Source organism: Neoarius graeffei, chromosome 5 (genome assembly GCF_027579695.1).
Source record: "Neoarius graeffei isolate fNeoGra1 chromosome 5, fNeoGra1.pri, whole genome shotgun sequence".
Lineage (NCBI taxonomy): Eukaryota > Metazoa > Chordata > Actinopteri > Siluriformes > Ariidae > Neoarius > Neoarius graeffei.
In genome coordinates, this window is record NC_083573.1 from 6,805,598 (window position 1) to 6,949,776 (window position 144,179).

Sequence of the window (144,179 nt, forward strand, 5' to 3'; positions counted from 1 at the left end):
CTTGTATGCTGCGTTAAAAAAAAAAAAAAATATATATATATATATATATATATAATCTCATTATCTCTAGCCGCTTTATCCTTCTACAGGGTCGCAGGCAAGCTGGAGCCTATTCACACCTACGGTCAATTTAGAGTCACCAGTTAACCTAACCTGCATGTCTTTGGACTGTGGGGGAAACCGGAGCACCCGGAGGAAACCCACGCGGACACGGGGAGAACATGCAAACTCCACACAGAAAGGCCCTCGCCGGCCGCTGGGCTCGAACCCAGGACCTTCTTGCTGTGAGGCGACAGCGCTAACCACTACACCACCGTGCTGCCCCAGTGGTGGTGTTCTAAAAGGGAAAAAATGGGTGAAATGTTTCCTTCCTGAATGGACATGCAAGCTGGAGCCTATCCCAGCTGACTATGGGCGAAAGGCAGGGTACACCCTGGACAAGTCGGCAGGTCATCACAGGGCTGACACATAGACACAGACAACCATTCACACTCACATTCACACCTACGGTCAATTTAGAGTCACCAGTTAACCTAACCTGCATGTCTTTGGACTGTGGGGGAAACCGGAGCACCCGGAGGAAACCCACGCGGACACGTGGAGAACATGCAAACTCCACACAGAAAGGCCCTCGCCGGCCGCTGGGCTCGAACCCAGGACCTTCTTGCTGTGAGGCGACAGTGCTAACCACTACACCACCGTGCCGCCCTTGATAGACCAAAGTCATATAAATAAAAATTTATGATGAAAGTAAGAAATACCGTTACCAACTTGCTCAACTGATTTGACTTTATCGATTGTGGGTTAGCGGCACGGTGGTGTAGTGGTTAGCGCTGTCGCCTCACAGCAAGAAGGTCCTGGGTTCGAGCCCAGCAGCCGACGAGGGCCTTTCTGTGTAGAGTTTGCATGGTGTCCACGTGGGTTTCCTCCAAGTCCAAAGGCATGCAGGTTAGGCTAATTGAGCGTAGGTGTGAGCGTGAATGGTTGTCCGTGTCTATGTGTCAGCCCTGTGATGACCTGGCGACTTGTCCAGGGTGGACCCCGCCTTTCGCCCGTAGTCAGCTGGGATAGGCTCCAGCTTGCCTGAGACCCTGTAGAACGCAGCTACAGATAATGGATGGATGACTGTGGGTTGACTCTCATTAAAACAGGACAGGTGTTATAACTTATCCAACATGCATGCACTTTCACTGATAAAATGTAATTCAATAATCAGATGAACTGAAACGATCACATTCTGAAGCAAATTTAATCATCTTATACCGCTAACTTAAACACACAATACAAGTTACATGTATTCATCTAAATGCAGGAAAACAGCATGTTGTTTTTGTTGTTTTGTATCCAAATCAGAGTCACATCTTCCCCGTCTGTGTTCTCGCTTCTTGAACATCTTGTGGCCAATTGTTTTGAAACAATCTGACTTTCAGTTGTTCTTTCAGTTCTCCGTTCATTCGCTTCTTCTATGAAAGGACAAGATGGCAGCGATATCCAGTGAAGAAATCAGACGACTGGTCCACTCATTCTGTATTTTCTCTGTACTGAGTACTCCGCCATTACTGCTCGGCTCAGGCAATTACTAAAACCCGGGACGGGACGTCTCCGGTTTTAGTAACAACCATGGGGAGGTCACTGCCCGAGCGATATGTCACGTCCCGTTCCATCCCAGGTTTTACCAACAACCCTCGGCTCACACTCCGGGAGAACTGGTGCAACTGAACCTATTTCCTTTTAAAAAATAAATAAAATAAATACTTTCCTTTTCTTGTAGTTTTCTTTTTCTTTAATTGTTGCTACTGCACCCTCTTTCAATACGGGCTTATAGCCAACGCTCCTCAACAGATCAGAGGTCTCGTACGAGTCTTCAGTAAAATGTGCAGAGCAGAGGAGAGACCACTTCGTAGGCGCCCAATGTGCCCGTGAACTTCTCGCAAAACGCGTACAAATCTTTGCAGTTTGAACATTCTTGGGCCATGAATGCAACATAAATCCACCTTCTGTTGTGTTGCTGTACCGGCCAGCAACACATCTACGTGTCGTGGCGATAAATTAGCTCAAAATGGAGGATCGGAGTTGCAGTCAGCTCTGTGTTTTAGTATAGCGGAAATGGCAATGAGACCGATAGCCTTCCTGCTGTGACGTTACGGACGTCAACGTCATTCACTCAGACCGCTACCTATATGAATCACTTTAATTGTAAAAATTATGATATTAGATTTATTGTTAACACTTAAAACTATTCCTGTGCCATTCTTGAGGTCTCAAGGCATTTATAAACGAAAGTGAGGCCATGGCTCTGCGTATATGCTTTAACTAACTAACGAATAAATAAAGTATGACGAATGAGGAATAAATTAATACAATGCTCAAAACTGTCTGTTTTGAAGCACAAACAGTTTAAAAGAAGCACAGAACAAGTGCTGCCAGGCAAAACAAATCTCGTCCAGCAGCACTTATTTTATACCTATATAGAATAGAATAGAATAGAATAGAATAGAATATCTTTATTGTCATTGTAAATAAATACAACGAAATTAAATGCAATCCTTGGTGCAAAAAAAAAGTGCATCTAAAAAAAACCTATGAAAATCGTACGACAAGATAAACTCATAAATATATAAATAATGAATTTAAAAAGTGATTTAAAACAGCAGTCATCACTCGCAAACATTCACATCCGATGGCGTGGAGGGCATTGCACGATCCCATATTGTATTATTGAATGTACAGGTTTGCTTTATTGAATGCCCTTATGGCACTGGCATAGAAACTGTTCCTAATCCTGTTTGTCCTGGTTGTTAATGACTTGTAACGTCTGCCCGAAGGCAGCAGTTCAAACACAGTGTGTCCGGGGTGAGATGGGTCCCTGAGAATGTTTTGTGCTTTTTTTATCCTGTGAGAACTGTACAAATCCTCCAGAGAGGAGAGAGGGCAGCTGATGATCTTCTGGGCTGTAGTGACGGCCCTCTGGAGCGCTTTCCTGTCTTCTACTGTGCAACTAGAAAACCACACACAGAAACAGTAAGTCAATATGCTCTCAATGGAGCAACAGTAGAAGGACACCAGTAGTTTTTGTGAAAGATGATAGTTCCTGAGCGCTCTCAGGAAATACAGTCTTGCTGTGCCTTCTTGATAACAGTTGTAGTGTTGACGCTCCAGGTCAGGTCGTCCTGAACGTGGACCCCCAGAAACCAAAATTCTGAGACGATCTCCACACAGTTCCCACTAATAAACGGGGCAGAATGTCCTTTTTTTCCTTCTAAAATCTATGATCAGCTTCTTAGTCTTGGTGGTGTTTAAGACCAAGTTGTTATTTGTACACCAGTCTGACAGCTGCTCCACCTCATCTCGGTATGCGGACTCATCTCCCCTGGAGATGAGCCTCACCACAGTGGTATCATCAGCAAACTTGATAATGCTGTTACTGGAGTGGGCAGGGATGCAGTCATGGGTGTAGAGTAGGGCGCTCAGCACACGGCCCTGAGGGGAGCCAGTGCTGATGCTAAGGGCAGAGGAAATATGATAATGGGGTGGCACGGTGGTGTAGTGGTTAGCACTGTTGCCTCACAGCAAGAAGGTTCTGGGTTCGAGCCCAGCAGCCGGCGAGGGCCTTTCTGTGTGGAGTTTGCGTGTTCTCCCCGTGTCCGCGTGGGTTTCCTCCGGGTGCTCCGGTTTCCCCCAAGTCCAAAGACATGCAGGTTAGGTTAACTGGTGACTCTAAATTGACCGTAGGTGTGAATGTGAGTGTGAATGGTTGTCTGTGTCTATGTGTCAGCCCTGTGATGACCTGGCGACTTGTCCAGGGTGAACCCCGCCTTTCGCCCGTAGTCAGCTGGGATAGGCTCCAGCTTGCCTGCGACCCTGTAGAACAGGATAAAGCGGCTACAGATAATGGATGGATGGATGAATACATTCCAGGACTGACACACAAGTCTAAATAGATAGATAGATTTAAATTCAAATGTTGCACATTATCAAAAAAAAATGAATGGATTTTGTTTCCTGTAAACTATTCATTACATTTTAAAATGACTTTAGATTTCAGTGTTTTCACAATATCGAATGTATATTACAACCCCGATTCCAAAAAAGTTGGGACAAAGTACAAATTGTAAATAAAAATGGAATGCAATAATTTACAAATCTCAAAAACTGATATTGTATTCACAATAGAACATAGACAACATATCAAATGTCGAAAGTGAGACATTTTGAAATTTCATGCCAAATATTGGCTCATTTGAAATTTCATGACAGCAACACATCTCAAAAAAGTTGGGACAGGGGCAATAAGAGGCTGGAAAAGTTAAAGGTACAAAAAAGGAACAGCTGGAGGACCAAATTGCAACTCATTAGGTCAATTGGCAATAGGTCATTAACACGACTGGGTATAAAAAGAGCATCTTGGAGTGGCAGCGGCTCTCAGAAGTAAAGATGGGAAGAGGATCACCAATCCCCCTAATTCTGCACCGACAAATAGTGGAGCAATATCAGAAAGGAGTTCGACAGTGTAAAATTGCAAAGAGTTTAAACATATCATCATCTACAGTGCATAATATCATCAAAAGATTCAGAGAATCTGGAAAAATCTCTGTGCGTAAGGGTCAAGGCTGGAAAACCATACTGGGTGCCCGTGATCTTTGGGCCCTTAGACGGCACTGCATCACATACAGGCATGCTTCTGTATTGGAAATCACAAAATGGGCTCAGGAATATTTCCAGAGAACATTATCTGTGAACACAATTCACCGTGCCATCCGCCGTTGCCAGCTAAAACTCTATAGTTCAAAGAAGAAGCCGTATCTAAACATGATCCAGAAGCGCAGACGTCTTCTCTGGGCCAAGGCTCATTTAAAATGGACTGTGGCAAAGTGGAAAACTGTTCTGTGGTCAGACAAATCAAAATTTGAAGTTCTATATGGAAATCAGGGACGTCGTGTCATTCGGACTAAAGAGGAGAAGGACGACCCAAGTTGTTATCAGCGCTCAGTTCAGAAGCCTGCATCTCTGATGGTATGGGGTTGCATTAGTGCGTGTGGCATGGGCAGCTTACACATCTGGAAAGACACCATCAATGCTGAAAGGTATGTCCGGGGTCTAGAGCAACATATGCTCCCATCCAGACGACGTCTCTTTCAGGGAAGACCTTGCATTTTCCAACATGACAATGCCAAACCACATACTGCATCAGTTACAGCATCATGGCTGCGTAGAAGAAGGGTCCGGGTACTGAACTGGCCAGCCTGCAGTCCAGATCTTTCACCCATAGAAAACATTTGGCGCATCATAAAACGGAAGATACGACAAAAAAGACCTAAGACAGTTGAGCAACTAGAATCCTACATTAGACAAGAATGGGTTAACATTCCTATCCCTAAACTTGAGCAACTTGTCTCCTCAGTCCCCAGACGTTTACAGACTGTTGTAAAGAGAAAAGGGGATGTCTCACAGTGGGAAACATGGCCTTGTCCCAACTTTTTTGAGATGTGTTGTTGTCATGAAATTTAAAATCACCTAATTTTTCTCTTTAAATGATACATTTTCTCAGTTTAAACATTTGATATGTCATCTATGTTCTATTCTGAATAAAATATGGAATTTTGAAACTTCCACATCATTGCATTCCGTTTTTATTGACAATTTGTACTTTGTCCCAACTTTTTTGGAATCGGGGTTGTACACAGTATATGTGTATAATACAGGATATAATAATGTATTATTATACAGTGTATGATCAGGATAAAAGAAAAAGATCACACAATGCACAAAACAGAATGACAACAAATAAATTAAGAAAGAAAGCAAACGTGTTTTCTTGCACACAATTGAATAATGAATGAGTAAAATAATTCTAGCCATCAGAATGTTTTTTTAAATATATATGCATTATACTGATTATTGATTAATTTTTCTATTTTGCTTCTAAATGTGGTAAATGTACTTTCGTTTTTATGCCTCCGCCACCGTAAGGTGCAGGAGGCATTTTGTTTTCGGATTGTCCGTCCATGCGTGCGTGCGTCCGTCCCAAAACCTTGTGAACGCGATATCTCAAAGGCTAATGAAAGGAATTTCACCAAACTTTCACCATTTGTGCATTTGGGGACAAACATGAACTGATTAGATTTTGAGATCAAAAGGTCTCAGGTCAAGGTCACTGTGAGGTCAAATGTCTGTCTGAAAACCTTGTGAACACAATATCTCCAAGGCAGATGAAAGGCATTTCGCCAAACTTTCACCATTTGTACATTTGGGGACAAAGATAAACTGATTAGATTTTGAGATCAAAAGGTCTAAGGTCAAGGTCACTGTGAGGTCAAATGTCTGTCCGAAAACCTTGTGAACACAATATCTCCAAGGCTAATACAAGTAATTTCACCAGGTCAAGATTACTGTGAGGTCAAACGTCCATCTCCAAATCACAACTTAATAAGGCGTGTAGTCTACCAGGTGGAGGCATAATACCTCCTGCACCTTACGGCCACCACCGTAAGGTGCAGGAGGCATTACGTTTTCGGGTTGTCCGTGCGTGCATCCGTCCCGAAACCTTGTGAACGCGATATCTCAAAGGCTAATGAAAGGAATTTCACCAAACTTTCACCATTTGTGCATTTGGGGACAAACATGAACTGATTAGATTTTGAGATCAAAAGGTCTAAGGTCAAGGTCACTGTGAGGTCAAATGTCTGTCTGTAAACCTTGAACACAATATCTCTAAGGCTGATACAAGTAATTTCACCAGATCAAGATTACTGTGAGGTCAAATGTCCATCCCCAAATCACAACTTAATAAGGCGTGTAGTCTACCGAGTTCTATCTAGTTCTATAATAATTCATGTTCAGGTCATAAGAACATCTTAAAATAAGATCGTGAATAGATGTGCTTCATTTCATGTCTTTATGTGAGTGACAGCAACAGTGTATATTTTTATTTTTAATTTAATTTTGAATGTCATTTAATTAATTATTATTAAAAATTTTTTTTTACATTTTCAGACACCGTTATCAAGAGCGATACAGCTTGGTATTCACATTTATTTTTTAATCTATCTATCTATTTCAATAAATAAATGATCACCATGTCAATTCGCTATAATTAATTCAGTAAATCATAAAAAGTGAACAATTTTATATTATTATTTCCGTAAATATCACCTTCGACCTAAAATCAATGAGAGCCAATGAGAGGAAAGCACTTGTGGCCTTTTCATATGAGTGACGTTGAATTCTAACCAATCATAAAGAGGAGGACCAAACGGAGGCGGACGTTTACTGAACCAACGGCTGGACGTTTCATCCAACCACAAGGCAAGAAAAATGATTTTGGGCGGAACCTCAGACAATAGAGGCGGGGCTTTTACGTCCATCTTTACTGTACTGAGGGAGAGTGACGAGAAGAAGAAGAAAAAAAAACCCCCAGCAATATTTAATTATAATAATTTGTTCGAATAATTTTTGTCGGGGCTGAAAGAAAAAATATATAAGCAAATATTATCCATATTTGAGGAAAAGGTACAAGACAAACGAGTGTGGTGTTGATGTGTTGTGTGCGCTGTCCTGCAGGCTTGCTAATTTAGCTTTAGCTTTAGCTTGAGCTAAAACTAGACAGCCGGAATGACGTTAGCTTAGCATCATTGGCTGAGAGTTAACATGAACAAAATGGCGTCTGGGAGATAAACTCCATGGTTTAATCATGACTTTAGGATCATTTCGAGGTGTTTATTACATTGCAATAGCGCCCAAAAGTTAAGGCTATCTGCCTGCGCAAAGCTAAACATGCTAATAACATGCTAACGACGTTGTGCTCGGCTAGCGCTACACCTGACACTGGAGGATAAAACGCGTCAGGTTGATGTGGATTTATTCAGGATAGTGTTCAGCTTTCTCAATGCTGCCTGTTGTGATGTAAAAAAAATATGACAGCTTGCACATTTCCTTCTTCCTCCCCTTCTTATTCTTATTCAGTGTTTATTTAGCCAGCTAGCTGTAAACAGATGTGTTTATCTGCAACGAGGAAGTAAATATAAATACAAGTGCACGAGACCTGAGTTTTTAATAAGCAGGGACTGAATTTCTGTCGCTTTTTATGATAATAAAGCTGATTATAAGTGCATAATTGCATTTGATGGTGTTCTTTTTGGCAGGGACAGAAGGTATGAAGACAGTATCATAGCCAAGCCATGGCTGATAAGAGAAAACTCCAAGGTAAAGCACGTTACAGGTCACCAAGGTAGTGTTTATCTAACTATTTATTTATTTTACCTACATGCTGTGACAAATCTGCTTTCTGTCCCCGAACACACACAGGTGAAATAGACCGGTGTTTGAAAAAAGTCGCAGAGGGAGTGGAACAGTTTGAGGACATTTGGCAAAAGGTGAGAGCTGATACGTTTGTCTTGTCGTGTTTATTATTAGAGCTGTCAATCGAGTAAAATATTTAATCACGATTAGAATTGCACTTTTTCAAAGAAAAAAAATCTGTCCTATATTTACCTTAAAAGGATATTTTTCAACTTCTTAGGGAGTGTGAGTGCTTGCTTTCGGGTCAGGAAGGATAAGGCTGGACGCAGCAAAAAAGATTTTCGTGGATATTTTATTCCCGCACTGCATTTAAGGCCCACTTTACACGGGGGCGGTCTGAAACAAAAACGCAAAAGTCCGTTTTCGTTCTCACTTTTTTCCGCGTCTACACGACCGTTTTCAAGGAGGAAATCTGCGTCTATAGACCCCTTTCACATGACGTCACCGCGCCGCGAGATTTTGTTCGGCGCCATATTGGAAGACCAAGTACATGCACTCACAATATAAAACAAAGTACGAGCGAGAGTAAAGTGACACGATGGATGATAATTCTGGTTATGTGAGTACATTACCAGCTGCAGAAAGGGCACGGTATGTGGAGAAACTGGCTGTGATTGATGGGTTTGACCCATATGATAAGACTCGGGGCAAGGGAGAATGGAAACATAAGGAGGACTGGACACCAATTCTGCCATCTGTTTGCTACCCAGACATTGTAAACTATTTGTTGTTTACACCCAGTGTTCGAACTATGCCGATATTTTCGGGGGGGTCCCTTTTTTTCCCTTGGGGGTGTGTGTGTGTGCTTGCGCTTGTCTCGGAGCGCGGATCTCCAAACACATGAGAAGCCTATCTTACACACATATCACACGGACTCCACACACGCATCACGTCTGAAGTCATAACTCATCAGGGGAAATCGTGTCCACATTGGCATGTTCAAAAAACAACCTCGCGTCAACAATGATACCACACGCAAGAAAAAAAAAAACAGTCAGGCTACTCAACAACCAACCTGGCAGCAGCGAGCAAGCCCCAAACCATCCTAAATTATTATTATTATTAAATTGTAGAAGTCTGGGAGGCTTGCTCCTCATACAGTTATCAACTTGGGGCCAATTTAGCATGTTTTAAATCTGAATTTCTTGCGTTTGCTTACCTCAGAGTGTCCGCAGATCATGCACAGACTTATCCATTATATCCACAGTTTTTTGCCAAGTCTCACACAGGTTTCTTTCAAGTCTACTGTTGGGCCAATAAATCATAAATAAAACAGCTCAGATTTGTTTGTTTAAGTCGTTTGCCACTCCACTTTATTCTCGTGGGTTCACATACCGCTGCTGTTATTTCCCCCTAATCACGAGTTTGTTGGTCTTCCAAAATGGCGCAGGGTCTGTTTACTTCCGGTTTCGGGTGACGTCAGTGAAAGGGGTCTATACGGTGACGCATAAACGTGTGGAATTCAATTGGATGTGCATGCCAGGCGGCTAGGTGATGCTGTGAAAGACCTCCGCTATGCGCAACGTCTTCCGTCTTGTCTGATCTGCACATCTGCGCCGCATAAACTTTGACTACTCTGGCTATGGTAAGTAAGAAAGTAAGTAAAAAAGTAAGAGCATACTATACCCGCCTCTGTTCATTAACGGTATATGTGCAGATTCGGTATAGATGTTCGAAGGACTCCTGGACGTTTATTAAAGCTGCCAGAGCAGCTTGAAGGTCCGTTGGATCGATGTAATCAGACATGCTCTTACTTTTTTACTTACTTTCTTACTTCCCGGGCTGGCATGTACAGTATATGACATATGTATGACGTAAACGCGTACCCGACGTGAGCAGATCCGAGCAGAGTTTCGCGTATTGGGTAGTTTAGACGGATATGCAACGGGGGCTGTTTTTAACTTATCCACTCTGGAAGGCGTTTTCAAATTTTTCCGTTTTTCAGCCTCGGAAACGCCGTCCCCGTGTAGACGAAAGGCACTTCCGATAAAATATTTAGTCGTTTTTACCCGACAGCGTCCTCGTGTAAACGGGCCCTAAAAAATAAAGCAGCGTTAACTTTGTAATTGTGAGATTTTCGCACAATTCAGTGTGAAGGAAAAAAAAACAAAAAAAAAATAGTATTTTCCTTGAGTTCGGTACTTCACTTCCAGCCTAAAGCTATGCAATAAACTAAATTAAACTAACTCAGTGACGTGGACTCGGGATAACAGTCGTGGCTAGCTATAAATAAAGAAAATAACCAAAATAAATACATTTGTTTAGGCGCACAGCTCATACAGATGTTTTCCAGTAAAATGCAGTAACTTGCTGGTAAATATACAGAACGTTCATGAGACAAAACTCTATTTATAAACACTTTTACATCGCTCACAGCTTTCTCAGAATAAAACAAACACGCTCATTATCACTCCAGTGTGCAGCCTTTGTGTTTCCACACCCGGACCTTAACACGTTGTCTTTTCTCCCCTCTGGACCATCAAAAGCGTATAAAAAAACACCACCACACGTCATCTCATCTCATTATCTCTAGCCGCTTTATCCTGTTCTACAGGGTCGCCGGCAAGCTGGAGCCTATCCCAGCTGACTACGGGCGAAAGGCGGGGTACACCCTGGACAAGTCGCCAGGTCATCACAGGGCTGACACATAGACACAGACAACCATTCACACTCACATTCACACCTACGCTCAATTTAGAGCAGGGGTGCCAGGGTGAAATTGGTAAGGGGGCCAGATTTTTTTCAAGTGGGACCTTGGGGGCCGAATTACACTTTTGGCCTGAAAAGACCAGACACTAACTCAACAAAAAGACATTATTTTATATGATTTTTGAAGGCCTATACGCCCAAAAGTAATTGTAAAGCTATAGCCTCAAAATGAGGCGCACAATAACATGGCAGACAAAAGCAATTTACCCTCTGAAAATGTAACAGTCTAAGCATGCAAGTAGCCTACATTTATAAAAAAAAATGCTACAGAAATGGACTAAGACACAAATAACACAAGTGTAAACTGTAAATGACTTAGATCAGATTTATTGATCTTGCACATCAAAAACATGTCAATGCATAGGCCTAATTAGGCCAATTAAAACGATTGGCAAGTAGGCCTAAACGAGTCAAAAGAAAGAAGTGCCAGGGTAAATAATTCCACCAATAGGTCAAGTGACTAAATATCCAGTAGCATTAGTTTAAAAGAGCCAAATATGACTGAACATACCAATAAAAACAAACTACAGATGGCACATTAACTTTGCTGGTCAAGTCCCACATATATTTCCACACACCCATCCTGTTTATTCCCCCTCAAGCACACAGCAACATGGGGGAGAAATACCAGCTACGTTTTACATGTGGAAGCCAGAAGTCTTTTACTTTTTACCAGCTTGTCGACATTGGGGGACAGACTCTGGGCAGTTGCTATTTTCATGACATCGTTGAGATGTCCATGGGTCAGACGACTACGCAGTTTCGATTTATTAATATTCATTACTGAAAATGCCTGTTCACATAAATATGTTGTCCCGAACATACAGAGTATTTTACCGGCAAAGGCCGTGATAATTGGGTACTCTGGTGGCAATGACTGATAGAAAGATTGGATTCCAACAGATGCGTATTTATCCTTGACGAATGCACCCTCCGAAAATGGCTTGGACACTTTTGCGATCCCCCACGCGATGATGTAGCTCGCCTTCACTGCCCCTAACATGAAATAAAATGTACAACAAAGATATTGAGACACCCCTCTTTGAAAACAGCCGCATTTAACATTAAAGGAGAACTGAAGATGATGTATGATATTAAAACGAACCTTCATGTGTCTCTCGAGACTTTGAGAAAGCTGCTTGCTGTTTTTGAAGGTTTGAGGCAAGCTCATTTAGCTTTTCAGTCCTGCGTTGCCCGGTGAATTGGCTGTATTTGTCGGCGTGGGTCTCGTAATGTCTTTTGACATTGTATTCCTTCGGTACAGCCACTTGTTGCGAACAAATCAGACAAACAGGTTTTCCCCCTACTTCCCAGAAAAAGTATTTCTCTCTCCATTTTTCCTGAAAGATGCGACCCTCAGAATCAACTTTTCTCTTTTTAGACTGTTGTTGCTTGTGAACGAGCAACAACTAGCCTACTCTACATTAAATCCGGGTCATTGCACCTGCGCGTGCTGCAGCAAGCAGAGAGCAGCTAAAAACGAACCAATGGATTACACGAAAATGGAATCAAATTGAAACATCTCATCTCATCTCATTATCTCTAGCCGCTTTATCCTTCTACAGGGTCGCAGGCAAGCTGGAGCCTATCCCAGCTGACTACGGGTGAAAGGCGGGGTACACCCTGGACAAGTCGCCAGGTCATCACAGGGCTGACACATAGACACAGACAACCATTCACACTCACATTCACACCTACGGTCAATTTAGAGTCACCAGTTAACCTAACCTGCATGTCTTTGGACTGTGGGGGAAACCGGAGCACCCGGAGGAAACCCACGCGGACACGGGGAGAACATGCAAACTCCACACAGAAAGGCCCTCGCCGGCCCCGGGGCTCGAACCCAGGACCTTCTTGCTGTGAGGCGACAGCGCTAACCACTACACCACCGTGCCGCCCCAAATTGAAACATTAGATTTAAAATCATTACGAAAAAAAAATCACAACATTCGATTTTTATTAATTTATTATTTAAAAAAAAAAAAAGTCTCATGAACCACCGGGCCGGATGTGATGACCAATCGGGCCGTATCCGGCCCGCGGGCCGTTACCATGGCACCCCAGATTTAGAGTCACCAGTTAACCTAACCTGCATGTCTTTGGACTGTGGGGGAAACCGGAGCACCCGGAGGAAACCCACGCGGACAACATGCAAACTCTGCACAGAAAGGCCCTCGCCGGCCACGGGGCTCGAACCCGGACCTTCTTGCTGTGAGGCGACTGCGTTAATCACTACACCACCACACATTTTATGTAAAGTCAGAATGCAACAATATAAGTTGATTCTTTACCGAAGTGCACTTCATCATGACTTACGCCGCTTACATCGCTTGATCGAGCGACATCACTTCCTGATTTCCCAAACTACGGTGGAGGGGCACAGAGCGTGCATGCGTCAGTTGCGCTTTGAAAGGAATTGTAACTGCTGTAAGAAACAGTGATGATGATGATGATGATGAAGTTCAAGTTAACTTTATTGTCAATAATGCCATATGTGCAGGACATACAGAGAATTGAAACTGCGTTTCCCTCTTATCCGCAGTGCAAACAGTAATAAACATGAAATATAAAATATAGGTACAAGATATAAACTTTAAAAAGGAAAAAACAACAAACAAAAAAAAAACGGGGGGGTTATTTCCACACACACATGCTAAAGCTATCTAAGAAAAGAGTGGCAATCCAGAAAGTGCAAATGCGGCAGTGTGAACAGAATTAACGGTATAAATTTAAATGTGACGAATGACAATATCAACAGAATGAACAATGTAAACGGGAACAGCAGTCTGACAGTATAGTAATTATCAATATAAATAAATAAATATGGCAGTATGAGCAGAATTTTCAGTGTAAGTATAAATATAGCAGATATGACCGTATAAACAGTTGATGATGATGATGGTGTTGGTGAATAAAGAGTGTGTTCTTTGTTCAACAGCTTCACAATGCAGCCAACGCCAACCAGAAGGAGAAATACGAAGCGGACCTCAAGAAGGAGATTAAAAAGCTCCAGGTGAGAATTTGTCCCTCTCCCTATCAGCACCTCTTCTTCATTCCTTCCTTCCTTCCCTTGCAGCCTCTGATCTCTCCGTCTATTCTTCTGTGAAGTGTGTGGTGTTTCTCACACTCCCTTGGCAGTTTTAGAACGCTGGCCTGAACCACTGTGTGTGTGTGTTCGGGGCTCATTCTGTCCCTCAACGTCTCGTTCACAGAGACTCCGAGACCAGATTAAGTCATGGGTGGCGTCAAACGAGATCAAAGACAAACGGCAGCTCGTGGAGAACCGGAAACTCATCGAAACGGTCAGAAACAATGAATTATTTCATGAAATTACTGCCAAGAGTTTGAGGTAAATCACCAGAAAGTAAATAATCAACCCGTCGTTGTGTTTCTGTAGCAAATGGAACGCTTTAAAGTGGTAGAACGGGAGACAAAGACGAAGGCGTACTCTAAAGAAGGACTGGGTTTGGCTCAGAAGGTGGATCCAGCGCAGAAGGAGAAGGAGGAAACAGAACAGTGGCTCACGGTAAAGCGTCTCCTGCTGAAAAGACCTGCATGAACAGTGAGTACTGATGAGGAGTGTGCCGCCCACTGTCGAGGTCATTCATGCGTTTTCTTGTGTCTCTGTAGAACACCATCGATACTCTGAACATGCAGGTGGATCAGTTTGAGAGCGAGGTGGAGTCTCTGTCTGTTCAGACGAGGAAGAAAAAAGGAGATAAGGAGGTCAGTGTGTCTCACCGTGTCAGTCTTTGTCTGTCTCTCAGTTCTGAGATCCGTATAGCTGGACATCCACGGGAAGGCGCTTCAGAGCCGAAACGTGTCGCGATTTCATGCACAGCAACACTAAACGCACTCACAAGATCTGCCTCTGTTTAAAACATTCCACTTTTATCATGGGCTCTTGTGCAAACTGTTGCTGCTTGAGGGTAGAAGAGCAAATTGTCCGAGTCACATCCTCTCACCAGGGGCAGCACTCATCTCTACGACTTCCTTCCCAGCTTGCGTTTCTTTATAATGTCTGTATAAATGTTTAATAAGAGGTCATATATGACAAGGTTTTTTTTTTTTGCCTTGAATCGGAGTTCACACTTTGGCCCAATCCCAATTCTAATTTCTACCCCTCCCCCTCCCCCTTCCCCTTGGCCCTTCCCCTTGAAACTGAGCTACAAGGGATAGGGCTTGAAATTCAACCCCTACGTATTGGGATAGCCCTTCAACGATCGCATACGTCATCGCGTACCTCCGTCAGCGTTTACGTTAGCAAAACGCGACCAAATGCGTCACTGGCTGCGACCAGCCGCTACAGTCAGAGCCAGAGGCAGAAATCTCTGCTGGCAGGGTGTGATTTGTTAACTAACACCACTGAATGGGATATCTTTGGCGCTTCGTGCACCACATCCGACAGAATGAGGTGTCAGAACACTCATGTAAACAATAAAAGCGAGAATAACAGAACAAAACGTACGTAGTCAAGCAACCGAAAACAATACTCACTCCCAAAGCTTTTTAGCAGCAGCTTGGATTTCAGAAATCGCTGCTCATTCTCAGCTCGAAAGCGAATCAAGCGGCGTGTTTCCTCTGGATAACAACTTAAAACACGTAAATAATGGAGAAAACACATTTATGACAATCTTTCGCCGCGGGAACCGCCATCTTTCTGAAATCCGCATGAAATCTCGCTGAAATCCGCATGGCATTGTGGGAAATCACTCAAACCCCTTCGTTTGGAGTCAGCTCCAGGAAAATCTCCGTTTGGAGGGGTACAGAAGCCCTACCCCTTCCCCTCCGCGTTAACTGGGATTGGGATACCCCTACCCCTTCACGTGAACGCGCAAAATGGAGGGGAAGGGCCAAGGGGTTGGTCCAAGGGGTGAAATGGGATTCGGCCATTGCTTCTGGTGCTATCGCTGAGATTGCGGCTCCATGTTGAAACCGCACGATGACTTATCACGGTGCTGCTTGGTCCTGTAAATATTCTGTAGGTCATAAAAGTGTGTGTGTGTTTAGAAGCAGGATCGTATTGACGAGCTGAAGAAGCTGATCGAGAGACACCGGTATCACATCCGTATGCTGGAGACCATCTTAAGGATGTTAGACAACGACTCGGTGCAGGTGAGAATTTTTCAATCACAAATATTCATGATTGGACGAGAAATCCGGACTATTTCTCAATAATCACCTCAAGCGACTCAGCAAAATGGCGGCCGAATCACTTCGTCACTGTAAGTGAGGAAGAATGACACAGTCTGGAAGAAAACGCTGTTCCTCAAAGCACTAAAGGTGCTACGAAGTTTGGTTGAAAGCTATTCAAAGCAGGGATCCCAGACATCCGCTATTTAGCGGAATTACGCTATTTTTCTAGCCAAAGTGGTGGTGTTTTTTTTTTTTTTTTAAATCTCTTGTATATCCGTTAAAAATGTTTAAGTAAAATGACCAGCAGAATACGTTCTGATTTGGTTTGCTTGTTTAGCGATGTTTTTGTCAGCTTCGTTTGTTCTCGTTGACATTCGGGAACACTCGGAAGTTAAATTGATGTAAATACGGCGAGACTGTACGCGATAGAACGAGAAAACAATATGGCTGCGCCCATTTGCTAGAAAATGTGTTTTAACTCCGTTCGTGCTTTTGTTTCTAATGCGTTGAACTTAATTCAATATGCAGGGCTGTGAAATTTCCGCGGATTCTGTCGCGAAAAATATCATCTTCACAAAACGTCTATTTTTGCATTAAAAATCATTGGGGGGGGGTCTAGTCGGTTTTAATCGCCTTGCACGAGACCGGCGGCTCAATACAGCCGGACTCGCGGAGTTTTATGCCAGCTGAGCGTGGAACACGTCTTGACTGCGAATAACAGAGCTAAAAATAGCTATTGCGTGACCTGGCACCGCATACGTGAATTTTGTACTTACAGGGTGTAAGATCAGACATAGTTAAGATGCCATCAAAAAGGAAAGCTAAGGAGGTGTTTGAGAGAGATGTAAAGAGGGCTAGAAAAGAACACACAGACAGACTGAAGGAAAAGATGGAAAAGAGCAAGTTTGCAAAACTGAAACAGATGGTGTTAAAGAAAAGAAAATTAAAAGACTTTCATTAGATGCTGTTTGACAGACTATGAACATTTTGTAAATAGCTTTAATAGAGGAATGCGAATACTATAGAACTAATAACTAATAGCCTTACTGAAAGATGAATTGAAAGAAATAGCTGGGAGTGATGCAAAGAGGAACAGAAGGAGCCAGAAGTAAAAGATGTAAATAATATATTAGATAAGAAACATTAGTTTTTTTAAACTTTTGCTCTGTAGACAAGAGGCATTGTGACAGATTCTTGGAAAAAGCCAGGACATAATACAAGAATTAAGTGTAATTTGGAAGACAACAGGTATCTCTCACTTAAATATTGAGCATGATTTTTCACAAAGTCATTTTGAAAGGCCTATCAAAGTTTTCTTTTATTAACATTTCTTTAAATTGTTATTTACACATTTTTTTTTTACTGATTAAGAGATAAAATACATAGGCACTTATTAGATATTTCAAGGTATTTTACATGGATCTTTCATTTTAAAAGAGAAAACTGTTGATAGGTATTTTATATGGCAAAATGAAGACCAAGACTAGTCAAATATTTACTTGTTGAGATCAATTTTTTACTTGCAGGAAATGCTCAGAATACACCATATAACACCTAAAATGGCTTGGTGTCTGGGGCCCTGCGGGCCCCAGACCCCCAGCTTATGCTGGGGGGCTGTGCCCCCAGGACCCCCCCTTTTCCTCGGATTTCTTATTTACAATTTCACAGCCCTGACTATGTCGTGGAAAAAAGACATCGTCCATAAAAGAGATAGCGGAACAGTGTCCGGGTTAGAAGAAGTATATTCTTCAAAGCTACATTTTCATCTAATTTTTAGAAATAATTTTTTTTGCCACTTATGTTATTGATTACAAAATATGGCATCAAATAGATACACATTATTGTTAAATTCTGTTGCTTTTCTATGTTAAATCTATGTAAAAAATGTGTTCTATAGCATCTTTAAATGTTAAAATCTCAACAGCTTCAGGGGGCTTGCAGCGCCCTTGACCCCTGCTGATAGTTTCTTACATTCCTCTATTTTTTTCAATTACTGCTGGGATCCCTGTCAAAGGGAAGGTGGAATTGTGATTGATTTTCTCGATTTCAAAACAAGATAAGTGACAAGTCTGCGCCGCACCGCTATTATAATTTGCACGCTGCTTTTAAAGTTTGAAAAATTATTTTTTTAAACACTATTTTTAAAAAAGGGCGGCACGGTGGTGTAGTGGTTAGCACTGTTGCCTCACAGCAAGAAGGTCCGGGTTCGAGCCCCGTGGCCAGCGAGGGCCTTTCTGTGCGGAGTTTGCATGTTCTCCCCGTGGGTTTCCTCCGGGTGCTCCGGTTTCCCCCACAGTCCAAAGACATGCAGGTTAGGTTAACTGGTGACTCTAAATTGACCGTAGGTGTGAATGTGAGTGTGAATGGTTGTCTGTGTCTATGTGTCAGCCCTGTGATGACCTGGCGACTTGTCCAGGGTGTACCCCGCCTTTCACCCGTAGTCAGCTGGGATAGACTAGATAAAGCGGCTAGAGATGATGAGATGAGATTTTTAAAAAATAAATCACTTGTATACTTATACTAAAACAATGATCCACCTCCGGCTCAGTGAATATCGGGATACGCGCTCTGCTTGGCTAATCTACTACTAAAATATCCGCTCATATACCGTGAGTAGAGAAAAACAAAATGGCGGCGCGTGTTGCTGAACTAACCGAGGACGAAATAAAAACGACTCTGAAAACAAAATCCCAAAAAGAGACAAAACATGGCATAAAAGTATTTGATTGTAAGAAATTTTTTTTTCCCCCCAAGAGTTATTATTATGATAGCGTTTTTCAGACACCACTTCAATGAAAACATAGCCAGGTCACCGGAGTTAGAAAATACGGGTATGGTAGAAGTATTTAAAGGGGAACAGAGGGCAATATATAGAGTAAATATAACAATAAAACACACAATGACGAACCTTATTCAAGACTTACAAAAGTTTTTTGTTCTAAGGTTGGAAAGTTATAGTGTTTTGAAAGTAGCTCGAGCAAACTATTTCCGCAGTTTGAACAGCCCGCCATGATATTAATTTTATCCAATCAGAATGCACCTTAATTTTCTCTGCGTAACACTTATGATGTATGTATGTGCCCAGTTGTAAATAAACAGTATGGCTCATTGAGGTTGGAAATACCTGTTTCTGCCTCTTGCAACGATTTCGCAAGTCCACGGGTGGCGCCTATCTCATTGCAGCAAATAAATTCTGCTGGACTCGTGAGCAACTCCACGTTACATTTTCCGCACGAGCACCACGCCGTGTCACCTGCACGCAGACGCTCTGCCCCACGCTCAGCATCAGTATCGGTCTCATCCTCGCTGTCATCCGAGCTTTCTTCTCTTATTTCGTCATCACCGGAGTCGAGAGTACCTCTCCTAGGTTCAAACTGGTACCCTTCTAAGCCATAGCCTGCTTGCAGTGTGTCTTGCGGGATCTCTTCGTACGATTCGACAGAGCTGTCGCTTTCACTTGATGCGCCCGACGCCATGATTACACGAGTTCCACTAGTGCAGTGGGTAGGGCTGATGTCACGGTCTTTTAAAAATGGCGACTCTTGTGCGGTTTAGTGTACCGACTATTAATAAAGTATCATATTTACAATTACCAAGATATTTCGTTGTTTTCTAGTACATAAATTTGAGAGAAACTTATGAATACGTTACTTTGTCACATCAGCAACCGTATATGTTATATTTTGGACCCCTTTAAGAAAAGCAAGCAATTCATCAATATTAGGGCTGTAACAATATGCGTATCAAAATCGCGATACGCAGAGCCACGATCCGTGTCACGATACAAGAAGGCAGAATCGCGGTACACCCTTTCAAACTTCTCAGCCCAAAAACAGAGGCGCTTCCAAACTTCAATTTATGAATACTTTACTTTTTATTTAAATTACATTTTAAACTTACTTAAATTACTTTTATTTTTTATATCTATTAGTAAGTCGTTTTTTCGCCGACCTGCGACAATCTTCTGCGAGTCACGCAACGTCCACACTCGCCACTGGCAGAGCATTCATTTCTTTTAAGCGGTCGCCATTCTGGTTGCGACGCGGGGAGCGAGTCTGTAAACAAGCAGCTCATTGGCTGGCTAGGTGTGCCACAAGCCAATCACAATCACTTGACCGGAAAGGCATGCAGTGTTGCCAGATTGGGCGGGTTTAGGTGCTTTTTGGCTGGTTTTGAACATATTTTGGGGTGGAAAACGTTAGCAATATCTGGCAACACTGAAGGCATGTCTGCTTGGGCGGAAGCCTTCTGCGGCAGTTACATTTTGACACGCGAGCAACGTTTCACCATAAAAATTCCGTAATTTCCATCTGTTTTCCGCGATCACAGAAAATCATTGGCCCTATGAGAGTGAGACAGTGAGAGAGCCACCCCCCCAAAAAAAAATCTTAACGGATTTACACAATTTGGAAAAATGACTTTTTCAGAACCGAAAAAAACAGAGCTTCCGGCTCAACAGTATTCTGAGAAATAAAACAATCTTTGGATATACATTTGTTCATTTTTGCATACATATTACTCATTCTCTGCAGTGGTCTGAATTATTTGTTATTAAATAGTTAATGTAAGTAAGTAAATGTTAAGTCAAATTTACTACTTTAAAAATACATTTTAAAAAATCGTGGGTGTATCGAATCGTGGGTCAAAAATCGCGATACGAATCGAATCGTGAGTTGGGTGTATCGTTACAGCCCTAATCAATATGTACTAAGGTTGTATCTAAACTGTACTCTGGGCTACGCCAAGCCAGCTCTCACAATACATTGTATATCAAACAGAAATGGGAAAAGGAATGTGGTCTCGCACTGTCTTCAGAAGATTATGTATATTACAGTAGGAGACAACATGCTCAAATACATGGCGAGAATATAGTTGGAAAAATCCGTCAAGATTTTTTATTACACCATTACAACAACGAACACTAAAACCGAACACAGGTTGTTGGCGAGCTTGTGGAAACAGTGAAGCCAATCACTTTGATGTCTTTTGGGAATGCCCAGTTTTAACTGTATACTGGAGAGAAATACACTCTCATCTGGAAGCTATCTTTGGGGTAAACATTCCCATAGGTTTGACACTTTATATTTAGGGAATATTGCTTTTGACGGATGGGTCTATGGAGATAAAAAAATTGCTGCTTATACTTTTGGCTGCAAGCAAAAAGACGATTTCAAGAAGGTGGTTAAAACCAGTTCCTCCTAGCCTGGGAAATCCCATGCTGCTTTGCACAATCGTTCCGATCTGAAAAGACAGCATGGAAACTATGGTCTAAAGGCTCGCCTGAGTTAGGGAGCCAATCAGAGAGTGGGGAGGGGTGGAAAGACGGGGACGCGTACTACTCGACAAACGGAAGCTTGTAGTTTATTTGGGACTGTTTACGGATCACATTTAACATGGCGGCGAGCGATACGAACCAAACTTTCGATCAAGCTTTAGACACTGTTCTGAATAGTTTAGAGCGAAAGTTTGTTTTAAAAAAAGAACAGCGTTTGGCGTTACAGTCTATTTTTGTTTTGCCTTCTCTTTCCTTCTCTTCTTCGCCTTTTCGTCGCTCTTACTACGTCACCGGGTACAACTGCCATGATTGGCCATGGGCTACGTATACGCCAAATGATAGACATTCGCAACGTCCAATAAATGGCCTTTGACAATCGTAAACCACACCTCCCCTACGAGAAATTCAATAGGCGGATTCCAGACCATATTTCACTTGTGATATGGTCTGGTGTTAACCAGACTAAGTTCCTCCTACTATAGAAGAATGGTTAGATGTGACTCAAGATATGTGTGTCATGGAAAAATTGTCCTACTCTCTCAGAATACAGACGGAGAAATTTTTTAGGATATGGTCTAAATGGACTGGTTATGTTAAAGAGATAAGAAAACTTTTTTTGCTCATTAATACATATATTATTTACCAGCTGGGAGGTCCGTATGGTGAAATACCATGACCTCGGCCCATTTCACCATACGGACCGACCTTAAGCTGGTAAATAATATATATTTTTTTCTTTCCCAAATTCTAACAGAAAATGAGAGCGCCCGAAAGGGAAAACTGAGCCGAGCCGCCATTTTGAATCCTCATTCACGGCTGTAATGCAAATGGCTTCCTCCTCGGTATACAAGTGCACTTCCATGGCAGGAAAAAAAAAAAATACATTTTGCCGCCTATGTAGTCCCCTATTTATACACACAGGAGTCATTCAGGATTCAGCCATGTTTTTGCTCGGCGTTAGCAAGTTAGAGGCTTTTAGCTTTCATTTTTCTTGAAATGTTTTCTTTTATTTCTTCTTCCTCAGGGTAGTAAAACTCGCTTTCGCTGTGAACACTGTCATTATCACTATCCATAATGCAAAATTAATGCTATTCTCCTGAGAAATGCTGGCAAACATCTCATCTCATTATCTGTAGCCGCTTTATCCTGTTCTACAGGGTCGCCGGCAAGCTGGAGCCTATCCCAGCTGACTACGGGCGAAAGGCGGGGTACACCCTGGACAAGTCGCCAGGTCATCACAGGGCTGACACATAGACACAGACAACCATTCACACTCACATTCACACCTACGCTCAATTTAGAGTCACCAGTTAACCTAACCTGCATGTCTTTGGACTGTGGGGGAAACCGGAGCACCCGGAGGAAACCCACGTGGACATGGGGAGAACATGCAAACTCCGCACAGAAAGGCCCTCGCCGGCCACGGGGCTCAAACCCGGACCTTCTTGCTGTGAGGCGACGGCGCTAACCACTACACTACCGTGCCGCCGCTGGCAAACATTTATAAGATTTTTGATACTTATAAAGAAAAGATAAATGTTGACAAAAAATGCTACCATGTTTGTTGTTGTGAACGAGCGAGTCGCCAGAGGTCCGTAACCAGGGTCCGTACCCGCTCGCCAGCCAATCAGAGCGCAGGATTTGGGCCGCGAAAAAAATAATGATTAATATTGTGACTGTGTAATTTTGTATGTTTAATTTCATTTTTTGAATTGTGAAGTGTGGAACCCCTCATGTTCAAATTGTTCCTGTTACAAGAATACTGAAATGCATAAAATCCATGGCCATAATAGAAAATTGTCGTTGATATTACGACCCTTAAGGTCTTCATCAAAATACATAAGTTTTATTTCCTTTTTTCCTGTATTGGTAATGTATAACTCATGTAAAGAAGAAGAAGAAGAAGAGGTGGTGATGTAAGGAAAATGTCTTAAATCTTGTGGCCAGAATAAAAAATAAATGTTAAAAAAAAAAAGCATTTTTCACAAATTGCTCCTGTCATTTTGCCGGTTTGTTTACATTCTAAGCAGAAATTATTTTGTCAGATGTTTCGGATCAAGTTTTTATTTATCCACTTTGCAAAAACTAAAAATGCCCCGTTTCTCAAAATCCAGTGAATGCGGATCGAATAAAACGGTTATTCCACTCAGTCTCGTCCTCCACGGCTTACAGCCGACTCGATTTCGTGGAATAACCCAGGCGACGTCTCGGTCATTATTCGCAGATATTCACTTCCCCTTCAACGAATAACGGTTAATTCTTCCTTCCAAAATCAAGCAGCTGATTATTCTGCCGATGATCTTTGCATTTCTTTCACGTAACGGTCATGTGACGTGTCTTTATTCCCCCCGTACAGGTGGAGGCGATCCATAAGATCAAGGACGACGTGGATTACTACATCGACTCCTCACAGGATCCCGACTTTAAGGAGAACGAGTTTCTGTACGACGACCTCGACCTCGAAGACATCCGTAAGTGTGCGCGCGCGCGCATGGCTGAACCTCCTGCTTAAAGCTGGTGTAGATATCTGTACAATAGCTTTGGGATCGTTGAAACATATCCACCGTTCTCTTTCTCTCGATCTCTTAGCGATGTTGGCCACGTCTCCACAGGGACACAATGAAGAAGAGATGAGCACTCCCACCTCCACCACGTCCTCCTCTCCCATCCCTCCATCTTCAGCCACGGCGACCACGGTAATTTCCTTCTCCTATCTTTTTTTAAATTCGTTTACAAGCTCCAACGGATTAAAAGCGGGTGTGTTTATCCGAATCTTATCAGCCGAGGAGTAATTCAACAAAGCAGCTCCGAAACTCCAATCTTATCAATGACGTCAGCATGCAGATCTTTACTGCACCGCACGGTCTCCTTCAATATTCATTTATGAAATCATCACCATCTGTCGCAACAGGATTGGAGTCCTCATGGCCGAGGAGTCAGTCCTGTCAGTCCTCATGCTTGTGTGCATCACCTTTTTAGGAAGTTTTGGTGGATATGAGCGAGAGCTCTGTGGAACAGGGTGGAGTGGAGATGATTTAGGACGAGTTCTAAATATAAAGATTTGGGACAAAGCCCGTGTACAGGAACTCGACTAAAGATAGGATGAGGATTTGCTGATTTGCGACACAGCTTGTAGGTAGAGATGAGAGTTGATTTGGGACGAGGCCTTTTGAGGACAGGGCCCGGTGCAGATCACAGAGCTGGTTTAGAAAATTGGGATTTAGTCGTTAGTTAATGGTCTGTGTGTTCAGGAGATCCCTGATGAGGAGAAGAAGAGAGGCCGATCTACTGACAGTGAAGTCAGCCAGGTGGGGTCCGGACGCTTTTGCCACCTTGACCATTTAGAACACAGCAGAATATTAATTATTATTATATTTCCTATTGTGTGCTGACAATTCTCTCTTCTTTTCTCTCTTCAGTCACCAGTGAAGAGCAGCAATCCCCTGTCTTCTTTCTCCTCTTCTTCCTCTTCCTCCTCAGGCTTTTCCTCTTCTTCCACCTCATCCCTCGTTTCCATGGCAGCTGTTGTTGGCGGAACTGCTTCCGCTTCCGGGGGCAGCACTCTCCTGGGCAGTTTCAGCAGTGCGGTGCAGCAGCATCCGCACGGCAAGCTGTCCTCCTCCTCGTCTTCTTCCTCGTCATCGTCGTCTTCTTCCTCTTCCTCCTCTGTGACGTCCAGCAGCACATCCAGCCCGCCCAGCCACCCGAATTTGCCCTCTTCAACCACCCCCTTGGCCCTGCCCACCTCTAACTCTCAGCCGCTGACATCAGCAGGGCTTAACGTGGGCAAAGCAGGTACAGCTGTGACGAGCAGCAGTATGCCGGGCATGATGCCCAGCAGTATGGCCGCCATTATTTCAAGCTCGATGTCCACTCCTTACGCCCAGGCAGCAGCTGGCAGTGGCCCAAGTGGACCTGCAGGAAATAACAGCAGCAACAGCAGCACTGTTTCAGCGGTGGGCGGCGCAAACGCGAACACTAATTCTACGGCTAATGCTAACGGGACAGTGCCGATGGGCTCCTCTGGGGGTATTTTGGGGCTTGGACCATCGCAGTCAACTCACCAGGGAGCAGCACAGTTACCCATCAGTCCAGTGGGCACAGTGCCAGGGGGCGGAGCCAGCATGGGCCCTGGAAACGGGGGCGGTACAGCGTCATCAGGGGGCATCATGGGGAGTGTGGCACCTGCCCGACCGCCCAGTGTGGTGAAACAAAATGGAGGAACAAGTGAGTAAAGCCCAGTGGAATTATTTTCTGGGGTGGAGCTACATATGAAATTCGGAAGTCGCGGTCCAATCTGTAAATTATTCGAGGATGAGAACGTGCCACAGGGAATTTTTTTTTTTTTTTACCGTTTGCCAAAATCACAATAAAAGTACCAACTAATTTGCATCTTAGATCATTTCGTTTTTCCACTGGGTTACCTGGCAACACTTGTTCTCAATTTAGCCCCACCCACTTCAGCAGAGCATGGCAAAGATAACGAGTGCCGTGTAGTAGGTGGTGATGTTAAGTAGCTCATCATTAAATTAAGTTGGCGCTGTGTGTGATGGCTAACGAAATGCGTGAGGCTGTAAGTCTAATCTGAGTGATGTTTGACGTTAAGACTCTCTAGCGTACAGCGCCGTGGTGGCCGACAGCAGCTCAGACTCCTCCCTCAGCAGCGCCAGCCTATCCCAGAGCAGCCAGCCCTCTTCCACCAGCTCCTCGGCCAATCAAAAGTAAGCTGGCTTGTGAAAAAAAAAAAGGCGGGTCACCGAGAACACGTCGGAATAAGACACGTCACTTGTTCTGATACAGCTCTCCAGTTTCTGCTTCTGATTCTCACCTCGTCTCTGTCTCTCCTTCAGTCTGGATAACGGCCCGACCCTGCTGAGCTCCATCACTCTGCCTCCCACCTCGCAGTCTCCTTCGTTTTCAGACAGCACCCCCGGTGGTGGGAGTTTACTGAACGGCCCGCACTCGTACACACCCAGCACAGAGGCGATAAAGGTTTGTGTTTCAGGTTATAAACCTTCAACGTGAACAGCGGAAAACAATCTGATGAAACGGTGCAGCCGTTCTTAACACTGCGAATGTACGTTTAGGCTCCTGAGCCTTTGAGCTCTCTGAAGGCGATGGCTGAGCGAGCAGCTCTCGGTTCGGGCCTGGATGAAGAAATCCCACCACTTCACCTGACAGAACGAGGTACGTTACAGAACACGCTTTAATACAATACCGTCGTATAGCGTCATGGAGCTATCCTAAGAAAAAAAAGTCTTCAACACAGCAACGTGTTTCTGTTCCAGATTTGTTTCCGGGATCTTCAGCTGCCCCTGGCCCCCCAGTTCCCCCCCAGCCGGCCGTGACCGAGGTGAATCTTCCACCTACTCTGGGTGCATGTCCTCTCGGCCCCTGCCCTCTCTCTAAAGAGCAACTGTATCAGCAGATCATGCAGGAGGCAGCCTGGGCGCACATGCCCCTCCCATCAGATTCAGAAAGGATCAGGTACTCATACCATACACTCGGAAGGTTTTATACGGTTAGGTACCGTAGTGCGACCATGAAAAGAAGGTGCTCATTGTCAAATATTATTACATAGCAGAAATGACAACTCTCCAAAATGTGTGTGTAGGCAATACGTGATGAGGACTCCGTGCCCTCTTTTGCCTTTCCACCATCACACTCCTCCTCATCACTGCGACTCCATTGACTTCTACCAGAGACTCTCCACCGAGACCCTCTTTTTCATCTTCTACTACCTGGAGGTGAGCGAGCGTCTGTCTGTCCGTCCGTGTCTTTACAGGTGAAAGAATACGAACCCTGTTGTGCTCCGTCAAGTACGGGTCTGACCATCAAGTGTGTATTGTTAGGGCACAAAGGCGCAGTATCTGTCAGCAAAAGCCCTGAAGAAGCAGTCCTGGAGATTCCACACGAAATACATGATGTGGTTCCAGAGACACGAGGAACCCAAGACCATCACCGATGAATTCGAACAGGTTCGGAGTTTCTAAATTATTTCAAGAGCTATAAATGGAGAACTCCAAACAACTTGTCAATCAACTTCACTTCATCATAACATATATACACACACGCACGTTATTTGGCAGCTGGGAGGTCCGTATCGTGAAATACCGTGACCGAAGTCTTGAAAGTACTGAGCGAGGCCCTCTGGGTCGAGGTCACGGTATTTCACCATACGGACCGACCTTAAGCTGGTAAATAATATATATATTTTTTTCTTTCCCAAATTCTAACAGAAAACGAGAGCGCCCGAAAGGGAAAACCGAGCCGAGCCGCCATTTTGAATCCTCATTCAAATGGCTTCCTCCTCAGTATACAAGTGCACTTCCATGGCAGGAAAAAAAAACTACATTTTGCCGCCTATGTAGTCCCCTATTTATACAAAATTGAGTCATTCAGGATTCAGCCATGTTTTTGCTCGGCGTTAGCAACAGTTAGAGGTTTTTAGCTTTTTCCTGAAATGTTTTCTTTTATTTCTTCTTCCTCAGGGTAGTAAAGCTCGCTTTCGCTGTGAACACTGTCGTTATCGCTATCCGTGCTGTAAAATTAATGCCATTCTCCTGAGAAATGCGAAAATAAATGTTGACAAAAATTGCTACGATGTTTGTTGTTGCGAACGAGCGAGTCGCCAGAGGTCCATAACCGGGGTCCGTATCTTAGGATACGGACCCGCTCCCCAGCCAATCAGAGCGCAGGATTTGATAGAAGCTGGACCGCGAAAAAATAATGTTAATTATTTAAATAAATATCGGCTGGCTTTGAGTGGTATATTCCATTCGGCAAGCATGATCCTGAACGAGTCAAAGACGAGTAGATGAATGGAATGTATCTGACAGACCCTGAAAAAAGCCATTATTATACATACACGTGTGACGGAACAATTCTAGATTTTACAAAAAGTTAAGAACAGGGCGGTAACTTACCAATACTGAATGCACGTCAATGTTCTATCAGTCAATCCAATGTACAAAGTCAAAGCTTTAACAATAAAAATTGTACAAGTCCAAAAAGCCTGAACAACCCAACTTGGATACAGTACAAGCTATATCCAGGTTGACGGTTCAAGTTCAGTTACTTTTGGTCGTAGTACATTGTTACATTGCAGTTGTTCCAAACAAAAGGGCTTTGCTGAGTGAAGTCCTCTTGTAAAAGTCCCCGTCACTTTCCCTCACCTCCAAGTAGAACTTTGACAAATCTTGTTCTCTTTTCCAGTTTTTCGATGTCCGTTGGTCTGTTTTTCTCCTTTAAACACGTGTGAAGAATATCCAGGGAAGTTTATGGAGCCTTTCATGGGTTCAGCGCGTCCGTCTCTTTTAAATCTCCTGCTTTTAATGAAGCAAACCTCGCCACCATGTTTATGTACAAACTGTCAGTCAGTCACTCACTAGCGTGGAAGGTTTACGTCTCTGATGTGTCTCTTTTCCAGTTTTTCGATGTCCGTTGGTCTGTTTTTCTCTTGTATGAAAACATAATGAAGTTTTGGTCGCCTCTTTATTTATTTAGTGCTTCAACCAAGCACTGAATTAACCCCGTCTGCGCATGCACAACAGAAAAGTTGTCATTCGATCTTTGCATCAGCTCTGACGTGTGATGTGTTGTCTTGACAACGTGCAATATTTTATAACAATATTGCACGGTTGTTCTCCATTGGGGAGAGTGGCATAATACAGGGAGGATAAGCGATATGATATCAATAAACCCACGTTTTTGTTTATTTCATTCCAGATTTCTGATATCTGCATGTTGCGAAGTGTTTCATTTCTAACATAGCGGTTATATACACTTGTGTTCAAAATAATAGCAGTCCAACACGACTAACCAGATCAATCACTGTTTTTGGTGGAAATTATATTACTACATGCCAAATAATTTACCAGTAGGTGTAGTAGAGTCATAGAAAACCAACAGATCCAACATTCATGATATGCATGCTCCTGAGTCTGTGTAATCGAATAATTAAGTGAAAGGGACATGTTCAAAATAACAGCAGTGTGGAGTTTAATTAGTGAGGTCATTCATTCTGTGAAAAAACAGATGTCAGTCAGGTGGCCCTAATTTAAGGATGAAGCCGGCACATGTTGTACATCCATTTCTCTCTGAAAACCTGAGAAACATGGGTCGTTCCAGACATTGTTCAGAAGAACAGCGTGCTTTGATTAAAACGTTGATTGGAGAGGTAAAACGTATACTGTAAAGAAGTGCAGAAAATGATGGGCTGCTCGGCTAAAATGATCTCCAGCGCTTTAAAATGGACAGCAAAGCCAGAGAGACGTGGAAGAAAACAGAAGACTACCATTCGAATGGATCGAAGAATAGCCAGAATGGCAAAGACTCAGCCAATGATCAGCTCCAGGGTGATCAAAGACGGTCTGAAGTTACCTGTGAGTACTGTGACAATTAGAAGACGCCTGTGTGAAGCTAATCTATCGGCAAGAAGCTCCCGCAAAGTTCCACTGTTAAAAAAAAGACGTGCTGAAGAGGATACAATTTGCCAAAGAACACATCGACTGGCCTAAAGAGAAATGGAAAAACATTTTGTGGACTGATGAAAGTAAAATTGTTCTTTTTGGGTCCAAGAGCCGCAGACAGTTTTTCAGACGACCCCCAAACACTGAATTCAAGCCACAGTACACTCTGAAGACAGTGAAGCATGGTGGTGCAAGCATCATGATATGGGAATGTTTCTCTTACTGTGGTGTCGGGCCCATTTATCGCATACCAGGGATCATGGATCAGTTTGCATATATCAAAATACTTGAAGAGGTCATGTTGCCTTATGCTGAAGAGGAAATGCCCTTGAAATGGGTGTTTCAACAAGACAACGACCCCAAACACACCAGTAAGCGAGCAGCATCAGGGTTCAAGACCAACAAAATGAAAGTCATGGAGTGGCCAGCCCAATCCCCGGACCTTAATCCGATAGAAAACTTGTGGGGTGACATCAAAAATAGTGTTTCTGAGGCAAAACCAAGAAATGCAGAGGAATTGTGGAATGTTGTCAAATCATCCTGGGCTGGAATACCTGTTCACAGGTGCCAGAAGTTCTCCGAAACCGTGGTTATACAACTAAATATTAGTTTAGTGATTCACAGGAATACTAAATCCTTAAGATTTTTTCAGTTTATACAGTAAATATTTGGAGTTTGTAATGAAAAATGCAGACACTGCTATTTTTTTGAACAGCCCAACGTTCATTTTTCTTCATTTTCTGTAAAGTAATTAAAATATTGATACATTTTTCTTCCTGTTTTGATGTAGAATATAATGTGCAGTGTTCCCAATGCATGGAAATAAAAACTATTATAAGGATTTTGAGCTTTACTCACGTTTTTGAACAACTGTAAACTGTAAGACATTTGATTTGGCTGATGTATATAAGATAAAACGCTTCCTGAGACAATAAATCAACACTCAGGCAGGAACTGTGTTCTCCTTGAGCAACTGCTCCATGGCAGCCATTTTGTTTGGACATGACTGACGACCTGTGGAAACCGTTCTTTCTGCTCCGCTCCGTAGGGAACCTACATTTACTTTGACTATGAAAAATGGGGCCAGAGAAAGAAGGAGGGCTTCACATTCGAGTACAGATACCTGGAGGACCGAGACCTGCAGTGACGCACAGATCCAACACACACCGAGCGAGTGAACGAGAAGCGGCGACAACGACTGCAGCTGTTGACATTCCAGGGGAGGAGTGCAGTCCACGCTGTGAAGAGTGTAAAGTAGGGCTTCATCAGTGAGTGAGTGAGAGAGAGAGACAGACAAATGAGGTCAAGTGCCTGTTTACACACAAACTGTTTCAGTTAAAAAGGTCCCTTCCTTTATTATTATCTAAATAAGCAGAAAATATATATAAAGATCTTTTAATACACCTTCATTACCCCCGTGTGATCGCAAAAGAAATAAAAAAACATTAGTTTGTATGTATGTGCTTTGATGAAAGGAGTCTGAGGTCATGCTGTGATGGCATTCAGCACCCGAATTTTACTTAATCTTAGCTACGTCGATACAGCCGTTACCGTAATACTCAAATAAATCCACAGGAAGAATCCTCCTCAGTCAGTTTAAATAAGAATCAACAATTATCCACTGCAAGATGAGCTCTTATTATTTATTCACAGAGCCTGAGCCGGATAATTGTTCTCGTATAAATACACAGGTCAGTTATTTTAAAAATTGCATTGCATTGCATTTTCACCCTTCAAAAGCAGGATGAAAACGTCATGCACGCAGAGTCACAAAACACCGTTTTGAACTCAGTAAAATAAATCACAATCCCGCTCAAACTTCATAGCATCTTTTCGGAACAGCATTTTCTTTCATCGTCTCCAGTTCCTCCTCACTTCCGGTGATCGGGCGACGTTTTGCCAAGTCACTCGAGCTGATTATTAAGAAATGATCCGAATTTCTCGACCAATCGGCATGCGCAGTTTCCTACAATCACCCGTGTATTTCTACTCATGAGAATCAGTCCAAAGCACAGGAAAAAAAAACAACACTTCTGATGAAAAACGTACTGTGCATCAGGTGAATGCGGACTTCAGCGTGTTCGTCTGTCCAGGTTCCTCCCATCTCCCAAAAACATGCCAGGTGGACTGGAGACTTTAAAAATCGCCCCTAGTTGTTAAACGAGTGCGTTCCAGTCCCACATCACTGAATGTTGAAAAGCTCAAGTTTACTCCAGGATTTATGAGTTGGCCCACCAAGTAATAATACATCGACTTAATATTGACCAGGAACAGTACGGACGCGATGTCATCGAGGTGCGGAATGACTTCACGGGCTTTGACAGCAGATCTCGGTCAACATACGAGCACAAACACACAGATCCTTTGTAATATTTAACGTATTTCTTCAAGCTGTAGCAGTCAGTCAGTCAACGAAACAAGTTTTTTTTTTTTTTTTTGGGTGCTTTCATCCAGACAGCACTAACGGAGGTCAGACACATTCAAAACAGAGAGGGCAAGACGGAAAACGAGCGGACACATTAAATTGCTATGCAATTGAACTCTTCTCGGCCTGCGTCACCTAACTGGCATAATGATTTATTAATACTCTGATTACTGGCCATCCTTTTTTTCCAGCATCTTTATCTTATCTTAAATGTGTGCAGGAGGGCTTACACATGTAAATCTAGTCTGTTTAAAAATCCTCTATTAATAAAAGAAATATTCATTCAAAAAGATGCGCAACATTCAGATCTTGAAATGTTCTAGGTTTTTTTTTGGCAATTTATAGTTCCAGGCATCCCTTAACGTCCCTGTTACGTATTTCCAGACCGGGTCACTAAACTAACCCGTATTTCTAGGTATAGCTTACTTTTCGAACATAAATTACCCCTTTAACAACATTTCATTTTCCTTTCTTATTTTAGAAGGGAAAAATAAGCGAGATTCCCTCAAAGGCTAAAATGACTACGTCAAGACTTTGAAGAGACCTTTTTGTTTTCAGCACATGGACTGAAAGTGCAGCTGATGTGTGAATTTTTCTCTGACAATAAATAAAGTGATGTATAAATTAATTTCAGGGCCTTCAGCAAGGCTGAGAGTGGAGGGGGAAAAAAAATAAAATAAAATGTACAATTTCAATAAAATACTTTTATGAACCAGACTCATCGTGCTTTCTGTCCTCAACAAACAAATGACGAAAAGAACACTGCAATTTAATTTAATACGCGTTACAATCTGAATTTCATAACCTGTAATCTCGAGTGGGTGGGTGATGGAATTATTTCCACAACATTTTAATCCTTTTTCACATTTATTTAAAAAAAAGTGAGGCAAAGGAACTTAAATTGTAAGACAACATTATACTCTTTACACGTCAGAAAAGCCTTGCGTGCAGGGGTCAAGCTCACGCTTTGGCTCCTCCCTCTTTCTTGACCTTGAGGAACTCTGCCATGTTGGAGAAATATTTCTGGTTGGCTTCGGCCACCTTCTTCTCTGCAGCCTGCGGATTGACGATCTCCAAACCCTGTGGGACAGGGAGGGGGGAGAAAGTTATCAGGTTCTCTTTGGCTACTTCCAATATTGATCAAATCCACCATTGACTAGCAAGAGCTTTGGACCACTGCTCGATGTTGACGAGCAACCTCTGTACTCCCCCCTCCCTCCCCACCCTTACAGATGAACATGGCTGCTTTCCAAGCTGCATAAAATATCAAAAGTACTAGTCATCTAACGAACCAGCTAAGCAACCACCACCCAGTAACCATGGCAACTTCATTTTATTTCTGAATGCGACTCTCGCTGCATGAAGCCATGCTGTACGACTGTTCAGAATATGGAGAAAACGTGACGTGTGTACCTGTAACGGAGTGAATGCCACACTGGAGCTCGTCCCTGAAGACCGGTCTCTGACGGTGGACTTGCCTCCGTACGTCATGCTCTGTTTCTGCAACGTCCGCTACAAACACACAGCTGGTGTCAGAACACTGTTGCTAGGTGACTGGGAAAATATAGCCAGGCCAATAAAGCCGTCATTATTTCTGTATTAAAGGGGAACTGAAGTCATTTTTCAACTTGCTTTATTTCTTAATTCACGTGTTATTCAATTACGTTCTCGGTTTTATTAACCTGAAATCGTGACTCGTATTAGCACATTATAGTACACTCTTTGGTTTTTAGCCGTGTTGTTTGTTTGGTTCATGGTAGGTGTGATCTTCAAGACTTCAAACGCGACGTGTCGGCGCCGCCATTTTGAAAACGGCCAGATCGTTCCAATTTAGATTCATTTTGAGATTTGCCAGCTTGATCAGTGATGGAGTGTCAGTCCTGCGTGCTGTAGGCATCTGAAGGCGCGTCTCAGCCTGCACGGGCGCCGTCAGCAAGGTGCACCTGAGCTCAATTAAGGAACTACGTGTTTGCCTATTTAAGGACTGTGCTGATGCATTTGCATCGCGAAGTGTTACGATACACACGTATGCATTATTGAGCCTTTCTACACGTCTTGATTTCCTGTTTCTTGTTCTCGTCCTCACTTGGCCTTTGAGGTCCCGTTTGCGCCTCGACCGACCCTTTTGCCTGTATTCTCGTTTTTGATCTAACCTGCCTGTGGATTATGGTCAAAAAATAAATTTTCTAATTTTACTATTTTTTTTTTGCGTTTACCCGACACTCAATGTTTCTTTTGTCATGTTTAATAAGAATAAAGATAGCATCTTGCTTTATCTGGCCTCCACTGTGGACATTTTTTTTTATTACAATTCAAATGCTTTTGTAAAATTAATTTCCATATAAAATAACTCCATCATGAAGAATTAAAGCCCCTCCTTCACAGATGAGTGAAAATATTGAATAAATTTCCTCTTTTTGATTGCTTGGGTTAAAAATGCCAAGTTATGATGACTGAATTGATTATTCACTTAAATATGAATAACATGATACGGTTTGGGTATTTGATATGGCGAAATGGGACACAATGGAAAAATCAAGAACGCACCGGAAAGATGAGAATTACGGCGGCGGTAAAAGAACAGCGACTGTACCGGCTGAAGGTCGCGCGGGTCTCTGCTGCGGCACGCAAGCAACGGGACATCACTACCACACCGGACGGAGCGCGAGGCGGGGGCGGGGCAAAATGACTGTCCGTAGATTCTATCAAAAGTTCGATCTAAATTGACCACGGTTGCAAAATATTGGCCAAAAATACGCAAACACTATGAAATATGAAAGTAAGATGCAAAAGAAACAAACATTCTATTGCCTTATACTGCAAGACTAAAACAAAATAAAACTCACCTTTTCAGCGATAACGTCCGAACAGATCACCCGCGTAACAGAAAGACCGCAAATAGAAGCACGATCAACTTCTAACTGCTGGAGTGGAAAATTCCATTCTACACATGCAAATTGTTAATGTGTGTCCTTTCCCGCACACAAATAACACGCTACGGTAAAAAATAGACCACGACTCATTTTATAGCTCAGAAATTCAGACAAGACCAGCTACCATCGTAACATATTCTGTAAGAAACATATTCTATACCTAACTTTCAGCTTTCGTTTTAAAAAACAAAATTGCAAATTTATCACTAAATTTTTATACGGCATAGTGATTTTAAGTTCCTACTTTTGGTGAGGTCGTGACCTCGACCCTGAGGCTTTCCGTTTAGATCAAAACACACGATCGTATTGGTTTTGGGTCTGCGGAAAACGGAGTTACGACGGTGATCAGATATTTTGCATGATGTTTTATTACGGTTATGATTATTCTGTGAGCGCACCAATCCTTATGGTGATGATACACGGGGCAACTTTTTGGGCAATGTTGCCAAGCAATTGCGTTTTGACTCTTTTCTACTGAGATTGGGCAACATTGTTTCTTTCTGAATGGTTTTGATAATCTCTGGCAACTTTTTGAGATAAGCCAATCAGAACGCGAGTATCGAGTCATGTGACCTCCGGTAAGGTTCGGATCAGAAATTTCAAACAAATATGGCGGCCGCTCAGTGTCAGTGGAGTGAAGAGATGGAGAGACTCCTCATCTGTTTTTACGCCGGTAAGTTATTTTAATATTCTATATGGAGGAATTTACCTCACCAAAGCTCTAAAAAACAACAGACAGCTTGATTAAATGGTCACAGCAAAAATTAAGACATCGATTTTTTTTTAGCTAACTGTAAACTGCCGTTGCTAACTGTTGTTGCCCATTGTTAGTTGCCCTGAAAAGTTGCCCTGTGTCTCACCTAGTTGCCCGTTGCCAGCAACATTGCCCAAAAAGTTGCCCCGTGTATCATCACCATTAGGTGTATAAAGTTACAACTTAAAATACAATCGGTGATAACTGTAGACGTTTCAGTGGACTACAACCTTTTTAAGGGAACGCGATGTAGTCGACCGTTTATCATGTCCCGGATCAAGCCGCCATTTTTCCACAAATTTGCAGAATTTTTGCCAAATTCTGAATCGAGTATTCACATCAAAGATTTAGTTTTATCTGTATTATTTCTTTCATCATTTTATTTCAAATTAAAACCAACACCACCATTCAAAACCGTATAGTTTATTGACTGAGTATATTTAGTGGGGGACCCCCACAGCACCCAGTTTCTGAGACAGACCCAGAGATATATATTCTACACTTTATTAAACTGTGTACTTGTGCACATGCATCCGCCTCCCTCGCGTACGTGACCTGGAGATTATTCAATACGATTTCAAACCAAATGAGAAGAGTTGGAAAGACGACAGGATCAGGACGAGTCTGTCACGCTGGGATTTACGTCATTCCTGTCACATAATTAAAACGTGCCCGATCGGGCGGCTGGTGGGTTTTCAAAATAATAAATACATGCATGTATGCATTTTTGTGATAAATCCATATTATACTGAGCGCATTTCCCACATAATCCTCACTAAGGTTTCGGACAGCGCTGCAAAACAGCGTCCACACTATATAGTGAGTACGGAGCGATTTCGGACACAGGGAAAACTCCCGGCTTGATTACGTCAGCATTCGAAAGAGGGCGCGCGCGTGTTTTTTTGGACAACGTTGGTCGCTTTGATTTCCGCTGTACGTTTTACTTCCGTCCTTCGATGTCTCGCACAGGTCTCAGCGAATCTCGTTTACGGCCGTTGCTTTGACACGTGGACTGATATATTACAGAGCATATTTCAAACACTCATAACTTGCTATAGCAGCGACAAAATAGCGATCAAAAATGCATTCCGATATTTAATAAAATGAGAAATAGAAATTTTGATGATTAAAAAATTGGCCTTCAGTTCTCCTTTAACAGGCACGTGTTCAGAATCTATGTATATATAAATGTACTCGTCATACCTGCAGGGACTTGGAGATGCGAGCTTTCGTTGCATCGTTAACCTGCGCCTGTCTCACCCTGCCGCTGCCTGATTTACCCAGCTGCCCCAAGCTGAAGCCCAGATCCTCCTGATAGGCGTCGTCTTCAATCTGAGACACACACGTTATCATACAGCAACGTTACAAAGCAGGGCCTGACTGGGATAATGTAAAATAAACCTAACACACAGTCTTATCAACAGGGATGTGAATAAGCTTATATGTATCGTCTTTGTACATAATGTTAATTAAAAGTGTCTATAGTATTGAGGTGTGGCTCGAGGATATTAGCAAATCTCTGTCGTAATGTGTCCACGGTATCAGCACACATCTGGAGTGTGAGTGTATTCACACACACAACTTTAATTTCTGACATAGTTAAAAAACCAAAAAGGCCATGCGTGTGCATGCGGTACCTCAGCGAACGTCATTCTGTTGGCGTGTTTTCTGATCTCCGTGAGTCCCAACCGCTCCTTCATCTTCCGGTACCTGAAAATAAAACACAGGGGAGTGAGAATGGCACCACATACAGATACATGTTTAAAACATGCAGGAACATGCACACACCTCCTGCCTCCTCTTTTTGTCCTTGGAGCATCGAGCGGGGCAGGGAGGGGCTTCACCTGTTTGACGGGCGGCGGCTCCTGCCACTTATCAAATTTACGCTCAATCTCCTCCTTCAGTTCATAACCGACCTACAGACACAGATGTTTTAACAAAATGGTCAAATGAGCTCCTGTGTGTGTGCGCGCCCGCATCTCACCTTGCCATCTGCACTCTCGTGAAAACTGTCTACACGGGCTGCGAGCGTGCACTTGGCCGAGACCTGACGTGCTGCTTTTCTCCTCAGATCCTACACACACACACGTATCTGATTATCACACCTCATAAAATGTTACATTGGACTCAAATATGAATAGTTTATTTTGGACACAACCAATACGGTTACTGATTTGGGACAGAGCCTGTCAAGATCTGATACGGGCGTCTGTGTGTGTATACACTAACTGGTGGGAGGGACTGAACGACGTCGCAGTGGTAGATGTAGCCTGTGTGAGGCAGCAGTGACGTGCTGCTGAAGCCAGACAGCGTTCTTTTCTGTGCTCCCAACAGCATCAAGTTACACGCCGGCATCTTTGACAGGTTCGTCAGTCCACCAGCGATTCCTGTTCAATCAAATACGTCTTCAGAAGAAGGGAGGAGGAAAAAAAAAAACAACAGATATAGCTGAAGACGTTTAAAACCCCACCGACCCATGAGCTTGGCAGCCGTCGAGGCTCCGACGATGATGGACAGATTCGGTGCGATGAAGGACATCCTCGACTCGACATATTCGTAGATCCTGTGTTTCGATTGGTTGAGCTCGAGTGCCATGTCACAAGCCTCCTCCAGTCGCTGAAGCTCATCCTCTGCCAGTAATGCACTGGAAATAACGCTCAAATTAGCATGCAGTTACAGGAAAACAATCAATCAAATCAAGAATAGTGTGGTGTGATGCATCAGACTGCAATTAGAGGAAAGAATTCATCAAGGATGTGTATACACACACACACACACACACACACACACACGTGCGCTCACCCCTGTGTGGTGGAAGCGGTAACACTGACCACCATGATGGTGGCATTGGTCAGAATCTGCTGCAGCGTTTCATTGTTCTTACACTTGTCCAGGTTGTTCCCCAGCTCCTACACACACACACACACACACACACACACCTTATATTCTACCAATATCATATGATGCTTTGAATTGATCAAGCAATTTAGGACAGAGCCAGCGTAGAGGGGAAAAAAAAAAAAAAAGCTGACCTTGACAGTCCTGATGTAATCCAGCGTGTTTGGCACCAGCGACTCCAGCTCCGGGAATCTCTTTGAGTATTTATCACGCACAAATTTATGAATAATATCTAAAGGAAAAAAAAAAAAATTATATGAGTGATTCCATGCTTATGGGGACATGAACTTATTTTTAAAAATTCACCTAAAACCATTTCTTTTTTTACCATCAGGTCACAAAACATGTAATCTTTAATGAATGATATGTTAAAAGATAACTTTAATTTTCTGAGATGTAATAAAAACATATTTATATGCCAAAGTCAGAACGTAACAGAAGTGTTGTGGACATATATATTCTCAATTTTAACAATGTAGAATTACTTTTTGAAACATAGGAAGGTGATGTTTTAGCAAATATAATTAATAAACATGTGTAGTAGAATAAACATACACATTCTTTCAATAAGATTAACATGGTATAGAGCTAGATTGTAATTAATTTGTAACAGATGCGAGACGGACAATCGTAACAGAAGTAATGTAACAGACATCATTTTGGAACTCATAGGCTTGACTTTGGCATATAAATATGTTTTTATTACATCTCAGAAAATTAAAGTTATCTTTTAACATATCATTCATTAAAGATTACATGTTTTGTGACCTGATGGTAAAAAAAGAAATGGTTTTAGGTGAATTTTTAAAAATAAGTTCATGTCCCCATTTCAGTACCCATAAGCGTGGAATCACTCGTATACAATCATGGTCGTATTCATTTACAAGTCGTATTTGTCCCATCTGATTTTCCGGGGCTGCGTTCCAATATCACCCCTTCCTCTTTCCCTGTAAACTCGCAGGCACTACTCAGATACAGCACTTTACACGACAGTGCTGATTCCGACTCCAGTTCTTTCCAACGTCCCAGCTAAGTGCACTAGACCAGAGATTCTCAAACTGTGGTACGCGGGCTCCATTCTAGTGGTATGCCAAAGAATCACTCACTTAAATATAAATTTAAAAAAAAAAAAGTGAAATACTATCCATAATATCCGAATGGATGAAAATATCTTCTCAACCGATGACGAGAAAATGAAAGGAAATACAAATTAAGTTAATAATTTTAAAAAAAGTTTGCAAGTGCTTCTGGGTAGCCATACGTAGCGTACGTACGCATTCCCGCCGGTTCCGCTGACAGACGGTTATCCGCCATTGGTAGACAAGGCTGTGATGGGAAAAGGTGGAGGTGGCTTTGCTAATTATGACGAGTACGACAAAATTACTGTCGTGGCTTAAATCCGCGAATCAGCGCTCGAAACTAACGGTATCCCGATGTCCCGGGGACTATAAAAAATGTCATCGGGACACAAAATTATCATATCTGGGACAATCCCGGGACAATGGAAAAAAATAGATCTAGAAAAAAAGTTCTACATTAATATTATTTACAAAGCCGTAACACATACGTAGACATTCACCTAATTTGTCAATTTTAATTTTAAAACGTTAACAGCGAAAAATACATTAGTAGCTACACCTTCGATGCACCTGCATCCGTAGGCTACAGAGCAGCGCATTCTGTTCTAGAATCTTCGGCTGGTGTCCGCATTATATGGACTTGGAATGGAATTGCTAGCGCACACGCTGCGCCGACTCTTGCCAGAACAAAAATGCTGAAGTGGTTGAAGCGGACCGACCGCGGGGAAGAAACTGAAAGCCCAGACATAACGTCTCCGGGACCTTCAGGATCCAAAGTGTCATCGCCTGGTCTGCAGGCAACGCTAGCAACTGAATGAACTTAATGAACACTGTTAGACACGTTATAAAATACAACAGGAATGATGTGGATGATCTTGACGGAAGATACCGTTCAACAGAATAAGTGAGTGTTCTTGGTGTCTTTCTAGTTCAGAAAGTTTAGTCAGTCAGCAGCACAACTAGGCTCGGACCTGCACTATGCTGATGTTGCAAACATTTGCACCCGGCAGCGAAAGTTCATAAAATGGATAACGGAAAGTTCATAAAAATGGATAACGGTAATGGTGAAAATTATAAGTTGGCCTTATAAGTGCCAACAGATATTCAAGGTATAAGTAGATGAAATGAACATAAAAGGGGTCTTATTTTCAACTAAAGTGTACTGCAGATGTAGGGAGTTGAAACATTTTCTGAATGAGCTAGTTGGCCCCTTTAAATAAACTGGTTTTCAGTGAGATCGCCAAAGTTTAATAAACTGAAAATGCAATAACTGTAATTTTGAAGTAGATGATGTATAGGACATGTGTCGCTTGTGTCTTGTGACTTATTGTAAAAATGATATAAAGGGTTCAAAATCGTATAGTTACAAATATAATAGTAACTTCATATGATAATATTAACCACTGGTTATTTCAGAGAGGAAAAAAATGGGGACACTATTGCTTCCATTCGGGACAATACAACACAGAATTCGGGACCACTGGGGGACACAAAGAAAAAAAGTTAAGTTCGAGCCCTGCCGCGAATGGGAGCGTGAATCAGGACAGAGGGAGAACTGAAGAGGACGTGTGTGAGCCGAGCGCGGATGTTAACGACAGTGGCAAAAACAGCCCCAGAACTGCTAGCAAACGGCAGAAACCAGTAAGGAGGAAGTATGACGAAAAATACATAAAACTGGGATTCATTTGGAGCGGGACAGGAGGCGCCCAGGCCGCAGTGTGTTGTATGCGGGGACGTTCTGAGCAATGAGTCCATGAAACCGTCGCATCTCAAACGGCATCTTACAACCAAACACACAGCACTAAAGGACAAACCAATGGATTTTTTTTTACGAAAACGTGATGAACTGAAGCAGTCCAAGTCCACCATTCTGTCCTATGGTACACCCGTAGCCAAAGCACAGGAAGCTTCATATCGTGCCAGCCTCCTGATCGCCAGAGCCGGTAAGCCGCACACAATCGGGGAACTGCTGTGTTTGCCGTTAGCCAAAGAGATGACACGTATCATGTGTGGAGAGAAAGCTGCCAGAGAGTTAAACTTGGTGCCGCTTTCAAATGACACCGTGTCAAGGAGAATAAACGACATGGCTGACGATGTTAAAAAGACACTGATTGAATGCATTAAGAACAGTAGATATTTTGCCATACAGCTTGATGAGAATACAGATGTTGCAGATTTGGCCAATTTATTGGTTTATGTGAGATATGAATATTTAAGTACAGTAATTTAACTTTTAAGTACATTTTCAATTTAATCTTTAAGAACTGTCTTTTAATATTTATTTTAGTACAATGTTTATTTCACTTTTACGTGCAATTAATTTTATTTGATTCATTATTTAAGGACAGTGTTTTATTTTCCTATATTTAAACACAGGGTTACTGTTCAAAGTACTGTGCGTAATGTTACAGTGGCCAACAATATTAAATATACTTGTTAAATAAAACCTCCGCCTTGTTTTTAATGAATACTTACGCTACTGTATTTTAATGTTGGTCATTATGGTGGTACTTGGAGAGCCAAGTATTTTCTGAGGTGGTACTTGGTGAAAAAAGTTTGAGAACCACTGCACTAGACTAATGAGTGTGACTTGTTATTATGGATGTAAAGAGGAGGCTGAGTGAAGAATTTTGACGTGGACAAACTACAGAGACGAGAAAACACGGCAGCGTTATAAACAGTGGAATAAAACTCACTCAGCTCATTATCGATCTCCACCGTGAGGTTATTCGCAGCGACGATGAGACGATACTCGGGATCGGCCTCCACCGGACCTGAAACTGAGAGAGAAACACAGATCACTCACACAATACACAGACCTCAGTCTCAACACCACAGGCATTGCCCGATTTGCCCAACCAAGACGTTCGGGCAGAAATATTTTTGCGAGTCACGCCCATTCGGGCACACCCATGTTCGGCTAAAGCACAAAAATGATTTGAGCGAGTACATTACAAAAAAAAGACGTATTAACCAGCAGCCTCGCCTCCCCTGTGAACACTCCCCCCCTTCTCAATTTGTAACGGCGATTCAGATTGGCTCGCTTCAGGCGCACTTGTGCTTTTCATCACAGAACAACAAGACAAGCGGAGATGTTCGGCGTCTGTTGCCCGAAGAAAACTACAGTGAAAAAAAAGCTCTAGGCTACTACCGGATTACTTGCATAGTCCTAGTCGGAAAGAAGCGCAGGATAGATGTATGCAGAAATTAGAGTTTATTATCGGTTCTGGTCGGTACAAAATTCCTCAAAACGACTGGAGTGACGGTGCAAATTTGCAGCCGAACGTTAGCATTAGCTACATATTGGAATACACCCCCCCCCAAAAGAGTCCTGACGCGGAACAACAGTTAAAAAAAAAAAACTACAAAAGCAAGAAAACCTTCTATGTAAAGACCTCCCATCAGCTTTTGGGAACAGAATGCTGCAAACACCCAAGAATTTACTCTCAAAGGGCTCCGACCTGAACTGTGGGTTCGATCTTGTTCCCACCCCTCCATGTCTCAACAACTCCACTCTAATTACAGAGCTGTTTACTCGTCATTTATACAGCGATGCTTATTATTGTTAAAACAATATCTGAAGTGTTATTTGTAAAATAAAATATATCTTGCTCGAGACTTTCAAAACAATGTTGGAATATTCTTTTAATTTCATCCAATAGTGGACGGTACAATAATTACAAACACCAGCAGAATCAGCACATTCCAGTTGTAGCTGTAGTCATACAATAGCTTAGCCTGGCAAGCCAGACTAAATGTGAATATTTAGTCTGGCCTCGCTCGTAGACGTTTCGGACGGGTGTGGGTCGGGACAACCCGCTGTCTTTCAAACTGTCTCTGTGCGTATAGGCCAACGCTCTGACCAATCAGCGCAACAGTGACTGTGACGTAGTCAGAGCGACAGAAAGCAGTGGGGGAGGCCTTGAAATAAATAATTTTTCAAAATGCGTATTAATTAATAAACAGGTTCTAGATATTAAGAAGTTTGGAGATAATGACCACAAGTTTGGAGTCTGTACCACATACACTCATTTTTTTCCAAGTGTTTTTCAAGGGTTTGCTTAAACTGTTTGAGAGTTTTTATTTAGTGGTGTTTGGTGAAATAATTTCCCTTAAATTTAAAATAACGGGAAAATAAGAAACAATCAAAAAGTAATGTTTCAAAGCTGTTTATTAATTCTTCGTACTGCACAAACTAGCCCCATCCTTTTGGCTACGAGCGGAGCCAGCTGGTAGATCAGACTTTTGCCATAGCCGGTCGGCAAAACAGCGAAAACGTCCTTCTTGAAAAGAAATGAGCGGAGAGCCTCTTCCTGCTCATGTTTCAACGAAAACTCCAAGTCTAATTCTTCTAAAACTGATTCCAAAGCGGAGTCAAACGCGCGCTGTTCACTAGCCATAGCCATCTTTCCTGTTGCGCTTTCTCCAGCGTCGCGCAGCTTTGTCGTCACTCCTGCAAAAGCCCGCCCAAAGAATCCAAACAAAAACCTTGCGTTGTGATTGGCGGGCACGATTTGATGCCCGGGGTGTTTTGTTGATATGGTGCGAGGCTAGACCCACTCGTAGGCAAAAATATTTTTGGCCGCTAGGCGGGTGGGTCTAGTTTACTAGGCTAACAATAGCTATAAGTCACCCTTGTAATAATAAAAGCTAGCGTTAAGTACATTCAGTGAACGGAAAGACGTGCTTTTGTGTCTCAAATAGTAAACCACACATCTATCATTTACATAGTGAATTATCCCATAGATAAATCTCTTATCCCATTTATCATGGACACTGGCCTGTCATGCATGTGTAGATGAGGACGGCAGGTTGTTTAATTTCCTCCGAAATGCAACGGCAAACTGAAGACGACAACTGCAGTACAGACTCCGGTTTTATAATTCATCTGCGCAATATTGCTCGTCGTTGTTATCGGCAAAACAAAGTGCATTTTGTCCTAAACTCTATATAAAAACATGTATTATGTACTCGTACCGTACGCAAGTCTTACATATATGATATTATGTTTCATGTTTTCAGGGTTTGTCTTGTTCATCTGCTGCAGAAATAAACTTTTTTTTTTTTTTTTAAACGTACTTTTGTCTAAATAACAACTCAATTACACAGGGCTCGACATTAAGGACTGCCCGATTGCCCGGGGCAAGTTGAAATGAGCATATATTACAAACTAGCACCACAAAATTTAGGCTTTTTAAAATTTTATTTCAGTTCCTAAAAGCGTCCCTCACTACACATCCGACATTACGTCTTGGCTGTTTTCTTTGTCTCGGTTTCATTTACTGCTTTGCAAGTTATTTTATATCCCCCCGCTGTTGTAGTATGGTACACGGACTGTTTCCAAACTCCTTGTGCATGACGTCACACATCACGTGATAATTACAGCTGGGGTCAGACAGACACCGTCTTTCATGCGAGCCAGGCTTAATCTGTCTTCAATCTGGTTAATTTTTGCGCTGTTTTTGTTTGTTCAAACAGAGAAATCGATAAAAGGCATTACCGTCTCCCCGCTATCGAGAAAAATGTTAACAAATAGAAACAAATGCTTCAAGAACAATGAGGAAATGAGCGGTTAAAGAATATGAGGAGAGGAGCTCAGCCTGAAAACTCCAGAGAAATTCACGATTGTATTTAAAACGTATTTTACAAAAACAGAAAGTGGGAAGTGAGGATGGAAGAGTTTGCTTAAGAATCTCGTTTTATTTTTTTGCTCGCATTCGAGTTAGCGCCTTCATGCAAGTGTTTGATTTTCTTACAGGTGAAGCCGCTTCCTTATTCAACACCGAAAACCCAGATTGGTTTCAAACAACTCGGGCATAAAAAACTCAACAAGGAGCGACATGCGCGATAAATCCTGAAAGAACAGAACAGATTAAGAGCACAGAGAGCTGGAGCTTTGTTTCTGTTATCAGAGGAGCACAGTCCCGTGCAAAATATTTATATATTGGATTTAAAAAAATTTTTTTTTAAATGTCATGTCATCAGGGCAAGTGGGTTTAAAAGTTAAAGCTATACCCCGAGAAAACATATCAGTATTGCCTTGAACTGCGTGCTTTTAAACGTGCTGAAATGGAGCAAAATTTTAGGGCGAAAGGAAATTCGAGGTGGGCAAAAGTTAACGTTGAGGCCTGACTGTTACTGAACATTTCAGTTCTCAGTTATCGTGTACTTACCGTCTGTAGTTTTGCGTGGATTCTCGACGTACTGCGCAATCTTATCCATGATCTCAGCAAACTAAAAAAAAAAAAAAAAAAAAAAAACACAGAGTTTAACAAATCTCAAAAGTGCTAGTGCAAGTGGATTTGTAAGGCAGACGTAAACCTGTAAATCTGTGTGTATCGGGTGGTCAGGTCACTCCACCTGTCTGTCTGTATGTCAGTCAGTCTCTCGACTTGCAAGTCTGTCCATCTGTCTCTTTGTTAATCCATCCCGTCACCAGGGCTCGAAATTCGTGGTGGTCCGGTCACCTGAGGCAACTTAATTTGTCATTTGGCAGGTAATTCCTGTCACTAGCCAGCCCGGGCTGTGCGATATATCGAATATACTCGATATATCTCTGAAAATTCTGTGTGAGATACATATAATTATTATATCGTAACTATCGAGTATTTTATGGTCATCTGCCGACTTGCGTTTGTTTCGTGTTTGTTACATTTGTTTAAAACCTTTTCCGGTGGTTTTCTCCCCGTCCCTCAGGCAGTAACGTGAGAGGCTGCCTAAGGGTAAAAAAACAAAACAAAAACAATAACGTCACGCACTCGCCAAGCAATCCCGGGTGACATCTTGGTGCTGAAAGGAAAATTTGCGGGAAAATTTCCTAGTTTCGGTTTACAGCACTGACTCAGTTCGTGCAATCGCTGGTGTTGCATAGGCTACTGTGTAAGCTCTGTCAATTTCAGCAACAAATTAAAAATGGAAGTGGATGAATTGGTTCCTAAAATAACTAGTAAGGGGTCAGTCATCTGGCATTTTTTTTTGGATACAGCGAGGAGGACGTGGAACAGCAAATCAGGCTTTCGTCTAAACGGGGGAACAGGGGCGCTGCGCCCCCTTACCGACTCCGTGAAAACATCCCAGCAACACTACGTGACAATGTGTCTGATCATCAAATACGTTATAATTGCTCCAAAAATATTCCAATCATAGCAGATACACCGCCAGACGGTGCAAAAACAACCCGAATTGGCGTTTTCCAGACTGAGGCGCCATGTTGTTTAGTTGTTTACTTGTCGCGACTGCTCTTGCGAGATTTGACATGGGTTACATACAAGGTCAGCTGACTTGTAGAGCGAGATTTCTCGAGACTGAATGACCTTTCACCCACCGGCGTGGGAGCTTTTGACAGAAGTAGTTCGCGAGTTGTTTTTATTGACACTTGGGCATTTAAAGATGTCATCCTGCGGCACGAAACGGAAGAAAGCCGAAGACTGTCCGGGGCAGAAGAAGATTACTTCTTTCTTTTTCAATGTTGACAGACAATTTGTTACAATTTCCCTCTCAGATAGCCTCAGAATGTCCCATTGGAGCATTTTTCAAAGGCTTTGCATGGCGGGGGGGGGGGGACAACCGGCACCATCTCCCCCCCTCCCCCGCTTCGCTCCCTCGCCATGGTGAGCGCCCTCATACTAAATTTTTCTAGAAAAAACCCTGCAAATGCCAAATTTGTAAAGTGTGCAAAAAACAAAACAAAACAGGATCCAAATACTCTGGTCTTGAAATAAATGCACATTAGTCATGAACAATGGTAACTACTTTCTTTTCTGTTATTTTTGACAGAAGTAAAATTCATACATGAACAAATTTTGGCGAGTTGATTTTCTGTTTGGCGAGTTACTTTGGAAGGGAACTAGTCCGGCTGGCTGGTGAAAAAAATATATGAATTTCGAGCCCTGTGTCACCCACCCAAGGATTGACACAGAAGAAACACTCACTGATTTGCTGTTGCGCAGTTTTGCTATAGAAGTCACACACTCTGTAGTGCTGTAGTCCGTCTCCATCTCCTCTGGAATGACCTCCAGACCTCCATGTCCTTCTCTGTTCACAATTTCTCCATCAAACTGGTCTTCTTCTCCACCTGGATACAGTCCATCCTCTCCTTCCTCCCCAGCTTCCTCCAAATCAGCCAAGAGTTCATCTGCTAAAGACATCTGCGCAAGCAATAGACAGACAGACAGATAGATAGATATACAGACAGACAGACAGATGGAAGATGTTTGTTCCACTGTCAAACCAACTACAAGCCGACAAACTTCAACCACAGACGCAACAAGAACAGGACAAAAAATAAATGTGAAGTAACTTAAGTCAAATAAGTCGCTTATAGCGAGCTACATCTAAATAAAATACTTTATATAAAAGAATCCATGTTAAACAAAATCAGCTCGTCATGGTGACATTCGCTCGTGAGATGTCAAGAGAGAATTCATGAGGGAAGTTCACCGGCCAGCTAGCGAGTTAGCTTTCTGAGGAGAAAAGTGAGTTTTATTTTAATTAATAGCTAATTGTGGCAAACTTACCTCGTAAAGACGTCACTAATCTTTCACAAAGATGCAAAAATGCTCAATTAACAATTATAACAAAAAACCTAAACACTTAAATAAAATAAAATTTAAAAAAAAGCATCGCAAACAAACGTTTTCACAGCGCGGCGACTGTCGCACAGGAAATACGTCACATAAAGCACAAGCAGCCGCACAGTCTTCTGGGAAATGATGTTTTTCACCAAAACATACCCACCGCAGTCTCACATTTTAAAGCGAGACCTCCTTTCAGATTTTTCAAGTGTTTGTCATAAAAAAATATATATATTTTTCCTCGACACCCAATTATTTTTGTTTAGTGGACCAAAAACTACTAATTTTATTCAGTTTTTCTTCTCTAATAGAACAATTAATGAATTTATCTCCACGTGGCCCCAAATTCTCTGCTACAGGACTCAGGGCGGGCGGCACAGTGGTGGTGTCGTGGTTCGCGCTGTCGCCTCACAGCAAGAAGGTCCGGGTTCGGTTTCCCCCACAGTCCAAAGACATGCAGGTTAGGTTAACTGGTGACTCTAAATTGAGCATAGGTGTGAATGTGAGTGTGAATGGTTGTCTGTGTCTATGGCCGAATCCCATTTCACCCCTTGGACCTTCCCCTCCATTTTGCGCGTTCACGTGAAGGGGTAGGGGTATCCCAATCCCAGTTAACGCGGAGGGGTAGGGGAAGGGGTAGGGCTTCTGTACCCCTCCAAACAGAGATTTTCCTGGAGCTGACTCCGAACGAAGGGGTTTGAGTGATTTCCCACAATGCCATGCGGATTTCAGCGAGATTTCATGCGGATTTCAGAAAGATGGCGGTTCCCGCGGCGAAAGATTGTCATAAATGTATTTTCTCCATTATTTACGTGTTTTAAGTTGTTATCCAGAGGAAACACGCCGCTTGATTCGCTTTCGAGCTGAGAATGAGCAGCGATTTCTGAAATCCAAGCTGCTGCTAAAAAGCTTTGGGAGTGAGTATTGTTTTCGGTTGCTTGACTGCGTACGTTTTGTTCTGTTATTCTCGCTTTTATTGTTTACATGAGTGTTCTGACACCTCATTCTGTCGGATGTGGTGCACGAAGCGCCAAAGATATCCCATTCAGTGGTGTTAGTTAACAAATCACACCCTGCCAGCAGAGATTTCTGGCTCTGACTGTAGTGGCTGGTCGCAGCCAATGACGCATTTGGTCGCGTTTTGCTAACGTAAACGCTGACGGAGGTACGCGATGACGTATGCGATCGTTGAAGGGCTATCCCAATACGTAAGGGTTGAATTTCAAGCCCTATCCCTTGTAGCTCAGTTTCAAGGGGAAGGGCCAAGGGGAAGGGGAAGGGGTAGAAATTAGAATTGGGATTGGGCCAAAGTGTCAGCCCTGTGATGACCTGGCGACTTGTCCGTAGTCAGCCGGGATAGGCTCCAGCTCGCCTGCGACCCTGTAGAACAGGATAAAGCGGCTTGAGATGAGAGATGAGATGAGGACTCGGGGCCGTAGCCAGCATTTTAAAAGCACCGAGGTCCGCGATGCTGAAAAATTTGACATATTTAAATCATGGATGCAAACGGCGCGCCTTTTGGTGGATGCTGCCTTTTTCACGGCTGTCTGGGGGACTTGTGTGAATCGTGCAGATCCGATGAGGTTTTTTTTTTTGGGGGGGGGGGGGGGGGGCGTTGGAGTGTCTGATTATAATTTCATCAAAGTAAATTCTGTATTAAAATGACTAAATAAGCAAATGCCGTTACAGTCCATGAAACATAGGAAGTATAAGTATGAGAAGAAAACAGTAAATCAGAAAGCTGCACACGTAAAGCCAATTGGCTGTGCGCCATTATCTGCTGCTGGCTGCACTTCACTGCACGTGCAAGGATTTCCATCAGTCCAACGTAAGTTACGTAAGCAACTGGCTTTACGTGCGCAGCTTTCTGATTTACTGTTTTCTTCTCATACTTATACTTCCTATGTTTCATGGACTGTAACGGCATTTGCTTGTTTAGTAATTTTAATACAGAATTTACTTTGATGAAATTATAATCAAATCAGACACTCCAACGCGCCCCCCCCCCCCAAAAAAAAAAAAACTCATCGGATCTGCACGATTCACACAAGTCCCCCAGACAGCCGTGAAAAAGGCGGCATCCGCCAAAAGGCGCGCCGTTTGCATCCATGTTAAATAAGAGGGGTGAATTACATCACACAAGAGATCTATTCCTGAAATTACTTTTAATGGTGTTTGAACTGAATATCTTCAGTTTTGAAAAAATAATCATGTATGTGGCAAGAGTAAGAATAATTGAAGCTTGTTTAATGGTTTGATCTGGCCCAAGCAATGAGGACAAAAGATCCCCTCACCATGTAGCCTATGGAACTGAGATACATTAACAATCTGGCATCCGTTACACCTACACACACACACACACACACACACACACACACACACACACACACACACAAAAACATTCTGGAAAAAAAAAAAAATCAGTATACACCACCATGTTGTTTGAATAAAGAGTAGGGGTAACTTTAAACTTGAACAGTTTGCCTTATCAACTGTGTCGCAGTGTCTAGAACTGCGTTCTTTTGGGGGTCGCACTCGCACACTGTCATAGCCTGCCCTATCTTCTTGTTGTTTTTTTCTGTTCTTGCTCTCCCATGCACACAAGATACAGACGACCCAATCCCACCAAGATCCTCTTACCCTCTCAAATATCGCAAGGCAAAGTTATCCAAGGCAAACATAAGTTGAAACTTTCCACTCTATTGCTTTGAATGATTTATTTTTAAAATCACAAACAAGGCAGGCTACAACTCCACTGCTTCAAAAACGTAAATTTAACAGCTTCATGAAAGTGCGCTGATAGTTACCATGAAAAAAACGTCTCTACTGCACTGCGTTCACTCCCCCTGAATCGCACGCTCATTCGTTTTTGTGTTCTTGGTCTCAGAGCCGCATGCACGAAACTGACACAGAATCAATGTTTAACATAATTAACAATGCACTTTTTACGGAGACGTTTTAACGTTATTCTTTATTTTTTTATCCAGTTGAATATTTAGCGTACAAATGTATTTTCAGCTCTTAAAAATGACCGAGGTCCGGACCTCGGGGGCCTCATAGCTGGCTACGGCCATGACAGGACACAATTGCTGGGTTTCAGTCACGTGACTTTTCTTAGCGGAAAGTTTGACCGGAAATCAAGTCAAATTTATTTGTATAGCGCTTTTAACAATAAGCATTGTCGCAAAGCAGCTTGACAGAATTTGAACGACTTAAAACACGAGCTAATTTTATCCCTAATCTATCCCCAATGATGAAGCCTGTGGCGACGGTGGCAAGGAAAAACTCCCTCAGACGACATGAGGAAGAAACCTCGAGAGGAACCGGACTCAAAAGGGAACCCATCCTCATTTGGGCAACAACAGACAGCATGACTATAACATTAACAGTTTTAACATGAAGTCAGTTTCGTTGATGTTATAAACTCTTCATTGATGGAAAATTGAGTGCAAAACTGTTCATGACAACTGCAGTCCTAAAGTTAGCAAGTCAACTGTAGTCCTCAGCCATAAAAGCATTACTGTAAGAGTGAAACAGCTGGTGGTCTAAACAGCTGCCGTTATCAGAGTACGCTCGTAATCGAGAAGCCACTGCTGGCTTTAGATCTATTCAGAAGATTGCTATGTGCAATGGAATCGACCCCGACAGTCTGGGAAAGAAGGATTTGTCATACGATCTCGAAAACAACCCTTCAGTCGAGTTCCCCGACATCTCGAACTATCTGGTGTTGCAGACGTCCTTCTACACCGCAAAACACATGAAAGCGTGGAAGAGTACGGAGGCTTACAGCTTTTTTTTTTTTGTACGTGGCTGGGTAAAGGACCTCGCTATCAAGTCGCTGCCCAATGAATCCTGTAGTTTTTACCCGTGTAAGTATGGGGTTTTTGTTTTTAAGCTTTTCGTTCACGTCTTTACAACGAAGCGCTGCAAGTTGAAGTGTAAACAAACAGTTCACTTGATTCTGACTTGTGTTGGCTCTTATCTCTCAGCTAAATCATTCACAAAGATCATCAGAAACCCCTTTAAAGACCTGGATCTGAGTTAAACAAGATGGAGAAGAAATGATCACGTGCACTGTAACTGTACGGCTGGGGAAGAATTTTGTCGCGACCTTCATGCGTATGGACTTTGTGAGGAGGAAACAAAGAAACAGCTGGGGACTTTAGCGCTTCGTGACTAAAAAAAGTACCGTAAAATCACGACACATAACAAGAAAAGTCCTTGGAAAACACTAAGGACAGAGCTGAGAGGGAAATGCAAACCTTTCACCAAGCGATCACTGCAAACTCGAGCATGCATCGACTCGGCTCCCTTCGATTTCACCGAGAGGTTCGAAAGCCACCTTTCTCTGCGTCTTTTTGTGAAATCCTGTGTTTGTTCAGCCTCTTTTTTTTTTTTTTTTTAAATTAGTTCACGCTGAACCCTGAAGAAACTTTTATCGATTTCAAAGTTTGACTGATTCGAACAACCTAAAACAACGCAAGCGTAAGGCATTTTTCATGCGAACAATGCACCTTCTCCATACAAATGCTTTGTTAACTGCGCTCTGGTAGACCACCAGGTAAAGTTTTGAATAACTAATGATGCGGATGTGACGTCAAGCGAAACCCAGCAATTCTGCATACCATGGTGGGCTTTCCCCGTTTGCGCAAGGAAGCATTGTGGGATACAAATTTGAAACAGGAGAGAAAAACGGAGGACGTGAGTGTGCGAATGAAACGTGAAAGACCGACTACAGTAACGGAAAGAAATCGCGAAGAAAAGACGTTATGTTCTACAACCCCGATTCCAAAAAAGTTGGGACAAAGTACAAATTGTAAATAAAAACGGAATGCAATGATGTGGAAGTTTCAAAATTCCATATTTTATTCAGAATAGAACATAGATGACATATCAAATGTTTAAACTGAGAAAATGTATCATTTAAAGAGAAAAATTAGGTGATTTTAAATTTCATGACAGCAACACATCTCAAAGAAGTTGGGACAAGGCCATGTTTCCCACTGTGAGACATCCCCTTTTCTCTTTACAACAGTCTGTAAACGTCTGGGGACTGAGGAGACAAGCTGCTCAAGTTTAGGGATAGGAATGTTAACCCGTTCTTGTCTAATGTAGGATTCTAGTTGCTCAACTGTCTTAGGTCTTTTTTGTCGTATCTTCCATTTTATGATGCGCCAAATGTTTTCTATGGGTGAAAGATCTGGACTGCAGGCTGGCCAGTTCAGTACCCGGACCCTTCTTCTACGCAGCCATGATGCTGTAATTGATGCAGTATGTGGTTTGGCATTGTCATGTTGGAAAATGCAAGGTCTTCCCTGAAAGAGACGTCGTCTGGATGGGAGCATATGTTGCTCTAGAACCTGGATATACCTTTCAGCATCGATGGTGTCTTTCCAGATGTGTAAGCTGCCCATGCCACACGCACTAATGCAACCCCATACCATCAGAGATGCAGGCTTCTGAACTGAGCGCTGATAACAACTCGGGCCGTCCTTTTCCTCTTTAGTCCGAATGACACGGCGTCCCTGATTTCCATAAAGAACTTCACATTTTGATTCGTCTGACCACAGAACAGTTTTCCACTTTGCCACAGTCCATTTTAAATGAGCCTTGGCCCAGAGAAGACGTCTGCGCTTCTGGATCATGTTTAGATACGGCTTCTTCTTTGAACTATAGAGTTTTAGCTGGCAACGGCGGATGGCACGGTGAATTGTGTTCACAGATAATGTTCTCTGGAAATATTCCTGAGCCCATTTGGTGATTTCCAATACAGAAGCATGCCTGTATGTGATGCAGTGCCGTCTAAGGGCCCGAAGATCACGGGCACCCAGTATGGTTTTCCGGCCTTGACCCTTACGCACAGAGATTCTTCCAGATTCTCTGAATCTTTTGATGATATTATGCACTGTAGATGATGATATGTTCAAACTCTTTGCAATTTTACACTGTCGAACTCCTTTCTGATATTGCTCCACTATTTGTCGGTGCAGAATTAGGGGGATTGGTGATCCTCTTCCCATCTTTACTTCTGAGAGCCGCTGCCACTCCAAGATGCTCTTTTTATACCCAGTCATGTTAATGACCTATTGCCAATTGACCTAATGAGTTGCAATTTGGTCCTCCAGCTGTTCCTTTTTTGTACCTTTAACTTTTCCAGCCTCTTATTGCCCCTGTCCCAACTTTTTTGAGATGTGTTGCTGTCATGAAATTTCCAATGAGCCAATATTTGGCATGAAATTTCAAAATGTCTCACTTTCGACATTTGATATGTTGTCTATGTTCTATTGTGAATACAATATCAGTTTGAGATTTGTAAATTATTGCATTCCGTTTTTATTTACAATTTGTACTTTGTCCCAACTTTTTTGGAATCGGGGTTGTATACGAAGGAAAGGAAACGCAGGACCAAACTAATAAATATCGGCGCTCAGCGAGCACCTCGGTGCGATCAGCTGTTCGTTTAGCGACAGAATGATGGTAAACCTGCGCATGCACACACACACACACGGACTTCCTCTGTCTGCTTGACTGCACGAAGCGAGCGATTTCATGCACATTATTTGCTTTAATCCCCTCAAATTAAATAACTTCCCAGCCACAGAATGGCCGGATATTTTGGGAGATATTACAGAAATAAACATACATCACGATGACCACATATCAGAGAGGACTCGATTTTATGAAATCGAAAGGCCGTCTCGCTTTAAACCACTGAATTCATTAAAAACATCCAAATCACACCAATGTTTTATAAGCCAATACAATTTATTTTCATCAAACAGTTTGTTAAATGTTTCACAGTTTCCTTTTTTTTCCTTCCCCAGAATAATCCTTAAGAAACCTCGCAATGAAATTCACTTTTACAAACGAGCTGGTTTTACCTCTGACACCGATTAATCAAATTAAATATGAATCAGCGTGTCGCTAACTAACAGCCGTGCTTTTTGATGGTTTCTTTTTTTTTTTTTTTTAAATTGCTTTTAAATGTAAGTAATGTAAAGAAATGTGTCGAACACCTCAAAATAACGTTTACGAATAGACACGCTAGAGTGACGAATCGATACAGACTAACATCTAAGTAAATAAGTAGGTAAATCATAGAAAATGTTGCAAAGCTTATGGAGGCGGAATGATCTGGCTTTTGACGCATGTAGCACCTGATTAAAATAACGTACAACATCCAAGACAAAGTAAATGTGCAATATTTTTTTTTAAAGGATAAACAAACAAACCAAACAATCAGGGCGGCATGGTGGTGCAGTGGTCAGCATTGTCACCTCATCGCAAGCAGGTTCAGGGTTCGAACCTGCTGATCAACTGATGCCTTTCTGTGTGGAGTTTGCATGTTCTCTTCGTGCCTGTGTGGGTTTCCTCAGGGTTCTCTGGTTTCCTCCGACAGTCCCAAGACGTAGATTTGGTCAACTGGCTACTCTAAATTGCCCAGAGGTGTGAATGAGAGTGTGAGAGTGTGAATACATGTCCATCTCTCGGTGTTTGCCCTGCGATGGACTGGCGACCTGTCCAGGGTGAACCCCCTCCTCTCGCCCAAGGTCAGCTGGGATTTGCTCCGACTCACCCGCAACGGATAAGCGGAATAGAAAATGAATGAATGAATGAATGAATAAATAAATAAACATTTTGCAATTAAAAACACTGTAGAAAACATAACTTCAACAGTTGGAAGCAGTATTTTTTTTTCTTTCTTGCGTGCAATCTAAGAAGAAAAGTGAAATAAATCCTAAAAATGAGTGTGTACACCGTCGTAATGTCACTATTCATTTGTACAAAGACTAAAAGAGCACTGCACTGTTAGATACAGAGGCTTTGGGTCCGCCTCAACTGCAACGAGAACAAATTTACATTTACTGTTAGGCATGTGCCGATAATCAGGTCGACGATACATCGTGATGGTTAATGCCGTTGTCATGGAGGCTTGCAAAATGGTCACGCGCTAATTCTGGAGGAGAGATCACGAGAGCCGGTCGCGACTCAGCTGGGATGGTTAATATCGATCTGATGTCCTGATACAGAAATAGTTAAGGTGTTAAATCGCATTTTTAATACGGCTCGATTATGTTTCGCAGTGCGGAAAACACTCCTTCGTCACTTCTCTGTGAATTCAAACGTTATTTCCGCTACCAACTTACCGTTCGCGAGCAGTTGTCTCTCAATACCGCGATAATATCGTAACCCGTGACGTCAACACATGCCTAACGCTTCTATTTAAGCTCACAGACAGACAGGTACTGGTCGAAGAAAGTGCTTCCCTTTCTGAATACAGAATACAAACGTACTTTAAGAAGCCATGAAAATAGAGCAGTGAAGCTGGTACAACCGTAACGAGACTCCTATTGCATAGCCGCGAACCGTGTTTCAGATTCAACACAAGTTTATGATTTTTTTTTTCTTTTTCTTCCAACCTCGAAAAAAAACAGGAGTCCGAGTTTAAAAAAATAACCTCCGGGTGACGAGCGTCACTCCAGAGCGCTACATATTTCCTTGGGGTGTGCGTGCGTGTGTGTGTGTGTGTGTGTGTGTGCGCGCATTGTGTGCATCAAAGCGTGTCAGACTAAATGCGGGTCATCAGCGGGACTGACGGTGAAGCGCGATGATGCTGACGTTGCTGATGAGCTCAGTGCTGATTTCGACTTTGCGTGCTCTTTGTTCTTGCTGGCTTTGTGCCCACTCGCTCCTGCTGGGGGGGAAAAAAAAAATTTATTTGAAAGATGCATTTATTTTCTTCCTCTTCAAACATATCTTGTATATTTGTTATGAGGACTGTACTTAATGAAACAACACAGGAAGTAAGGAGTGTCGTCGAAAGGAAAGAAAAAAAAGAAGTACTAACATTCCTTTTTCCATGTACAATATAAATAGTAACGCACAGAAAACGTACCAGACTGAAAAGCAAAACCTTGATTGCTCTTTCACGGGAGTGAAAAAACAACTGGGTCGGAGAATTAAAAGAATTAAATGCTGATATTTGGTCAGAGGAAGGCGATTCCTCCACTGGACCGCGAGTTGCAGATGTGTAATCGTGACTACGTGATAAAACTGCTGAATATACTCACCGTGTCCATCAAAGTGGGCGGGCTTTCCAAGAGGAGACGGACTTGTCGGGGCTGAGCTGGAACTCAGCTCGTTGGTTGGCATTTCCTGTCGGATAAAAACAAACATCGACACGGGATTGGCCGAGGAATACAGATCCACACACACACACACAGATATGTAGGAGTGCATCTGGCAGGCTACCTGATCAAACAGATAGACAGTGACATCATCAAAAAAGGACACGTTCCTCCCATGGTCGCGGTTTTCTTTCTCGACGGGTTCCTTCGGCGATTTCAGCAAACTCCGCAGCCCGACTCGCTTGTGAACGTCGGTCTCAGTGACGACGATGACCTTCCGAGAGGCCTCGTCCTCGTGCTCTTCGTCTTCCTCGTCCTCTTCAGGATCGCTTCCTGTTGAGAAGCCCCTCCTCCGACCAATTCTGTTTTCCCCTCCTTCCCAGAATCCTTTGGAACCAGGAGAGAGAGGAAGCGAGAGAGGCAGTGGGGGGAGAGAGAGGGAAAGGCGGGCCAGTTTAGCTGGAAAAGAGGATGATGATGATGATGATAATGATGATGATGATGTGATAACAGAAGAAGAGAAGATATATGTGAGACAGAAGTAACTGCTGAACTGGAACTCCACAAATGATGTTTGGACTCTTCCAGTACGGGACTGGATACAGGCTCACATAACACCATTTCCTTCTTCAGGTCATCGGTTTCGATCCCTGTTTTTTTTTTTCTCTCCTCTAGAACATTCTGGCAATCTCGGAGGCCTAAAATACACGTCCAGATCATTTTCATACGCTGAACGAAGAGCCGAGAAAATCGACTTTCCCAGCATAAACACTAATGTCACCTTTGTACCCGAGTCGCGGATTCTGAAAACGACCCCGTAAACGTAACTATAAATGGATAAATTGCATGACCTGCCTTTCTTTAATTTCAAACAATATTGTCGTGTTGGGCGGCACGGTGGTGTAGTGGTTAGCGCTGTCGCCTCACAGCAAGAAGGTCCGGGTTCGAGCCCCGTGGCCGGCGAGGGCCTTTCTGTGCGGAGTTTGCATGTTCTCCCCGTGTCCGCGTGGGTTTCCTCCGGGTGCTCCGGTTTCCCCCACAGTCCAAAGACATGCAGGTTAGGTTAACTGGTGACTCTAAATTGAGCGTAGGTGTGAATGTGAGTGTGAATGGTTGTCTGTGTCTATGTGTCAGCCCTGTGATGACCTGGCGACTCGTCCAGGGTGTACCCCGCCTTTCGCCCGTAGTCAGCTGGGATAGGCTCCAGCTCGCCTGCGACCCTGTAGAACAGGATAAAGCGGCTAGAGATAATGAGATGAGATGAGACTGTCGTGTTGACAAACTGCTGTGGTGTATGAGAAACACTCCAGGATGCGATATGATGAGGAAAATACTCAACTTCAGAGTGGTCACACTGTTGATTACGGTCTTCAAACAGCATGCCCTGAAGATTTTTATTCTTTACGCATCCAAGATGGTGGCCTCGACACCGTTCCAGTATTTCTGAAGTTTTGCTGATGTTTATTTCGACATGACAGTAAGTCGTCCAAACTATAACTTCAGCACATCACTGAAGAGCTGCATGTTTCTGGGTGAGACATTTCAGGGTCTCAGTAAACCTATTGAAAATGAACAAACTACAAACATGGACACCTTGAACTACAGTTCCCAAGAACCACAGCACCCCCTGTCACCAGCCTACTGACATCAGCTGTCACTCGTCTCCCTAATTACCTGTCTCCTTATTTAAGCTTCCCTCACACACCCCGTTGCAAAGTATTGTTCTGTTTTCTCAGTTCATATCAAGCCTTGTCTTTTCTGACCCTTTGCTATTTCTCTCATGGTTTCGCTCTTTGTCTTCCTTTGACTGTGTTGTTCGCCAATCACCAGACCCTCACTAGTTCACTGACTCCGATTCCAGTCTCACGTCTTGGCTTTGTTTACGGTTTGCGCCCCGCTGTCCTCTGCACGTACATCCGTAAGTGCCTGCGTTCTGACAGGATATTTCGCTGAACATGGATGTAGCGAAAGGAGCGAAGCAGACTGCTCTGAACGCGCAGGGGCGTTTACTGGGAGAACATCAACAGATGCTTGCAGACCTCAACACTCGAATGGCACAACTCGCAACTGTGATGTCGCAGGCCCTCCTAACATGCCCCGAGTATCCTCCGAGCCCAGTGCTGCAGCTCTCCATGCAGGAGAAATTCGCCAGAGACACTATCGCATGTAAAGGTTTTCTACTTCAATGTTCCATGTATTTCGTTACCATGCCTAACCTGTCTGACAAGCACAAGATTGCTAAATTCCACTCCTTTCTCACTGGCAAAGCATTACGATGGGCAACTGCCATTTGGAACAAGAGCGGTGAGCAGACCACGTCATATGAGCAGTTCATCACCCTATTCAAGAGAGTGTTTGACCATGAACCTGAAGGGACCGAGGTCGGTGAAAGTCTGCTTACCAGCTCTCAAGGTTCTAGAACTGTTACGGAGTATGCCCTTGACTTCGGAACATTAGCGGCTGCCAGTGGATGGAACGATCCTGCCCTGAAAGCAGTTTTTCGCCAAGGTCTGCGCCCTGAAATTGTTAATAAACTGGCCTGCAGAGATGAGAACCTCACAATGGACTCTCTCATTGACTTAGCTATTCGTCTCCACCATCTGTTGACACACCGACCCTCTATCGAAGAGAGTGCCAAGCCTGTTCAACCCTCCGAAGACAGTTCACCCATGGAGGTGTCCACGCACCCGGTTAACCCGTGCAGAGCGCGAGAAAAGACGAAAGGAGGATTTGTGTTTCTACTGCGGGAGCTCCGAGCATAACATCAGGCACTGTCCCATCCATCCACCCTGTGTAGCTCCAGCAGAAGGCCCAGCACAACCTGCGAGTCCGGTGAGAAAGTTCAATTCAAAAATCATTTAAGGTTCCAGTTTTATTCAAGGTGGCATCCTCCACATAAGTCCTTTCTGCTTTTGTCGATTCAGACAAAGAAAGCCAAGAAGTCAAATCCACATCAGGCCAGGTGGGCACTGTTTTTTTTTTTTTTTTTCCACCCGATTTAATTTCACAATTTAATTTTGTCCAGGCTCCAAGAATACAAAGGCAGATTCCCCATCCCGAAACTTCGGTCCATTTCACCAAGATTCCGTTCCCCATCCCATCCTCCCACCACAGTGTTTTTTACAATCTATCACCTGGGATCTGGACAGAGAAATAAGGAGATCACAGCCACAAACCAGCCCCATTCATCTCCCACCTGGTCTTCTCTATGTGCCTAAGCATCTTTGCAGCAGACCCATCACCTGGGCCCACGCATCTCCTGCCACGGGGCACCCTGGTAGTCAACGCACTCACCAAATGCTAAAAAACAAATACTGGTGGAAAAACATACTCATGGAAATTAACCAGTTCATCGCCTCACGTTCTGATCCCAGGTGACGGATTGTAAAAAACACTGTGGTGGGAGGATGGGATGGGTAACAGAATCTTGGGGAGATGGACCGAAGGTTCGGGACAGGGCATCTGCCGATAATCGTCGCTGTTTATATGCCTCCCAGCTCCAACAACAACGATAGGAGTGAAGCGCTGAATGAACTGTATCAGCGCATCAGTGAGCAGCAGACAGCCCACCCAGATGCTTTTCTCATCTTGGCTGGTGATTTCAACCATGCAGATCCAAAGAGCATGTTTCCCAAGACATATCAACACACACACACTTTCCAACACAGGGAAACAACACACTGGACCAAGTCTACACCACCCTGAGAGGAGCTTACAAGGCCCTTCCTGTCTCCCACCTCGGCACCTCTGACCACATTACTGTTATGTAAATGCCAACATACACTGGTCACTGGTCAAAGTCACCAAACTAGTTGGCAAGCAGGTACAAGTGTGGCTGGAAGGGTCTTCAGAGGCACTTCAGGACTGTTTTAACACCACAGATTGGAACATGTTTAAAAAAAAGCTGCTACCTATAACAACACCACAGATCTCCAGGAGTACACAGATACTGTTTCTGCCTACATCACCAAGTGTATTGATGATATAACTGACCTCAAGACCATCACCGTTCGGGCCAATCTCAGAAGCCATAGCTGACAGGAGAGGCCTATAGGCTCCTGAAGGCTAGGAACGCTGCTTTCACAGCAGGAGATCAGGTGGGCCCGAGGACAGCGAGAAACAACCTGTCCCGGGGCATCAGGAAGGCTAAGAGGCAGTACTCCAGGAGGACAGCTCATCACTTCAGTGACAGCAGAGATACACGGAGCCTGTGGCGGGAGATACAGACCATCACAGATTACAAGCCCTGTGTGGGGAAACTCGCAGTTGTCTTCACAGACATCTTTAACATCTCGCTGAGTCAGGCCATTGTCCCCACATGCTTCAAAGCCACCACCATCATCCCTGTCCCGAAGAAGGCGTCGCCCTCCTGTTTCAATGACTACCGTCCGGTGGCACTCACCTCCATCCTTATGAAGTGCTTTGAACGGCTAGTCATGCAACACATCAAGTCTATCCCCCCCCCCCGGATCCCTTCCAATTTGCATATCGGTCCAATCGCTCGACCGATGATGCCATCTCCACTGCCCTCCACACAGCCCTTGCCCATCTCGACACAAAAGACTCTTACGTGAGAATGCTTTTCATTGATTTCAGCTTGGCATTCAACACTATCATCCCCCAACAGCTCATTTTCAAACTAGACAGGCTGGGGCCGAACACCTCACTGTGCAACTGGCTGTTAGACTTCCTGACCAGGAGACCACAGGCAGTACGGGTCGGCAGTAACGCATCCAGCACCATCACACTGAACACGGGGGGCCCCCCCCAAGGATGTGTGCTGAGCCCCCTTCTATTCACTCTGCTGACACACGACTGCACACCGTCGTACAGTTCCAACTGCTTCATCAAGTTTGCAGACGGCATGACTGTGGTGGGCCTCATCAGCAACAATGATGAGACAAACTACAGGAGCGAGGTGAGCCGCCTGGCCTTGTGGTGCAGACACAACAATCTCCCACTGAATGTTGATAAGACGAAGGAGACTGTTGTGGACTTCAGGAAAATGCGCACCCAGCATGCTCCTCTGACCATCAACGGTACTGCCGTGGAGAGAGTGAGCAGCACCAAGTTCCTGGGAGTGCACGTTTCAGAACGTCCTGGAGCAACAACACAGCGACCCTGGCCAGGAAGGCTCACCAGCGCCTCTACTTCCTCCGCAAGCTGAGAAGAGCTAGAGCCCCAACCCCCATCATGTGCACCTTTTACAGAGGTGCCATCGAGAGCATCCTGACCAGCTGTATCACTGTGTGGTATGGCGCCTGCACCGAGTGCTGCCGCAAGACCCTCCGGCACATCGTGAGAGCAGCTGAGAAGATTGTCGGCACCTCTTTCCCCTCCCTCCAAGACATCCACAGCACCCACCTCACTCGGAAAGCCCTTTGCATGGCAGGTGATCCTACCCACCCACTACACAGCTTCTTCAGCCTGCTGCCATCAGGGAGGAGACTGCGGGGTCTCCGGGCTAGAACCAGCAGACTGAGAGACAGCTCCGTCCACCAGGCTGTCAGGATGCTCAACTTTCTCCCTACTCTGCCCCCTCTCCCCCTTTTGCCCCTTGCACGCACAAACTTTGGATCCTGCATCCCTCCCCATCGATACACAAACTCAGGATCCCGACACCCCCCAATCAATACCGGACTTTGCCATCACCAAGAACTGGTGAAGCACACATCACTTTAGGCCGTCTATAAGCTCATCCAATTTGCACTACTGTTTATAATTGCACTAACCATACCCACAGACTTTAATCTGTTCGGTGCCTATGTCATTTTATTGTTCTGATGTCAATATCAGGGACTTTTATATCTTTACGATTAGTGTGTATTAGTCATATATTTTATGCTTAGCGTTTATGTTTAATGTTTATTGCTGCACCATGGGTTTGAGAGTAATGCAATTTCAATCTTCTGTATGTCTTGTACATATTGCAGTATTGACAATAAAGTAGACTTTGACTTCTGAATGTGCCCAAGTGTTCCTAGAACCCCCCCTTGCTGGCAAACTGTGCCCTCTTCCTCAGAGACCCTGGTCCCACATAGCCATTGATTTTATCACGGATCTCCCTCCCTCACAGGGCAACATGACAATAATGGTAACTCATCTCATCTCATTATCTGTAGCCGCTTTATCCTGTTCTACAGGGTCGCAGGCAAGCTGGAGCTTATCCCAGCTGACTATGGGCAAAAGGCGGGGTACACCCTGGACAAGTCGCCAGGTCATTACAGGGCTGACACATAGACACAGACAACCATTCACATTCACACCTACGGTCAATTTAGAGTCACCAGTTAACCTAACCTGCATGTCTTTGGACTGTGGGGGAAACCCACACGGACACGGGGAGAACATGCAAACTCCGCACAGAAAGGCCCTCGCCGGCCCCGGGGCTCGAACCCGGACTTTCTTGCTGTGAGGCAACAGTGCTAACCACTACACCACCGTGCTGCCCATAATGGTAACTATTGACCGATTTTATAAAGCACTTAAACTCCTCCCTTTACCTGGCATCCCCACAGCTTCTCAAACCACAGAACTTCTGTTTCAACGAATCTTCAGGCACTATGGCATTCCCGAAGACATAGGCAGTGACCGGGGCTCTCAATTTATTTCACGTTTTTGGACAAGCTTCATGGAAAGGTTAGGGGTATCAGAGAGTCTCACATCTGGCTATCATCCCCAGTCTAATGGCCAGGTAGAAAGAGCCAACCAGGAAATCGGCTGTTTTCTGAGGCTCTTCTGCATACATAACCAGGGGGACTGGGCACGCTTCCTTCCGTGGACTGAGTATGCACAGAACTCCCTCAAACACTCTGCAACCCAGTTAACGTCGTTTCAGTGCATACTCGGCTACCAACCGCCCGTTTCCCTGAGACGACACACCCAGCCAGGTACAAGCCGTAGATGACTGGTTTGCATGCAGCCAGACAGACAATCTGGGAGGAGGTACATCAACGTCTCGAGTCAGTCAACGCCAAGTATAAGGAATATGCGCATAAACATAGAGGAGATACTCCAAACTTTTCCCTGAGCAACAGAGTATGGGTGGCCACCAAAAACTTGAGAGAACCCAATGCCTGTAGAAAACTCCAACCACATTACATTGGGCCATTCAAGGTATTGGATCATATCAATGAGGTCTCGTACTATCTTGAGCTTCCCTCTCACAGCCAAATATCCCCAACTTTCCATGTATCCAATCGGAAACCTGCCATCGCGGGTCCTCTCACCGGAAACATACCGGTCCAGGAGCACCCAGCACTCAACTTAGAGGTTAAGCCCATCTACCAGGTAAATAAGATCCTCGAATCAACTCAAAGAAGAGGCCAAGTCGAATACCTGGTAGACTAGTAAGGATATGGACCCGAGGAACAAAGTTGGGTCACGGCCAAGGACATTCTAGACCCGCTCCTCAAACAAGAATTTCATGCCCGATATCCCGACAAACCAGCACCGAGAGGTCGGGGTCGTCCCAGAAAGAATGTAGCTCCCAGAGGTAGCTCCGTGGGAGGTGTTGTGTCAGTACACCTGTTGAAAACGAACAAACTACAAAACATGGACACAGGGGCGGTCCTGGGGGCGGGCTGAGCGGCATCGCGGGGGGGGGGGGGCGGCACGAGCGCAGGTGCGAAAAAAAAAAAAAACGCCCCCCCCCAAAAAAAGGTCCCCCCAAAAAAAACCCGTAAAAAAAAAAAAAACAAGACAGGCGTGTGTGTGTGAACATTTTGGATGGGGAAGCCCGTTGCGCAGATGACGTCATCAGTGTGTGTGTGTGTGTGTGTGTGTGTGCCTAACTTGTCGTAGCCCCATAATATGCACAATCCCGCCAGCGGAACGTTGTACTAGTCATCAAAAAGACTTTACTACCATAGTACTACACTACTATGACATTACACAGAGTCTTAAGTAATACATTACGACTTGATCATTGCCATTCTGGTAACAGCAAATTTATAACGGGCCGTGTCCGCGACGTACAACACACGACGAGAAATGTTTAAACGACCATGTAAAGCTGTTAACATTCTGTTGGCTAATACAGAGCCCAACGCGGGGGGGGCACGAGCGCTGGCGCGAAAAAAAAAAAAAAGGTCCCCCCCCCCCCCCCCCCCAAAAAAAAAAGATGGGCGGGGGGGGCGCGCCAGCAGGGGGTTTCGCCCGCGGAGTAAATCACTCTAGGATCGCCACTGCATGGACAACTTGAACTACAGTTCCCAAGAACCACAGCGCCCCACCGTCACCAGCCTATTGAAATCAGCGGTCACTCGTCTCCCTAGTTACCCGTCTCCCTTTTTAAGCTTCCCTCACACACACCATTGCAAAGTATCGTACTGCTCTCTCAGTTCATACCAAGCCTTGTATTTTCTGACTGCCTCTTGTATTTCTGACTCTTTGCTATTTCTCTCATGTTTTCTCTCTGTCTTCCCTTTACTACGTTGTTCGCTGATCGCCCGACCCTCGCTAGCTTACCGACTCCGATTCCAGTCTCACATCTTGGCTTTGTTTACAGTTTGCGCCCTGCTCTCCTCTGCACATACATCCGTAAGTGCCTGGATTCTGACAGAGGGCTTTCCCTAAAGCGCAGATACGCGGCGCCGTGCCGCACTGTGTGACGCCAGCGCCGCGCTGTCACTTGCACGCCAAAAAAAAAAAAAAAAAATCAATACCATAAACTGAACAGTGCAGAGTACTTTCTGCATCTAAATTCCCCTCTGAAAATGAGTACTAACTACAGAAACAGAAAGATATTGTAATATATAGGTCTAGACTATCCTGGTACTCGACCCAGAAGTGAAAAAGGGTTTCGCTGCATGCACTGACTGTCATTCGCATCCATACATAAAACCACGTTCTAGGTGCCGGTCGCTAGATGGCGCTGTTGCATGATTTGACCTCGATTCTGTTCCTGGCACTATACTGTCGGCTTTTGTGTGTGACTTTTGCCTGTTAGGTTGCAGGTCCATAGTTGACAGCTGTATTGCGAATATTCTAATTTCAGCTGCTATGTTGTTCAATATTATGCATTTTTTGCTGTGCGATAAAATTAAATATTTCTCTGAATCGGCTGTTTCCGGTGTTTTCATTTCAAATCGAATTTTGCCCTTTAAATTTTGCCACCCCTTGCCTATTTGACAAGGTAAAAACCCCCCAGCAAATTTAATAAATGTTGAACTGGGCCTAAATCAGCCCTAGATCTCACCGGAATCAGAGGTGGACAAAGTACCCGACTTCATTACATCGGTCCAAGTACAGATCCCACTGGTCAAATGTTACTCCGATACAAGTGAAAGTTGGACAGTCAAATTTTTACTTAAGTTCAAGTACTTGCTTTTAAAAATACTTAAGTATGAAAAGTACATTTTCTGTCAACGCATTGTTGTATCATTGCCACAACACTTACAAAACCTAATGCCTCTGAAGCAACCTCCTGGATTTACTGACTAGCTTGTAAAACCTGTGGAATAAACACCTGGTAGAATGTTACCAAATGAAATACAACTTAACACCAAGCAGAATAATCAATAAGATGCTAGCTAGTTTTTCTCTTTGACTACTGGTAAAAAAATACGTAGTAGCTTTAGTCATTATGCAAGGTCACAAAAGCTATAATGTTAACGTTACCAAGGACAGAAATTTGAATTCACAAAATGAACATGTGCTGTGCCATCATGGTGGTTTAACGTTAAGCTAGCTACTCAGTGAAGCTCCACGTGACATGCTAGCAAACTCTTTTCAAACTCGAAATCATATTGGGTAGCTAACGCTACTAGAAAACAAAGATTTCTACATTCTGTTTATTTGGCAAGATCATGCTAAAACATATTTCTAAAAGGACTTGAGGTAAGTTAATGTTAGCGTAACTTTGTTTTTACCTGCTAACTAACGGTGTCCAAGTTAACTAGCTATGTGTTATCGCTAGCCGTGGACAAGGCTACGGCAACTTGGTGGGCAAATCCATCAAAAGTCATCTGACGAACCAGACTGCATCGCTATTGCAATGTTATCGCTAGCTCTAAAAGCACAAACAACTTCATTTCAATCTTTCTCTTGGAATAAAACGTTTACACACCTCGATATGCTTCTGCAGGCCGGACGGCGAGTTTTTGGAGACCGTGATATGGTTCGTTTTAAGCAAACGAAGCAAACATTTTTTTAAAAAGATTTTTTTGGGGCTTTTTTCACCTTTATTGGATAGGACAGTGTAGAGACAGGAAATGAGCGGGAGAGACAGACGGGGAGGGATCGGGAAATGACCTTGGGTCGGAATCGAACCCAGGTCCCCGGATTTATGGTATGGCGCCTTATCCACCTGAGCCACGACGCCCCTGAAGCAAACATTTAAAACAAAACGAATCTTTATTCCTTTCCCAGAGCATTCCCCAGAAGAACCGCCTCCTTCCATTCTGCCATCAGCTGATCGTGTTCAAATAATGCTGTTGAGAAAATCACTGAACTTGATTTTATCCAGTCTATGGACGTGACGTGACCCTAGTGATTACTGATAGGCTGTCTCAGTGTCACCTGTGAAAAAACTAACGTTTTAGAAAAAAAAAATCCACTTTCAAAGCTGCTTCATACAACCCCGATTCCAAAAAAGTTGGGACAAAGTACAAATTGTCAATAAAAACGGAATGCAATGATGTGGAAGTTTCAAAATTTCATATTTTATTCAGAATAGAACCTAGATGACATATCAAATGTTTAAACTGAGAAAATGTATCATTTAAAGAGAAAAATTAGGTGATTTTAAATTTCATGACAACAACACATCTCAAAAAAGTTGGGACAAGGCCATGTTTCCCACTGTGAGACATCCCCTTTTCTCTTTACAACAGTCTGTAAACGTCTGGGGACTGAGGAGACAAGTTGCTCAAGTTTAGGGATAGGAATGTTAACCCATTCTTGTCTAATGTAGGATTCTAGTTGCTCAACTGTCTTAGGTCTTTTTTGTCGTATCTTCCGTTTTATGATGCGCCAAATGTTTTCTATGGGTGAAAGATCTGGACTGCAGGCTGGCCAGTTCAGTACCCGGACCCTTCTTCTACGCAGCCATGATGCTGTAATTGATGCAGTATGTGGTTTGGCATTGTCATGTTGGAAAATGCAAGGTCTTCCCTGAAAGAGACGTCGTCTGGATGGGAGCATATGTTGCTCTAGAACCTGGATATACCTTTCAGCATCGATGGTGTCTTTCCAGATGTGTAAGCTGCCCATGCCACACGCACTAATGCAACCCCATACCATCAGAGATGCAGGCTTCTGAACTGAGCGCTGATAACAACTCGGGTCATCCTTCTCCTCTTTAGTCCGAATGACACGGCGTCCCCGATTTCCATAAAGAACTTCAAATTTTGATTCGTCTGACCACAGAACAGTTTTCCACTTTGCCACAGTCCATTTTAAATGAGCCTTGGCCCAGAGAAGACGTCTGCGCTTCTGGATCGTGTTTAGATACGGCTTCTTCTTTGAACTATAGAGTTTTAGCTGGCAACGGCGGATGGCACGGTGAATTGTGTTCACTGATAATGTTCTCTGGAAATATTCCTGAGCCCATTTTGTGATTTCCAATACAGAAGCATGCCTGTATGTGATGCAGTGCCGTCTAAGGGCCCGAAGATCACGGGCACCCAGTATGGTTTTCCGGCCTTGACCCTTACGCACAGAGATTCTTCCAGATTCTCTGAATCTTTTGATGATATTATGCACTGTAGATGATGATATGTTCAAACTCTTTGCAATTTTACACTGTCGAACTCCTTTCTGATATTGCTCCTCTATTTGTCGGCACAGAATTAGGGGGATTGGTGATCCTCTTCCCATCTTTACTTCTGAGAGCCGGTGCCACTCCAAGATGCTCTTTTTATACCCAGTCATGTTAATGACCTATTGCCAATTGACCTAATGAGTTGCAATTTGGTCCTCCAGCTGTTCCTTTTTTGTACCTTTAACTTTTCCAGCCTCTTATTGCCCCTGTCCCAACTTTTTTGAGATGTGTTGCTGTCATGAAATTTCAAATGAGCCAATATTTGGCATGAAATTTCAAAATGTCTCACTTTCGACATTTGATATGTTGTCTATGTTCTATTGTGAATACAATAGCAGTTTTTGAGATTTGTAAATTATTGCATTCCGTTTTTATTTACAATTTGTACTTTGTCCCAACTTTTTTGGAATCGGGGTTGTAGTAACGAGGACTTTGACAGAAATGTACTAGGGTGAAAAGTACGATATTTGTCTTTCAAATGTAGTGAAGTTAAAGTTTCCAAAAAAAAAAAAATACTCGAGTAAAGTACAGATACTCAAAAAGTGTACTTAAGTACAGTACTCGAGTAAATGTAATTCGTTACTGTCCACCTCTGACCAGAATGCACTATTGGAAGTCTCCAATTTCAAAATTTTCTGCAGAAGCATGACCCCGGACTCCCCTAGCAGCTGGCCCTCCGGGTTTGGCTCCACATCAGTAGCACCGCTCTGATCGTTTTTTCTGAGGAAAGACCTGCGTCTGAGATATCCGTTATGTTTTGGCAACATTAGGTTATACGTAACAGAAGTACCTTTCATAGCTTGGTTAGCGGCAGGTGGATCAGGTGCGACTTCAGCCTTCTCCACCATTTTCTGTGGCCCCCTTTCCACTGCAGCATCCTTCTGTTGAGGTAAAACTGGGCTCGATGGGACTGCTTCATCTTTACTGCAGAGACAGATCAAACCACGGAAATACGTTCGTTACAAACTAGGTTGCAGCACGACAGCATTTTTAAAAAAAAAATTGAAATATAAAAGACGATGGTGCAGAGAAATCTGCGACGGTAATTTATATTTCGATGAACTGTAATTGTAGGACACAAACATGAGAACTTTTCTTCCAACAAAAGGAGAGGTGGTTAAAGTTGAGGTATATTTAGATTTGTAGGGATTTTACACTCTAAACTGAATAAAGACGACTCGCAAACTTGTACGTGACAAACCTCTCGGTTCCCATTGATGCTTCTTCGTTGGCAGTGTCGGTGGCAGCGCCGGCACCGGTTTCTGCCCAAGGGTGCAGAATGACGCTGTCGGTCATGGTTGATCCCCAAAGCACGTTGGTTTGAACGTTCTCACTGAGGGAGTACTGCAGTTTTTCTTCACAAATCTTTAACAAAAGTAAAGTGTGAAGAGTGCAAGAAAAAAAAAGAAGTAAGGACAAGATGTCTGCATGTAAATGTCGTCAGCTTATCGCGTCTGTGTCACGAAACCAATTCAAGGCCAGTATGAAGGTCTTCAGTACATCACATTATGACTTGATATTTCAAAAAAGCAAAGACTAAATGTATTTGTAATGAATGATTTACCTGCATCATGAGCCCATTTTCAGCTGGCATTTGCGACAGCAGTCGCTGGCCTTTGGCGCTTTCGCTTAAGTGGCATGGAGAAAGTGCAGGCGAGATGTTTGCTCCCTCCTTCTTTTCCAATAAAAGCTCATTTTCTTCCAATTCATCCACGGCAATGTCCGAAATTCTGTGAACCTCCTCGCTCAGCTCGACTCTCGTCTTGCCGTCTGAAATCCCAGAGTTCTCTTGGTCGTCCTCGGTGCTCGGCAAAGACTGACGATTCTTCTTCAAGGATTCGAGTAGGTCCAAGTTTCCGAGCAAAAGGTCTCCTAGAATATCTTCGTCTCCGGAAATGCAGCACAATTTCTCCAGCTTTTCGAAATCCTCCAGAGGTTCCTCATCCAGATCCTTCCACTCGGAGATGAGCAATTCTGGGATGGAGTTCAAGGAGCTCTGAGAGATCACGGAGCGAGACTTGCTATTCCTCACGTCGTCCTCGTTTATGCAATCGGACACCAGGCGGGTCTGATTTTCCGCGATCGGTGACGGTTTTTGTCCCAAATTTGCAGTAATTCCTTTGCTGTGGGTGCTGGTCGAGCATTCAGCTGTGGAATCGGTATCGTTAGAAAAGACCAGTAGACTTTCATGATCTGTGACATCCATCCAGGGTCGATCAGCAGGACCAGACTTGATCTCTATATGGTGTACCGTGTTTGGGAAATTGTTTGGGCCTTGGCACTCACTCACTTCTGCGTGCTGGGAAGCGTCGCATTCCGAGATATCCATAGACATTAAGGCGGGAGAGCAGCACTGAACGTTGCTGCTGTGGATTGCGCAAGGTTCGGCTTCTGCGTTCATGGTGAGAATGGGACAAGACGGAGAACCCGATCTTTCTTTTTCAAGACAAATATCCTCGTCCGTCTCTCTGTTTGATGTTTGGTAGCGATTACTTTCAACATCCTGGCTAAAGTGTGCTTCTTGACGTGCTGAAGTTAAGTGAGGTTTCACAAAGATATTCTTTGTAGCGTGGACCTCATCAGTTTCAGATGTTGCTGTGATCCAGTTATTATTGTGATTGGTATGAGACTCCGTCTGTATCTTCGTGGCTTCCAACCTTCCCGATTCAGCAAAACGGTGTTCTGTTTCTCCAGCCTCGCTCTTCACGTCGAGGAGGTTATGTCGTCTGCTAAAGACCTGGTTTCCTTCACCTCCTGGAAATTCATCTTCTGCCTCATTTTGGATGTACACCTTGCAATCAGTGGAACTTCTCCTTCCGACACCGTTACAGTGAGCGAGAACCTCTCGCTCTGGGTTCTCCAGATTATCCGCTTCCACTTTGAAGTTCACGTCGTGTTCTGGTTTCATGTTTTCCACATCAGGATTCTCACGGTTTTCTTCCTGGTGAATGTCCGTCCTTTGCCGAGTTTCGAGAGCTTCTGCGACCCAAGTGGAAAACATGGGTTGATGTTCATGACGAGTTTGCGTTTCGTCAGTCCAAGTACTGTCACGCGTGTCCAGAGTGGTGGGACGAGGTTCACTCTCTGCCAGTTCATCATTTTCTGTTTCCCAGAATTCCTGGCTCGTGCCAAATACCTCATCCTCTGTGCACTTGTTTTGTCCTAAACCTGGAAAGAATTCTGACAGGAGTTGTTTTTCAGATGTCTTGGCCGATACCGACTGGCCGTTTTCAGCCAACGCCCACTGGTTGTTTTCAGTCGATGCCCACTGGTCGTTATCAGCTGACTGCCACTGGTCATTGTTACTTGATTTCCAGTGGTTATTTTCATCAGGCGACCCCTTGTCATTTTCAGTGGATACCCACGTGTTCTTTTCAGGCGATGCCCACTGGTCATTTTCAGCTAATGCCCACTGGTCATTTTCTGCTGTCCAGATCTGATGATCATCTTGCTGGAGTCTCTGATAAATAACTGCTTCCTTCAGAGATCCGTTTGTGGAACCAGGCTCTTCGAAGGCCTTCCATAATTCCTCTGCTTTCACATTCAGTTCCTTTGAGGCATCCTCCCCAAAGTCGTCGAAACATTCCTTTTGACAAAGATCTCTGAAGTCTTCCTGCTCCCGTTCCGTATTCGGAGATTTCTTTCTTGTGAAGCAGAGCTCAGCATCGGTTAACTGACTTTCAGCTTCTGACGGTGCCTTTGTTTGCTCTTCCGTTTCTTCTGTAAAAGTAAGGTTTCTCAAGCCCAATTCATTGGCATCACTGTCTTGTAGATCCAACATACGCTTTCCTGACCGAAGTGCTTCCATCAGAATTTCTTCACCTTTTGAAGTGTACATCAATTCATATGCATTTGTTTTCAAATAAGCCTGAGTTTCAAGAAGCTCCTCCACAACATTTGGCTTTTGGATATTTTCTCCAGGTTGTACTATTGTTTTGAAGAGCAATTCCATGTTGTGAACCTCTTTTTCTTCACTGAAATCAGTGAGCGAAGATATCTCAGAAGTAAACGTGGAGGAATCGGTGCATCGAAACACTTTTAGTGGTGGATCCTGAAGAGCACAAAACAGCTTGTCGATACTATTGTTTTCAGTTTGTGAGACCTCAGAAGTCTCAAACCCTGAAAGCAAGGTCCCATAACTACCATGTTTAGGACTCGTTTCAGAAATGCTTTTCACGGAATCCGTTATGGCGTTGTGTGATATTTTAATCACTTTGCCATCCTGAACGTCGTCCTCCGCCTCAGTCTTTTCCTCAATTCCCATCAGCGTTCCTCTCTCGCCCGCTCGACCGCTGCCTGGACGAGAAGAACCCAGTCCGTCAGAACTTCTTCTGGGCAAACCTTCCCCACCATCCCAGTCACTGTCTGAAAAGTAGGCAGAATCTCGATAGGGGGTTTCATTACCCAAGAGCCTCCATCCAGTGCCTCCGCCACTAACCCATGGGTCTCCAGGGGTGAGGCAGTCCATGGAGCTAGAGGTAAGAGGGGACATTGTTGAGTCTGTGGGTGTAATAGTAGACAGGGATTGTTCAGAGTTTGGTTCCCTCGCCAAGGACAGTGGTAACACATCTGTGATTTCTTCACCAAGAGAAAACATCGAATCAGTGGTTCTGATGCCCTCTTTTAGGGCTTCTTCTTCTTTAGCACCACATCTGGTGCTTATACTGCAATCTGTGTTCGTCCAAGTAGCTTGCTCGCTCGAGGTAAGCGATGTCTCCGTTTGGGAGACCGGAGGGAAGTCTTGGCGTTTACAGTTTTGAATAACTTGGCCACAATCTTGTTCATTTGTTGACACGGTGGTATCTGATAAATGGGCAGGATCAGTAATATCGACAAAGAAGGACTCTTTTACACCAAGGACTTGTTCTGAACTTTCAAAGGAACCGTCTCTTGCTTCTGTTGCATGGATTCCCTCAGCAATCTGACCAGTTTTATCACTCAACATACTCTTAGTGCTAACTTCTGTGATGTCCTTACCTGTGATATCCCGTGACAAACGCTGAACTCCCGACTGTCTCTGTAGTTCTACGCCAACATTATGGAGAGGTTCTTCCTTTTCACTGTCCATCACTTCGGCATCTGCGCTCTCTGTCAGCACAGGAGATGTCTGGTCCAGTAAAAGCCCCGTTTTAGGTAGAACGCCTGAAGGAGCAAACTCGGCAGGACTTTGGGACACTGAATCTGATTCTTGTTCGGCTGTTTGAGCATCGGCGGATAAATTTGGCTCTTTTTTGAGGCTTTGTAGTTCTGATGCTATTTGCAGAACAGGCATTTCTGGACGCACTGCGACTTTTATTTCACTTCTTTTAGCTCGCTTGGTAACTTGCGCATAAATTGCCTCTTTGGTGTCACTTAAAGGCGTAGCTAACGATTCAAATTTTATTGTTTGCGAAGACGTTGGGTCAATGCATACGGACTCGTATTCGGGCGATATTGCTTCAGGTGATGGACTTTCTTCCTCTTTGCTCTGTCTTGTTATTATCTCGGTGAGAAACGTCTCAGCTGATTGGATCTCTTTCAGAAACTCCTCTCTGGTCATTTCTTCTTTCTCTGACTCCATGTTCCCAGTGTTTATCTCCGACAGGAGAGATTGAGATCTCTTCATTCCTTGTGTAAAAGCATCTTCTGCTTCAGCATATGTGGACAAGTCTTCTGGACGTGCATAGGGGAAGGGTGTGGTCCCAAAGCGGGATACCGGGATGCCCCCATCGCCATCGTATACGTCTTCACAATCGGACATTGCAGTGTCTATCTCGGTGAGGAACAAATCCTTCTTTTTAATACCGTCATTTACCGTGACCTTATCAGAAGCCCACGCTTCTGTCGCAGAGTTGAGTTCGGTGAGGAGAGACTGGGAGCGCCGCATCCCTTTAAATCCACGGTCCTTGTCGTTATCCCTGCCCCATGAGGTTTCCCCCACGTTGGAGTCCAAAGGTTCGTTGGAGATTTCTGTCAGGAACAGGTGTATTGGTGACTTCTTAGCAGCTGCAACTCGCTCGCGATGCATCTCTGCATTCTCCTCCTTCCAGAGAGCTGGAAGAATTGTGTCGAGACGCGATTTGGTTCGTTTCATTCCTCTGGAAAACAGTTCCACCGTCGCAGGATCTGGGTCATCAACCAAGCAGATGTGTTCAATGATAGTACCACTGCTGAGTCTACTTGGAGATACAAAGGGGGAATTATAGTCATCTTCCGAGTATGTCGTGCTGGAGGAGGACTTTCTCTCAATTTCTGGAATCGATTCGGAGCGAAACATTTGGGAATAGGGCGATTCTCTGCCTCCTGGGGACTCGTCCTTCGCGTAGGTCGAGTTGTGCGAGGACTCCGAACACGTCGTGCTCCTGTCAGCAGTCTGCTTCTCAGAATAGTCACAGCTTAACGGGTCTCTTTCTAAGTGCACCACAGGATTGTTATGTCTGGCGAATGGTTCGCCTGCATAACTGTGGAAGGAATCCTTTTGGGGTCTGTGGTGAGGAGGGAGGGGAGGAGGAGGGCAAGCCTGAGGTGGAGGACATGCGGAGTGTCCGGCGGAGGATGGCGGGATGGATGGAGAATGGGACGGAGATGGAGGCAGCCTCTGGTGTGTCCGATTGAAACCCAGATGATCAAAGTTGGCTTTTGAGGTTGAACAGCTGCTCATAAACAAGGAATCTGACGTCTCTGATTTGCTCAGGGGATAAGAGGGGACAGGGTAGTGACCGAGGCCGTACGAGCGGGCGTATATTGGTGGAGGAACAGGTAGGGGCCGAGAGAGGAGATTGCTGCCTGAAGACATGGACATTGAGCGAGGTTTTGGTGGGAGGATTGGTACTTGGGAAGTTACAGATCCAGAGCGTCTCAGGTTTGGGTCTCTTTTTACGTCTCCGATATCCACGACTGCATAATCGGTCACTCTGTTACAATTTTCTTTGCTGAACTCAACCAGACCCGTGTTCGGCACGAGGACTTGGACTTCACTGGACCTTACAGTCTGGAGTATCTGAGAGGCACCTTGTCCAAAGTTGTTTTGGTAAGTCGGCTTTCCTTTTCCGAACGTACCACTAGGAATTTCTACTAACTCTAAATCACCAGGACTGGTCGAATCTGTTCGTGACGAGGATGACTTCCCTTTAATATTAGTGGATTTGTCCTGTGGAGTGTGTTCCTCCAAGCGAATGTAGTACTCGCTGGCTAACGAAGGGCTACGCGCGCTAATCACAGGCACGACTGTGGGCGTGTCCAAAGACTGCCGATGACTGGAGATGGGTGTTGGTATTGGCTGAGGAGGAGGAAGCGGTTTATAACCCCGCCTACCATGTGCTTTTTCCCAAAAATATTCAAAATTCAATCCTTTGCTCGTCTCGGTGACTGTCAGGATGTCGTCAAGCTCATGCGATGAAGGAGGGATCGAATTCACGGGATCCAGAAGAGGGAAGGAGTTACCATCCTCCCTGCTGTATCCTCGGTCTTTCTGTCGTTCGCCTGCAGCTGACTGGAAAGCACTGGGGCGAAGGGAGTCCCATCGCCTTTCGAACGACTCTTCGCTTTCTCCTCTCCTCCGTCGGCCGTGTGCTTCCTCGTACTCGTCTTCGTCCTCATCCTCTGCGGCGCTCCTCCTGCTCGTTCCTTGTTCTGCAGCCAGGAGAGAGGAAAGGAGGATGAAGACTTCGTTGACTGTTGGACGCTGGGGAGCTGGAAGCCAGCAAGACTGCATGACCTCGTACCTAAAAACAGACAAACTGATGTAAGCAAACATGGATTTAAAAGTAAATTCTGCCTTTGTCGTTCCGTAGACCTCCTTTACTGTGCAGTTATGGCCGAAGACATCGAATCCCTTATGTCCTGTTTGTTTTCGTTTTAAATGTTACATCATTGCTAAACTTATGGAATCAATTTTATGCCAAAATGTTCATGCAATACTTTTGAAATATCAAACAAAAACGACAAATCAAAATACAAAAACAAAAAAAAGTCAATTTTTTTAGACTGGCAAACAAATTATTTGTGTAATCGTGCAAAATATCAGTCTATTACTCTTCAGAAACCTTTTATTTTTGTTCCGCGTCTTTCTCAGTTTTGTTTGGCGTAATTTATTTTGGTTGCGATTCCAGCTTTCTCGTTTGCGCTCCCTGACTTTTTGCTTGCAGTTTTGGCACAAACTTCACGTGTGGGCGGGCTGTCCTGCAGCCGGTGTCACCAAGTTAGACTATGACTTTAACTTAGACAGCGGGTATAGTCGGACTTAGCATAGACGTCTAACAAATACTGTTGCACAAAGCAGTTAAGACTCCGACTATCTTAAGTCATACTATGCTGCAAAGGATTGTGGGTATTTTAAGGCCCACTTTACACGGGGACGGTATAAAACAAAAACGCAAAAGTCCGTTTTCGTTCTCACTTTTTTCCGCGTCTACACGACCGTTTTCAAGGAGGAAATCTGCGTCTATACGGTGACGCATAAATGTCTCCGCTATGTCTGCACGCATGCGCAACGTCTTCCGTCTTGTCTGATCTGCACATCTGCGCCGCTGTTCTGTCAAGTTATCCTACCAAGCCTACTACGCATGCGCGAAATCCAGGCGGGTAGGAAAATTCAACAGTAGTTTTGTCCCACCGATCAGCTGGGCTGATAGAAAATCGGTGAGAATTTCACGCATTTGCCGATTTTTATGTTTTGTGCGTATTGGTCGAGTCTTTGGCCGAGTCAAATAATTTGTAATGACTTGTTTTGAATAATAAAACGGTCTGTATGAGAACTTGCTAGGACAACTTTACAGAACACCGGTCCGGCTGAGGTACTGTAGTGCTCGAGGGAGGAGCAGGAGCAAACCGAAACTCTTTTAATCTGCCTTTATTAAGTAACACTCACTCTTGTTTCGGTGAAGAAGAGAAAAGGCAGTGTCCATCTCAGCAAAATACACCCGTTCGGCTGCTAGTTTTGTTTTCAGTCTCGGGTTTATGGTTTCACGAGCGGCTTGAATAGGCGGCGCGCGCGTGTGTGTAACTTGGCGACACCAAACTGAGGAGCTCCAGCTGGGCGGGTGAGCAGGAAAACACATCTACTGCATTAAAACACAGACCAGCTTGAAGGTCCGTTGGATCGATGTAATCAAACATGCTCTTACTTTCTTACTTCCCGGGCTGGCATGTGCAGTATATGACACATGTATGACGTAAACACGTACCCGATGTGAGCAGATCCGAGCAGAGTTTGGCGTATTGGGTAGTTTAGACGGATATGCAACGGGGGCCGTTTTTAAACTTATCCACTTTGGAAGGCGTTTTCAATTTTATCCGTTTTTCAGCCTCGGAAACGCCGTCCTCGTGTAAACGAAAGGCACTTCTGATAAAATATTTAGTCGTTTTTACCCGACAGCGTCCTCGTGTAAACGGGCCCTAAGACTCTTTTCAAAACAAAAAAAATGGCGGACAGTGGTCGTTCAGTGCCGTTTAGCCACTCGGAAAATCTGGCTATATTAGAGGAATTTAATTCCTACAAAGACGTTTTATTAGGCAAATTCAGCGAAGAATGTAGCAATAAGAAAAACCATGAAGTGTGGGAAAAAATAACGTCGTCTGTGAATAGCGTTAATCCATCTGCGAGAAGAGATGTTGCTGCCGTGCAGAAACGGAAACTAAAAGTAACCACCGAAATGGTCATCAACATTTATGGCGACGAGTCGCCCTTATTTTGGGGAGGGAAAGGAGAGCGGAGTAACCGGCTTCGCCAGACCCAGCAGCAACTCCCCTAGCAACGTTGAAGCTGAGGCTCCTTCACCCTCGGAGTTGTCATCACCCAGTACCTGCGCGGATGTGACACTACACGAAGAGCCTACCGATCAGGAGGAAATTACAGGTAGAGTCTTGTTTAAGTTATAAACGTTGTCAAGTGGGGTTTTATTGTCATTTCAGCATAAACAGGAGGGGAGATTATGTTCCCACAGCACTGAGCTAAGCTACAGTTACCTTGCGATGGCGAAATAGCTATTCCACTCGGTTGATACCAAGGTCTGTTACTAAACGATGGAACATAGGTTTGACCCATAGACTCTACAGTCGTTGGTTTGACCAACATAGATTTAAATTCTGCTACAGTAGGTAGTACACGTAAAGAAAGACGTTTGGAACAAGCTGACCTAAATACTATGTTGTGGTGTGACTACAGTTTCTAATAATGAAAACCTTGGTCTGATTTTTTTTTTTTAAGTTTCCTTGATCCCTGAACCGGTTGTGGAGGACTCCCAGACATCTGCCACCACCACCAGAACCACCACGGCCATGGTGCTTGACAAGCAATACAACAACCTTCATCTGGAGGAGAAAAAACTCCTTCTGGAGATTGAGGTCTTGCAGCTCCAAAAGGAAAGACTGCAACTTAAATTGAAGAGACTCGTGCAGATGGAGGAGTGATGTAGTAATGTGTGTGTGTGAGTGTATGAGAGAGAGAGAGAGAGAGAGAGAAAGTGATGATGTAATTATATGCATAAATGAATTCATATATTTATATTATTTATATATATATTTATAAGTAATAAAATGAATAAGCTGGCATTATACTGTTTGTTCTTTATTGAATACTTTATAGTTAGATTATAATAGCCTAAATTTGTGTATTACATACTTGCAATGTACTTCACTGCCTTAACATTTCAAGCTTTCTTAGACCCATATTAAGGCCCGGTCCCACTGGCCGATGGACACAAAACGTATGCAAAAAGGACACAGCGGACGAGCAAAATTTCGGGGGTGGCTCTATCTGTTTTCATCCGCTCCAGAAATGGACAAAATTGGCGAAAATTTGCGAAAACAGAACGGAAAAGAACGGACGTGGGTAGTATATAGCGGGGATGTTAAACGCATGTTCCTAGGAAGCCTAGCGGGTGAAAGCGGATGGAAGTGGATGACAGCTCCGAAGGGGTTACCGGTGATAACTGAGAAGCGGACGCATAGCAGAAAGAGCGGATGCATAGCGGATGAAGGGGATGCATCACGTACGCCTAACGGAAACAAAGGGGATGTTGCGCGGATGTATATCGGATGCAGACCGTTCACTGCGCATGCGGGGGGTATGAATTGCGTCTGCTCCGCGGATATAAAGGGATGCAGCACGCACGCCGTCAGCATAAAGCGGAAAGACGTGCTGGCGGCTACATCGATACATCTCTACTACTAGATGATTTTCTCCCCCTTTTTATACAAACTATCGATTGTCCGCTAGGTGTCCTTCTACATACTCTAGACATACTCCAGACATCCTAAATATATGAGATACATCCCAGATATAAACGCTTTGTCCGTTTTGAATACTTTATATACGAGATGCATACGCTTACATCCTTTCTATTTCCGTGCTACTAACGATGAATAGACGTTTCATGTACCTTATCTTTCCTCCCTCTTTCCGTTTTCAGCTGCAGCGGATGTGAGTTGCGAGGATGCAGAGAGGATACAGCAGATGTTTAACGGATGATAACGGACATAGAACGTTTGTTGCTCGTATATGTCGCGGATTTACATCGTACACGGCGGAAAGTTCATCCGTTCTAAAAGTTTTGTGCAGCTCAAAACTTTTTGCGCGGATGAAATCACAGTGGACGGATGCTCGATGGATAGAGCGTATGAAGCACGTATGCAATGAGTACACAACGGATGCATAGCGTTTTCCAACGGATGGCAAAGATTTTTTTACGTTTTACATCCTCTTTGCATCCGTAAGTGCAGTGGGACCGGGCCTTTAGACTGGGGGGAGTGTGTCTTACTTTTCAAGCCTAAAATTAGACTTAAAAAATTAGTCTTAACTTTTGTGAAACTGTCTTACTTGCATTAGACTGGTCTATAAAGAAACTTAAGACCAATCTTAACCCATAGACCAGTCTAAACTACTTTAGTGAAACCGGCTGGAGGAATGCATTCCCATTGGGTAACTTGTGTTTGACTGACAGCTACGCTAAGCAATTACCCCGGAGGCTGTTGCGGCCATTTCCTACTCAGATTCTGGCGGACTGTTTGACGAGTGACCGATCCATTGACGGTAAACAAGGATCGAGTGGACTTCAGTGGCGACTATGATATTGAATTAATTCAACAAAGTGTAAGTACGGGACAAATGTGTTGTATGTGTTGCAGTAGTACAAAATCCGAGTAGGAAATGGCCGCAACAGCCTCCGGGGGAATCGCTGAGCGTAGCTGTCAGTCAAACACAAGTTAGCCAATGGGAATGCATTCCTGGACAGCCCACCCACACGTGAAGTTTGTACCAAAACTGCAAGCAAAAAAGTCAGGGAGCGCAAACGAGAAAGCTGGAATCGCAACCAAAATAAATTACGTCAAACAAAACTGAGAAAGACGCGGAACAAAAATAAAAGGTTTCTGAAAAGTAATAGACTGATATTTTGCACGATTATACGAATAATTTGTTTGCCAGTCTAAAAAAATTGACTTTTTTTTTTTGTATTTTGATTTGTCGTTTTTGTTTGATATTTCAAAAGTATTGTATGAACATTTTGGCACAAAATTGATTCCATAAACTGGGAATACAGAAAAAAAGCATTCAAGTGTAAGGAAAGAGAAATGTGAAACTGACCAATAGTCGGCGTGGGAGAGTTTAAGGCGGGGCTGAGCCAACGTAATCTGTCTCTCCTTAATGACAAAAGTGAGAACTTCTTCATCACTTAAGTGGCGATGTGGCTGTGTACCGAATTCAAACAGCTCCCAAATCACCACGCCTAAGGACCTGTCCATCAGAAAGACACAGCGCTCAGGGTAAACAGTCACGAGAGACTTTTAACGTACAACAAAACATCAACACCCTGGTACACGAAAATGTAATTGGGGCATCTTGTGATTGGGAAAAATCTATAAGTGGGAAAAATCTGTCCAGTGAACTCATTGCTGATTTCAGAAAAGAAAAAAAATAACTAAAAATTATATATGCATTCAAACAATCACTTGACACTTGAAACAATGAGGAAAAAAAAAAAAAAAACATGAGCGACAATCAAACTGTATACCAACAAGACAGACTGACAAGGTTGGGGTGTATAAAAAATGGGGAATTAAGTGGATACAGTGTTTAAAATCCGAACAAAGCTGCTGAGCATGAAACACTTCGAATACATCAGCGCTCAGTGCTTACATGCTCAGAATGGCTTACAATGAAATAATATCTTCTCAGCACTGGTCCTATAGTGGTATAAAATAGTGGTTACGTACCACACGTTACTGGTCTTAGTCTGGTCTGTAACCACTAATTCTCCTCGAAACTCCTCCAACAGCTCTGGAGCAATCCAACGCAGAGGAATCCACAGCTTGTCCGGCGTTAAATAATAGTCCTCCTGTTTGAATCAGAAAAAAAAAACAACAGGGACATATTCGGTCACTGTTACCTTCTTCCCTCTAGCGCGACTAGTTCACGCCGTTTCTGGTTTCGATCTTCCTGATTTGAACTCTGTTTTCCTCCTCTCCTTCCTTCCTTGTCCTTTCAGTAATTCGAAGGTCCGTCCCAGCCTCGTAGACACTCACTAAAATTTGGGTTGTCAAGGGTGACCATTAGACTGGTACCAAAATCCAGAATTGTGACACCCAAAGGCATTTTTGAGACAAAGTCGGCAAACAGTCTTATTTTGTCAATTTGGGTGTGCCGAATTCAAATCTGCAATATGCCGAGCTCTATCTGACCTCTGTTGACCTCTAGAGGTCATTGAACTTTGGGCCTATAAACGTCTCAGCTGAACCCAGTTTCTCAGCTTTCTAAGGAATGAAATGTACTAAAATGATTAATGAAGTTAGCAAATGGCCTTGTTTGTTAAATGTTTGGGTGCTGAATTCATTTTTCATTTGTAAAATGACATATGACCTCTGATAACCTCAAGGTCATTAAACTTGGCCTATGGACCCTTTTCACGTGACGTCACGACAAACGCAGCCGCCATTTTGGACGTGTACTACCAGTAGTTTACCACAGCCAGCATTGAGGAACGGCAGCAAAAAAAGTGTTTATTTTCAGCAAGACTTCCATCATGCCACTATATTGTTGTGCACCTGGATGTAGTAACCATCAACACACAAGGCAAGGGTTATCATTTTATCGGATCCCGACGGAGAAGATGGATAGCGGCCATTAAAAAAAAATTAACAGATTGGCAGCCCTCGGCATACCAGCGCTTGTGTAGTGACCACTTTGTTGGAGGTAAGACGAATAAAATTAGCCAGAAAAGGCATTACATTGCTGTTAACATTCTGTGGCGGCGAGTGTGTAACCAAATAGGCTAAAATAACCCATTGTAACCTCTTTGTTCTTCTGTAGTAGCTATTAGCTAACGACATTAGCTAGCGTTGTGTTCCTTTGCTGTTGGTAGACTGTAGGACAGATCAGAGGCAGTGTCCTACAAACAGCGCTTAATTTGAGGGGGAGCAAGCCGGAGCGCGCTCCGGAACCTCGGGCGTTGGCTCCGGCAGCTATTTACACTGGATCCGATGATCCGACACCTCTTTTGACTATGTAACAAAAAAAAAAACCAACCCAAATAATTAAATAAAAAAATGCAAGTTTATTTAGTGTTAATGTCTGATTTTGATATCTGCCTTGTTGGTGATTTCTCTCATGAAACGACATCCACAAAATATCTGCAGATGAACTTAATTTGCAGTGTTATTACAAAACATGCCCAGAAGCGCAGCGCAGCACCCCGCCCCCTTTTTTTCCGCACCGGAGCCGCTCATCCTCTGCGCTCCGGGACCTCCCACTTTACAAATTAAGCACTGCCTACAGATAAGTGTTCAAAACAAGAGGAACGTGTATTTGTCTCTTAAATCCAGGCCGTTCCCTGTAATCTGTAACACTGGGTTGGAGAAAGTAATGGCAAATAGCGAGTGCACAAGCCATAGAAGGTAAACTGTACACAGCGCCAGGGCAGTGTGATGGTATGTCTACTTTTAGATTGTGTTAGCTGATCAATGAACACACTCGTCACTCGACGAGTTTCACGTCTTTACGACGGATATTTAAATATGTGTGTTAGGTATTATTGTTGCAGTCTAAGCAGTCACTGTAGCAGCTAGATGAGCGAGAACCGAAAGGGTCTGTGCCATAAACCGTTATTTCTGTACGGCGTTGCTAATGTGTCGTTACTGTTGTTATTTCTCCCTCTGCTCGCCCTGTAAATGCCCTACGTCGCTGGATAGCGAAGGTGTTTTCTGCATCTCGCTCCTTTTTCTTGTATGTTCTCCGTTTGTCGCCTTCCTCGCATTCAAACCAATTCGAGCCGAAGTCCGCTACATGTCCAAAATGGTGGTCGCGTTTACGAAGGTCACGTGACTGAAAAGGGTCTATAGAGATCTTGCAGTCACGTGACCGGAAAGTACACAGACGCCATCTTGTCGGGCAACAACACAGCTGAATACTGCTGCACTCGTGTACAGAATGGATCAATTTCAACCGACGGACTACACGGCTCATTTTTCTAATGAACAGATAACTAGATATATGTCTAAAATAAACGACCTACAGATTAGTGACCCTTATGGCTTTCCGGACGGAGTTTTCACGACCGTGTCAGTGGATATGGAACTGCCAGCGGAATACCCGGACGTGTATAATTACCTCATTAACTTTCCCTCGCTGTTCAGTGGTGAAGCACTGCGTGCTTATAAATCTCTGCACAGTTATCTTTACAGAAATTCAGGATTTGTCAGCGACTCAGATGTGGCATCTTGTAAACAAGAAAATAATCCTCACTGGATGGGTAAGTCACTTAAGTATTACTAGTACTGCACTGACCAGCCGATTATAGAATAGAATAGAATAAGGTAATTCCAGCTGTAATTCCAAATCGTCCGTTTTGTTTACCATGGATCTGGCGTTGGAGAGGTAGAGGCTTAGCAGTGGAGGTTTGAGTAGCTGTTTTCTGAGCTTAGTCAACAGGCCGGCTCTACAGCCTCGCTTTTGCTTCCGCTCCCGGCGCCGCCTCCTTCGCTTTGCTTCCGATAACAATCCACGGAGACCCCGCTGGTCTCGCTATCTCGTCCGGAATTTTTTTTTTTTCGTCCGGAATGTTGTGCGTGCGATGGAAATCGCTACAAACCGTCATTTTCTGCTGGAAACCCATGTCCAGTAAGTCCATACGGTTGTAGTGGATATTGAAGTCCGGTACAGATGAACAACACGCAAAAATACACACAAAAAACATAAAAAACGTGCACAGGTAGGGAGAGCTTGTAGCCGCAGCCGTTGTAGTAGAATTGTATATAGTAGGGTTTTCCAGAAGAAAAGGCAGAAGTAAAAGCAGAAGTAGAAGTAGGAAATATGGCGTTTGACTGACAAGATGGCGTCTGTCACAATCTGGATCGGCTGTGACGTCACATGCAAGTGCTCCATAGGCCTATGCATTTAACGGCATTTTTAAACTGACTTTACTCCCCCAAAAAGAATATGAACAGACAAAAAACAAATAGAAAGGAACAAATACAACATTAAATGCCAGTCCATGTACATGTGACTTACTTTTCACAATGAGAATGCCTAGGCGATCACCTTACATAACATTGCATTACATTTAGCGGTTATTGTTTATACAAAGCTACTGAAAAAAGGACAGATTCAGCAGCATACAAAATGTGGGGGCATACAGGGTATACAGGTTAATCAGGGTTAGTATATATGAGAGGTTTTTTCTTTGTTGTTTGTTTTTTGTAAAGGCTTTACCCCGTTTAAAACAAAAAACAAACAACAAAGAAAAAACCTCTCATATATACTAACCCTGATTAACCTGTATCCCCTGTATGCCCCCACATTTTGTATGCTGCTGAATCTGTCCTTTTTTCAGTAGCTTTGTATAAACAATAACCGCTAAATGTAATGCAATGTTATGTAAGGTGATCGCCGAGGCATTCTCATTGTGAAAAGTAAGTCACATGTACATGGACTGGCATTTAATGTTGTATTTGTTCCTTTCTATTTGTTTTTTGTCTGTTCATATTCTTTTTGGGGGAGTAAAGTCAGTTTAAAAATGCCGTTAAATGCATAGGCCTATAGGCCAAGTTTAATGACCTTGAGGTTATCAGAGGTCATATGTCGTTTTACAAATGAAAAATGAATTCAGCACCCAAACATTTAACAAACAAGGCCATTTGCTAACTTCATTAATCATTTTAGTACATTTCATTCCTTAGAAAGCTGAGAAACTGGGTTCAGCTGAGACGTTTACAGGCCCAAAGTTCAATGACCTCTAGAGGTCAACAGAGGTCAGATAGAGCTCGGCATATTGCAGATTTGAATTCGGCACACCCAAATTGACAAAATAAGACTGTTTGCCGACTTTGTCTCAAAAATCCCTTTAACTCCTTAAATAAGCACTTTTTTGAATTTTGGTTCCAGTCTAATAGTCTAGTTCCAAATTTTCATCCTCGTTTTTGATATCTTTGGTTGTATTTTTTTCCGGTACTGATGCCACACTGAGCTCTTGGCATTGTGACCCTGCTATGGGATTATATCTTAATAATCATCCGAGACAAAGCCTTAATAAAAATCCTTCCTGCTCCATTCAGACTCACACTGACTTCGGAGTGCATTAAGAACCAAATACTTACACTACCGTTCAAAAGTTTGGGGTCACCCAGACAATTTTGTGTTTGTTTTCCATGAAAAGTCACACTTATTTACCACCATAAGTTGTAAAATGAATAGAAAATATAGTCAAGACATTTTTCTGGCCATTTTGAGCATTTAATCGACCCCACAAATGTGATGCTCCAGAAACTCAATCTGCTCAAAGGAAGGTCAGTTTTATAGCTTCTCTAAAGAGCTCAACTGTTTTCAGCTGTGCTAACATGATTGTACAAGGGTTTTCTAATCATCCATTAGCCTTCTGAGGCAATGAGCAAACACATTGTACCATTAGAACACTGGAGTTACAATTCATAAAATCAGAGATCCCATAACCAATTCATTAGAATTTGAACCAGGAAAAATAGAAAATGTCTTTGAAAAGTACTACAAAAAACTATATACACAACCACAATCAGCGGATGAGGAAGTAATAAGAAACTTTTTAAGTTCGTTAGATCTACCAACAATAGGAGAGAAACAGAACGAAAGTTTAAATTCATGTATCACAGTAAAGGAACTGGAAGAAGCCATTAATAAGTTGAAATCAAATAAAGCTCCGGGGAGTGACGGCTTCCCGGCAGAATGGTACAAAATGTTTAAAAAGGAATTGGGCCCAATGTTATTAGCAGCCTTCAATGAAACCTTAAAAAAAGGCAAGATCCCCCCCTCTTGGAAAGAAGCGATAATTACGGTGATACCCAAGGAGGGAAAAGATACGGAATTCTGTGAAAACTATAGGCCTATATCAATATTAAACTGTGATTACAAGATATACACAACCATCCTAGCTAAAAGAATCGAAACTTTTATGGCAGAACTAATTAATGAAGATCAATGTGGCTTTATCAAGGGACGCCAAACACAGGACAATATAAGGAGGACTTTACATATAATTGAAGAAGTACAAAAAAAGGGAGAAAGTGCACTGCTACTCAGTTTGGACGCAGAAAAAGCTTTCGATAGCGTCAGTTGGAAATTTTTATATCTTACTCTAGAAAGATTCGGCTTTAATGCAGACTCCGTTAACATTATTAGAACACTTTATCAGGACCCGAAGGCTAGAATTAAAATAAATGGTAACCTCACTAACTGGTTCAAACTGGAAAGATCTACTAGACAGGGCTGTTGCTTATCGCCAACTCTCTTTGCAATTTACATAGAACCTTTGGCCCAGGCAATAAGAGAAGATGATGATATAGCAGGGATAGAGGTAAAGGGCACAGAACATAAAATTGGTCTATTTGCAGATGATGTTATAATCAGTCTAAAACAACCAGATGTCTGTCTTCCAAGACTTATGGAAAGATTGGATTCATTTTATTACTTGTCGGGATATAAACTCAATGTGACAAAAACACAGGTACTACCCATTAACTATAACCCACCCCAAGCCATTCAACAAGCATATAAATTCAAATGGAAAGCAAAAACAATGAAATATCTAGGTGTAAATATTAGTGGAAACTTAACAAAACTGTACGAAATTAATTATGGGACTCTAAATCAAGAAATTCAAAAAGATATAGAAAGATGGAAGGCGCTAACATTGGATTTTAGCTCCAGAATAGAAATCATAAAGATGAATGTTTTACCGAGGATATTATACTTATTCCAATCACTACCAACAGAAATCCCCACATCACAATTCAGAGAATGGAACAAAAAAAATCTCACGATTCATCTGGGCAGGGAAAAGACCAAGGATAAAATATGCAACTCTTCTCTTTGGGGGCGTCGTGGCTCAGGTGGTTAAGGCGCCATACCATGAATGCGGGCGACCCAGGTTCGATTCCGGCCCGAGGTCATTTCCCGATCCCTTCCCGTCTCTCTCTCTCCCGCTCATTTCCTGTCTCTACACTGTCCTATCCAATAAAGGTGCAAAAAGCCCAAAAAAATATCTTTAAAAAAAAAAATATATATGCAACTCTTCAGATTCCCAAGGACAAAGGCGGGTTAGCCCTACCAAACCTCTTAGAATATTATTATGCTGCCCAAACTCGGCCTTTGGTGTATTGGTGTGACCCTGAGTATACTGCAAGGTGGAAAGAAATAGAATTAAAAAGAGAGGGATACCACATCCAAAGTATGATTGCAAACAGGGACATGTTTAAAAAATATAAGAATATGCTTGATCCAATTACTAGATTCACTCTGGAAATCTGGTTCACAGTGATTAGGAAATACAAGTTAGAAAGTGAAACAAAAATTTTGAGCTGGCTGATTGGTGACTCTAAATTTAAACCAGGGGTAATGGATAGTAGCTATGAACAATGGATAGACAAGGGGATTACAGCAATTTGTACAATAATGGATCGGGGTAAAATTAAAAGTTTCCAAAAACTGAAGAGGGAATATGGACTGGAGGATTGCGACCTGTTTAGATATTACCAAGTTAGAGACTTCTTTGACAAAGAGATAAAACCAGATCTTCCCCAGGAGTTGAATAAAGTAACTATAACACTGTGTAATGCTTATAGAAACATCACTGGAAGAGTGGTCTCGGCACTGTACCAAGGGCTAGAGAGGAGCAGAGGAACTACTACACTGTATGTGAGAGACAGATGGGTGAAAGAAAGTAAAATGCTGTTAACTGAAGAGGACTGGCTTAACATATGTGATGTACAGCGAACCACCACCAGCTCCAGGATGTGGAAGGAATTCTGTTGGAAAAATATGATCAGGTTCTTTATCACTCCCAAAAGAAAGAACAAAATTACAACTACACAACAAACATGCTGGAGACGGTGTGGAGAGCAGAATGCAGGTCACACTCATGTTTTTTGGGAATGTACTAAAATAAGAAACTATTGGAATGATGTGTGGGCAGAATTGAAAACGATACTGGGATATGAATTACCAAAGTCATGTGAGATATTATACCTGTGTAACCTGACAAAGGAAAATGTACAATACGAAGATGGATATCTGGCAAAAATTCTATTGGCTGCGGCCAAGAAAGCAATTACCAGGAAATGGTGTAGAGAGGACCCTCCTACTCGGAGGAACTGGCTGGACATAGTGGAGGAGATAATCAACATGGAAAAATTTACTTATATATTGAGACTTCAACAAACAAAATTTGATAAGAAATGCGAGAAATGGATGGATTATAAAACCCAAAGCAGAGGCACCACTGAAAACTTGGACTGATGTCAGAGACAATTGAGGACTATTAATAACATGTACCCCACTGACCCTGTAATATGTTCTGTAATGTTGTGTTGTTTTGTCTTTGTTTTTGTTTTTTTGCCAAAAATTAATAAAATTTGAGTAAAAAAAAAAAAGAACACTGGAGTGATAGTTGCTGGAAATGGGCCTCTATACACCTATGGAGATATTGCACCAAAAACCAGACATTTGCAGCTAGAATAGTCATTTACCACATTAGCAATGTATAGAGTGGATTTCTGATTAGTTTAAAGTCATCTTCATTGAAAAGAACAGTGCTTTTCTTTCAAAAATAAGGACATTTCAAAGTGACCCCAAACTTTGGAACGGTAGTGTATCCTGCAGTACCTTATAGTGGTTGTGCGAAAGGCCGTAGTCTCCAATCCGGACCGTCAGGTCTGACGTAAGCAGGCAGTTCCTCAGCGCCAGATCGCTATAGAAAAGCAGAGGTAGAATGTATAAAGCTTTCCTTTTCATTTTTTTCCTAAAATGTGTTCATTATAAATCATTAATATTGTCTGAACCTTGTCCTTTACGAGCTGCACTGTACCGCGTTATGCAGTGTTGTAGTCGAGTCACTGAACCTCGAGTCCGAGCCAAGTCATGAAAAAAAATTTCGAGTCGAGTCCGAGAACAAGACTCCAACCGCACCATTTGACGGCGGTTGTTTTTGCGCCATTAACATTAGCTTGTTTGTATGAACAGGTGAATGTGCTTCTCTTTGTCAGGGAGTGCGAAGTATTCCGTCAGAGACGGTTGGGAGACGGATGCAAGTGCAGGTGGTGCGTTTATTAATACGAGTGAAGACGGTAAACAATCCGGAACGGCAGGAAAAATCGGAAAACTGTGAAACGAGCGATAGGTTGAGCGAGGCACAAACAGGCTATCGTAGACTCGACAGAATCAAAGACGAGAAACAGGAAATCAAACAAGGAAATAAGGCTCGGTGACGTGTCATCAATGCAACTCAATACTTCGCAAAGTAAGTGTGTTTTCACAATTTTTATATCGGCACACTGATTGCGCCTTCATCCTGTGCAGGCGCGAGTCGTTTACGGTGCGCATGCGAGAGTCCGTTTGGCGCAAGCGCCGTCTGGAGCGCGCCTGAGAGTCTATCTGATGCACGCGCCAAGGCGCGCAGGTATGACACTCTTTCATGAAATTAGTACAAAAATTAATGGAGATCTTATGTCAAATTATTATGGCATGTTACAAAAAAATAAAAGAAAAAAATCCGAGTCCTTGTCTCCAATATACGAGTCCCAATGCAGTTAATGCACGAGTCCGAGTCATCAGTGCTCCAGTCCAAGTTGAGTCACGAGTCGGACTTGAGTACTACTAACCTGGCATAATGTATACACCAGTGTTTTCCCCAGAAAAAAATTAAAGCCCTAAATTCTGGCATGATAATACACAGACAATTGAGCGCCGAAGGTGTGAAGCGAAACTAGGGGAGTCCGGGGGCATGCCCCCCCGGAAAATTTTTTTGAAAATAGATGCTCTCAGGTAGCCTGGCAAGCCAGACTAAATGTGAATATTTAGTCTGGCCTCGATCCGTAGACATTTCCGATGGGTGTAGGAGGAACAACCCGCTGTCTTTCAAACTGTCTCTGTGCGTATAGGCCAATGCTCTGACCAATCAGCGCAACAGTGACTGTGACGTAGTCAGAGCGACAGAAAGCAGTGGGGGAGGCCTTGAAATAAATAATTTTTCAAAATGCATATTAATTAATAAACAGGTTCTAGATATTAAGAAGTTTGGAGATAATGACCACAAGTTTGGAGTCTGTACCACATACTTAACATACACTCATTTTTTTCAAGTGTTTTTCAAGGGTTTGCTTAAACTGTTTTTGAGAGTTTTTATTTAGTGGTGTTTGGTGAAATAATTTCCCTTAAATTTAAAATAACGGGAAAATAAGAAACAATCAAAAAGTAATGTTTCAAAGCTGTTTATTAATTCTTCGTACTGCACAAACTAGCCCCATCCTTTTGGCTACGAGCGGAGCCAGCTGGTAGATCAGACTTTTGCCATAGTCGGTCGGCAAAACAGTGAAAACGTCCTTCTTGAAAAGGAATGAGCGGAGAGCCTCTTCCTGCTCATGTTTCTTTTTAAGATTTTTTTTTGGGCTTTTTCACCTTTATTGGATAGGACAGTGTAGAGACAGGACAGGAAATGATCGGGAGAGAGAGAGACGGGGAGGGATCAGGAAATGACCTCAGGTCGGAATCGAACCCGGGTCCCCGGATTTATGGTATGGCGCCTTAGCCACAACGCCCCCTTCCTGCTCATGTTTCAACGAAAACTCCAAGTCTAATTCTTCTAAAACTGATTCCAAAGCGGAGTCAAACGCGCGCTGTTCACTAGCCGTAGCCATCTTTCCTGTTGCGCTTTCTCCAGCGTCACGCAGCTTTGTCGTCACTCCTGCAAAAGCCCGCCCAAAGAATCCAAACAAAAACCTTGCGTTGTGATTGGTGGGCACGATTTGATGCCCGGGGTGTTTTTGTTTATATGGTGCGAGGCTAGACCCATTCGCTAGGCAAAAAATATTTTTGGCCGCTTGGCGGGTGGGTCTAGTTTACTAGGCTAGCTCTCAGGTGCATTTTCAGGGTCTCAGAGGTTTTAGATACATGATTATAGGATAGATTTTAGCAGTGTTTCAATGATTTCTGACCTAAATCGTATTAAATAGTTGGCGCTCAATTGGGCGGCACGGGGTGTAGTGGTTACCACGGTCGCCTCACAGCAAGAAGGTTCTGGGTTCAAACCCAGCGGCCGGCGAGGGCCTTTCTGTGCAGAGTTTGCATGCTGTCTGCGTGGGTTTCCTCCAGGTGCTCCGTTTTCCCCCACAGTCCAAAGACATGCGGTTAGGTTAACGTGGGGCGGCCTTGGGCTGAAGTGCCCTTGAGCAAGGTATCGAACCCCTGACTGCTCCCCGGGCGCGCTAGTGTGCGGCTGCCCACTGCTCTGGGTGTGTGTGAGCGCGTGTGTTCACTGCTTCAGATGGGTTAAATACAGAGGATGAATTTCACTGTGCTTGAAGTGTGCATGTGACAAATAAAGGCTTCTTCTTATTATTAACATATACACATTTGAAATTTCACCTTAAGTTCAACATGCAAGTTAAACTGTTTGTTATAGATTACTGAGGTATATGATGGACTGAAAATCTACAGGGATCCCTTAATTATCTATGATCAAGTAGCGTTGTAACAAAAATGTGCATGAAAATATGAACAGTGGTTTGCTCCGTCTTATGCAATCCAATGAAGAGAATCGATCATCATGACCTCCTGTTGATCACAAAGGGATCTGAACCTCAGAACTGCCACCTTAAAGTAAGTTGCTGTATTACTATAATTGTAATGATTTAGAAGGTTTCTGATGCAATTACCGTAATATATGTACAGTGGTGCTTGAAAGTTTGTGAACCCTTTAGAATTTTCTATATTTCTGCATAAATATGACCTAAAACATTATCAGAGTTTCACACAAGTCCTAAAAGTAGATAAAGAGAACCCAGTTAAACAAATGAGACAAAAGTATTATATTTGGTCATTTATTTATTGAGGAAAATGATCCAGTATTACATATCTGTGAGTGGCAAAAGTATGTGAACCTTTGCTTTCAGTATCTGGTGTGACCCCCTTGTGCAGCAATAACTGCAACTAAACATTTCCGGTAACTGTTGATCAGTCCTGCACACCGGCTTGGGGGAATTTTAGCCCGTTCCTCCGTACAGAACAGCTTCAACTCTGGGATGTTGGTGGGTTCCCTCACATGAACTGCTCGCTTCAGGTCCTTCCACAACATTTCCATTGGATTAAGGTCAGGACTTTGACTTGGCCATTCCAAAACATTCACTTTATTCTTCTTTAACCATTCTTTGGCAGAACGATTTATGTCCGTAGGGTCGTTGTCTTGCTGCATGACCCACCTTCTCTTGAGATTCAGTTCATGGACAGATGGCCTGATGTTTTCCTTTAGAATTCGCTGGTTTAATTTAGAATTCATTGTTCCATCAATGATGGCAAGCCGTCCTGGCCCAGATGCAGCAAAACAGGCCCAAACCATGATACTACCACCACCATGTTTCACAGGTGGGATAAGGTTCTTATGCTGGAATGCAGTGTTTTCCTTTCTCCAAACATAACGCTTCTCATTTAAACCAAAAAGTTCTATTTTGGTCTCATCCGTCCACAAGAAATTTTTCCAACAGCCTTCTGGCTTGTCCACATGATCTTTAGCAAACTGCAGATGAGCAGCAATGTTCTTTTTGGAGAGCAGTGGCTTTTTCCTTGCAATCCTGCCATGCACACCATTTGTTGTTCAGTGTTCTCCTGATGGTGGACTCATGAACATTAACATTAGCCAATGTGAGAGAGGCCTTCAGTTGCTTAGAAGTTACCCTGGAGTCCTTTGTGATCTTGCCGACTATTACACGCCTTGCTCTTGGAGTGATCTTTGTTGGTCGACCACTCCTGGGGAGGGTAACGATGGTCTTGAATTTCCTCCATTTGTACACAATGTGTCTGACTGTGGATTGGTGGAATCCAAACTCTTTAGAGATGGTTCTGTAACCTTTTCCAGCCTGATGAGCATCAGCAACACTTTTTCTGAGGTCCTCAGAAATCTCCTTTGGTCGTTCCATGATACACTTCCACAAACATGTGTTGAAGATCAGACTTTGATAGATCCCTGTTCTTTAAATAAAACAGAGTGCCCACTCACACCTGATTGTCATCCCATTGATTGAAAACATCTGACTCTAATTTCACCTTCAAATTAACTGCTAATCTTTGAGGTTCACATACTTTTGCCACTCACAGATATGTAATATTGGATCATTTTCCTCAAAAAATAAATAACCAAGTATAATATTTTTGTCTCGTTTGTTTAACTGGGTTCTCTTTATCTACTTTTAGGACTTGTGTGAAAATCTGATGATGTTTTAGGTCATATTTATGCAGAAATATAGACAATTCTAAAGGGTTCACAAACTTTCAAGCACCACTGTATAACTAAGATACACTGAAAAGAAAAGTAAGGCAGCTGCATATTATAAAGTTTAAATTTTGGCACTTTATTAAATGGACGACATTAAGATTAAAACATATTTAAAGGAAAAGAAAACTTAACTCGTACGTTTAAGTTTGCAGAAAGATTATGTACTTATAAACACATTCATGAAGAGAATTTAAGTGTCAAATGTAGCATAATTTCAAATAATAAAGATAAGCGTATTTGGCAGTGTGATGTCACGGTGAGCCTTTAACAAAATAATAATCCGGAACCTCCTTTTGTTAAATGGATCCCAGTGACATCACACTGCCAAAAATGCTTATGATGATTATTTGAAATTATGCTGTATTTGACACATTTGGACAACTTCACTTCGTGAGAATGTTTATAAGTACATAATCTTTCTGCAAACCCAAACTAATGAATTAAGTTTTCTACTCCTGTAAAGCAGATTAATTCTCCTTGGACACAGGAAGGACGTATCCTGTCAGTCAGCTCGAATAAAGCACAGAGGAGAGAGATGGTGAGAAGGAAGATCACAGGCCTGATCAATTCTGGCACTGAGAGAACGCTGGTGTAGACACTGTACTGCCAGTTGTCATCGTCGTGGCGGTGGACAGAGTAGTTGTGCTTTTTGAGCCAGTTGCAGAGATCAAAATTGACGATGTTTTCGTTGTCGCGACAGTCTGGTTTTGTGCGCCATCACTCACGTGGGTTTGTTGATGTTTAGTCAACCAATCTTTGATCGAAGCCATAATGATAATAGACTAGGCCAAACTTTTGTGATTAAAATCAGTCGGCTTTGTCCGTCTGGCGGGGGACAACATCGGCAGCCAATGAGATCGCTTATAATGAATCGGAAAATTCCAGGATGTCTGACATTTTTTTTCGAGATTACAGTTTGTTTTCCATCATACCATGTGGACGTATTACTTTGACAGAATCAACACAAACATTGGAAAAAAAGGCCGCTTGTTTAACACAAACATCAGTCAACATGTAAATGGATCTGTTATTTGCTCTCCTATGTATCTAGTTACTTGTGGGTAGGAAATGTAACGTATCGGTATAAATCTAAGCGTATCGGATTTTAACTAAAGCGACTAATGCCGCTTTTCCACTACCAACGCGGCTGAGTTGGGCTAAGCCGTGCCGTGCTGAGTCGAGCTGAGCGGGGCTGTTGGAGTTGCATTTCGACTACAACCGCACTGAACCGTGCTGGCTGGAAGTGGGTGGACACATTGGGTGGAGTTAGTGAAAGTGGGTGGACGTCACGTGATGTCGTTAGGCGGCGCAAACAGTGACATCAGTGAGCTTTTAAGCGGTAGTCTCACGACCCGAACAGTAAACAATAAACATGGAGGACATGGAGTCGTTAGTGTTGCTGGTCTTGGTGCTGTGGCTTGTTGTCACCGACAACGCCAACAGATACTGGCAAGAGCGTATAGATGAGGCGAGGCGCATAAGGCTTCAGAAATTCTCGTAATTCTTCTTCTTCCGGGTTTACGGTGTTTACAGATCCCAGCGTGCTCGCGGGGCGTGTGTGGGCGTGTGAGGACACTCCTCCTCACCAATCAGTGCACAGGGGAGTGTCTCCTCACGCCCCTAGCCCCACTCGGCTCGGTTTGGCTCGCTTCAGCCCTACTCCAAAACCGTGCGAGTTTTGGGTGCTGAGCAGGGCTGAAGCGAGCTGAGTCGTGCTGCTCTAAGGTAGTCGAAACGCGAGCCATGTCGGGCTGAAGTGAGCCGAAAAAGGGTAGTGGAAAAGGGCCATAAGCGTATCGGCAGGCAGAGCAAGCGTATCGGGCTTCGGGGAAAACCATGATACACGCTGTTAGAAATGACAAAAAACATGATAAAATGCTCTATAATGTGATGCTCCTGAGCTGCTGAGAGTCAGAAACGTCAAGTCAAACATTTCAGGCATGAAAGCAGTCCATTAAGTAGTCATCAGGACACAGAGTGTCTTTGGGTGCATCTGGGCTTCATTCATGCTCACCTGTGTATGTAGTTGTTCTCATGGAGGTGTAAAAGACCTGATGTAATCTCATATGCCATTCGCTGCAAGGTCAAAAGGTCGCGGTTCAAAAGGTCAGGGGTCATACCGTCCGACTTCCTCTGAGCTCTCAGATAACGCTTGAGATCGCCCTGGTAGCAAGATGTATTTAAAAAAACAAACAAACAAACAAATAAATAAATAAAACAAACTCCAACCTTATTTGCATACAACATGTGGTTACAGATTCCGAGACTACAAACAGTATTTCATCAAATTCCATTAAAAGTTCAAGGTGCACAATGTAGGATTTAGTAGCATCTAGTGGTGAGGGGGCAGATTGCAAGCAAGCGATGACCCCTCCCCAGAACCTCCGGTGGCCAGCAGGTGCAATCAGATCTGTCTGCAGAGCTGCAGTTTTACACCAACAGATGCACAACAGCAGTTTCATCCCAGTGGCTGTAGCCTGGCAAGCCAGACTAAATGTGAATATTTAGTCTGGCCTCGATCCGTAGACATTTCCGAAGCGGGTAGGAGGAACAACCCGCTGTCTTTCAAACTGTCTCTGTGCGTATAGGCCAAGCTCTGACCAATCAGCGCAACAGTGACTGTGACGTAGTCAGAGCGACAGAAAGCAGTGGGGGAGGCCTTGAAATAAATCATTTTTCAAAATGCGTATTAATTAATAAACAGGTTCTAGATATTAAGAAGTTTGGAGATAATGACCACAAGTTTGGAGTCTGTACCACATACACATTTTTTTCCAAGTGTTTTTCAAGGGTTTGCTTAAACTGTTTTTGAGAGTTTTTATTTAGTGGCATTTGGTGAAATAATTTCCCTTAAATTTAAAATAACGGGAAAATAAGAAACAATCAAAAAGTAATATGTTTCAAAGCTGTTTATTAATTCTTCGTACTGCACAAACTAGCCCCATCCTTTTGGCTACGAGCAGAGCCAGCTGGTTGATCAGACTTTTGCCATAGCCGATTGGCAAAACAGCGAAAACGTCCTTCTTGAAAAGGAATGAGCGGAGAGCCTCTTCCTGCTCATGTTTCAACGAAAACTCCAAGTCTAATTCTTCTAAAACTGATTCCAAAGCGGAGTCAAACGTGCGCTGTTCACTAGCCGTAGCCATCTTTCCTGTTGTGCTTTCTCCAGCGTCGCGCAGCTTTGTCGTCACTCCTGCAAAAGCCCGCCCAAAGAATCCAAACAAAAACCTTGCGTTGCGATTGGTGGGCACGATTTGATGCCCGGGGTGTTTTTGTTTATATGGTGCGAGGCTAGACCTACTCGCTAGGCAAAAATATTTCTGGCCGCTAGGCGGGTGGGTCTAGTTTACTAGGCTACAGTGGCTGTGCATGCATGGCTATGTTTGCTGTTTATCTTCGCGACTGTTACCAACGTTTCAATTGTTTTCGGTCGGTTTGCGATGAACTTGTGAGATAAAACTAAAATAAAACAAATCCTCTCATCTTCATCCTTACAGCGCTGGATTCAAGCTTGCAAAGACTTGAAACGTGAAAGGTGCTCTGCAGAGCCAATGTTTGGCTTGTCCATTCTGGGCCCATGTAGAAACTTGGGAGGTTCCGTGAAACAGGACCTGCTCCCTCCAGTGGTGCTTGAAAGTTTGTGAACCCTTTAGAATTTTCTATATTTCTGCATAAATATGACCTAAAACATCATCAGATTTTCACACAAGTCCTAAAAGTAGATAAAGAGAACCAAGCTAAACAAATGAGACAAAAATATTACACTTGGTCATTTATTTATTGAGGAAAATGATCCAATATTACATATCTGTGAGTGGCAAAAGTATGTGAACCTCTAGGATTAGCAGTTAATTTGAAGGTGAAATTCGAGTCAGGTGTTTTCAATCAATGGGATGACAATCAGGTGTGAGTGGGCACCCTGTTTTATTTAAAGAACAGGCATCTATCAAAGTCCGATCTTCACAACACATCTTTGTGGAAGTGTATCATGGCACGAACAAAGGAGATTTCTGAGGACCTCAGAAAAAGAATAGTTGATGCTCATCAGGTGGGAAAAGGTTACAAAACCATCTCTAAAAAGAGTTTGGACTCCACCAATCCACAGTCAGACAGATTGTGTACAAATGGAGGAAATTCAAGACCATTGTTACCCTCGCCAGGAGTGGTCCACCAACAAAGATCACTCCAAGAGCAAGGCGTGTAATAGTCTGCAAGGTCACAAAGGACCCCAGGGTAACTTCTAAGCAACTGAAGGCCTCTCTCACATTGGCTAATGTTAATGTTCATGAATCCACCATCAGGAGAACACTGAACAACAATGGTGTGCGTAGCAGGGTTGCAAGGAGAAAGCCACTGCTCTCCAAAAAGAACACTGCTGCTCATCTGCAGTTTGTTAAAGATCATGTGGACAAACCAGATGGCTATTGGAAAAATGTTTTGTTGACGGATGAGACCAAAATAGAACTTTTTGGCTTCAATGAGAAGCGTTGTTTGGAGAAAGGAAAACACTGCATTCCAGCATAAGAACCTTATCCCATCTGTGAAACATGGTGGTGGTAGTATGATGGTTTGGGCCTGTTTTGCTGCATCTGGGCCAGGACGGCTTGCCATCGTTGACAGAACAACGACTTCTGCATTATACCAGCGAAATCTAAAGGAAAATGTCAGGACATCTGTCCATGAACTGAATCTCAAGAGAAGGTGGGTCATGCAGCAAGACAACGACCCTAAGCGCACAAGTCGTTCTACCAAAGAATGGTTAAAGAAGAATAAAGTGAATGTTTTGGAATGGCCAAGTCAAAGTCCTGACCTTAATCCAATGGAAATGTTGTGGAAGGACCTGAAGCGAGCAGTTCATGTGAGGAAACCCACCAACATCCCAGAGTTGAAGCTGTTCTGTACGGAGGAACGGGCTAAAATTCCCCCAAGCCGGTGTGCAGGACTGATCAACAGTTACCGCAAACGTTTAGTTGCAGTTATTGCTGCACAAGGGGGTCACACCAGATACTGAAAGCAAAGGTTCACATACTTTTGCCACTCACAGATATGTAATATTGGATCATTTTCCTCACTAAATAAATGACCAAGTATAATATTTTTGTCTCATTTGTTTAACTGGGTTCTCTTTATCTACTTTTAGGACTTGTGTGAAAATCTGATGATGTTTTAGGTCATATTTACGCAGAAATATAGAAAATTCTAAAGGGTTCACAAACTTTCAAGCACCACTGTATCATCATGATATGAAGGGCTCATTCTAAGCTTACGAAAACACAAAGATTCATGATACACGAATGAAAACAATGATGAATACTATATTCCATTTCTGCTAATAGACCCCCTAAATCCTACATTTTGCACCTTTAATTGATACGTGTTTTCTGCATCTCCCATCTATACAGTTGTGGTCAGAAGTTTACATACAGTGACGTGAACGTCATCTTGGATATGACTGTCATGGCAATATTTGGGCTTTCAGTAATTTCTTTGAACTGTTCTTTTTCTGTGGCAGAATGATTGTACAGCATACATCTTTAATTAAAGCAACAACAACAACAAAAACTAGAATTTGGTGCACAAGTTTTCATTTTCTTTGGGTTTTCGGAAATCAACACAGGGTCAAAATTATACATACAGGGTCAAAAATTTACATACGCTGACTTAGATTATTAATTCCGAGGTGCTGAGACTTCCAAAATGTCTCTTATCTTGCCAAGGCTGAGGTCTCTTAACTTCCTGTTAGTGATCATGATTGACGACAGCTGGTCGCTTCTCTGTGCCTTCATAAAAAGGGGTTGTTTACAGCACTCATTGGATTGACCAACACACAGTAAAATGGGAAAGTCCAAGGAGCTCAGTGCAGATCTGAGAAAGAGGATCGCAGATGTACACAACTCCAGAACATCTCTTGGAGCCATTTCTAAACAACTGCAAATTCCAAGAGCAGTTCAAACAATTGTTTCCAAGTTATTGTGAGGTGTAGTCACTTTGCCAAGCCACTCTGCTTCAAGAAAACCCAAACTGTCACCCTCAGCTGAAAGGAAATTGGTTTGGAAGGTCAGGAACAACCTGGGAACCACCATGGCACAGTCCTGCCATGAACTGGAAGCTGATGGATCACTGTCTACAGTTCAGATCACCATGGACTAAGAGGCTGCTGTCCAAGAAATAACCCCCTGCTCCAAAACTGACGCCTTCAAGCTTAACTAAAGTTTGAAGCTGACCACACGGACAAAGAAAAAAGCCTTCTGGAGGAAAGCTGTATGGTCAGATGAGACAAAGATTGAGTTATTTGGCCACAATGACCACCATGTACAGAGACACACTGTAGCAGCTGGTGGTGGTGGTAGGATCATCATGCTCTGGGGCTGTTTTGCTGCCAGTGGAACTGGTTCATTGCACAAAGTGGATGGAATAATGAAGAAAGAGGACGACCTCAGAATTCTTCAGCATAAACCATCAGAAACTTGAACACGACTTGGGAGTTACAACAGGACAATGAACCAAACATGCATCAGAGCTGGTTGTGGAGAATAAAGCAGGCTAACGTTAAGCTTAAAACAAGCCCTGACTTCAACCCTGTTGAAAATATATGGACCGTGCTTATAAGTCGAGTCCATGCCAAGAAAAAAAAAATGTAATTGAACTCTACCAATTCTACCATGAAGAGTCATGAAATATCCAACCAGAATTCTGCCAGAAGCTTGTTCATGGTAAACAAAAATATTTGGTCAAGGTGAATCTTGCGAAGAGACATTTTACCCAAATATTACGTGTGCTATATGTACATTTTTGACCCTGTATTGATTTCAGAAAACCCAAAAAAATTTAAACTTGTGCACCAAATTCTAGTGATTTTTTTTTAAATTAAAGCTGTATGCTGTACAATCCTTCTGCCACAGAAAAAGAACAGTTCAAAGAAGTTAGTGAAAGCCCAAATACTGCCATGATCTTCATATCCAAGATGACATTCATGTCACTGTATGTAAACTTGTGACCACAACTGTATGCATATTTTACTACCCCAATTCCAAAAAAGTTGGGACGCTGTGTAAACTGGAAATAAAAACAAACAATGTTATTTGCAAAATCAAGGAAACCCTGTATTTCATTGAAAATAGTCCCAAGACAACATATCAAATGTTGAAACTGAGAAAATTTATCGTTTTTTGAAAAATATATCAAAAAGTTGGGACAGGGGCATGTTTCCCACTGTGTTGCATCACCTCTACTTTTAACACCAATCTGTAAACGCTTGGGAACTGAGGAGACCAACTGCTGTAGTTTTGAAAGAGAAATGTTGTCCCATTCTTGCCTGATGTCCAATTTCAGTTGCTTAGCAGTTTGGCGTCTCCTTTGTTGTATTTTGTACTTCATAATGCACCAAATGTTTTAAATGTGAGACAGGTCTGGACTGCAGGCAGGCCAGTTTAGCACCCGGACTCTTTTACTACGGAGCCATGCAGTTTTAATGTGTGTAGAAAGCAGTTTGGCACTGTCTTGCTGAAAGAAGGAAGGCCTTCCCTGAAAAAGATTTTGTCTGGATGGCAGCATATTGCTCTGAAACGTGTTTATATCTTTCATCATTAATGATACCTTCCCAGATGTACAAGTTACCCATGTCATGTGCACTAATGCACTCTCATACCATCACAGACGCTGGCTTTTGAACTGCGCACTGATGATAAGCCGGATGGTCCCTCTCCTCTTTAGCCTGGAGGACGTGGTGTCCGTGATTTCTAAAAAGAATTTCTACTTTTGATTCGTCAGACCTCGGGACAGTTTTCCGCTTCGCCTCAGTCCATCGTAAAAGAGCTCGGACCCAGAGAAGGCGGCGTTGTTTCTGGATATTGTTTATATCTGGTTTTAACTTGCATTTGTGGATGCAGTAATGAACTCTTTTCACAGATGATGGTTTTCTGAAGTGTTCCTGAACCCATACAGTGATTTCCACTACAGACACGTGTCTGCTTTTAATGCAGTGTCACCTGAGGGCCTGAAGATCACAGGCATCCAGTGTCAGTTTGCAGCCTTGTCTCTTGCATACAGAGATTTCTCCAGATTCTCTGAATCTTTTACTGATATTATGGACCATAGATGATGTGGTCCACAAATTCTTTGCAGTTTTACATTGAGAATGTTTCGTTATTCTTAAAATCGTTGCACTGTTTGCCCACGCAGTCTTTCACAGAACGGTGAACCCCACCCCATCTTTACTTTTGAGAGACTCCGCATCTCTGGGATGCTCTTTTTATTTCCAATTATATTACTGACCTGTTGTCAATTAACCTAATTATTATGATTTTTTTTTTAAGCATGACACAGCTTTTTTTAGTCTTTTGTTGCCCCTGTCCCAACTTTTCTGAAACGTGTTGCTGATATCAAATTCAAAACGAGCATGTGTGTTTCAAAAAACAATAAAATCTCAATTTCAACATTTGATATGTTGCCTTTGTACTATTTTCAATGAAATATAGGGTTTCCATGATTTGCAAATCTTTACATTCTGTTTTTATTTTCAGTGGACAGAGCGTCCCGACTTTTTTTTGTAATCGGAGTCGTACGTCTAAAAATACGACCTTTTTCAGTTCTGGTTCAGAATGTAAGAGTTCAGCAGCGTTTCTACAGTGTGTTATAATTGTCTGAGAACAGATCGGATTGATAGGTGGGAGACGGAAGCTTCGCTCTCACCAGCTGGCAGAACTCCATCACCAGCAGATAAGGAATACTCTCACTGCACTGACCCAAACACTGCAGGATGTTGGGGTGGTGGAGACTCCTGTGGGTCCGCAAAAGGGAGACCGAGCGAGAGACAGAGAGAGAGAGAGAGATGTCTATAGTATATAGGTCATTTATGCTGAGTGTTCAGTAACCCAGTTATAACAATAATGCACTTGATACATCTCACACAGTCATACGGCGCTGTATAAATTTCACATTACCTTTGAGCAATCACATAACAACTGAAATCTGATGAGGTATTGTGTTAAAATAAGCAGTTATGAGAATCACAATACATGACAACACCACACACTACACTCCCAAGAGTTATTGAATAACCATGAGTACTTATGGTTCCGATAAAACAAATAGAAAGACATGGAAATGGAGATATCATATCGGAGAATTTTTTATCAAAAAAAGTTGTCGGAAAATATTTTAGTCACTTCATTCAGCTGATATATTCTGTCCGTGAATACCATTTTGTCCCCGTTGCATGAGCGCTACCAAATGGGGAGGGTCACAGAGCGGAGTTACACACTCGTAGGAAAGCACTATCCACCCTCTTCTGCATACATGAGCTCACAGACACAGGAGGTGCTTTAATGGACTGCAAAGAGAGAGACAGAGTACTGTATGCCATCCTTCCCACCCAGACAGCACGGATGTCTCCGGCTAAACTGTCGCAGTTTCAGTCCTTGAGTCTGTTTCGCATGTTTTGTTTCATAACAGGTGACGTAAAAATTCTAACTCGCGCTCAATCTCAGCAGGCATACTCGCGACTCTGGGTAAAAAGAGCAGTTGCTAAGAGAACTGCTGATGCAATGGAGGAAAAGGAGTCATTCATTCTATGACACGGACATGATTTGAATGTGGAATTACTTTGAGGACTGAATATTCTTTTTCTCAGGTTTGCACAGGCTTGAATAAAATATCAACGTGGACTGTGGAACTCGTGCAGGTAAAGGCTGAGCAATGTGTAATGGCGCCACATTTATGCTGGATATTTTATTCGGTTTTCGAAAGTGAAACGCCTGCGATGCATCAAAGCATCGTCCGACGTAACGCAAGATCCTTCCAAGGTCTCCAGGCAGACGGCGCGAGACCTGACGCGCTTCCTGCTGCATGGGAAATCGTCTCCTCGTCATCCTAGGCTAAAGAAATTGCATTTCATTTCATATTTAGGGAATTTCTAAAAATAGTGCCTGACGAGCTGTGACGTCCCCATCACTTTCCTTAAATGGTCACGGCTGCTTCTCCATGTAAATTTATTCTGATCGTTTTGCTCTATTGCCTCACTGGTTTCTGTTATTTATATATCCCATTGCCTTGACAAGATGAGGAAGTCTTGTCTTTGTCTGCATTTCCTTCTGTTGAGCTTTCACAGGCTTTGAGCCTGAGCCCCTGAACAGTGTTCTCACCTGTACGGCTCGGCCTCAGCCAGGAACTTACGCTGCTCCAGAGGACTGGCACTGACCTTCAGCTCTTTAACCACCACCTGAGAGGGGCTGCAGTCACACAGCACTTCAGTCAAGATCACCTGAGAGAGAGAGAGAGAGAGAGAGAGAGAGACACACAGACATAAGAGACAGAGAGAGCACGACAGACAGACACACAGAGAGAGAGAGCGGCAGACAGAGACACAGAAAGAGAGCGACAGACAGACACAGAGAGAGAGAGAGAGAAAGCACGACAGACAGACAGACAGACAAGAGAGAGAGAGAGAGAGAGAGAGAGAGAGAGAGAGAAAACACAACAGACAGACATGCAGAGAGAGAGAGACAGCGGGACAGACAGACACAGAGAGAGAGAGAGAGACAGCGCGACAGACAGACACACAGAGAGAGAGAGACAGCGCGACAGACAGACACACACAGAGAGAGAGACAGCGCGACAGACAGACACACACAGAGAGAGAGACAGCGCGACAGACAGACACACACAGAGAGAGAGACAGCGCGACAGACAGACACACACAGAGAGAGAGACAGCGCGACAGACAGACACACAGAGAGAGAGAGACAGCGCGACAGACAGACACACACAGAGAGAGAGACAGCACGACAGACAGACACACACAGAGACAGACAGCGCGACAGACAGACACACACAGAGAGAGAGACAGCACGACAGACAGACACACACAGAGAGAGAGACAGCGCGACAGACAGACACACACAGAGAGAGAGACAGCGCGACAGACAGACACACACAGAGAGAGAGACAGCGCGACAGACAGACACACACAGAGAGAGAGACAGCGCGACAGACAGACACACAGAGAGAGAGAGAGAGACAGCGCGACAGACAGACACAGAGAGAGAGAGAGAGACAGCGCGACAGACAGACACACAGAGAGAGAGAGAGACAGCGCGACAGACAGACACACACAGACACACAGAGAGAGAGAGAGACAGCGCGACAGACAGACACACAGAGAGAGAGACACAGCGTGACAGACAGACACACACAGAGAGAGAGAGACAGCACGACAGACAGACACACACAGAGAGAGAGACAGCGCGACAGACAGACACACACAGAGAGAGAGACAGCGCGACAGACAGACACACACAGAGAGAGACAGCGTGACAGACAGACACACACAGAGAGAGACAGCATGACAGACAGACACAGAGAGAGAGACAGCGCGACAGACAGACACACAGAGAGAGAGACAGCGTGACAGACACACAGAGAGAGAGACAGCGTGACAGACAGACACACAGAGAGAGAGAGAGAGAGAGAGAGAGCGCAACAGACAGAGACACAGAGAGAGAGCGCGGCAGACAGAGACACAGAGAGAGAGCGACAGACAGACACAGAGAGAGAGAAAGCACGACAGACAGACAGACAGAGAGAGAGAGAACGCGACAGACAGACACGCAGAGAGAGAGAGACAGCGCGACAGACAGACACACACAGAGAGAGAGACAGCGCGACAGACAGACACACAGAGACAGCGCAACAGACAGACAGACACACAGAGACAGCGCGACAGACAGACAGACACACAGAGACAGCGCGACAGACAGACAGACACACAGAGACAGCGCGACAGACAGACAGACACACAGAGACAGCGCGACAGACAGACACACACACAGAGACAGCGCGACAGACAGACACACACACAGAGACAGCGCGACAGACAGACACACACAGAGACAGCGCGACAGACAGACACACACACAGAGAGAGAGACAGCGCGACAGACAGACACACACACAGAGAGAGAGACAGTGCGACAGACAGACACACACACAGAGAGAGAGACAGCGCGACAGACAGACACACACACAGAGAGAGAGACAGCGTGACAGACAGACACACACACAGAGAGAGAGACAGCGCGACAGACAGACACACACACAGAGAGAGAGACAGCGCGAAAGACAGACACACACAGAGAGAGAGACAGCGCGACAGACACACACAGAGAGACAGCACGACAGACAGACACACAGAGAGAGAGAGAGACAGCGCGACAGACAGACACACACAGAGAGAGAGAGACAGCGCGACAGACAGACACACACAAAGAGAGACAGCGCGACAGACAGACACAGAGAGAGAGAGAGAGAGACAGCGCGACAGACAGACACACACACAGAGAGAGAGACAGCGCGACAGACAGACACACACACAGAGAGAGAGACAGCGCGAAAGACAGACACACACACAGAGAGAGAGACAGCGCGAAAGACAGACACACACAGAGAGAGAGACAGCGCGACAGACAGACACACACAGAGAGACAGCACGACAGACAGACACACAGAGAGAGAGACAGCGCGACAGACAGACACACAGAGAGAGAGAGACAGCGCGACAGACAGACACACACAAAGAGAGACAGCGCGACAGACAGACACACAGAGAGAGAGAGACAGCGCGACAGACAGACACACACAAAGAGAGACAGCGCGACAGACAGACACAGAGAGAGAGAGACAGCGCGACAGACAGACACACACACAGAGAGAGAGACAGCGCGACAGACAGACACACACACAGAGAGAGAGACAGCGCGACAGACAGACACACACAGAGAGACAGCACGACAGACAGACACACAGAGAGAGAGAGAGACAGCGCGACAGACAGACACACACAGAGAGAGAGAGACAGCGCGACAGACAGACACACACAAAGAGAGAGACAGCGCGACAGACAGACACACACAAAGAGAGACAGCGCGACAGACAGACACAGAGAGAGAGAGAGCGCGACAGACAGAGAGAGAGAGAGCGACAGACAGACAGAGAGAGAGAGAGCGACAGACAGACACAGAGAGAGAGACATCGAGAGAGACACAGACATCGAAACACAGAGAGAGATATGGAGAGAGAGAGACAGACAGAGAGACAGACAGACGCCGTCGAGTCTACCTAAGACGGTGTATATTTGTCGGAAGCATTTTCCTGAGGAATGTTTCCACAACTTGGGACAGTACAGGGCAGGTTTTGCACATCAACTGTCACTGAAGCCTGGGTCCGTACCAAGCATCCCTGCCGCATCAGCAACAAACACCGAACAAGTAAGTGTATAACTGGTCATTTTGCCGTGTTTTAAAATCGGTGCGTTAGCCTAGCAATGGCTACATTAGCTGTGCAGCTAACCTCTTCCTGCAGTTAGCCAGGTACTCTGCGCTACAAAACTAAAGAGCATGCAGCATGCTCTGTTAAACTGAGTTTAGTCTGGAAATTGACTGTAACTTATGAGCTTATGTTTGACTATTGCTCCGCAATGCATGTCTTCTGTTGGATAAGCGATATGTTGCTGTAGTTGCTGCTTCTATCCTCTTTGGTTATGGAGTGCGTGTTCAAGCCTAGGGTATTATACGTTCGTAAACTACCACTCCGAACACTCTCACTCTCTGTTCTCTGTGTCACGTTGAGTTTACGAAAGGAGTCCGAGGGAGAACGGGGTTTTGTCTTAGCAGCGTGGCTACAGGCGCTGATAGCAGCGAGTATGTGTGTGCGCAGCTTGGTCAAGCCCCTCCCCCCATGGCCCGCCCCCACCCTCTACCCTTCCCCGCCTCCTGCTTCTCATTAGCAAAACGACGCACTGGGAAAAGCGCTGAAATGGGGCTTTCTCCCAGGAGGCTATATTTACGTGCCGAGGGTTCATTTCGAGAAAGGCTGCGGATATAACATCCGGAAGCCTCCACGAGCCCGTTTAAAGCATCAACAAACCACCATGCCATGGGACCTTTAAAATATCATGAACGTGACGTACCTTTCCAAACCAGCCGTTTCCGATCTCTTGCAGGTAGTTGAGAGTGTGTCTGCGAAAACACTGTGTACTCGACCCTGTGCACATAAATCTGTGTGTTACGTTGTACATCTGATATTATTTATGCCTTGTGTAGTGATTATGATGTGTGATACGGGCTGTGTGTGTGTGTGTGTTCACCTGTGCCATTAGGCAGCACTGAGCATGCTCTGTCTCGCAGAGGAAGTGTGTAAACCTCAGGCAGAGACACGCACGAGGACACACTGTCCTCAGGAACGGGACTGGAACATTCTTCACCATCAGCATTATCAAACTCCTGAGAGAGAGAGCGAGAGAGATGGAATGAGACAGATAATAAGACAGAGAATGAGACAGCAAGATGCAGAGCATGAGAGAGAGCGAGACAGAAACAGGTCGAGTAAGACAATGAGAGATAGAGAGTGAGACAGGAGAGAAGAGAAAAGGGTGAAACAGAGTGAGAAAGACGTACAGAGAGAAATACAGGGAGCAAAAAAAGTGAGACAGATGGGTCAGAGATAGGTAAAGTGTAAGAAAAAGACACACAGAGGGAGAAATCAAGACTCGAGAAAAGCTAAACTGATGAAGAAACTGTTTGTTAAAAATGTGAAAATATGAAAAACTGTATGTGAGACTCACGTTGAAGCCGACGCTACCTCTCTTACAGCACAGACAGGTGAGGAGCAGCAGGATGAATGAGACGAGGCCTGAGCAGGAGACCAGGATGACCACGTAGGCTGGAGGAGAGAGAGACACGTCCCGCGAGAAAGACACTGCGACAAGGACAACAGACAGACAGACAGAGACACGGCGAGAGAGAAAAAGAGTGAAATAAAGCAAAAAAAAGCAACTCAAATGGGAAAGATGGGAGAAAGACAGGAGAAGAAGGAGAAGACAGAAAAGAGAAGGGAAAAGAAAGCAATTAACAGCAGAGGAGAGAAAATGAAAGGGAAAAATGAAAAATGGGGGCAGACGAAGGGACAAATTAAGGACATTAGAAAGGAAAGAGAGCAGCAGAAAGGAGATAAAGAAGAGGAGGAAAGAAGAGATTTGGCAGTTAACTACACATATCCATCCCAATACTGTCAAGGTACAAATCAGATCATGAAATGAGAGAAGAGAAAAAAATACAAGAGAGAGAGAGGATGCATATTATTCCTTTTTGGGAAACGTCACTGAGAAGGGAGAGGAGAGTTAAGGTTAGCACTTAGAATTAACGTTCAGAACAGAAGACAGGAAGTGCCCAATGAAGTGTGCTCATTGGCGAGCTGGTGAGAGAAGGAAGGAGAAGCGGAGGAGATCAGAACAGAGCCGGAGGTTAGGAGGAAAAATCACAGGTTAGAGTTTAGGGAAGTGAAGGAGCTGGAAAAAAGCCATCATACGAGACAGACAGTCCGTGTGGTGGTCACTGAGAGGGGCAGGACACTATCGGGTCGGTACTGGGCCTGTGTCTGGGAGGAGAGCGGACGGCTGTGTCCCAAACGCTGGCATCTCATGCAAGGCACTTGGCTAAATAAGCTAATATTTTGCATCATTTTAGTATTTATTACACACGTTACGTTTTGTCACATAACATGTCCGTCACAGTGCATTGCTGGAAATACACCGCTGACAATAAAATAACCTCGACGTGTTCTCGAGTTCCTTGAAATGACGACGTTCTAGTTCTCATATCTGCACTCCGTATCTCGTAAACGCGAGAGTTTGGGACTGAGCCAAAGATTCACTCAGATTATGGAAGATACCAAGTGAGAAAGGGGGAGGATTGTTTTTTTGTTTTTTTTTTTAAATGAGTACCTCTGCTGGCTTGTGTATGCAGACTGAACCATCTGTGGAAGAGAGAAGGGAAGGGTGCATGGGGGTTAAAATTAAAACTTCAGAATGGAAATTTCACTCACACACACACACAAGCATACGAGTCATCATTAAACTCATAAATAAATCTTGAACTTTCGAAGAAAAATAAAATAGTTTGTAACTGTACCATAGATAGATAGACAGATAGATAGAGCTTGGAGGTGAGACACTACAAGTGAACATGGTTATTAAAAAAAAAAAAAAAAAAACCTGATTGTTGATCTTACAACAAGTATCATTTTTTTGTTTTGGAACTTTGTCAAAAACTGTCATTTCTTTATGCAAATGAGGTTTATTCAAATTCAACTCGCATACATTTGCATCCTTAACACATCCAGGAATGTATTTTACATATATTTGTCAAATATAATTTATACGTCCTGTATATTTTATACAATATATCCTGTATATCATAATGATACAAATAATGTTCAGTGAGTGATGAAATGGCATCATTGGGAAGTGGGCGGAGCTTAAATCGTCAAAGTTCAGTGGAATGCGGTGGGACAAAAACGGTGATTTATTATTTTTTTTTTTTTTCCACTGGAAATTTTAAAGACCTCATGGACACAAACCCAGTCATTTCTTACAAAAAAAAAAACTGTTCATAAAAACGTCGATACGATACAACAAAGCGGAAATAGAATTTTTTCTGAAATGATTCTGATGCTGAATGTACACAAAACACTGGGGGGGGGGGGGGGGGGGAGAGGAGGAGAGGGGGTCTGTCAAAATAGCACACAGTGCGCATGCGCGACGTGGCGTCCTCTTCTCAGCGGTACAACATTACAAATAAATAAATAAATAAATAAATAGAACCACCACAGAACATGCTTACCATTTTGTGGAAATTTTAAAAAAGAAGCCTTTTTTAAAATATATATATCATAAATAATAGTGGAAAAAATATCGTCGATATTAGTAATAGACTGTTAATAAACTATATGTTTCAAACAAACCCAAGTTCTGGCTGAATGATAAAGCTGAAGCTCCACAGAACATGTCTGCCCTTTCATATTTATTACAGCTAAGCTAATTAGCATCTTTTAGCACAACAACAACAACAACAACAACAACCTGATCACTGTGGTGAAATGGGACGAGATACCGACTCCAGTGAAATATAAATGTATTTATATTTATATTTACACCGTGTGAAGGCTGTTTATCACTCAGTAATCTGACCGACCCTCTTACCTTGTGGCTGCGGGGCTCCGTGAGCTCTGTCCGGGAGAAAGCCCGACCCGAGCCCCGCTAGCAGCATCACCCAGCTCCGTGTTAGCATCGCAGCGATGGCGGCAGCATCCGAGCGGCAACTGTCCTACCTTTTTTCTCTTCCCCCTTTTCTTTCTTCTCTCGGTGTGCTGTTTTCCTTTTCCTGCTCCCTCCTCCGTCAGTGAGATTATTTTTTTTTTCTTTTGTGCTCCTCTTATCCGTGCGCCAGCACCATCCTCAGCATCACCGCGTCCGCCTTCATCTTTAATTATCTCATTTTAAAAACAGAGAACAACAATCATCTAAATCGCAGATTAATTTCGGTCCTCGGTGTCCCTCACTCTCGGGTCTCAGCCGTTTCTGGGTCTCATACTGTCTGTCTGTTATTTTCCGTTATTCTCCGCCTGTCTAGAGAGAGGCGCGCGCGAGAGACGCTCTTCGGGGTCGCGTGCGTGCGTGCTTGCGTGTCTGCGCGCGTGCGTGAACTCGCTGGTCTTTCAGATCACATTATTAATTATTATTATTATTATTATTATTATTATTATTATTGACAGCACCGTTATTGTGCAATATATAAATGTTTTAAAAAAAAAAAAGAATGAGCGCGCGGACAAGCTGAGCGTCCTGTAACCGACTCCTTTGTCTGCCATAGAACTGACTGGGGGGGAAAAACAATGCGCGCGACCTTGTTCTCCTCAACAACGGCGCGTGCTCATGATGGAGACATATTTAAAATTTGAACAAGCCGCGCGCGCAGCTACGAAGCAACGGTTTGTCAAAAAAAACCCCGATAAATCCCAGGCACGATAAACATCACGATACCAGAGCGCATGAATCGACTCTGATGGCGATAATATCGAACCTGCTACGATAACGCAATTCATAAAGTGACGATATTTGACTACAACTTAGTTATGGAACAGCCTTCCAAGTAGTGTTCGGGAATCAGACACAGCCTCAGTGTTTAAAGGTCCCATGGCATGAAATTTTCACTTTCTGAGGTTTTTTAACGTTAAAATGAGTTCCTCTGACCTTCTTAAGTCACCCCAGTGGCTAGAAATTTCATAATGTGTAAACCAAACTATGCCCAACATTTGAGAATGGCACGTCAAAACCAGGGCTTTGAACCAGAATTTTTTTCCTATTGGTTCGTTCCGAACAGATACGGAATTTTAACGTTTCCGGTTTTGGGTTCCACCATTAACTAGAAGTCCCAGACAGGGGCCATTTGGCCTTTTTACCTAGAAAACCCACAAGAGGGCCAATTGGCCCCAAGTCCTCCCTGTAGACATTCATTTTGTTATGGAAATGTGGCTGTTAGTTACCTTACAGCTTAGAAATGAAATCTTACAATGCCTGTTGAATGTTGAATCTCTGCATCTTCGTTCCTTGGAGAGGAGCTTCTTTCACCACAAAATTCTTGAGGGAACTGAAGCGATAGTCCATGTGCACTGAGGTATTTATCCATCAAACAATTGTCTGGTTGCAGTCACATGAGTCGTTATGGTCACATGGGACATTCACATGTTCACATTTTAGAATAGAATGTGTTTTTATTCCTCATTCTCACATTCACACAGAAGTAGCCAACATGACTTCACCACTGAAGTGTGAAGTGTGTGAAATGTGACCTCCTCACCCCACAAACTGCCACTAACAGCCTCATTACCATAACAAAATGAGTGATTAGTGTATTGGGGAAAAGCGGTCGGGCCAAATGGCCCCTATGTGGGTCTTCTAGGTAGACAGAAAAATGCTGGGACTTCTGGTGTTAAATAGACGTTCCCGAACCGGTTAGAACAAAAAAATTTCGTTCCCGGAACGGTTAATTACGTTCCCTGTCAGCTGTTTAACAAATGGCTATAAAATTATGTCTCTGTCTCATCCAGCTTAAGCCAAATGTAGGCTAATTCTATTACAACCTTCATTAAATAAGACAAGAAATAATTCAAAACAATTATTATTTCAAATGTTGGCGATTTGGATTCTCAGTATGTCTTCCCATCTACACAAACAGAAAAAGTGGCAAAAATGAAAGAGAATTCGTTTAGTGTGTTACCAAAGGCTAGTCAGGCCCTATAGAGGGCTACCGCATGACATCACCGCGCCACGAGATTTTGTTAGGCGCCATATTGGAAGACCAAGTACACATCTATGCAAGTACATACATTCATAAAACAAACTACACCTGAAATGTAGCCAGGGCCGGTTCTGCCCTAATCTGGACCCGGGTGCAACATCGCGCAACCCCCCCCCCCCCCCCAAAAAAAACACCAGTCTAAATCAGGACAACCATCACATAACTATAAACATTTTATATCAACTATTTTAACTAAATGGGCTATAATAAATAAGCCTGCAGGCAGCCACGGCGGGCTGCCTCAGAAAAGTAACCATTTGTCCTACCTTAAAGCTCGTTTTGCATTTTCTGCCTCCTTTTTTGTATTTTCGACCCTCCGTTTATTTTCTTTCCTTTTCTGAAAACCCGATTTGTGTCCAGACATTTTGTTCTGCTACCAACGAACTAACTCGTCAGGTCTCGTCTCTCGAGCCCGCGATGATTCCCATGGGAAGGGCAACAACTGATACATTTTTACAAACAGCCAATAGGGAGGTTGCAACGTTCAGGCTCTTCTTTGCTCAGACACTCAGTAATGGAGACGTGATAGCAGTCCACCTTCCCGCTCTCTCCATTCAGTCAGCGAACGTCACACAGGAAGTGAACCCCAGCGGGTCATAGAAACTTGTGCAGGAGAAGAATGACTTTTTTATTTGTAGGCTACAGAAACTTTGAGGAACGAAATAAAAACCGGTATTAACCGGTTACCATTATTTTTAATAAGCGTTTCTGTTCCAGAACATAAAAAATAATAAAGTTTCTGGTTTCGTTTCTGTTCCATGTGAAATAGAAAAAGTTCCCGGTTTTCGTTCCTTGAACCGGTTCAAAGCCCTGGTCAAAACGGCGCGTTGATAAACTCTTCCCTTTACTACGTCAGCAAGGGAGATGATCCCCACGCCCCCCCTCTGGATTCCCACCCACTGTATGAATTGCCCGCCCAGTTGTAGTGAGGAGACCATAGAGGACACAACAACATGGCATCACTTAAGCGAGTGAAACATGGAAATTGCACTGTACATGGATGTGACAACACAGAAAGGAGTCTGTTTTTACTGCCGACGGGAGAGCCCCTGAAGACGCAGTGGCTTAATTTTATTTACTCCAATAATACGCAGTCGAGTCTACCTAAGACGGTGTATGTTTGTCGGAAGCATTTTCCTGATGAATGTTTCCACAACTTGGGACAGTACAGGGCAGGTTTTGCACATCAACTGTCACTGAAGCCTGGGTCCGTACCAAGCATCCCTGCCGCATCAGCCACAAACACCGAACAAGTAAGTGTATAACTGTTAAGTCGTTTTGCCGTGTTTTAAAATCGGTGTGTTAGCCTTGCAATGGCTACATTAGCTGTGCAGCTAACCGCTTCCTGCAGTTAGCCAGGTACTCTGCGCTACAAAACCAAAAAGCATGCAGCATGCTCTGTTATAATAGCCAATCAAAACAGTTTTTACAAAGACACCCACATTCTTTTTTTAAGTCACTCGTTCATTTTATTTGTTTGTTCAGTAAAAACCCAAACATTTGTTGAATTTATTTTATTTCCTCGCGTCGCACCTTAATGACATCAGCACGCGGTATTTTTCCCTTCACGGTTTGTTCCTTCTCTCTCGCCATAGTAAGACACCCACATCCGCTTGTTCTGACACACTGGAGGTAGCGTCACAGTGCTGTTAGCCAATCAGAGGTAACACGTTTACATGTCATGAATATTAATGATAAGACCCGCTCCCACCCTCTACCCTTCCCCGCCTCCATGCTTCTCATTAGCAAAACGACGCACTGGGAAAAGGGCTGAAATGGGGCTTTCTCCCAGGAGGCTATATCTACGTGCCGAGGGTTCATTTCAAGAAAGGCTGCGGATATAACATCCGGAAACCTCCACGAGCCCGTTTAAAGCATCAACAAACCACCATGCCATGGGTCCTTTAAAATTTGAACAAGCCTTGCGCGCAGCTACAAAGCAACGGTTTGTCAAAAAAAAAAAAAACGATAAATCCCAGGCAGGATAAACATCACGATACCAGAGCGCATGAATCGACTCTGATGGCGATAATATCGAACCTGCTACGATAACACAATTCATAAAGTGACGATATTTGACTACAACTTAGTTATGGAACAGCCTTCCAAGTAGTGCTCGGGAATCAGACACAGCCTCAGTGTTTAAGTCTAGGCTGAAAACATATCTGTTTAGTCAAGCCTTGTGTTAATGGTGTTTATGAGGTAAAGGAGTAGATCTGGAGGATCCTCAGACCAGGGCCGTGTTAACCCTTGCCGAGGCCCTGGGCAGACACCCCCCCGAGGCCCCACCCCCGCCTGTTGTCAACTGCGCTCAGCAAATTCACCCCCTCAGACGTGCCTGTCTAGCTAGACACAGAAACTTAAATAATAACAGTGGCACAATTAGATATGGAAGCCACGAGAGGCCCTTCATATAATCTTTTTTTATTCACCTTGTTATCCTGAGATAACGACATAATTAATTCAGGATCTCGAGAAAACAACACAACTAATTCGAGATCTCGAGAAAACAAAACAATTATTCCGTGATCTCAAGAAAACAAAACAATTATTTCATGATCTCAGCTGGATCACTGTATCTCCGTCGGTAGAGACGAAGCCGGGCCAGTCTTCTGCGGAGGTGCCGCGGACCAATTTTGAAATTATCCCTTATTAAAAGACTTAATGCAATCTCTCCCTGTGTCAACCCCTGATCAAAATATTGCCTTATTAGGTGATCGATTATTCCAGACATTCTAATGACCAAAGTTGCGTCTATACAGAATGAGAAATCACCCCAAAGTCAGCATATCACAAGTCTCTTGGCGCACCTGAATGAACCATTTCTCAGCTGTTTACTCGAGATCATGAAATAATTGTTTTGTTTTCTCGAGATCACGGAATAACGGTTTTGTTTTCTCGAGATCTCGAATTAGTTGTGTTGTTTTCTTGAGATCCTGAATTATGTCGTTATCTCGGGATAACAAGGTGAATAAAAAAAAGGATTATATGAAGGGCCTCTCTCGGCTTCCATAATTAGAAATACTAATGAACGATAAAACTTTATATCCATCAACACCTGTTTAATCGAGAAAAAGCAATGGTGAAATAGACAATTGCATGGTGAAAAAATCCATCAGACATCACGGTTAACAAGTCTGGTTAACTAAAGTTTAGCCTCAAGAAGCCTTTGAATGAGTGAGTCAATGAACAACATGTCAAGAACATAACCGAGGCCTATAACAGTTTCTTTAGTATTCAGAACAAGAACATTCATTTGGTATATAACCCTTCATTTTCATTTTGGAATCCAGGCGACTTTTAACTTGTGAAAACAAAGAGCGATTAAAAAGAAAGAAAAATATCTTGCTTCTCAGAAATAAATCTCAAAATGTTAGGCTATGTGAAACATTTCATCCTTTCACACATGTAATGTCCCAAACAGCAGTGGCACACAGCTTTGCACATTCAGTTTGACAGCCATGGGTCAACTTACAAGGGCACTTTCCTACTTTTCTGGAAAGCGAAGTCATTAATTAAATCATTGAACTCAAGCTGGCGTAGCATGGGAAGACATGGTGGACAGTGATCATATTGACAATGACGGGTGATTTATGCAACGGGACAAGGTGGGCTTCCTTACGGGTGGTGAAATGCATCAAAAATGTTATCAATATGATCAAAACTTCTGAAAATATTGTTTCATATTTTCCGATCTCGCGACCTCCGAGGCCCCCTAGTGGCCGAGGCCCTGGGCAGCTGCCCATGAAGCCCATTAGGATAACGTGTCCTTGCCTTAGACCAGGGGTGCCCAAATTGATCCATAAAGGGCCATGTGGCTGCAGGTTTTCATTCCAGCCATGCAGCAGCACACCTGATTTGGCTTATTCAATCAACTGACACACCCACCCTTTGATCAAGGGTGGGTGTGGCTGCAAGTATTTGACTGTGTGAAGACAGTTCAGTTGATTGAATGAGCCAAATCAGGTGTGCTGCTGCATGGCTGGAATGAAAACCTGCAGCCACATGGCCCTTTATGGATCAATTTGGGCACCCCTGCCTTAGACAGAGTGTTTTGGTAAACTGGGATGTATGGATGCTGTCAGTCCTCACTCGCTTGCTCACTCAAGTTTGTTGACGATGCTGCTTTATGTCCCGGGGCTCCGTCATACCTGTGTTACCTTCTGGCTCTCCTCTTTTAGTTATGCTGTCATAGTTAGTTGCCGGAGTCCCTGCTTGTACTCAGTGCAATATGTATACTGTTCCAACTTATTCAGGTGACATGCCTAACAACCTGTGTTTTCTCTCCCCCCCCTCTCTCTCCTCCTCCCCCCAAACCTGTCCCTCTGAGTTACATGTCGGTCCTGGGATCGAGTTGCTGGCCTCTTCTGCTCCTCGGACCTGCCTGGTCCATCCTGGTGCCCTGTGTCTGGTTGGAGTCTCATCGCATCGCTCCTGTGGAGGATGGCCCCATGTGGACAGTTGGGGGTCGCGCCTGGAGGACGCTCTGGACTCTTGAAGTGGTGTTTTTGTGGCTGGCGACTGCAGTTGACTTGCTGACTTTAGGACTACGGTTGTCATGAACGGTTTTGCACTCGGGTTTCCGTCGGTGGGGGGTTTATAGCATCAACGAAGCTGACTTTATGTTAGGACTGTTAATGTTATAGTCATGTTGTCTATTGTTGCCCGGATGGGGATGGGTTCCCTTTTGAGTCTGGTTCCTCTCGAGGTTTCTTCCTCATGTCGTCTGAGGGAGTTTTTCCTTGCCACCGTCGCCACAGACGTGCTCGTTGGGGATAGATTAGGGATAAAATTAGCTCATATTTTAAGTTGTTCAAATTCTGTAAAGCTGCTTTGCGACAGTGTTTATTGTTAAAAGCGCTATACAAATAAACTTGACTTGACATGATAAAATACAGCACGCTTTTGATTCATCCAGTATCTGTTATCCTGTTCGACAGGCAAGCTGGATCCTATCCCAGCTGACTATCTGCGAGAGGCAGGGTACACCCTGGACAAGGTCATGACAGGGCTGACACATCGAGACAAACCACCATTCACACCTACGGTCAATTTAAAGCCACCTGCATGTCTTTGGACTGTCCGGAGGAAACCCACGCCAACACGGAAAGAACATGCAAACTCCACACAGAAAGGCCCTCGTCAGCCGCTGGGCTCGGACCCAGAACCTTCTTGCTGTGAGGTGACAGTGCTAACCACTACACCACTGTGCCACCCGCTTTCGATTCATCTGTAACAATATAACTAAACATGCACATGTAAACAGATGTTACACAGTTGTGCAAAGATGTGCAGTTTATCTTCAAGTGGTGAAAATCTGGACACGTCCACACACAAAAAATACACAACTTGATACAAAGGATTTTAATTTCGAACCGGTTCACCATCTTGACAACGCGCGTCCGGTCAGCAGGAAAACACTGGGAGTGACGTCATCGGAGTGAAATATTAGGAATTATTATTATTATTATTATTATTATTATTATACACACAGGACACTTTTTCGATGGAATAAAAATGTGTTCTATTCCCTTTGAGCAGGTTTCATTGATTTGATTTGATAGCATGCAATATTGTTAGCATATCGCTTATCCTACGTGCATTACGTCACTCTACCCAGTGGAGAATGAACGTTCAATATGGTTTACGATATTGCATGGATGGTTGTCAATACAACATGACGTCAGACGTCGGAGACGTAAAACTAATATGCTAGCAAGCGACTGTGACAATTTGTTAACAAACATGGCCGCCAGGTTTGTTTAATTAAATATGGAAGATTTTGAGAGAATTTTGAAAGAGAAAGACGCGTTGAACATGTAAAGGAATGTGTATGTATTATAATAATAATAATAATAATGAAAATATTGGCTGGCTTTTTTACGTGGTCTATCAGATATATTCCATTCAGCTACTCGCCTTCATCTCATCTCATTATCTCTAGCCGCTTTATCCTTCTACAGGGTCGCAGGCAAGCTGGAGCCTATCCTAGCTGACTACGGGTGAAAGGCGGGGTACACCCTGGACAAGTCGCCAGGTCATCACAGAGCTGACACATAGACACAGACAACCATTCACACTCACACCTACGGTCAATTTAGAGTCACCAGTTAACCTAACCTGCATGTCTTTGGACTGTGGGGGAAACCGGAGCACCCGGAGGAAACCCACGCGGACACGGGGAGAACATGCAAACTCCGCACAGAAAGGCCCTCGCCGGCCACGGGGCTCGAGCCCGGACCTTCTTGCTGTGAGGCGACAGCGCTAACCACTACACCACCGTGCCGCCCTACTCGCCTTCAACTCTTTCAATATCATGCTAGCTGAATGGAATACAGTCAGGTGAAAAAGAAAGTACACCCTCTTCCATTTACATGGCTTTACTAATCAAGACATAACAAAAAAAATCATCTGATCCTTACCAGGTCTGAAAATTATGCAAATCTAATTTCAGGTGTAAAGCAACACACAAGAGATTCCACCGTGTGATTATTTATTGAACAAAAATTAAGTGAACATGCAGAATCCATGTGTGAAAAAGTAAGTACACCCAATGATTCAATAGCTTGTAGAACCACCTTTTGCAGCAATAACTTGAAGCAATCGTTTTCTGTAGGATTTTGTCAGTCTCTCACATCGTTGTGGAGGAATTTTGGCCTGCTCTTCTTTACAACGTTACTTCAGTTCGTTCATGTTTGAGGGCATTTGTTTGTGCGCAGCTCTTTTAAGGTCCTGCCACAGCATTTCAATTGACTTTGACTTGGCCATTCCAGCACCTTGATTCTTTTCTTTTTCAGCCATTCTGCTGTAGATTGGCTGGTGTGCTTGGGATCATTGTCCTGTTGCATGACCCAATTGCGGCCAAGCTTTAGCTGTTGGACAGATGGCCTCACATTTGCCTCTAGAATACTTTGGTATGCAGAGGAGTTCATGGTTGACTCAATGGCTGCAAGGTGCCCAGGCTCTGTGGCTGCAAAACAAGCCCAAATCATCACCCCTCCACCACCGTGCTTGATGGTTGGTATGAGGTGCTTGTGCTGATATTCCGTGTTTGGTTTTTGACAAACATGGAGCTGTGCATTATGGCCAAACATTTCTACTTTGGTCTCATCTGTCCAAAGGACATTGTTCCAAACGGCTTGTGGTTTGTTCAGATGCTCTTTGCAAACCTAAGCCATGCTGCCATTTTCTTTTTCAATAGAAGAGGCTTTCTTCTAACAACCCTTCCAAACAAGCCATACTCGCGCAGTCCTTTTTCAAATTGTACTTTCATGAACTTTAACATTTAACATGCTAACTGTGGCCTGTAGAGTCTTAGATGTAGTTCTTGGGTTTCTTGCAATTTCTCAGAGCGTTGCACGGTCTGACCTTGGAATAAATTTGTTGGGACGTCCACTCCTGGGAAGACTGGCAACTGTCTTGAATGTTTTCCTCCTTCTGAATAATCTTTCTCACAGCAGAATGATGGATTTCAAATTGTTTGGAAAGGGCCTTATAACCCTTTCCAGACTGATGTGCAGCAACAATTGCTTCTCTAAAATCATTGCTGCTGTCTTTCCTCCTTGGCATTGTGTTAACATACACCCGAGCGCTCCAGACCAGCAAACTGCCAAAACTTCTGCTTTTTAAGAGATGGCTACACTTGCTGATGATCAATTAATCAAATTAATTTGATCAGTAACACTTGGCTGCTAATTGCCTTCATAATTTTGATGGAAGCAGATGGAACAGTGACTGTATATCTAATACACCACTCAACATTCTTTAAATATCACTGTCACTTAACAGGGCTCGACATTAGCACTTGCCCGATGGCCCGGCGGTGTTTTTTACATCTTTTGGGCCACTAAATTTGACCAAACAGTGGCCCGGGCGGGCCAGTACATTTTTGATACAAATTAACAAATTTTATTACTCATATTTTACCCAGAATTGTGAAGAAATTGTTTGTAAAATGCACCTTTTCGATACGAGGTCCGTCGTCTTTGTTTTCGTCACGCTCCACTCCGTGGCAGGAGTGTGTCGTCTTCGTGCATCTTCGGAGATGTTCGGCGCTGTTCAGAAGCGTCATTTTGGTGGGAAAATAGCATCTTGTAGACGAAGACGGTTGCAGCAAGGAGACCATCAGAACGGTGAAATTCAAATAGAAATATGTTCAAACTCCACGCTCCCCAACCTGGCCAAAGGCCAGGTAAACAGTTTAAATACGATCGTGCATAAACGAACTAACGGGTGTTAACGAACGGCTTCATTTTGAACTCGGCAGCCAATCAGAGCGCGCGACGTCACGCTCGGTTTACAACTCGCCAAATATGGCACCAAATCGTAAAACGCTGGTTACGTATGTAACTGTGGTTCTACGACTGGTGGAAGACCGCCAGTAGGCGTATTTTATTGTGTGAATCCCCTTGCGCTAGCCGCATCTATGCCGAGAACTTGTATCAAAGTTGTCACCTCGTGACCGATGACGTGGCCCAAGTGAATAAATAGCTGTGCCCACGTCACTCGTTGCCTGGAGCCTTTCTCACCAGAACTAGAGGCCTGAGTGACCCACATATCTGGCGGTCTTCCACCAGTCATAGAACCACGGTTACATACGTAACCAGTGTTCTACTTCCTTGTCTTCAGACCGCCAGATGGCGTATTTTACTGTGTGAAAGACTAATTTACAAGTTGTCACGAGGGCCTAAGCAACTGTATTGAGTTAATTACTCCCAGGTCCAAGATAGAAATGAACACACAAAACACCAGTTTCTTGCTCACTCCAATTTATTAACTTTTCCATCCAGAAACATTAACGAAAGTGGAGACTTAAAACTCATGGCCATGATGAACTGGAACAGCTGCCATCTGCAGCTTAAGTTGAGTGAACTGATGGAGCAGTATTTAATACTGCCTGAACAGAAGTGGAAGCAACATTAATTCTATAAAACCTGGAGAACGTGCAAGGCAATGTCCAAGTCACTGCAGAACATATGTCCACCAAACTCACACCCCGCAAGGCTGCCCAAGATGTGGAAACGGCCCTAGTAGAGTGGCATTTAACTGAAAGTGGCACGTCACGACCTGTGGAGGAGTATGCATGTGTTATAGTGTCTGTAATCCAATTAGAGAGCCTGTCTTTAGACAGGGCTCTTCCCTTACATTTATTACTGAAGCATACAAACAACTGATCAGTAGTACGCCAGGCCGACGTAGCTGTGACATAACGATTGAGTGCTCTAACAGGGCAAAGATCCATGTTCAGCGCTGTGTCAGAAGTAGTGAAAGCAGACACCGTAAAAGGTCTGTTTACAAAATCAGAGCCCAAGACCTTAGGCAGAAACGTGCGGTTTGGCCACAGGGTCACGTGAGAGGTCTGGCCCCCACTGAATACACTGTGGGCTGACAGATAAGGCATGTAACTCCCCTACCCTTTTTGCAGAGGCTATTGCAATGAGGAATGCTGTTTTCATTGATAGCCACTTTATGTCAGTCTCCTCCAGGGGTTCGTAGGGAGAATTGCATAGACTGTTCAGTACAGTGTTAAGGTCCCACTGAGGGACAAAACATTTACGAGGTGGATTAAGGCGCTTTGCACCCTTCAAGAAGGTTACAACCAAGTTATGTGCGCCGACTGGCGTCCCATCAATTTTACCTCTGTAAGCTGACATCATTGCCACATACCCCCGCAGAGTGGATACTGAACGACCGGTCTCCACAAGACCTTGAAGGAACTCCAAAACCTTGTTCAAAGAACAATTCAGTGGGTCGAGATTACGTTTTAAGCACCATGCTGAGAAGTACTTCCACCTACTGCTGTACAGCGAGCATGTAGATGGGGTACGAGCATTTAAAATAGTGTCCCTGACCCCTTGTGAACAGTCCAGTAGAATGGGTGTGCTCCCAAGGGCCAAACCCACAGTTTCAGTCTCTGAGGGTGATCATGCCACAGCTGTCCATTTAGGTGTGTCAACAGGTCTGCCCTGACAGGAAGAGGGCAGGGTGGTCCTGTCAGCAGTGCCTGAAGGAGGTAAAACCAGGGACTGTGGACACGGTAAGGAGCTATCAGAAGGACTGGCTGATTGGTCATTCGAATTTGCTGGAGTGTCTGCCACAGCAATGGAAATGGAGGGAATGCATAAAGCTTTTGATTGGGCCACTGGTGGGCTAGTGCATCTTGCCCCAAGGAGCCTATTTCATCCTGGAGAGCAAACCAACTCGGGCAGTGGGTTGTGGCTCTGGTGGCAAACAGATCCACCTCTGCCTTCCCATATGTGTTCCAGATCATCTGAACCACTTCTGGGTTCAGACACCACTCTCCCAGGAGAGGCCTGCCCCGAGACAGGGCGTCTGCCCCCTGATTCTTCTTCCCGGGCACATGAATTGCTCTCAATGAAAGCAGGTGCACATTCGCCCATATCCATATCTTCCTGGTGAGGTTGTTCAGTGTCTGGGACCTCAGTCCTCCCTGGTGGTTGATATGATAAACCGTCGATGTGTTGTCCGTTCGTACAAGGACATGTTTGTGTTTCAACTGTTTTTGGAAGTGTTGCAATGTCAGCCAGACAGCCTGCAGTTCCAAGTAATTGATATGGTAGACTCGCAGTTCATCCTGCCAAACACCATGCACTCCTTTGTGATTCCACACTCCTCCCCAGCCATGTTGGCTGGCATCTGTTGTGATGATTTCCCTTCTTGCTGGAGGGGGTCCCAGAGGTATACCCTTGTGAAGGAAAGATCTCAGTCTCCACTGGTGCAAGGAAGCAGCCCCCTTGGGTGTGATTTTCACCCGCACACTCTTCTGCGTTTGTGCTGAAAGCCTTTTTGTCCTTAACCAACATTGGAAAGGTCGGAGATGCAATCTCCCCAACTGGACTAGCGGTGTAGCTGCAGCCAACATACCTGCAAGGCATAGCAGTAGACTGTAGCGAACAGTCTGACGTGACCTGACACGCATCACCAGCCCCATTATATTGTGCATTCTTCCTTGAGTCAAGCATGCTTGTTGGGTGATTGAGTTTAAGTGGATACCTATGTAGTCGATGGACTGCATGGGTCGCAATGAACTCTTCTCGAAGTTCACGGAGAGACCAAGAGCTGAAATGTGGTCAAGCAGTCTCTGAGTGTGCACTTTGGCTTGATCTGGTGACCGAGCACAGAGAAGCCAGTCGTCTAGATAAGGAAGGATGTGCATGCCCTGTCTGAAAAGTGGAGCAAGAGCCTTGTGCATGCACTTTGTGAAGACCCAAGGGGCCAGAGATAGACCAAAAGGCAGCACCTTGAACTGGAATGAGCGCCCTTCGAAGTGGAAACGGAGGAAAAGACGATGTTGTGGTGCAATGGGCACATGGAAATATGCATCCTTTAAATCGACCGTGACGAACCAGTCTCCTGGCTCTATTGAGTGGAGTACATCTGATGTTCGCAACATGCGGAATGGCAGCTGCTTTAGGTATGTGTTTAAACGGCGTAGGTCCAATATTGGCCGAAGTCCGTCGTCCTTTTTGGGCACGACAAAGTAAGTGGAGAAAACACCTTTTTGTGTCTTGGGGTCTATCTCCTCGATCGCATTTTTTTCTAAAAGTGACTGTATTTCTGAGTGTAGAACTGAATGTAGCTCTGGGCTCGCAACCTGTGTGGCGCGTAGCCCAGAGTTCAGGGGAGGCCGGCGGTGAAACTGAAGGCGATAACCATTCGTGAGGGTTTCTATTACCCATGGGTTTGGTGTTGTGAGACCCCAATGCTCCAGTTGTTGAGGAGTGAAACGTTTTGCCGCCGGCCATACACCATCAGTCTCGCACCTGAGTGTGGTGTGTAGGTTTGGGGGGGCGACTGTGGGGAGCCCGCCCTGACCAAGGAAAGGAGGGAGTGGGTCTGCCACGTGCATTGCGCTGAGTAAGGCTGTGTTCTGCCTGCCTCCGTTGTGGCTGTTGAAAAGTAGGTGCTGAGTGTTGGCGATAAGTGGAATTGCCACGAAACGCAGGTTGTGGCAATGACTGTGGCCTCTTGAAGGCAACACGTGGCTTTACGTGTTGGGAACGTGTTTCAGAGGCAAGTTGGTGTCGATTTAAGGCCTCCTGTGCAGCTGGGCCAAACAGTTGTCCTGGTGCCAGAGGCAGTTGCCGCAGAACATTTCTGGCCGCGTCTGGAAGAGGGGACTGTGCCACCCAAATCTGTCTGCGGGCTTGGAGCAGCAGGCCTATGGATTTGCCACATTGTTTAGCCAGATCTCCAATGCCCTGGAGTGCTGTGTCGACCAATTCAGATGTAGCTACATCAGGGGAAGGCTATATTGTAGTCTGTAGAGAGAGAAGGACATGAGCCATGGTGTTCAGAACACGTCCCATCGTTGCTTGTGTGTTGTATGCCTGGCACACCAGGTTGTCTGTGCGTCTGCATTCCAGGCTAGGGCATCACGGATCTGTGCGGAGGGCCTCATCAGGTGAGACAACCAAGGCAACCACAGCTGGTTCCACTGGTGGCATAGGCCCCAGACCAGCAGCGCTCGGGTCCACCATTGCCGCCAGCAGCCTAGTTGGCCTGTCCATCCTGCTGGTATTTGCCTCTTTCAGGGCCTCTGTGAACATCTTTACAAAGTCATCACATGGTGGAATAGCCAGGTCGTTGCTCTGCATGGGCAATCGACAGAGACGGTTGGTCTGAACCATGGCTCTGGAAAGAGGTTCAATGTTGAGCTTCGCCAAGGCCATCCGAATGGCTCCTGATAAGGTGGCGTTTACTCCAGAGTGATCAGCTCCATCCTCTGACTCTCTGCCACTCTCCGTAGTAGAGGAGTCAAGGATTGTGATATCCTCTGGCAGTGAAAAATCACCTGTGTCCATAGGAAACAGGCTATCCGTGGCTGCAAGAGAAAGAGCATCATCATCTCTGCCTAGTGAAGTGAAGGGGTCAGGTTGTGAGGCCGGTAGAGGGGCTTCATCACTTGAATGTGAGTTAGGCTGTGATACATACTGTGACTGCATGCTCATGAGCAACTCTCGTGTCACACTGTCAGACAACTCATCCACTCTACGTATCAAAACGTGGGAGCGCTTGGGCTTTTTGGCTTTCTTTGATGCATCACATTCTGCTGTGCGTTTAGCAGTATTTATGCACTTCTGAGTGGGCGTGGAGGAGAGGAGACAATCTACCTTACCCTCAAGACCAGCCAAGCGTGCCTGTCGCTGTTGCACAGAGAGCAAGCTGCAATGTATACATGAAGGATCTGATAAAGCCTCTTTGAGGTGTTCAATCCCTAGACAGGAAGGACAGCCGTCATGGGGGTCATTCACATCCATTGGTATGCCACACATGGAGCACCAGGCTAATGCCATATTGACAAAGAAAATTCACTGTGTAGGGAAATGAACACAGAGGGAACCAAATCGGTAGGCTGCTTGGATAGATTCCACAATGAGTTCTTGTACATAGAACACAAGTGAGATGGGGTATAAAAGTGCCAGGGACTGGGCAACTTTCCACTTTGTATACGGTTATAACCTGTGCTGGGGTGTGAGCGAGGTTATGAGACCGTTCTTTAGGATCGTATGTTTCGCTAGGCTGCACCGGGGTATGGGCGCTAGCCAGCAATCCAACAATGCCTAATGAAGTGGAGCTAATACTCACCTGATCGATCGTGCTTACAGGACAATATGTATAAATGAAATGCTTGTGCTGCACCGGGGACTGGGTGCTAGCACGCACAATAATGAGGTGTATTCATGGTGTAACGCTACCGGGATTCGGGGCTCACGCTGTCGCACCGAATGCTAGTTCACCTCACTTCTGTGCTAGACCGGTGTAGTGGGTCTGCAGCACTTAAATAACTTACCGTGTACTCCGCTATCGTGGGTTTCTTGACTGCAAAAGTTGTAGGTTGAATGTAATTGAATTTGTTGTAGAAGCCAGTTGTTGGAGATATACTCCTAGATTAACTGTTTCGCTACCACAGTACAAGACAAATCTGTTCTCTGCAAAGCAAGAAAGCGAAAGGCAACGAGTGATGTGGGCACAGCTATTTATTCACTTGGGCCACGTCATCGGTCACGAGGTGACAACTTTGATACAAGTTCTCGGCATAGATGTGGCTAGCGCAAGGGGATTCACACAGTAAAATACGCCATCTGGTGGTCTGAAGACAAGGAAGTAGAACAGCATTTCAGCACACGCGCTTTAGCTTCAGATGGTGTAAAATCGTTCAGACTTTGTATATTAATATCAAAATTTCAGGATACACTACCAAGAAATATGGCTACACGTGGATCAACTTTTAGTGATTAAAGAATGAAGTATAAATGTTGGTTGCTATGACTGAAATAGAAGAACAGATAAAATAATGTGGTAAATTAGATCTGATCCCATATATTATATTATTCAAATATCCAAAGATGATGAAATCTATCAAAATAGCCAAACAAGGTCTACATTAGTTCATTACAACAAAAATAATAACTATTCTGACCCTCTCTGGTACAACTAGACCATGCTAAACCCAGTATACCCCCAGTTGCTAGGGTATCTGCTGTTGCCATGGCAACGGTTTATGCAAATGAGCTGAATTTGCAAAAATTTACTACTAGTTCCCCCAAGGACATATCCTGAAAATTTGGTGTTTATATCTTGTCTTATTAAAAAGTACAACATTTCACCCCTTTTTGGCTCACCTGAGCATATCTGTTAATTAGCTAATTAACAGGTAATTAGGGCTATAAATCACCCCCGAGCAGGTAAGGCTTTGCAAAAATCTCACTAGATTATTCCCCAAAGTCCACCCTTTCAGGAAATGTATGGTTTTTCAGTGATTCTCATGATATTTTATTAATTAAGAAATAAAACTTCTTGGGCGGCACGGTGGTGTAGTGGTTAGCGCTGTCGCCTCACAGCAAGAAGGTCCTGGGTTCGAGCCCCGGGGCCGGCAAGGGCCCTTCTGTGTGGAGTTTGCATGTTCTCCCCGTGTCCGCGTGGGTTTCCTCCGGGTGCTCCGGTTTCCCCCACAGTCCAAAGACATGCAGGTTAGGTTAACTGGTGACTCTAAATTGACCGTAGGTGTGAATGTGAGTGTGAATGGTTGTCTGTGTCTATGTGTCAGCCCTGTGATGACCTGGCGACTTGTCCAGGGTGTACCCCGCCCTTCGCCCGTAGTCAGCTGGGATAGGCTCCAGCTTGCCTGCGACCCTGTAGAAGGATAAAGTGGCTAGAGATAATGAGATGAGATGAGATAAAACTTCTTCATGGGCAATAAAAATGCCCATTTAAATCCAGCATGATAAGGGTTAGTATGCCACCCTCCCCTTTCATCCAGACTTGGGACTGGCCTGTGTGTGTCTTGTGGCTATTATATAAAGGTGTATTTAAAAAGTTCATTGTACCTCTATTTCTATTAGAATATCTACAGTGGTGAGAATTCAATCTACAACACGGGCGATTGCTCTAAGACAACGAGGGAGGCTCAGCCTCCTCTAAAAATGACGAACATCGTGTAGGATGAATTGCGCTAGGCTTATGTTATAGCCGACCTTACAACATTGCTATTTCAGATCCAGAATCATAGAAATATATGTGCTCAACCCAACTACAGTGCGAAATCATTCCATTATAACTTTCTCCAGTTCACCTAATGTGTGCATGAGTTTTTCCCCCTTGTGACAGCGTGATGCAGCCCAGCCTCAGTGGATTGGGAGCTATGTGCTTGTCAATCTCAAAATGCAAGACGATTATTGGACAAATACTGCGAAAATGCCCGCCCACGGAGTCTCACGGACTCCCAGCCTCAGTGGACTTCAACGGCATTTGGGAGCTCTGCGCTTTTCAATCTCAAAATGCAAGACAGTTATTGGACAAATACTGCGAAAACACCCACCCACGCACTCCGAGCCTCACATGGGAGGGACATGGCGGTTTCCGTGAGGAGACTGGTGATTGGTGAAAGCGGCCGGATATTTTCGTTGATTGACAGCTCGTTTCAACTATAGACAGGCAGCGGTACAGTGTTGCCAGATTGGGCGGTTTCCTGCCGAATTAAGTGCATTTTGGCGGGTTTTGAACATATTTGGGGATGGATAATGTCAGCAGTATCTGGCAACATCAGTTCAGTCCCATGCAGATTCGCAAGTGCTGTGGTGTATTGTAAGAGATCAGCTTACATTTCGATTTCATTCATTACATACGGTTTCTACCAGCTTTTTTAGTTTGTATATATTTTCATTGTAAATAAAGTGTAAATATAGTGTTGTCAAGTTTGCTATCTTAGTTCCAGAAATTGTGTTTATTTGTTTATTACTGAACTTGAACTTGAGGGGGCTAGTCAGCTAGCAAGAAAGCTGCTCACGGATGCCAAGCATTGCTGATTTAATTTTGGCGAAGCCATTTGCCAGTCTTCCTTTCGAGGAAAAAATAAAAATTAAAGAGCAGGGTAGACCAACGCCTCAAATTGACTTGGTGAAAAAGGTAGGGAATAATACTCGTTCCTTTCAGCTCTCCTGGTACGAGAAAGTGAATTGGCTAACAGCAAGTGACCCACATCAACAACAGTAAATAGGCTACTTTAGTAATATGTCATGGATGGACCAAAAATATAGAATCTATTTAAAATGTTTATGCTGAGTATATTATATTGGAATATATGTTTTTCTGGATATGAATTAAACACCGCTACAATTTTGAAAACATTTTTAAACAAAAACACAGCCGAGGTCAATTTTTAAACAACATGCCACAATTTTAAAATATAAAATGTTAAAATATACCCCCCCCCCCCCCCCCCAACACCACCATCATGTATATTGGACAGTAGGCTAATGGGCCAAAAGAACCTGTTATTTCACAGTTTATGACCCTGCCAACAATCAGCCAGATCAGAGGCAAGAGTATGGGCAAAATTGATGTGTTTTTTCTTTTTTAAAATCTGGAAATATCGTAACCGACCAGCCTCCCCTGTTTGAAAGACTACCAGCCGCCACTGATCTACAATGTTGAGAATATATGAGCCAAAGCTGAAACCATGACAAAAAAGGAAAATATGTCTACATCACACAGGGTGGGTTACAGGCAAAGCTTATTCTATAAACAAGTTAGTTGCATGGTGAGGCAAAACTTAGCTTATTCTAAAACTTATACAAACAATTGTTAATGTAAAACAGTAATCAACAGCATGTGTTAAACGAACAGAGAACAAGAACAAAGGAAATTTTTAAATGTAACTAAGAAATTGATAGAACAAGAAATGCAAACAATAAAATATCAATGTGAACAAAAAGATATAATAATGTTAGCAAAATATGAATAATCTTATTTTCGTTAATTTCACCTTAAAATGCACCAGAATGCACAAATATGAATTGAAAAATCAAAAAATTTTCCGGGGGAGGGCCCCCGGACCCCCCTCTTTGTGCAAGCACCTGTGGTGCTTGCAGCGGCTGCCTGCGACAGCTGTGGTTTGGGTACAGCGCACATTCGGGCCACCACATTTTCCATTTGGGCCAGTAACTTTTCAATTCCACTGGCCCAATGGGCCACCAGTGGTAAATGCTTAATGTCTAGGCCTACTTAAAATACAAGTTTTTCAACATGAGAAGATAAACTTCATATCCTCAAGCCAACATGTGATTTTCTTTTTATTATATCGGCACATTCACAAACAAAGTACACGAATTTATCAAAACAAGTCATCAATTTCCTCACAAGTGAGATATTGAGATTTTTGTCACGGCTTTGGTTGTCTGTGTCCCGGATGGAACTTGGATGCAAAATACGAGTGGCGCATTTCCCAGCAAATCATGAGTGTCCATAGAATACAAAACAATATAAAGCAAAGATTAAAAGGGTTTGTTTTTGTAGCATGTTTTTCATGGAATTTTGCAACCATCATCGACATGGACAAAAAAAAAAAATGTGGAATAATATTAATAATCTAGCGTGCAAAGGAATTGAGAGTTTGCTTGGTAAAAGGGCTTTTCATCACCTCTTGTTTTGGGGAAATTTTTAACATGAATTTTGATAAAAGGCAGGACAAAAAACAAACATTTTGAAACTTGAAATGATTTGTTGAATTGGATATTTTAACTATTTTTTGGACATTATAAAAAAAAAAAAAAAAAGAACTAATTAGAGTAATGTGTCCAACAATGAAACATCAAACCATTAAATAAAATTCAGTTTTAAAAATAGTGCAAACAGTAAGGGATAGAAAAGTGAAACATAAGCCTTTTTTTTTTTTTTTTATTTGACCATTCTATGTTATGCTGGAAAAACATACTTAAAACATTTACAGTAGTAAATATTATAGCAGTCGAGTCCAAGTCAGCGGTTATCTTCAGGGTTGGTAATTCAAACCTAATGTTTTTACGACACAAAGCAAGATCAGCTCATGCCATGACTTCAGACGCGACTGTGCATTACTGCGTATGACTTTACTAATGCTCAAGAAAAGAATATCAGCAATAATCTTTATTTCCCACAGACTGTACAATGATGAGATACAGGGACATGGACAGTTGTTTGGGCGTGACTTTTTTGATGACCTCGCCACATTGAGGATGTCATACTGAGCTTTCGAGAATAAAGCCTGTGAGGTGTTCAGGTGGAGGCGGAGCTCCAAAACATGATGCAAACGCGTCTAGGAGTTTGAATGCAGGAAGTCATGCACGTCTCTGTCTCTTCTCCGTCTCTTGCGTGCGAGTTCAGGAAAGTATGCGCTGTTGTACGGTCTCTCTCTATCATCCGTCTCTTTCTGTTCCTCTGCGGCTTTGCCCACTCCGTGCCACTGGTCCAGTAGGGCCTGAGCGCGTTTCCTCTCCACCGCCTCCCTCTGTAGTCGCTCTGCACGCAGTTGCTCCATCGATCTGAACAGCAGAGCCGATAAGAGGTATTTTTACTCAGAGCTCGTTTCACCTTTTCTTCTGTTTTCTTTTATCCACCAGTCGATTTATCTATCCCTCAGTCTTTCCCATTATCTACAGTTGTGGTCAGAAGTTTACATACGCTCATCGTGACCATGACTGTCATGGTAATTTTGGGCTGTTCATGATTTCCTTGAACTCTTCTTTTTCCAGGGTGGAATGATTGTCCGGCGTACATCTTTAATGACTTCGAAAAACAAGAATTGAGTGCACAAGTTCTAATTTATTTTGGATTTGCTCTAACACACACACACAAATCTGTTAATAAGTGGTTGTTGAACCTTCAGCACCTCTTTTTACTTGACAAGGCCAAGGCCGATTAACTTCTCGTTTACGATCATGATTGACTACATAAAGCATAAAAAGGATTTGTTTGAGAGCGCTCATTGGATTGACCCATACTCAGAACCATGGGAAAGTCCAAGGAACTCACGAAGAAGGAGAACTGTAGAGAACACAAGTTGGGAAGATCTCTTGGAGCCATTTCTCAACAACTGCAGATTCCACAATCATCAGTTCAAACAATTGTATGCAAGTACAAGTTATTCGGATGAGTCACCACTTTGGCAAGATCTGGAAGACGACCCAAACCGTCACTCTCCGATGAGAGGAAATTGGTTAGGAACAACCAAGGCTCAAGAAACTGCTAGAACACCAGCATCACTGTCCACAGTGAAGCAAGTTTTACATCGCCATGGACTGAGAGGGTGCCAACCAAGAAAGAAGCCTCTAATCCAAAATCCACACCTTCAAGATCAACTGAAATTTGGAGCTGCCCACCTGGACAAGCCTTCTGGAGAAAAGTTTTATGGTCAGACAAGAAATATTGAGCTATTTGGCCACAATGACAACAGGCAGGTTTGAAGGTTGTAAAGGTGAGGCTTTCAAATCCAAGAACACTGTACCAACTGTCAAGCATGGTGGTGATAGCATCATGCTCTGGGGCTTTTTTGCTGCCAGTGGTACTGGTGCATTGCACAAAGTGGATGGAATACTGAAGGAGGAGGAGGACTACCTGCAAATTCTTCGACTTCACCTCAAATCAACAGCTCGACGCTTGAAACTTGGACAAAATCGGGTGTTCCGACAGGACAATGATCCCAAACACACATCAAAATTGGTTTTGGAATGGATAAAGCAAGCTAACATTAAGCTTCTGGACTGGCCTTCCCAAAGCCCCGACCTCAACCCTGTTGAAAATTTGTGGACTACTCTTGAAAACTGGGTCCGTGCCAGGAAACCAAACAATTTAAATAAACTCTACCAATTCTGTCAAGAAGAGCGGTCAAATATCCAAAAACATCTGGTCAAGGTGCTACTTGCTAAGGGACATTTAACCAAATATTAGTGGGGGTTTTGGTATACATTTGAGCCTGTAGTACGTATCATTTTGACCCTGCGTGGATTAGATAAAATCCAAAATAAATTCGAACTTGTGCACTCCGTTCTTGTTTTCGAAGTCATTAAAGATGTACGCTGTACAATCATTCCACCCTGGAAAAGGAACAGTTCAAGGAAATCATGAACAGCCCAAAATTACCATGACAGTCATGGCCACGATGAGTGCATGTAAACTTCTGACCACAACTGTATTTTCGTCAATCTATTTCGTTAATCTCCATCAATCTATTTTCCTTTTGTCTATTTATTTCTTCCTATCCATTTGTCTAAATATGCATCTGGATATTGATCCAAATATCCATCTAACTGTATATCCAACTATGTGGCTCTATCTATCTATCTATCTATCTATCTATCTATCTATCTATCTATCTATCTATCTATCTATCTATCTATCTATCTATCTATCTATCTATCTATCCCTCCCATGTCTTTAAGGAAAACCCTGATATTGAACAGAAATGAAACACCAAAGGAATCTCCTCACCTCTTTCCGCTCGTCTTCTCCCGTTTCTCTCTCTTCTTCTCCTTTTTTTTCTCTCTCCTTTCAGTCACTCCCAGAGCTTTGTTGATGTCATTCATCGGGTCCAGCCTGTCCTACACAGGCACAAGACAACACATTTCCCACTTACACGGCATTCGTCTCGGACACGCTACTGATAAATCACACACAGTCCGCATTATTCTATATTATTATGACGAGGAGTCACAGTACCTTTAACTTCTGGTCTTTCTTCTCTCTCTCCTCCTCAGTGAAGGTCCTTTTGCCCTTGTCTTTCTCTCTCTCGCTCGACTTCAGATACCAAGGCGTGGCTTCGGTGCCAGGGGCGGGGCCAAGAGACACCAACAGACCCATAGCACGCTCCTGTTTCTCCTGATCATCAAGAAAAAGATGAGGTCAGGCCATCAGCCTCACCATGGTGTGTGTGTTTCAGAAAAGCTCAGTGTGAGAGACTTGGATGTGAAACTAAATTTCCCCTAAAAGAACAATGAAAGTCTTATGATTATTTATTTATCATGTTATTCTGCGCAAAGATCCTGATTGTCAGTGTAATCGGATCCAAACAGTGACTATTCTGTCATTTCATGGGTTATTCAACAAACTGGCCTTTTTTTTTTTTTTAATGAGACAGAAATGCCAGGGACGTTCATCTCAGCATTGTTCTGATTGAAGTTCAGCCTTTTATTCGACTTTAATGGATTTTTCGGCTGTATGGAAGAATAGTTAGTGAGCGTGACTCAATTACTCATCTAATGCACATCGATTCAAGAGATTCAACTGAGAGGAAGTGGGCTCGATGCTGGGACGGAAATATCGCAGTGATGGCTCTGAATGGTAAAATCACAGCACCATCCAGCACTTAAATTACTCAATTTTATCACTCGAGCTCATTCTTTCCACCTTAGAGAAGTAGATTTTACAAGTTTGGATCACACCGAATGCATTATACCTCTCGACAGCAGCAAAGGGGTGCAGCAGGTGCCATTATTTATACGCCATTATTGCTTATGGTCAAAACAGCACTGCCATCATACTGATCGCTTACGAAATGTTATGGCCATGTTGAGTAACGTGTTATGTTCTTCACACACACCTTCTCCTCTTTCTTCTCACGGAGGTACTCGGGATTGCCTTGTTTCTTTGACCAGTCCTCCAGAGGAAACAGGTTGATATGCTCGCTCTCGCAAGTCTCTCTGCACGTCTCTCCCTCTTTCCTCCATCCTGTTGGGTGCTCGAGCGCCGCACGGGCTTTCCCCCGCAGATACTCTGTCCGAGCCTTCAGGGAAAACACAGAGGGAGAGGAGAAAAAGAGAAAAAAAAAAAAACCCACAGCATCAGAATCATGAACAACAACAAATAATGAACATGTTTATGCTTAGATAAACTGAATTACATGAACGTTTTCATATCCATATAAAAATACAATAATACCAAAGTCAACTTATAAAAGTAAACAAAAATCTTCTCCTCAAACAACTATAGAAAATCACGTCAAATATTATATATGTAATAAAAATGAAAAAGTACTGAAATTAGATTTGAAATATTTCTTGAAATTTTTTCCCCAATATAAAGAAACTAAAGTCAGTATATGACAGAATTAAAATTAACACAAAAAAATAACATCAGAATTGTAGTTATTAGTGCTATATATAATCATAAAATCACCAAACAAACAAAGAAATAAATGCTATTAAAAAAAGTGACCTAAACCTGAATCATGTTTTATCAGCATGATGCGGTTGCTATGGTTCCTCACTCTTGTTTACAAAGAAAGACTGAAACAGGAAGTCCCGGTTGCGAGGGGGGTCACTCGCTGGATGGACCGATCAGGATGCCTTGGATGACACAGACTGGGACGTGTTCCAGCACAGCTCTGATGACATCGACATGTTTACGGAAGCAGCTGTGGGATTTATTGGGAAACTAGCAGATGATACAGCTCACAAAACCACCATCAGGATGTTTCCCAATCAGAAGCCATGGGGAAATAAAACCTTCCGTGACGCTCTGAGGTCGCACACCGCTGCCTATAAGGCAGAGCTTGTTTCCGGAAACATGGACCAACGTAAAGGGGCCGTGGTGTGCTCTGAGTGTGTTCCCGTGTGTGAGCACCAGGGGGCGCTGTGTGCTCTGAGTATTTTCGTGTGCGAGCAGCAGGGGGCGCTGTGCGCGCTGAGTGTGTGGAGCAAACTCGAGTTACAACTCCAACAAAGGGACACGAGAAGCGTCTGGACAATAGACCCCTTGCGCATGTCGTCATGCATCACGTGATAATTTCACCTGGGGGTCAAACAGGCACGGTCTTTCATATAAGCACGGCTTCATCTGTCTTCAATATGGTTCATTTTTGCGCTGTTTGGTCGTTCAGATCAGGAAATGGAAAAAAGGTATTACCGTCTCCCGGCTGTCAAGAAAAATGTTAACAAAGAGAACCAAAAGGTCACCCCTCTGCTTCCTGACCTGCCCTGGCTGCCTGTCATAGCTCACATCAAATTTCAGACACCGGTGCAAGCGTACCACGTTGTCAAGGGGTTAAAGCCAGCATACCTCCAGAGTCTGCTAGATCCCTACACTCCACGACTACTGGTCGCCTGGCCCATCCTCCTCCCCGCTCATTGTCCAGCCTGCTCAAGACTGGTTCCCTGTTGGCAGAATGCCCTGCCCACTGAGGTCAGAACTGCTGACTCCCCGACCACCTTCAAGCGCAGACTGAAGACCCACATCTCCAGGCTGCAACTCTCCCCTGCCCACCAGAGCTACTGCAGAACAGCAGACCCAAGTTAGATCTTGTTTTTCCAGTCACCCTTTTGAACGAGACATCCCGACATCTTGCATCACATGACCAGAAAAACCGTTTAACTCTAACCCTACCTCGGTATATTCATGTACTTAACCCATTTGTAATTTGGCCTGAACAACGGAGCCTGTCTGAGATCTCGCGGCACATGACCGGAAAAACCCGGATGTTTTGGGTCCGCGATTCCGCATTCTATCCCTGCCCACCATGTGACTACGTGTCTGTCTAGACCAGTGTTTCTCAACCACTGGGCCGCGAAGCACCATCTCGTGGGCAGCAAATTCCCCAAGTTGAAGCTAATTTTTACTTGTAATAAGGTACAATTTCTGGGTTGCAGCCGACGTCACATCCACCTCATGACGCTACGGTCACACTACACCTCGTGATGCTTTGTGATGGACTATCGATGAAAATGAGGCATTTTGGTGGTGATATACATGTGAGCTAAAAGTTGTGGTCACATAGCAGGTGAACAATTGACTATCACGCCTTTGCGCACTTGAGATACGGACGCTGTTTTCACAGAGGCTTTGTGAAGTATTATCACTGTCATGTTTGTTTCTAGCCATGTTTATAAGACTGTTAAATATTCTGCTTGATGATTCTGCTTTGCTTTTGCAAATATCACACCCGCTAATAAACACACCTCCTGCATTTAGATCAGTCTACCGCCGTCAAATCTTGCGTTTTTAAATACAATACCTCCAATTAAAAACGGCTTGTTCGTGTGCTTAAGTTTACTTTATTTATTTATTCCTGTACACCCGTTTTTTGGAGCTGCTACTCCTCCTACATGGAGCTGCTGCTACTCCTATGTTTTTTGGAGCTGCTACTCCTCCTCTTTTGAGATACCAACACCATTCCAACTCGGAAACGTCCGTCATGAAGCGGTCTAGCGTGCTTGTATCCAGCTTTTGGATTGACGCACCTGTTCTCTCATTTTTTTTTCCCCATAGAGAATGAGTAGGGCTCAAGAATTGAATCGTCCTGCTCGGACACGCTTCATCGCAGACACACCAAACCTCATGCCATACCTCAGGCCAACTCCCCAGACACATTTGGTTCTGACCCGCACTCGTTTTTTCTTTTCTTGCCCCACTTTTCATCCATTCACTTCCATTCATTTTTGGCTCCATTGAAAATGAACGGAGTTTCAGAAAAAAGCTTTCACTCTCCATCAAATTTTTGAACAGAGCGACCAAACGTCAAGAAACTTCGCATGATGCCTCAGGTCAAGTCTCCGCACATATCCATCCCCTCATCAGAGACCTGCACTCATCTTTTCCTTAGTTTTCCCGCATCCTTTTTTCCCTCCACCGGCTTCCATTGATTTTTGGCCCCGTTCAAATGAATGGAGTTTTGCTCAGGAACACTTCACCACATTTCCACTGGTCAAGTATACAAGCTTTTGGATCGACACAACCATTCTGTCGTTCTTTTCCCATAGAGAATGAATAGGGCTCACGAATGGAGTCGTCCTACTCAGACACGCTCCGTCGGAGACGCACCAAACTTCATGTGATACTTCAGGCCAACTCCCCTATGCAATCGGGTCTGACCTGCACTCGTCTTTTCTTCTTCTGTTCTGCTACAGGTCAGCAAGCACACCTTGCATTTTCTCTGCAGAAATGCAGTCCAGTTTTTATTGCACTTACTTAATTCCTGGGCTCCCATCTGTAACAGAGAGTGATGTCGCATCCCATTAATACACTTTACAATTCCACAGTTATGGAACAGCCTTCCAAGTAGTGTTCGGGAATCAGACACAGTCTCAGCATTTAAGTCTAGGCTGAAAACATATCTGTTTAGTCAAGCCTTTTGTTAATGGTGTTTATGAGGTAAAGGAGTAGACCTGGAGGGTCCTCGGGCATAGTGTGTTTTGGTAAACTGGGATGTATGGATGCTGTCAGTCCCCCACTCGAGTTTGTTGACGGCGTAGTGGCTGCTGCTTTACGTCCCAGGGCTCCCTCATGCCTGTGTTACCTTCTGGCTCTCTCCTTTTAGTTATGCTGTCATAGTTAGTTTTGCCGGAGTCCCTGCTTGTACTCAGCGCAAAATGTATACTTATTCAGGTGACATTGGGCATACCCAACAACTTGTGTTCTCTCTCCCCCCCAATCTGTCCCTCTGAGTTACATGTCAATCCTGAGATCGAGATGCTGAACCTCTTCTGCTCCTCAGACCTGCCTGATCCATCCTGATGCCCTACGTCTGGTTGGAGTCTCATCACATCGCTCCTGTCGAGGACGGCTCCATATGGACAGTTGGAAGTCAGACTTGGAAGACGCTCTGAACACTTAGTCATGCTTTTATGCCTGAGAACTACAGTTGACTTGCTATCTTTAGGACTGCAGTTGTTATGAACAGTTTTGCACTCAAGTGTCCATGAATGAAGAGTTTATAACATCAACGAAACTGACTTCATGCTAAAACTGTTAATGTTATAGTCATGTTGTCGTCCAGGTGAGGATGGGTTCCCTTTTGAGTCTGGTTCCTCTCGAGGTTTCTTCCTCTTGTTGTTTGGGGGAGTTTTTCCCTTGCCACCGCTGCCACAGGCTTGATCATTGGGGATAGATTCGGGATAAAATTGGCTCATGTCTTGGGTCATTTAGATTCTGTAAAGCTGCTTTGGGACAATGACTGTTGTTAAAAGCACTAAACAAACAAACTTGACTTGACAACAGATTATTAGATTCTAATAGATGAGCCAAAAAAATTGGGGACCCCAAGAATGAATAGGTGGGCCTTAAAGTAGAAAAGGTTGAGAATCCCTGTTCTACAGTGTATAGTGTGTATACTACAGAAATCTCTCTCTCTCATATACAGTGGTGCTTGAAAGTTTGTGAACCCTTTAGAATTTTCTATATTTCTGCATAAATATGACCTAAGACATCATCAGATTTTCACACAAGTCCTAAAAGTAGATAAAGAGAACCCAGTTAAACAAATGAGACAAAAATATTATACTTGGTCATTTATTTATTGAGGAAAATGATCCAATATTACATATCTGTGAGTGGCAAAAGTATGTGAACCTCTAGGATTATGGGATGACAATCAGGTGTGAGTGGGCACCCTGTTTTATTTAAAGAACAGGGATCTATCAAAGTCTGATCTTCACTATACATGTTTGTGGAAGTGTATCATGAAACGACCAAAGGAGATTTCTGAGGCCCTCAGAAAAAGCGTTGTTGATGGTTACAAAAAGGTTACAAAACCATCTCTAAAGAGTTTGGACTCCACCAATCCACAGTCAGACAGATTGTGTACAAATGGAGGAAATTCAGGACCATTGTTACTCTCCTCAGGAGTGGTCGACCAACAAAGATCACTCCAAGAGCAAGGCGTGTAATAGTTATCGAGGTCACAAAGGACCCCAGGGTAACTTCTAAGCAACTGAAGGCCTCTCTCACATTGGCTAATGTTAATGTTCATGAGTCCACCATCAGGAGAACACTGAACAACAATGGTGTGCGTAGCAGGGTTGCAAGGAGAAAGCCACTGCTCTCCAAAAAGAACATCGCTGCTTGTCTGCAGTTTGCTAAAGATCACGTGGACAAGCCAGACGGCTATCGGAAAAATGTTTTGTGGACGGATGAGACCAAAATATAACTTTCTGGTTTAAATGAGAAGCGTTATGTTTGGAGAAAGGAAAAACACTGCATTCCAGCATAAGAACCTTATCCCATCTGTGAAACATGGTGGTGGTAGTATCACGGTTTGGGCCTGTTTTGCTGCATCTGGGCCAGGACGGCTTGCCATCGTTGACGGAACAATGAATTCTGAATTATACCAGCGAATTCGAAAGGAAAATATATGTCAGGACATCTGTCCATGAACTGAATCTCAAAAGAAGGTAGGTCATGCAGCAAGACAACGACCTTAAGCACACACGTCGCTCTACCAAAGAAAAAATGAATGTTTTGGAATGGCCAAGTCAAAGTCCTGACCTTAATCCAATGGAAATGTTGTGGAAGGATCTGAAGCGAGCAGTTCATGTGAAGAAACCCACCAACATCCCAGAGTTGAAGCTGTTCTGTACGGAGGAACGGGCTAAAATCCCTCCAAGCCGGTGTGCAGGACTGATCAACAGTTACCGCAAACGTTTAGTTGCAGTTAGCAGATACTGAAAGCAAAGGTTCACATACTTTTGCCACTCACATTTTCCTCAATAAATAAATGGCCAAGGACAATATTTTTGTCTCATTTGTTTAACTGGGTTCTCTTTATCTACTTTTAGGACTTGTGTGAAAATCTGATGATGTTTTAGGTCATATTTATGCAGAAATATAGAAAATTCTAAAGGGTTCACAAACTTTCAAGCACCGCTGTATATATACACACCCCACCCCCAAACTAACTATGTCGAGGCCCTCGGGAGCACTCCCAGGCGCATGCGCAGGCAGTCCCCTGCAGGCTGTGCTCTGTGATCAATAAGTTGTAATGGACTGTAATCACCTCTTGTTCCGCGCGCTCTGCGCGCCGCCGAGTTTCCTTCTCCTCCTCAGCCGCGCGCGCTTCATCTCGACGCACGCGAGCGATGTTGTCCTTATTGCGGACGTGCCAACTCTTCTTCGGCAGAATGTTCATCCTGTGAGCGAAACCCGCAGTACACAAAATACACAAATCACACTCAGCACAAGCCGAATCTACGGACTGATTCCAAATTCCAGACCCTGAGGAGTTCGGGGTGAAGGCAAACCGGAAGCTCAAGGAAAAACACGAAAATGGCCTCAACAGCTCGCGAGCGTCGAAAACTCAATTCGAAATTATTCCACCAACATTTATTTATTTATTTAATTCTACCGTGAATTAATAATTGCCTGAAAATATGTGGTCCGTGTAAATAATAATAAAAAAAATATTAATGTTCAAGGATTCCAAAAACAACGGAAGTAGCCGTACGTCACATTGAAACGTCATCACGTAAATAATTACGTATGACGTCAGGAAGACCCGTGACCGCTTTACAGTGGGTTGAGGAGAAAATTGGGTTTGCTTAAGTGATTACATACTTAATAACAAAGTCAAGGAAGTTTCTTTTAAAATATTACATTTAATTTACCCCACAAACACACTATTGCAAAGATTTAAAACAGACCTTTCAGATTTATGTGTTTTCTGTGGTGCTATGTCTGAATCTATTTGTCATTTATTTTATGAATGTTTTTTCTCAAGGTTTTTTTGGGTTGAGGTTGAGCGTCTGTGTTGTGAGGTATGGTCTTGTAGTGTATCCTTTAGTAAAAAAGATGTTTTGTTTTTCTTTGAAAGAAAAACATTTTGTGAACCATATAATTTTATATTGAATCTTTTTATTATTTTGGGTAAATATCATATTCATAGATGTAAATGGGGGGGGGGGGAAGGAAACCCTCATTTGCTGCGTTTAAAAATGAGGTCAAATCATATATGAACTCTCTTGAAGGACTGAACAACCGCAAAGCCGAAAGGACAATTATTTTGATGGCAACTTATAATTTTCTTTCTTTTCTTAATTAATGACTGTATGTTTCTTTCTCTACCCCACCCTTCCAGTGTTTTGTATAATGTTTGGTTTTTCAATAAAGAGGGGGAAAAAAAAGTGGGTTGAGGAAAAAAGACCAAGGAAGGTAGTGGTGGCGTCAGACTCCAGTTCAGCGCTGATCACCATCAAAACTGGACAATCAGAAACCAGGCAAGATATTGTCCTGGAAATTGTACTTCTTGCAAGTAATCTAATGAAGTCAGGGGTTGGCATTACCTTTGTGTGGGTGCCAGCTCATATAGGAGTCTTGGGGAATGAAATGGCTGACAAGTGTGCAAAAAAAGCGACTGAACATCCAAGCATAGATATGGCAGTAAACGTCAGTAAAGCAGAAGTGAAAAGTATGGTGAAACGCAAAGTAAAAGGAGAGTGGCAAATGTTGTGGGAGGATGGGCTGACTGGCAGACAGTTTTATAACATTCACAAAAAAGTAGGAGTACTTAGGCCTACGAGCAGGAGCAGGAGAGAGGAGAATGTATTTTCAAGGATGAGATTTGGACATACCAGTTTGAATAGTAATCTACATCGAATACAGAAACATGCTGATGGTAACTGTGTTTACTGTGGTTATCCAGAAACTGTAGATCATGTTTTTAGACAATGCCCAAGGTACCAGGAAAACAGGCAAAGTCTAATAGAACAGTTAGAGAGAGAAAAGATTTAATTTAATTTGCAAGATATT

The 144,179-nt window shown here is 43.7% G+C and overlaps 4 protein-coding genes across 10 annotated transcripts; 1 reads left to right on the forward strand and 3 right to left on the reverse strand.

Annotated features, from left to right (window-relative positions):
* Positions 1-7,344: 7,344 nt before the first annotated feature.
* Positions 7,345-33,031, forward strand: cnot3a (CCR4-NOT transcription complex, subunit 3a). 2 transcript variants are annotated; one of them, XM_060921085.1, is made up of 19 exons: positions 7,345-7,509; positions 8,142-8,202; positions 8,305-8,372; positions 13,946-14,020; positions 14,220-14,309; positions 14,405-14,533; positions 14,638-14,733; positions 16,018-16,122; positions 23,775-23,889; positions 24,008-24,114; positions 24,670-24,726; positions 24,838-25,645; positions 26,025-26,139; positions 26,269-26,410; positions 26,506-26,605; positions 26,707-26,905; positions 27,033-27,165; positions 27,271-27,396; positions 30,938-33,031. In XM_060921085.1, the coding sequence occupies exons 2-19, from the start codon at positions 8,178-8,180 to the stop codon at positions 31,034-31,036; spliced, it is 2,589 nt and encodes an 862-aa protein (XP_060777068.1). In that variant the 5' UTR covers positions 7,345-7,509; positions 8,142-8,177; the 3' UTR covers positions 31,037-33,031. The 2 variants fall into 2 exon arrangements, with proteins under 2 accessions (XP_060777068.1, XP_060777069.1); XM_060921086.1 differs by having other exon boundaries at positions 24,673-24,726.
* Positions 33,032-33,162: 131 nt separating this feature from the next.
* Positions 33,163-55,918, reverse strand: prpf31 (PRP31 pre-mRNA processing factor 31 homolog (yeast)). 3 transcript variants are annotated; one of them, XM_060921088.1, is made up of 14 exons: positions 55,829-55,918; positions 47,910-48,125; positions 46,152-46,212; positions 42,675-42,758; positions 39,034-39,131; positions 38,804-38,910; positions 38,476-38,645; positions 38,231-38,388; positions 37,986-38,075; positions 37,790-37,917; positions 37,639-37,711; positions 37,205-37,333; positions 33,728-33,826; positions 33,163-33,394 (listed from the first exon to the last, which is right to left on the reverse strand). In XM_060921088.1, the coding sequence occupies exons 2-14, from the start codon at positions 48,123-48,125 to the stop codon at positions 33,275-33,277; spliced, it is 1,533 nt and encodes a 510-aa protein (XP_060777071.1). In that variant the 5' UTR covers positions 55,829-55,918; the 3' UTR covers positions 33,163-33,274. The 3 variants fall into 3 exon arrangements, with proteins under 3 accessions (XP_060777071.1, XP_060777072.1, XP_060777070.1); XM_060921089.1 differs by lacking the exon at positions 55,829-55,918 and adding an exon at positions 48,495-48,657 and having other exon boundaries at positions 42,675-42,752; XM_060921087.1 differs by lacking the exon at positions 55,829-55,918 and adding an exon at positions 48,495-48,657.
* lmtk3 (lemur tyrosine kinase 3) lies at positions 55,298-114,020 on the reverse strand. Of its 3 annotated transcripts, none has more exons than XM_060921083.1 (18): positions 113,604-114,020; positions 112,235-112,524; positions 110,978-111,009; positions 109,820-109,953; positions 109,343-109,478; positions 109,166-109,239; positions 105,346-105,464; positions 103,895-103,982; positions 97,218-97,366; positions 90,544-90,628; positions 82,635-82,756; positions 82,006-82,155; positions 71,008-77,146; positions 70,645-70,808; positions 70,234-70,367; positions 57,804-58,066; positions 57,623-57,707; positions 55,298-57,243 (listed from the first exon to the last, which is right to left on the reverse strand). In XM_060921083.1, exons 1-18 carry the CDS (start codon positions 113,718-113,720, stop codon positions 57,116-57,118), a joined length of 8,409 nt encoding a protein of 2,802 aa, XP_060777066.1. In that variant the 5' UTR covers positions 113,721-114,020; the 3' UTR covers positions 55,298-57,115. The 3 variants fall into 3 exon arrangements, with proteins under 3 accessions (XP_060777066.1, XP_060777064.1, XP_060777067.1); XM_060921081.1 differs by having other exon boundaries at positions 55,298-57,246; XM_060921084.1 differs by lacking the exons at positions 105,346-105,464; positions 109,166-109,239; positions 109,343-109,478; ... (2 more) ...; positions 112,235-112,524; positions 113,604-114,020 and having other exon boundaries at positions 55,298-57,246; positions 103,895-105,339.
* Positions 114,021-131,999: 17,979 nt separating this feature from the next.
* leng1 (leukocyte receptor cluster (LRC) member 1) lies at positions 132,000-142,752 on the reverse strand. Of its 2 annotated transcripts, none has more exons than XM_060921079.1 (5): positions 142,432-142,752; positions 136,267-136,449; positions 135,387-135,545; positions 135,159-135,268; positions 132,000-133,213 (listed from the first exon to the last, which is right to left on the reverse strand). In XM_060921079.1, exons 1-5 carry the CDS (start codon positions 142,561-142,563, stop codon positions 132,988-132,990), a joined length of 810 nt encoding a protein of 269 aa, XP_060777062.1. In that variant the 5' UTR covers positions 142,564-142,752; the 3' UTR covers positions 132,000-132,987. The 2 variants fall into 2 exon arrangements, with proteins under 2 accessions (XP_060777062.1, XP_060777063.1); XM_060921080.1 differs by lacking the exon at positions 142,432-142,752 and adding an exon at positions 136,887-139,527.
* Positions 142,753-144,179: the final 1,427 nt, after the last annotated feature.

What these genes read in the sequence shown, in the direction of transcription:
- cnot3a (XM_060921085.1), top strand. Translation starts at nt 8,178, where the DNA reads ATGGCTGATAAGAGAAAACTCCAAG. An exon ending in TGATAAGAGAAAACTCCAAG is followed by an intron (nt 8,203 to 8,304) that starts GTAAAGCACGTT and finishes GAACACACACAG; the next exon opens with GTGAAATAGACCGGTGTTTG. An exon ending in CCTCGACCTCGAAGACATCC is followed by an intron (nt 23,890 to 24,007) that starts GTAAGTGTGCGC and finishes TCGATCTCTTAG; the next exon opens with CGATGTTGGCCACGTCTCCA.
- prpf31 (XM_060921088.1), bottom strand. Translation starts at nt 48,125, where the DNA reads ATGTCTTTAGCAGATGAACTCTTGGCTGATTTGGAGGAAGCTGGGGAG. An exon ending in ACGAGAGTGCAGATGGCAAG is followed by an intron (nt 37,918 to 37,985) that starts GTGAGATGCGGG and finishes CTGTGTCTGTAG; the next exon opens with GTCGGTTATGAACTGAAGGA. An exon ending in ACAAAAAGAGGAGGCAGGAG is followed by an intron (nt 37,712 to 37,789) that starts GTGTGTGCATGT and finishes TTTTATTTTCAG; the next exon opens with GTACCGGAAGATGAAGGAGC.
- lmtk3 (XM_060921081.1), bottom strand. Translation starts at nt 113,720, where the DNA reads ATGGATAAATACCTCAGTGCACATGGACTATCGCTTCAGTTCCCTCAA. An exon ending in AAAATGGGCTCATGATGCAG is followed by an intron (nt 70,809 to 71,007) that starts GTAAATCATTCA and finishes CTTTTGTTAAAG; the next exon opens with ATTTGTGAAGAAAAACTGCA. An exon ending in GCATCAATGGGAACCGAGAG is followed by an intron (nt 70,368 to 70,644) that starts GTTTGTCACGTA and finishes CTGTCTCTGCAG; the next exon opens with TAAAGATGAAGCAGTCCCAT.
- leng1 (XM_060921079.1), bottom strand. Translation starts at nt 142,563, where the DNA reads ATGAACATTCTGCCGAAGAAGAGTTGGCACGTCCGCAATAAGGACAAC. An exon ending in GTGAGAAGAAAGAGGAGAAG is followed by an intron (nt 135,546 to 136,266) that starts GTGTGTGTGAAG and finishes CTTGATGATCAG; the next exon opens with GAGAAACAGGAGCGTGCTAT. An exon ending in GAGAAGACGAGCGGAAAGAG is followed by an intron (nt 133,214 to 135,158) that starts GTGAGGAGATTC and finishes TCTGCTGTTCAG; the next exon opens with ATCGATGGAGCAACTGCGTG.